At 42.3% G+C, this 144,179-nt stretch overlaps 1 protein-coding gene across 1 annotated transcript; it reads right to left on the bottom strand.

Annotated features, from left to right (window-relative positions):
- Positions 1 to 37,152: 37,152 nt before the first annotated feature.
- On the bottom strand, positions 37,153 to 115,900 carry SERPINE2 (serpin family E member 2). The gene is made up of 9 exons (XM_073625942.1): positions 115,726 to 115,900; positions 63,326 to 63,607; positions 60,134 to 60,361; positions 57,042 to 57,239; positions 50,803 to 50,998; positions 46,791 to 46,891; positions 41,376 to 41,462; positions 40,370 to 40,453; positions 37,153 to 37,866 (listed from the first exon to the last, which is right to left on the bottom strand). The coding sequence occupies exons 2-9, from the start codon at positions 63,579 to 63,581 to the stop codon at positions 37,829 to 37,831; spliced, it is 1,188 nt and encodes a 395-aa protein (XP_073482043.1). The 5' UTR covers positions 63,582 to 63,607; positions 115,726 to 115,900; the 3' UTR covers positions 37,153 to 37,828.
- Positions 115,901 to 144,179: the final 28,279 nt, after the last annotated feature.

Below are 144,179 nucleotides of genomic sequence, written 5' to 3'. Positions count from 1 at the left end.
GGGCGTGATGATATCTCCTCATCGCTCCATACTCTCATTACAATACAAAAGGGTTTGGGACCTGGTGACCTCCAGGCTGGATTATTCAGTATTTCATGATAATACCCCTCTTTGGTACAACAAACATCTTCCGGAGCTTCTTCAGGTACCTGACCCTCTACTCTCACATGTACTCTATAATGGAGAAATTAAAACTTTTGACCAGCTCAAAATGGAATTCAATCTCCCAAATCACATGTTGTTTCGCTTCTTTCAGGTACGCCATGGCCTCCACACCCAGTTCGTGACCACGTATCCTGCATTATCTTCCCTAGACATACTCACAGTGATTCTTCGCGAAGAACCACATCAGCTAATATCCCTCTTTTATAATATGCTTACCACGCCCTCTACAGCCAAACTAGCATACTCAGTTAAACAGAAATAGACAGATGGGACAGGTGAAATAGAAGATGAGGATTGGGGTGACATACTGGAGACTCTCAAACTGGTTTCTCCTAAACTGTCTGACAGGCTTATACAAACCTACATTACCCGTAGAGCCTACTTAACCCCACAACGTATGGCCAAATTCTGCCCATCTCGCAGCAACAGGTGCCCCAGATGTCTTATTGCTGTTGGTATCTTTGACCACATCATCTGGCAGTGCCCTCAGATTCAGGGATACTGGTCTCAAATAGTCCAATTCTTGCATGATCAAATGGGTTCATCAGTATCCCTGGACCCCAAACAATGTCTATTGGGTCTATTCCCTGAAGAGGAAATGGATAAATTCACACGTCACTTCTTACATGAAACGCTGTTTACAGCAAGGAAAATAATAGCTCGTAAATGGATCCAGGCGGCAGCTCCTACGCTATCGGCCTGGATCACAGAGATTAATAACACGCTGCCTTATAAGAAAAAAGTAGTTTACATGAACAGGGGGTGCCCGGCCAAATATAATAAAATTTGGCACAGATGGCTGAAGTCCCCTACAACTTGCATCTCGTAATTGTGCCTGATACATGTTATGCCTGTACAATTTACTGCTTGGATAATGCTCTGTCAATATGCATATATACAATATATATGGTCTCTTAGCGTACATGAAAAAATTACACCAAAAATACCGGTTGAACCCATTTTATTGGTTTGATAATTTATTTATTTTTTATTTTATTTTGAAGTTTATTGAGCAGCACGACTATATTTACTATGTATGTTACATTGTACAATTTTTCTTGCATAACTCTTTTGTACTAAAATGAAAAACTCAATAAACTTTTGTTTCTAATTAAAAAAAAAAAAGTAGGCAGGACTGACGAGCAGGATCATCAACAGCTGAGTAACTGTGGAGAGAGATGGGAGCTGGCAATTAGCCGACAGCTGAGTGGCTAGCTCAGAGAATGAAGGGCTGAGCCCAGCCCTGACATTGTTTCTGTCTGTCTGATCATCTCTTGGAGATGTAACTAATATTGTGACCACTTTACCTTGTTATGGGACCATTGTGGGATGTTATGTGTCCAGGGTTGTGGATTAGGTGCTGGACACTCTGCTCTCTTAGGCTGGTTTAAGTAGCTAGTTGTAAATTAGTTCATGTTAATTAGATCACTGTCAGCTATTAGTTGCTAGAGGTGGATTAGCATGCTGTTTATGTTGGCTGTTCCTTAGCTATGTTAATTATATTTCTGGATACAGTTTCCTTTGCAAATAATATTGTGATTAGGCTCACCTGACCTGGGGTGCTATGTATTCTGTGTGATTTTACAATAAAGTTAGTTCCAGCTCCCGTTTGCATCTAAGCTATTGTCAGCTAGTCTTGGATGTTCAGCAAATAATACCTGATTCCTGGGTCCAGACTGGAGGAAGCTATTTCTTGATGAAAGCACCCAAGCTGGGTGCTGGACAGTTCCGTCACAGTAGTGTCTAACAAAACATACTGTGCTTTTACAACCTCTCTATTATATGCATACCTTTGAGAATTTAATGTGGATTGTTAGTTCTACTAGTAAACAATGAAGACATAAAGTGCTGTTCCTATTGCTTTTTAAAGTGGCACAATATCCATATTCTCCAAAAATAAGCCGTACACATCGAATGCATTCTCTGTAAAAAACCTTTCAATAGCTGCTGCCTCCAGCCCTTCACTTTAAATACTGACCTGATTAATCTTTCAATCCCTTGCTGTGCCCATTTGCAGCAGCTCCTCTCCCCTCTCCGTCTTCTCACAGGAGATTCGGCAGCAGGGAGAGCAATTCGGCTACTGCTGCTGTCAGTCAAAGCCTGTAAGGAGGGATCGGGGAACTGAGCCAAGCCACGGTGTGTGTGTCTAGGGGCACACACAGCCCAGCTCGGAAGCAAGCCCACACATGCGCCCTCGTAGCAAGCAGCTTGTTATGGTGGTGCAAGCAGAAAAGGAGGAGCCTAGAGTGCCAGCAGTGGACCCCAGAAGAGGAGGTTTGGGATGGCTCTGTGCAAAGCCTTTGCACAGACCAGGTAAGTAAAACATGTATATAATTTTAAGAGAACAAAAAAGATAAGCTTCACAACTTCTTTAATGGTCATGTCATCTATTTTTCATTAAACTGTGTTTTTGCCTCTATGTACTGACCTTTGTGAGCTCTGGAGCCTCTCCTTTTCCTGCTCACAACCTTTGTTTGGAATGAGCAGTACATGTTATTTGCGGTCATGTGCATTGCTCTATGCACACTACATATCCCATAGTCCATCTCAGAAGTGAGCAAGGGAGGAAGGCTGCTTTCCTACATACAGTGAGACCGTGGACAATGAAAGTAGCCACCCTCTAACAGAAAGTCAGATCACAGCAGGAATTTAGAGATCTGGAGGGGCTGAGAGCAAAAGAGGGTAATTTTCTGAGTTAAGAATACATACATGAAAATACTTTTGGTTTGGTGTTGATTGACTGTAAACTGCTTATAAATGATTTAAACATTACTAATAGTATATGTATTATTGTCACCAATTGTACACTTAATATTATGCTTTATTATCCTTCAGCTTTTTTTTTTTGTCTTGTTGGAGCTTTATTTTGATTGATGTTTTTGTAGCAGAGATTATAAAGTTGTGCCACTATGTGCTCCAGCACAAAAGTAAATCTACTAAATTATTTTCTTTTTTCCCCATAGTGCCCTCACAGGGTATTCTGTGTGATGCTGAGGAACTAGTTGTATCTATTGACAGAGTGACTCCTGACAAAGGCTTTCTCTTGTACTTGTATAACATTCAGGTGTTACCAATAAGAGGATAAGATTTGCAATAGATCCAGACCTCCTTCAATTTATCAGCAGTATATACAGCACAGTTTTGCTTCAGTATAAAACGGCGTAGTTCCCCATAGGGCTAATTTATTTGAGATAAGGGTTTTAAAAAGAAATCCCTTTAAATTTGCAAGTTTTCACATCAATCAGTTGATACAAAACTCAACACTGTCCACTCTGGGCAATAACGTTATCGTCATGGTTAATTACCAATCTCACAAAAGCCTTTTGTTTCAAGCAACCAGTAAAACGTATATTGCTTTTTAATGACATATTACATTCTTAATGGAAAACTACATCAAAATACTATGACATGCTTAATTTAGTACAACAATGTATGACCATCAAATTCATTAATACATACAGCAATCATAACACTGCTAACAGCTGGTAGGAACAATTAAAATGGAATATGTAGAGGTCTTCTTAGTCAACAATTATAATTCATTTTTACTTATTTTTTATTTGCAGATGCCAGCTGCAAATGGTTATTGTAATGTATTAAAATGTAGATATCCTTTTTTTTTGCATAGGAAGATTTAAATCCCATTTTTTACATGTAATGCATGTCATACAGAAGAAAAAGTAAGTCCTTGTCCAGTGTGGCTAATAGACATCTCTGGAGTATAACCCAATCATTTTACTATTTTCAGCTTTGTGGAAGCCTCAGGCCCCTGAGTCACTTAACATGGTAGATAAGATTGTTTATGATGCTGCAAGGAAATCAGAATTCCTGTATATTCTTTCACGGACAACAGCTTCGTAATGGGTAATTTATTTAAATGCCCATCGGGAGACATGAACTAGACGATTACCAAAGAATTTCTGGAAATGCGAGGACCTTTCAGGTTGGAGAAGGATAGCCTGTGACTTGAGTTTCTATATCTAACCAGAAGGTCAATGTAACATATTTTTACATAATTCAAAAGCACAGTGTTTTTGATGACCAGATGCCCAAGCAAGGTCGGTGTAACCACACCACTCAGCATTAATTTGTGGAGATAAGTCTTCACAGCAATGGACAAGCATATTGATTTTAGAATATAGAGCTTTGTTATATGAATGATTTTGAAATATGCTTTACGGTGCAACTGACAATCGCTTCAGATCTCCACAACCTAACTAAAGGCTTTGAATCAAACCAAGGTGAATCTGATTTCATATAAATTCCAAGGACAAACATGGGCTGGAAGGAAATTTACAGTGCATGACCCATGTTTTGATTCATAATATCTGTTATTTGTTAGAAAGACTAAAACTCTCTTTCATTCATTGTCAGCCTTATTATAGGCATGAGGGTATTTGGTTTATAATGGAAAAGAGAGCAAGATTTATACTTCCTTCCCCTTTGGCAATTTGTCTTTTGCTTCCTTGCCCACATCAGCACCACCAAAATTAGGGGCAAAAAGGCTGAGATTGGGCCCACTCTGCCTCAATGCTCAAGAGTAGAGCACCTAAGTCTGCTAGCAAATTGGGTCTAGGTGTACAGTCCCAAACAGAAACATGATGTATGGCTAACTGTGTACTACCCTAGACCACAGCCTGTGATGGCTATCGGTCCATTGTAACACTAATGTACTTACAATGAAAGCATATCTAAACCCAAAAACAAAAAATTATTATATTACAGCATAACAGTCCTTAGATTTGGTGGCTGCATTCGTTTAAAAAGGAACTTAAGTCTGCAAATACTTACCTCAGCTCCAGCAATGCAATGTCCATGAGCTCTTTCACCAGGCAGGGTCTTCATCCATCCTGATTGGCCAGTAGGGGAATGATGTAACCCCCGTGCATTAGCTCAGGAGTACATTAATTCCAGCACCAAGGTGTGCATAGAATTTAAACTGAGCTGCACACTCGTCTTATTCTAAAGAAGGTTTCAAAGAGGCAGGTAAGGTTTTTTGGTTTTTGGGGTTTTTTTTGCTGAAAAGACATAGCATGTCTCTTCTGCAATAAAGAGCCAGCCTGCTTGTATTTTTTTTTTCACTTTCACTTTAGATATTTCAAACTAAGAACAGTTTCAGCAGGTAGAGAAAATACTTGTTGATCTTTCTAGAAACATTGTGTCCTTGTCACTTACTTTGAGCTGAACTGGAAAAAAAATGATTTTCCTTCTTTTGTAAATTACTCATCCCATAAATCCACCATGTAAGGGGCATTAACAAAGGCAGACATGATTCAAGTCAAGCCTCTGTGGCAACAATGGCTGACCCCATAGATACAGTGGAGGAATGAGTGTAGCTATAGAAGACTCTGTTAAATTGAAATAAAATAAATAGCCACGAAGGGACAGAACGTGTGTTATTTCCAGCTCCATGAGTAACAACAACAAAATAAAGGAGAAAAAGCCTGAAAAAGATATCCCACCAATCTCACCAATATTGTGAAAGACTTACAGCACCTTTGGGCACACTGAAAGGTGAAAAGGTGTGCCCCATATAGCTTTGCTGCTGAGCATGTGGTACCGAACAGTGGGTGTGGCTTAAAGCAGAACTCCAGAAAAAATGTTTTAAGGGGGGACACCACAAATCATATAACTTACTGTACCTCTAAATATGGCTATTCTATGCTCAGATGTCTACTGTTTACTATACTATTCCTATCTTTGATGCTATTCTTCTGGCACAATGTCTAATGCCCCGTACACACGGTCGGACTTTCCGGCGGAAAATGTGCGATCAGACCTTGTTGTCGGAAATTCCAACCGGAAATTTCATCGGATTTTCCGACACACAAAGTTTGAGAGCTTGCTATAAAATTTTCCGACAACAAAATCCGTTGTCGGAAATTCCGATCGTGTGTACACAAATCCGACACACAAAGTGCCATGCATGCTCCGAATAAATTAAGAGACGAAAGCTATTGGCTACTGCCCCGTTTATAGTCACGACGTATGTGTTTTCCGTAACCGCTTTTAGAACGATCGGATTTTCCAACAACTTTGTGTGACCGTGTGTATGCAAGACAAGTTTGAGCCAACATCCGTCGGAAAAAATCCATGGATTTTGTTGTCGGAATGTCCGATCAATGTCCGACTGTGTGTACGGGGCATTAGAGTTCCGTTCTCTCATACTGTAAAGGACCTTGACCTTTGCCCTCCCCTTCCTCTACCCTAGCCCATTCAAAAAAAAAAAAAGACTGTATTCTGCTCACAGAATACAAAGTGTTCTGTAAATGGATGAAGGGAAAGGTGGGGGGAAGAGGTAAGTAAACATCCAGATCTTCCCAAGTCCATTCACAGATAACCTTGAATTCTGTGAAAAGAATAAAGGCTTTTCATCAATGGAAGAGAAATGGGAGAGTAGACCCTTACCATAGTTGTTCTATTCACCACCTACAAAATGTGCCCTAACTAATGTGACACAAGTGACCTCAGGACAGATTTACAAATTAAACATTTTCATTTCATATGCTTTTGTGCACATAGCTCACAGAACATAAGGACAACATTTTAGGGGCCGCTTAGCAACCAGGCCAGGTTTATAGTTGCTGCCCCCCTAGGCCAAATGTCTTCTTTTGTCACTTCCTACCTCAATCAACTGATTAACCATTAGTATCAAACCAACAATATTAGACATCATAGCCACATAAGACACTTGGAGTGTGGCGATGTTGCAAGAAGCTCTTTGTCCACTATATGGTAATACATTTAAAAGTGACAAGTAGAATGGCAAGACAGCTGTCCATCTACTCTGCCAGCAGTTTGGTTCTAGGTATATAGACCCAGAGTGGATCAACTGGAGTCTGGAGGTGCCCCAACAGTGGCAGTTTAAAGCAGAGCTCCAGCTCCCCCACCACACTAAAAATTAAAAGTCAGCAGTTACAAATACTGTAGCTGCTGACTTTTACTATTAGGACACTTACCTGTCCATCGATCCTGTGGTGTCCTCACCCAAGCGGATTCCTGAATCGGCTCTCGGATGCTGGCACCACCATCTTGGGTAAGGGAAACCGGCAGTGAAGCCTTGCGGTTTCACAGCCGGTTTCCTATTGCGCATGCGCGAATCGTGCTGCACTTTCTCAATGGGCCGGTTGCGGCGAGGGCTTTCTGTCTTTTCGCTGCAGCATACTTAACAGGAAGTGGGAGCGGGTACCTGCCCCCCCCCCCCCCCACAAGGTGCCAAATGTGGCAGCGGAGGACCGGAGGCAGACTATTGAAGCTCCCCTTTTGGGTGGATCTCTACTTTAATGCACTACCTTATTTACAGGAATGTGTCAGACAGATAGCAGGATGATGTGTGGGAAGCTCCATGACATCTGTGCTAACCCTACCACCTTAGGCCCTTGCTGTGCAGAAATCCATCACTGCAGTTGTACAGGCAAATACTTTGGTCAGGGATATGTAAAGTACACCACAGCTTACAAAGTGTAGTATTTAGAACTATTTAATGTACATCACAACTTACAATGTGCAGCAGTCAGAACTATGTAATGTACATCAGAGCTTAAAAAATTCTGCAGTCAGAACTATATAATATACAGTACAGTACAATTTATGGAGTGCAGCACTTAGGATCATTTAATGTACTGCATAATCTACAGGGGACATTGGTCAGGAGTATGTAGAATACAGCACAGCTTAGACAGTATAGGGTTATGCATGTGTCTACACTGATGTTCATTGTGATGACTGAAGATGAAAGATCAGCTCACCTCTCTAAAAGGGCAAATCAACAATCCCACAGCAGATGGTGCAGGGTAGCATTTCTTCCATAGTGTACACCAGTCCAGGATATAAAATTGACAGCACACTTGTAAATCCATGTTTAGATCCTTAATAGCACAACAACAGGTAAAAAAGAAAAATACATTTTAGATCATGTTTCACAAATCCTGGCCTAAATCATTGCACAATAATTAAGTCAAGTATTGGCTAAAATGTGGATTTCTAATGACAGAAACGCATGCGGTCTTGAGGCCAAATCACAACATACCAAAATAGGCCTGGCTGCATTAGGAATGTTAGGAAATGACTTGCTTTCTTATATGGCATCACTTTAAACACAAACATGCTACAAAATCTCTCCAGGTTATCCTCACTGCACTTCCATAGCTACAGCATGGGAGAGTGAGAGCGAAATGTTTGCTGAATGCATAGCGGCCATGACCATTTCTCAGGTTATAGCTCATTTACTGACACGTTTACATTTTTTTGTTACCAATTATTTGAAACAGTTATGTGGCCATCTAGTGATTCCGACTGCGACGGCTTGTTTGAAAAGTGTTTTATCAAAAACATGAGTGTTCTGGGTGTACACATTTAAGATTTCTTTTGTTGTGTTTTAACAACCAACATGGGGAAACAATCAGGCTTTTCATTTTTGTATGATCTGCTTCTGCCATCTAGTGGACATGTTGGTGTAGCAGCAATTCAAAGTCATTTAAACTTGATGTACAGACATCAGAATTCCGGTGTGCTATTACTTTACACTTATCTAATCAGACATATTGTGTGGTAATCAAAGCAACACACTTTTTCACAGGGGATTAAAATATAAGCTCACAATTTTTATAAGGATGTATAGATTCTGTTCCAAAAGGCTGAATCACTAGTATGTGCTCATTTCAAATACTAACACTCTGAGGTAAAACATTACAGTTCTCCTACGTCTGACTGAGAAAATTGTAAAGTCATAAAAGTTCATTTGAAACCCTACCTATTTTGTTCTAGCCTAGACCATTAGATCACATTGCATACAGTAATCCTTCTTATGCCGCGTACACACGGTCGGAATTTCTGACAACAATGTTCGATGTGAGCTTGTTGTCGGAAATTCTGACCGTGTGTAGGCTCCATCGGACATTTGCTGTCGGAATTTCCGACAACAAAAATTTGAGAGCCGGATCTCAAATTTTCTGGCAACAAAATAATTTGTCTGAAATTCTGATTGGGTGTACACAATTCCAGCACACAAAATTCCATGCATGCTCTGAATCAAGCAGAAGAGCCACACTGGCTATTGAACTTTATTTTTTTCGGCTCGTCGTACATGTTGTACGTCACCGCGTTCTTGGCGTTCGGAATTTCCGACAAGATTTGTGTGACCGTGTGTATGCAAGACAAGTTTGAGCCAACATCCGTCGGAAATAAATCCAGGATTTTGATGTCGGAATGTCCGATCGTGTGTACGCGGCATTAGGCTTTCATAGGCAACAAATGGAAAGCAGTACCACTCGTATTCTCATGTTGAATACACCAGACGGTTTAAACACCACTGCTTGGTGCTGGGACATTTATAAGAGCACATCAGGCCTGATCATGTGCCCCCCCCAATATGTTTTACTTGTGTGGGGCTTAACCATCTCCAGGAGAGGAGATTGCCACTGAGGATTGTATAGATGCCTGTCCAGACCCATTGGGGTCTTCCTTAGAGGTGAGAGGCTGGGCACACTGTGTGTGTGGATTGAAAAGTAAAATAAAGTAGGGGGCTACAAGTGTGATCACATCACTTTGACTCTTTGAACTGGGCCACTTTATCTTACCCTTTTTTTGTACATTTTGCATCTAAAGAGACTATTTATTTAAAACACTTTTTTGCAGTGGACTGTTTTTTATGAAATATTAATTCATTATTGCACCTTTGATGTTTATTTTCACAGTTGCATAACGTTTCACTGAAGTTTTGCACACTTGTATATGTTTACTGTTATGATATTTTTTATTGCATCTTTATTGATTATTTATTGCTATATTTCACAGATTATTTAGAGTGTATTTATATAGCGCTGCTCCATTGTATACATTTTATGCACCAATATAGCATTCATGTACTTTTTTGGCAAAAATATCAAAGCTTTCCATTAAATCTACAGTCACTTACCTTTCTTGTCCTAATCCACGTTTCCAGACGTTTTCCATAAGTAATGTTTTCTTCCTGATCAAACTGTAGGTCATGACACAGGAAGGAGTTGACCACCTGACCTCATTAGCACACACCCTGCATCATCTACACGCCCATACCCAGGTGCACGTTTTTTAAATCAAATGCAATCAATCAGTGATCACCCTTCTCACTAAATACACAATCAGATTGCATAGTGTATGGCCCTCTTTATACAAGTACATAGGAGGGAGTAGACAGAAACACTCAGCTGTTAAGCCACGTTAAACAACTCTGCATAGCGGGAACTCGCATTCCCACATGTGTTTTTTTTTTGCGAGGTGGGGAGGTGTTTTGGAACATTTTCACTCATCACACATAGGGCAGCCCATCTACTTGAATGTGCCATCCTACACACAGCAACCGCCCCAAAAAAGCTTCAGAACTTTTTTTTAGGGTGGAGCTTGGTGCGTTTTTTATGGCGATTTTTGGTGCAGCCCATTTCTGAAAAGCAAGGAAACGCACAGATGTGAATGGAGCCTCATTGTTCTTGTGTTACCGCACCAATTTCACTTTCATGCCCCATTCACATCTAGCATAGTGGGAGCACACATTTTGTGTCTCGTTTTTCCTGTGACACGCATAGGGTAGCCCGTTAATTTCAATTGGCTGCACTACATATGGTTAATGGGACATTTTGGCATTTTGTGGGTTTGCGTGTCTTTTACTGTGCATTTTGCAGCATTTGCCCCTCGTTTTTTCACATGGCAAAATGTGTGTTTGCTTCTGTGTTTGGTGTGCCGCTAACAATTATTGGTACTGAAAGCGCAACTAGTAATTTTAGGTGTATAAACCTGGCCATACACTATACAATCTGATTGTATATTGTGTATTTAGTGAGAAGGGTGATCACTGATTGCATTTCATTTAAAAAACGTGAACCTGGGAATGGGAGGGTAGATGATGCAGGGTTTGTGCTAATGAGGTCAGCTGGTCAACTCCTTCCTGTGTCATGACCTAAAGTTTGATCAGGAAGAAGACATTACTAATGGAAGTGTCTGGAAATGTTGATTAGGACAAGAAAAGTGACTGTAGATTTAATGGAAAGCTTTGATAGTTTTGCAAAAAAAGTACATGAATGCGATATTGGTGCATAGGGGAGCTGGAATTTAGAAAAAAAAAAGTGTACAAAGGTGAACTTACCCTTTAATCTTAGAGGACTTTCCTGATGGGTGGAGAGCAAGCTAAAGCCAGCTTGTGATTATTTGCATTTGTGGTTCACTATATTGGGGTGCGGTCATGGGAAACACTTGTGCCTTCTTAGATTAACTTATTTAGGGCTCATACATATGGGCACTTTTACAGCATAAACATACTGCATATTCTGGTGCCAAGAATGTCCTGAAGCTGTGTACAAAGGATGAAGGCAGCTGTACACAGCTATGAGCTGTTATTTGTGTAAAGTGGCACATGTGCACAGATGTAATGTCCTAAATGCATACTACTTGCGTTTGGGGCGTGAATGCGCCACTTTAAACAAGTAGCAGCACATAGATGCGTACAGTCTCCTTCACCTATTTATGTCTATGGATGGCTGTATGCAGTATAGGGAACCAAAATGTGCAACCAGTTCACACTGTACCCATGTGCAAGAGCCCTAAACAAGTTTCAAAGTTACATAGTTCGTTTGGTTGAAAAAAGACACAAGTCCATCTAGTTCAACCAATAATAAAAGGAGAGAAAAAAAAATCATACAATCCCATGCCTACAGTTGATCCAGAGGAAGGCAAAAAACCCCAGCAAAGCATGATCCTATTTGCTCCAGCAGGAGAACAAGTTCCTTCCTGATCCCCCGAGAGGAAATTGGAGATTCCCTGGATCAACTTTACCTAAAATTGATAGTATTCAGTTATATTATGTACATCTAGGAATTAATCCAGGCCCTTTTTTAAAGCAATCTACTGAGCTGGCCAGAACCAGCTATTGAGGGAGTCTATTCCAATTTTTTCTGTATTTGGAGATTAAATCTCTTTTCCTCTAGACATAAAGAGTATCCTTGTTCTCTGTGATGACCTTAGACCCCATACACACTATTAAATTTTCTGCAGATTTTTGTCTTCAGATTTACCAAAATCATATAATATGAGGTCAAACCTTAAAAGTTTTAATTTGTATGCAATCAGGCAGGCTCTTGCACTACATGGTTTTGGTAAATCTTAAGACAAAAATCTGCAGAAAATCTAATAGTATTTATGGGGCTTTAAAGTGAATAACTCAACACCAAGTTCACCATGTGTGTAGCACCCACCTAGGTAGATGCTAGAAGAAAGTATAGTTTTTGGTCTTTCTGCTTAGCGGGAAGATGGTCAGGTAAAACTTAGAGTGCTCTCTGCCTACCAGGGAGCAGGATCTATTGGTTAGGTCTGCTCATTATACTCAGGTGCAGTTCAGCTTGTTCTGACTGTCCCCCTCTGGTCTAATAGGGAGGCATATTGGACAGTGGGAGGGGACCTGACAAGTGTGTGCACAGACTTTGTTACAACCCTGGCAATTGGCAGAGAGAAAGTGCTGCATTGCATGTTGGGATACTGTATAAAAAGCCAGAGTACTTGTGCACAGAGTTAGTTAAGCTGGGGAACTGAGTCCAGGAAGAAGGGGGCGGCTGCCCTCTACTCCGCGGAGGAGGTCATGCGACCCTAGGTGGTCGACCAGGGGCCTTGAGAGAGAGAAAAGCTGAACCCAGAGGTCCTGCAGAGCTGCCTGAAAGGGAGACACCAGGAAGGATCTGATTCTGCCTACTGTGAGTACAGATCTGTGTCTTTGGGGCCTGTCGAGTGAGGGCTATCCCCTTTAGCGAGAAGAGTCAGTGGACGGGTGTCAGTAAAGGGGATGCTAGAGAGTATCCTGAAGATAATTTAGTCTGCTGCTAGTGAGAGCAAGAAGACTTAACCCTTCCATACATTTGGCTGTATGGTCAAAGCAGTGTGACTGCTTCTACTACCAATCCGGTGAGGCCAAGTGAGAGTTGTCCTTATCCTTTATGAATAGTTCCAGTTGGAGTATTCCACTTATCCCTTCTCCCACCCAATTTCCAAAATAAAATACAAAAACAAATACCCTAGACTCGTTATTGAATAATGAGCAAACGGAAGTAAGGGTGGGACAAGCATAAACACCTAGCAACCAAGCTGGAACCCCTAGCAACCAAGCGGGAAACCATCAGCAACCATCAGCAACCAAGTGGGAACCCTCAGCACCAAAGTGGAAACCCTTAGCAACTAAGTGGGAACCCTCAGCAACTAAGTGGGAACTATTAGCAACCAGCTGCAGGTAACCAGAGATAGGCCTATGAAGTCAACACTCAGCAAGCCCTACAAGCACAGTGCTACATATGGATCATGTATGTATTTATACTTGTTGATCATATTCCCCCTTAATCTTCTCTTTTCCAGAGAGAATCAATTCAGTTCCTCTAATCTGTCCACATAGCTGAGCTCCTCCATACCTTTTATCAGTTTGCTTGCTCTTCTCTGCAATATCCTTTTTGTGAATTGGTGCCCAAAACTGAACTGCATATTATAGACGAGGTCTTACTAATCATTTTTGTTCAATCTAAGTTTATTGAAAAACATTTTTAACATAAAAAATAGTAATACAAAAGTAGTACACACATACCAGCAAAGACAACAAAAACAAACAAAAAATAAAACAATTAACAAAAATATGGAACGCACCAAAGTGTAAAGGTGCATGTGATATATAAACACCCCACAGGGGACATAGCACGTTTATAATAGAGACCAGTGCTCGTAAAAAGAATTGGCCAGTACAGGAACATAGCTAGCTATAAAAGAAGATAGTATACCAAATAGCACTAATTGTTAGGCTTGAGAGGGAAGTGGACATGCCACAGCTGCTCTCCACCCTGACACTGATCCCTGGTGCCCCGCAGTGCACAGCAGCCAGTGGGAGGGAGAGAAGTGGGGGCCAGCAGCACTGCCGGAGGGGAAACTGAGGGGTGGCCCGGACAGCAGAAGGAAGAAGAACGTGCCCAGGGGGGTTATCAGTGCAGAGGGAGCAGCATTTACTGTACCCCATCCTCTGTAGTTCCCCCCTGCAGCAGCTGAAAGCCAGTGGGAGGGGGAGGAGGAGAAGCTGGGTTTACACTGCTGCAAGAAGGAACTACAGGGGATCAGTTATAATAAATGTCACCCCCTGCAGCACCAATCTCGCCCTCCTGTGTGGGTTTCTGTTCCTTCTGCTAGTCAGCTGCTTGGGCCCCGTGTTGAACTGATGAAGGTCTGGCCAAGTATAGGAGGACCGGTGAGTTATCTCCCTTATTGGTGGCCCTGGCAGAGAGGCTTGGTTCTGGTAGGAGAGTGATGCCTAGGAGACATCCTGCATACAAAAAATGTGCCACTGCCCTCACCTATGACTGGCATTTGGAGCAAGGAGCATTGGAAGGCAACGCATATCAAACAAAAGCCAAGGAAAAATTCTTTGAAAAATTCCAAACTCTACTTACCAACCAGCGACCAACCAGATTAACCTGTCTAAATCCCTGTTTTTAAATGCATACTGTTAGTTGCACAAATTTGCAAATATATGCGTAAGCTACAGGCCCCGGCAAGGCACCCTGTGATCTGTAGACCCTACCTCTAACTAATAAGAGACTCCACAGTGGAAGCACATGCATTCATGCATTCTGATGAGATAGATGAAGGCAGATGGACAGGAGGGAGCTCACCCCTCCTTAAAGGTACAGGGGCACATTGAACACCCAGCATGTAGCACAGTGGCTGCAAGGGTGTCAATGCGTTGCCTGGCCTAAAATTAAGCATACAAAAAATGTGCCTCTGCCCTCATCTATAACTGGCCTTTGCAGCAAGGAGCATTGGAAGGCAACGCATATCAAACAAAAGCCAAGGAAAAATCCTTGAAAAATTTCCAAGCTCTACTTACCAACCAGCCTGCGTAGCTTCTGCGTGTATTTGCAAATTTGTGCAACTAACCCCTGTTTTTAAACGCATACTGTTAGACAGGTTAATCTGGTTGGTCACAGGCTGGTTGGTAAGTAGAGCTTGGAATTTTTCCAAGGATTTTTCCTTAGCTTTTGTTTTCTCCTGCCACTCTGTTACCTGAATAAGTTCTTCCTGTGTCAGAGCCTGCACACTCTTAACCTAGTCTTCACTCCAAGTCAGGATCTGCAGAGATCTCATACTCTCTCCTTACAGTCACAGTGTTTTTCAGAGGGCATCTGACAGGCAGTAAGGAAGTATTATATTGCCCCCTCACCGCCTGACTTAACCCTATAATGCTGCACTACTGTTCTGCAATCGTGTGCATTGCATGCAGTTATGCCATGGCCCCATTGAACTTAATGGGGGAGTTTGACAAGCTTGTCAAACTCTGCACCATTAGTTAATAATGCTGTAGCCACAAAGTTAAGAATCGCTGCTGCAGCATGTAAACAGCCCCGTCTGGCTTATTTTTTTACAGTTTGGGGTGCAGTACAACCTCAGATGCCTATTATTACCACCCACTGACCACCCTTCTGAAAGAGACCTATTTCATGAGCAGTTTTTATTCCTAGCGCTAGGTCTTTGTTTTCTATATGTTTTCTTACTTATGGACCTGGTCCAAAATTATTATTGAGCAGAATTAAAGTGATCGTAAAGTCTGGTTTTTTTTTTTTTTTTTTCTTAATAACAAACATGTTGTACTTACCTGCTCTGTGCAGTGGATTTGCACAGAGCAGCCCAGATCCTTTTCTAGGGTGCCTCTTCACTGCTCCTGGCCCCTCCCTCCTGTCAAGTGCCCCCACAGCAAGCAGCTTGCTGCAGCTCCCTGTGTCCATTCAGACACGGAGCTGTAGTTCGGCCCCACCCCTCCTGATTGGCTAACTGACTTTGACAGCAGCGGGAGCCAATGGCACCGCTGCTGTGTCTCAGGAAATCAGGAGGGAGAGTCCTGAATGGCTGAGGGACTCGTGGACATCGCTGGACAGAGAGAGGGGGCTCAGGTCAGTATTAGGGGGGCTGCTGCACACAGAAGGCTTTTTATCCTAATGCATAGAATGCATTAAGATAAAAAAACTTCTGCCTTTACAACCACTTTAAGTTGGGCCCTCCACAACAGTTCCAGTTTCTCATGGGAAAATTCATTGCCCATCCCTGCTGTAAGTCTTCGCTCACACCGGTGCTGAAAATAGACAGTTAACACATTTTTACAGCCTCACTGGACAGTAGTATACATTAAATTAATATTACTAACTTCTTTTGGAGAAGCTACAATTGTAGTCCTTCTTAAACACAATTAAAAACTTTTGTGCTTCTTATAGATCAAATTATTTTTTAAAATTATATCTAAAGCCAAAACGTTTTTTTTTTAAGTACTGAAGGGTTTGAACCCCTATAAGATTTTTTATTTCTGTCTGTGCCCCGAACTGGGTAGATTTACTCTCTCTATTTGTCTGACCATAATCGCCAAGACTAAATGTGAGGGAAATCTAAAATTTAGATTTGTCTTTGTAACAAAAACAGTTCCTGTGGGAACACCTATTTTAGTGCAAATTGTCTATGGTCTCATGCACATGGACAATTAGGGCCATACACAGATACACAGGTCAGCCATGTGTTACTAATCAGCCATCAGACATCAAACCTGTACAAACCAATGAAGGGCTCACACTGTCTGCGCCTGTCTGCAGATATTTGCATGTAATTGCACATGGAGCAATTGCCTGTGATTAGTTTGGCCCTGGACACAAACTGCCTGCTTCCATTTTAAAAAATACTCAATGGTATAATTTACTGTTAGCACAAAAAACAGTGTAAAATAAAGGTAGTGATGATGTAAATAAGAAAACACTTATATTCAGTCTGTAAACAGTTCATAAATGAATCATCAGTTCCTGGGAAGAAAACTGTGGTGTAGGAAAGGCGACTGCTGTCCTCATAAAGCCAACTCTGTATGCAAGGAGGTAAAAGGGGAGAACACAGGAAGTGCCACCTAAGTGCAGTATTACGATCAACGTTTAAATGACACGGTACATATGAACACTCACTCAGTCATTAAAACGTTGATCTTAATACTGCACTTAGGTGGCGCTTCCTGTGTTCTCCCCATTTTCAAAATTGCTGCCTACCTTTTTGCTTGCTTCTACTGGGATTACCCCTATCTGTATTATATAGATCAGAACTGAGAAGTTATGGGATTTTTTGCGGTGCCAAAACAATACCAACTTTTTATAAAAATGTAACACATATTATTCAATATTCATTTAAAATCACATTAAAAAGTATACTTTTAATTTTACAAACACAGCAGATATTTTGATGTCTATTTTTTTTCTTCATAAAGGCGACACTGTAGTTTTCCTCAACATATTTCGCCAAACAATGGCTTCATCAGGAGAGGTGTTGCCATAATAGTAACCATGCTTTATATAAACTAAGTATACAAAAATGTATTTTACAATCATTACAAATTTCAAACATACCAACCACATCACTAATCCATGTGTACCCTCTGCTAAGTCACTGTCCTAACAGTGAGTAAATATCTCAAGGCTTGGGTGGTACATTGTACACTATATTACCAGAAGTATTGGGACGCCTGCCTTTACACACATGAACTTTAATGGCATCCCAGTCTTAGTCCGTAGGGTTCAATATTGAGTTGGCTCACCCTTTGCAGCTAAACCAGCTTCAACTCTTCTGGGAAGGCTGTCCACAAGGTTTAGGAGTGTGTCTATGGGAATGTTTGACCATTCTTCCAGAAGTGCATTTGTGAGGTGGTCAGGCACTGATGTGGACAAGAAGGCCTGGCTAGCAGTCTCCACTCTAATTCATCTCAAAGGTGTTCTATTGGGTTGAGGTCAGGACTCTGTGCAGGCCAGTCAAGTTCCTCCACCCCAAACTCACTCATCCATGTCTTTATAGACCTTGCTTTGTGCACTGGTGCGCAGTCATTTTGGAACAGGAAAGGGCCATCCCCAAACTGTTCCCACAAAGTTGGGAGCATGAAATTGTCCAATATGTCTTGGTATGCTGACACCTTAAGAGTTCCCTTAACTGGAACTAGGGGGCCAAGTCCAACCCCTGAAAAACAATCCCACACCATAATCCCTCCTCCACTAAATGATTTGGACCAGTGCACAAAGCAAGGTCCATAAAAACATTACTGACAAGGGCCTATAATAACACACAAATAGAGGGGGGCGTGAATGCAGGAACATAGCAAGTACAATCATGCTCTACAATGATGCTTAAAGTGGCTTTAAAGGTTTGGCTTTTTTTAAAAATAAGAAACATGTAATAATTACCTGCTCTGTGCAGTGGTTTTGCACAAAAAGCAGGGTCTCTTACTCTTCACCGGAAGGAACCACATGAATAACGTGACGTCACCCGCATCTATCGTTGATCCTCGTGGATTTGTTTTTCTACATGCCTCATCACCAAGCACTGGGTTTCAGTGCTATATTTGTAAGTGCAATCTTTTTTATCAATAAATGAGCGTATATACGGAGAGCACTATATACTCCTGTTTCTATTACATGTTCCTGTGAATCAGAGTTCTTGTGCAGAGCACAGAGCGAGTGATCTACTCAGATCAGTGAATGCTTTCTCCCAGTGGCCATCACATCTATTGATCCAGCTTTCAATACCCTTGTGAGGGAAAAGCTTTTGTGACCTATCTGTTAAATCAGGGGTCCATTCATTGAGGTGAGCTGCTAGCATCTTCATTGGTGGAGGTTATCATGGAATCACCTTATGTTTTACGATTAGGAACACTTATTGGACACTTTTTGGTGCTCATGTGCTCTGTCACTCATCATCTATATCGACTCTATGAACTTTGTGCATCATATGAATTTTGATTTAGATTTTTAGCCATTTATTTATTATCATGTGTGTTTATTGCACTGCACTGCATTTTAATCTTCCTCCTCATTGGCTGAGACAGTAGCGGGAGCCATTGGCTACTGTCAATCACAGCCGGTGAGCCAATGAGGAAAGCCCAGGGGGGGCCGAGCCACGCTCTGTGTGTGAATAGACACGGGAGAGAGCCTGCTTGTTGCGTCTCCAGAGCAAGCTGCTTGTTATGGGGGCACTTGGCAAGAGGGAGGGGCCAGGAGCGCCAGCAGGGGACCCAAGAAAAGGAGGATTGGGGCTGCTCTGTGCAAATCCACTGCGCAGAGCAGGTAACTATGACATGTTTGTTGTTCTTTTTTTAATCTGCCTTTAAAGTGATTGTAAAGTCTTTTTTTTTCTCTAAAAATAACAAACATGTTATACTTACCTGCTCTGTGTAGCAGTTTTGCACAGAGCAGCCCAGATCCTTTCTTTTCCCGGTTTCCTCTTCAGTGCTCCTGGCTCCTCCCTCCTGTTGATTGCCCCCAGAGCAAGCAGCTTGCTATGGGGGCACCTGAGCCGAGTCACAGCTCCATGTGTCCATTCAGCACGGAGCTCTGGTTCGGCCCCGTCCCCTCTGTCTCCTGATTGGCAAACTGACTTTGACAGCAGCGGGAGACAATGGTGTCACTACTGTGTCTCAGCCAATCAGAAGGAGAGTCCTCGATGGCCAAGGAACCCGTGGACATGCATAGAATGCATTAAGATAGAAACCTTCTGACTTTACAACCCCTTTAATATCACTTTAATATGAGTACATTCCATTTCTGTTTAGATATTTTTGATGTCTGAGTGAAGTCAGCACTTCCAAAGTCTTTTATACTCGGAATAGCCAAATAACTGTGCTAGCCATTATATTTTTCTCAGCATGGGTTTACTTTAAAATGAAAAGAAAAGCTGAACTTCTTAGACATATTTGAGATCAGTTTGCTTGGCTATTTATACATGTTCCAGTTCCCACATCTGATAAGATCTTAATGTGTGGAGGAGGGATATATGATGTTTCCTTTATTCAGAATCTTTGCTGTTTTGATGAAGCACACATTCTAAATGCTGACAAGTTAAAAAGAAAAGGAAGCTTTTAATAAGGTAGACCAAACAGGAAATGATTAATAGAGGATAGGGCAGAACACGATAGGAAAGGAGATAATGTAAAAGCATGATTTATTACATAAAAGGCACTGCAGATTAACAGGACATTGACATATTTTGCAAACAAGGCCAATTGCAAGGAAACATCTACTGAAAATGTTCATTTCATTTCAAATACATAAACTGCATAATACAGTAGTTGTCAACAGTAAGGTGAAAAATGAATCATTAACCACTTCAGCCTAGGAAGGATTTACCCCCTTCCTGACCAGAGCACTTTTTACAATTTGGCACTGTGTCGATTTAACTGCTAATTGTGCGGTCATGCAATGTTGTACCCAAACAAAATTTGCGTCCTTTTCTTCCCAAAAATAGAGCTTTCTTTTGATGGTATTTGATCATCTCTGCCGTTTTTATTTTTTGCGCTATAAACGGAAAAAGACTGAAAATTTTGAAAAAAAAAAGATATTTTCTACTTTTTGTTATATAAAAAAATCCAATAAACTCAATATTAGTCATACATTTAGGCCAAAATGTATTCGGCCACATGTCTTTGGTAAAAAAAAATGTCAATAAGTGTATATTTATTGGTTTGCGCAAAAGTTATAGCACCTACAAACTAGGGTACATTTTCTGGAATTTACACAGCCTTTAATTTATGACTGCCTATGTCATTTCTTGAGGTGCTAAAATGGCAGGGCAGTACAACCCCCCCCCCTCCCCAAATGACCCCATTTTGGAAAGTAGACACCCCAAGGAAATTGCTGAGAGGCATGTTGAGCCCATTTCATATTAATTTTTTTTGTCCCAAGTGATTGAATAATGACAACAAAAAAAAAAAATTTACAAACAGTTGTCACTAAATGATATATTGCTCACACAGGCCATGGGCATATGTGGAATTGCACCCCAAAATATATTCTGCTGCTTCTCCTGAGTATGGGGATACCACATGTGTGGGCCCCGAAAACCAATCACCGCCTTCAGGATTTCTAAGGGAGTAAATTTTTGATTTCACTCCTCACTACCGATCACAGTTTTGAAGGCCATGAAATGCCCAGATGGCACAAACCCCCCCAAATGACCCCATTTTGGAAAGTAGACACCCCAAGCTATTTGCTGAGGGGCATGTTGAGTGCATGGAATATTTTATATTTTGACACAAGTTGCGGAAAAGTGATACATTTTTTATTTTTTTTCCACAAAGTTGTCACTAAATGATATATTGCTCACACAGGCCATTGGCATATGTGGAATTGCACCCCAAAATACATTTAACTGCTTCTCCTGAGTATGGGGATACCACATGTGTGGGACTTTTTGGGAGCCTAGACGCGTACGGGGCTCCAAAAACCAAGCACCGCCTTCAGGATTTCTAAGGGCTTAAATTTTTGATTTCACTCTTCACTGCCTATCACAGTTTCGGAGGCCATAGAATGCCCAGGTGGCACAAACCCCCCCCCCCCCAAATGACCCCATTTTGGAAAGTAGACACCCCAAGCTATTTCAAGCTATTTGCTGAGAGGCATGGTGAGTATTTTGCAGCTCTCATTTGTTTTTGAAAATGAAGAAAGACAAGAAAAAATTTTTTTTTCTTTTTTCAATTTTCAAAACTTTGTGACAAAAAGTGAGGTCTGCAAAATACTCACTATACCTCTCAGCAAATAGCTTGGGATGTCTACTTTCCAAAATAGGGTCATTTGGGGGGGGGGGGGGTTGTGCCACCTGGGCATTCCATGGCCTCCGAAACTGTGATAGGCAGTGAAGAGTGAAATCAAAAATTTACGCCCTTAGAAAGCCTGAAGGCGGTGCTTGGTTTTCGGGGTCCCGTACGTGGCTAGGCTCCCAAAAAGTCTCACACATGTGGTATCCCCGTACTCAGGAGAAGCAACAGAATGTATTTTGTGGTGTAATTTCACATATTCCCATGGCATGTTTGAGCAATATATCATTTAGTGATAACTTTGTGCAAAAAAAAAAAAAAATGTGTCTTTTTCCCGCAACTTGTGTCACAATATAAAATATTCAATGGACTCGACATGCCTCTCAGCAAATAGCTTGGGGTGTCTACTTTTCAAAATGGGGTCATTTGGGGGGGTTTGAACTGTCCTGGCATTTTATGCACAACATTTAGAAGCTTATGTCACACATCACCCGCTCTTCTAACCACTTGAAGACAAAGCCCTTTCTGACACTTTTTGTTTACATGAAAAAAATATTTTTTTTTGCAAGAAAATTACTTTGAACCCCCAAACATTATATATTTTTTTAAAGCAAAGGCTCTACAGATTAAAATGGTGGGTGTTTCATTTTTTTTTTCACACAGTATTTGCGCAGCGATTTTTCAAACGTATTTTTTTGCGAAAAAACACACTTTTTTAAAATTGAATGCACTAAATCACGCTATATTGCCCAAATGTTTGATGAAATAAAAAAGATGATCTTAGGCCGAGTACATGGATACCAAACATGACATGCATTAAAATTGCGCACAGACGTGAAGTGGCGACAAACTAAATACATTTTTAAAAGCCTTTAAAAGCCTTTACAGGTTACCACTTTAGATTTACAGAGGAGGTCTACTGCTAAAATTACTGCCCTCGATCTGACCTTCGCGGTGATACCTCACATGCATGGTGCAATTGCTGTTTACATTTGACGCCAGACCGACGCTTGCGTTCGCCTTTGCGCGAGAGCAGGGGGGGACAGGGGTGCTTTTTTTTTTTTTTTCATTATTATTTTTTTGCTTTTTTATCTTATTTTTAAACTGTTCCTTTCATTTTTTTTTTTTAATCATTTTTATTGTTATCTCTGGGAATGTAAATATCCCCTATGATAGCAATAGGTAGTGACAGGTACTCTTTTTTGAAAAAATTGGGGTCTATTAGACCCTAGATCTCTCCTCTGTCCTCAAAGCATCTGACCACACCAAGATCGGTGTGATAAAATGCCTTCCCAATTTCCCAATGGCGCTGTTTACATCCGGCGAAATCTAAGTCATGAAATGCTCATAGCTTCCGGTTTCTTAGGCCATAGAGATATTTGGAGCCACTCTGGTCTCTGATCAGCTCTATGGTCAGCTGGCTGAATCACCGGCTGCATTCTCAGGTTCCCTGTTGGGACAGGAGAGCCAGAGAAAAACATGGAAGACGGTGGGGGGGGGGCATTCCCTCCCACTGCTTGTAAAAGCAGTCTAGAGGCTAATTAGCCGCTAGGATTGCTTTTACATGAAAGCCGACCACTGGCTGAAAAGAATGATACCAAGATGATACCTAAACCTGCAGGCATCATACTGGTATAACCACTCAAAGTCCAGCAACATACCAGTACGTTGCTGGTCCTTGTTGGGCATATATTGTAATCTTTTTTTTTTTCATGCAGCCTGTGGGCTGAACGAAAAAAAGAGATTGATCGGTGGGTATGCCCACCATTAGAATACCTCCCTTCATCTACCCACTTCTAATGATGGGCATACATGCACCATTTATATATGCCGAAGCAGGCAGGGGGGCATCCTCCCGCAAAAGGTAGGAGCAAATCGCTCCTCCGCCCCTGCTGCCCACATGCTTCGGCATATATCCCCTGTAACTTTTATAACTGTAACCGGTTCCAGGTTCGGGTCTCTCAAAATGCGATGGCATCTTGGGAGACCCTGTGAAAGTGTGCCTAGTCTGTGCAATGCTGTACCCTACGCTAATACTCAACTAGTGTATGGTAGCATTCAAAACATTCACCAATGCAAAGACCAGGATTGTCAGGACAGGAGGGACAATAATAGCGGGTGTGACGCCTATATCCGCGCTTGCTGCAGACACGACATCTTTTTTTGGGGGGGTTCGTTGGGTAGGGGTACTCGGGAGGACATAAAGAAAATGCCTCTCATGCAGCTGCAGAAGTGGTGGGTTCCCAATTAGGATTGGCGAATGCAGCAGGAAGGGCATTATGGGCACGACAGGCCTGTGTTTGTCTTCTTGGTGGCAGCGGGACGCTACTTGTGCTTGCCACCTCACCAGCTTGAACTGCACTTATGGGACTCGCCACGTCACCAAGTGTTACTGCAGTGCTGGTTCGACTACGACCGGGGTGTACTAGGCCGCTGGTGCTTGCCAGTTCACCAAAATGCTACCAAAAAAACTGTTATCGATCGCAGGGATCAGGCCTGACTCTGCGAACGCTGCAGTTATACGTTTAGTGTTTTGTAACTGACAGTGATCGATCGATACTGCACTTGGGTGGGCTGGGCTGGGCGGAGGGGCAAAACGCAGGTGCTAGCAGGTATCTGGGCTGATCCCGCTAACACTGCATTTTTGGGAACCCTAAACTGCTGGGGACGCTAGTATAGATCTGATCGGATCAGATATTGATCCGTTCAGATACTATACCACTAAGAGAGGTGTATGCTGTGTGCGTGGGTGTTAGCGGTACTGGCACTAATCTGACGCTGCCTGGGGCGAGGCAGACCCTATCTGACCCTAAAATCTAACTTATTTCACCGCCGGGCGATCAGGGGGGGTAAACCTTTATTAGGTAATAAACGGCGGGTGCCCTGACACTATAAAGAATAAACTAACTAACCAGCGTCACCCGTAACAGTTATACGGTGATCACTAGTGAAAGGGTTAACTAGGGGGCAATCAAGGGGTTAAAACTTTTATTAGGTAGTATATGGAGGTCCCTGACACTATAAAACGCTGACGGTGAACCTAAATATTTACCTCCCTAACTAGCATCACCAGTGACACTAATACAGCGATCAGAAAAACGATTGCTTAGTGACACTGGCAACGGGGGATGATCAAGGGGTTAAAACTTTATTGGGGGGGTTAGGGGGGTATCCTAGACCTAAAGGGGGCTAATACTAACTGCCCTATCACACTAACTGTCACAAACTGACACCAATGCAGTAATCAGAGAAAAAAAAAAACTACTTGGTGTCAGTGTGACGGGGGGGGGGGGTGATCGGGGGGTGATGGGGGGTGTAATGTATGCCTGGTGTGTTCTACTGTGTGTGTTGTGTTGTGCACTAACATCAATGTCTTCTCTCCTTGGCGCCGGAACGGAAAATACCGAGCCGAGGAGAGATGACATCACTTCCTCTGCCTCTGTTTACTATACAGAGGCAGAGGAAGATTCTCATTGGCTGGGAGCGATCGCGAGGGGGGGCCACGAATAGATGGCCTTCCCCTCACGTCTGATCACTCCCAGACAGAAGCCGACCGCCTCGGGCACCGGGGGGGGTCCGATCGGACCCCCCGCCCGCGGGAGGCAGATTATGTACAGGTACATGATTTTTGCCTGACCGTGCCATTCCGCCGACGTATATCATCGTGAGGCGGTCGGCAACTGGTTAATGTAGGAAGAGTTGAAAAAATGTGTTAAATGATTAAAAGCCATTTGTTCTACAGCACAATCTAAAGGATTAGTATAAGGAACCTTACTGCAGAATACATCTTTATTTAAAGCGACATAAAACTCTGGTTTAAAAAAAAAATCTATTCAAGTATGCATTCATTCTTAACTAAGTACTTGTTATTGCTCTCAGCCTCCTCCAAGTGTCCAAACTCCTTTTTTGTCTTTTTTGCTGCTGTGATCTGACTTAATGTTAGAGGGTGGCTACATTTGTCCTTGTGGATTTAATTAACCTTTTTTTGGTTAATTCTCCTTTAAGGGGATGTGGCAGGGGGCGTGTCCTATGCCTACATACGTTTGTTAATGGGTGTCCCTCATTCCCATCTCAAAATGTTGGGAGGTATGGGAATGTAGTCACCCTCTCTTGCTTACTCCTGAGATGAACAAGGAACTATAGACTATAGGATACATAGTGTGCACAGAGAAACGCACCTGACTGCAACTATTGTAGCCAGATGTTAAGCTACAGCAAGATGGAGAAGGACACATTGCCTTTTATTCTTCTCTCCCTCTAAAGAGAGGTTGAAGTTATGCTGCACCATTCTCCTCCAGCCAGCAGGGGGAGAGCCAGCTCATAGACTCAATGCAGATCACTGAGAATCCTGGGAGTTGTAGTTTGAGATGGCAGCCATATAATGGGATGAACAGACTCCTTACAATACAAATCCCAACATGCACTGTGCAGTAGGAGGAGCTGAGTTATGATTTTTATTGAACTGTCCAGGAAAACTTTTCCTCTTGGCACTGAGGGAGTCAGAGAGGGATCATCTCTGTCTGGATATTGGTCTATTAGCTAGAGACCATACCAGCAGAGATCCAAGCCTTAGACTAGGAGTGAGGACACCTGGGGGCAGCACAGCACCACCCACATCACAGCATCTTCGTTGCTGCCACAGATTGCATAGTTTATGGTCAGCTTTATAAAAGTACATAGGAGGGAGTGGATGGAAACACTCAGTTGTCAAGTCCTGTTCACATCTCTGCATAGGGGGAACTCACATTCCAGCATGCATTTCTGGGGGCGCTTTGAGCGTTTTCGTTCGTCACGCAGAGGGCATCCTATTAACTTGCATGGGCTGCCCTACAAGCAACAATTGCACCAAAGAACTTTTTTAGCGCGTTGTGCGTTGCCATGCGTTTAGAAACACACAAATGTGAAAGGAGCCTCGTTGTTCTTGTGTACAGAAACCAATTTCACTTTCAGGCCACATTCACACTAAGCGAAGTGAGAACAGCATGTTTTTTAATGCGTTTTTTTCCAAGACACGCATTGGGCAGCCTGTTGATTTTAATGGGCTGCTCTACAAGTGACAAAGTACCTCATGGAACATTTTGTCTTGTTGCGGGTTGCACGTTTTTACTGTGCGCTTTTTGCTAATGTTTTCACGTGGCAAAATGTGTGTTTGCTTTTGTGTTCGGTGTGCCATTAACAATTAATGGCACCAAAAGCACAACTAGTTAATTTTAGGTGAATAAAGGTGACACACTATACAATCTGATTGTACAATCTCCTTTAGATTTACCAAAATTATATGATTGTCAGACACCATCTATCCAATCACTCTGTATCCAATCAGGCAGGCCCTTGCACTACATAAGTGATGGTAGATCTAAAGGAGATTGTTCAATCAGATTGTATAGTGTGTACAGTGAGATTTACAAAACTCAGGACATACTTTTCCTGCTTTCAATATTACAGCTCTATCCACACAGGTTGTTATCTGATCACTGTCAAATAAATTATCTATGGCTGTGTATTTAGTGAGAACGTATTTGTTAGAAATTCTGTATATAGTCCTACAGTGCACAGTCCACATGTACTTTGCTGCTTAACTGCAGACAGGAACAGGAAACTTTATTATCAGAGATAAGACATACAGTAGAATATTACCATAGATGCAGCTACAAACTTGTAAACACTGCCATCTACTGGCTGATGTAGTTGTGGCACAAAATACATGAACATATTTCAATAGGTATTCACTGATTGCATTGGGAAAACGTGCGCCTGATGAAGTGGGTGGTAGTGATCTGCGCTGATATATATACAGGTGTGTGTGTGTGGGGTGGCTGACATATATATACAGGTGTGTGGGGGGGGGGGGGGGGGCTAACATATGCACAGGTGTGTGTGAGGGGGGCTGCCATATATACAGGTGTGTGGGGAGGGCTGACATATATACAGGTCTGGGGGGAAATGTAGTTTAAGAAGGGGTACTATGCATGATGAGAGCAACACAGTGTGCCCTGAGAAATCTAGGCGGAGAACACCTGGGTGAATCAATGGTTGAAAGGGACCTGGGTGTTCTGGTAGATGATAAATATAATAATAGTATGCAATGCCAAGCTGCTAGCAAAACATGTTCTTGTAATAAAAGAGATATAGACTACAGAGAGAGATACATCATTTTGTCTCTGTAAAGAACATGAGTAGGGCCTCTTTGGAATATGCAGTTCAGTTTTGGGCACCAGCTCACAAAAAGGATATTGAGGAACTGGAAAGTGCAGAGAAGAGCAACCAAACTGATAAGAGGCATGGAGGAGCTCAGCTATGAGGAAACATTTGAGGAACTGAATTTATTCTCTCTTGAGAAGTGGAGATTGAGAAGCAATATGATCACTATACACAGGGCTTTTTTTCTCAAACAATAGGTGCTGGAACTCGATAGGTGCCACGACCCCCCAACCCCCCCCCCCCCCCCCCACACCCTCCAAATCACATCAAATAGTGGGTGTGGTCATATTTCACAAACAGTAGAAGGGTCTTAAAGGAGCATTAAATATCAGGATTGAATTACCTACAGAGTGCAGAGTTCATGGGGGTTACACACAGAGTGCAGAGCTGTCACTTGTAAACACAGAAACCAGACTTCTGTGTTTACAAGTGATTGTGGTGAGCAGGCACCAAAGGGTCTGAGCCAGATGTGGTGGAACTCAGTTCCACCTGAAAAAAAGCCCTGACTATACAGTATATATATATGGTCCATATAGTGAACTTGGTGTAGTTAGTCACTTTAAGGTCATCTGGAGAAAAAAAAAATATTTAACCCCTCATATGTGGAATAAACGTAGAATGGATTCCCTCAAGAACTAGTTCTGCACAGCTCAGTAGATTGTTTTAGAAAAGGAATGGGTGCATTCCTAAATGCACAAAATATACCTGGATACTAATATTTATAGGTAATAACACCCAGGGCCGAAACTAGGGGGGGGGCTGGCGCCTGTGCCGTGTGACGCATCTAGGGGAGCATCACCCCCACTGGGAACTGTTGTTTCAAGGGTGTCACTGCCACACGATTAAGTGTAATGAACAGGCAGCGCCCGCTGCATAGTTTGCCAAATACCAGAGAATCAAATATGAGGGAGACTGAACAGGTGCACTAGCGCTGAATCACTCTGCTCCTCCCACCCACTCTATAGAAAGGCATTCCAGAGTGACGCCTCAGCTACTATTGCTATGTTGCTAAACAACAGTCGCTGCAGCGTTGCTCTGGAATGCTTTTCTATAGGATGGCCGGGCAGGAGGAGCGGAGTGATTCAGCGCTAGTCTGCCTGTGTGGTCTCCCTCCTATTTGATTCCCCGGTATTTGGCAAACTATGCAGCAGGTGCTGCCTATCCATTGCACTTGAACCGGTGGCAGTGACCGCCTAGAGCAGAGGCACCCAGTGCACCAGGCGGAGTGCTGTGAGGTCTCCCTCCTAGTCCTGACCAGTGCCCAAACAACCTATGTTTTTTTCTGCATGAGGTATCCCAAAGAGGTGGAAGCTTCAAAGAAGGCCCTGGACTGGGGGGGGGGATGCAGTGAAGGCCCTGGGCTGAGGGGGTGTGTGCCGAGGTAGCCCTTGACGACTGGGGGGGGGGGGGGTGCAGAGGAGGCCCTGGACTTGAAAAGTGGGGTTGATGTGGGAAAGGACCTGGATTCGGAGAGCAGGGTGCAGAGGAGACTCTGGACTAGGGGGGTGGGTGCAGAGGAGGCCATTGACTAGGAAATGGTGGTTGGTGTTGGATAGTGGGGGAACAAGGGAGATACTGGACTAGGTGAGGGGGTGCCTGGGGGTCCCAGATTAGGAGAGGGGGTGTCTGGAGGCCCTGGACTATGAGAGGGGGGATTGTGGCATCCCTATGACTAGGAAAGAGGGTGCATGAAGGACCTTCCAGCTTCAGGGAGAAAGAGAGCCTGGATTTAAAGCCTGGGCTGAGGAAGAGTCTGCCTGGGCCCTGGAGGGCGAGTTCACAACATAAATGGGGGCATTTATCAATTGTCGCAAGTAATGCCAAACAGGAGCAGAGAGACAGGTCGTGTGGTAAATTTATTAAAGGAGACGTACAGCCAGAGCTGTTTGGTTGTACTTCTGTTGATCACAGCAGTGCAGATTGTTTTGCACTCCTGTGACCCATTTTCAGCTGACAGCGGGCTTAAGCCTGCTCTTGGCTGATGTCACAGAGTCGGTCCAGGCTGGAGAAGATCACAACCATATGGTTGGGATCTGCTCACGTGCCTGGACCGGCCCTCAGCTCAGCCTCTCAGCGAGCCGCTCACTCCCATCCCCTCCACAGGCAGAGCAGAGCCAGAGACTGACAGTTCTCAGTGCTCCCCGAGCAGAGAGCTGGTGGCTGAGTGATCGGCTGTTTGATTACTTGGATCTCAGCATTCGAGCAGGCAGGGGACAGATGCAGCATCTACCAAGGTAGGTATGATTCATAAATAAAATTCCCATACTTCTCCTTAAATTACCCGACTTCTCCTCTTTCCTGCTATCTGGCCCACATAACAATTAGGCCTTATTCACGTGGCGTCCGTTCCCAGTGTGATGGCCGTGCACCGCGTGGGGATGCATGGTGTTCTGTGCAGGCAGTCCAGTCAAAGTCAATTGGTACACAGAAGCTGCATGGATATAGTCGAATGTCATAATTTAACATGCAGACAGGAAGGAATGCATGTATCTAAACACATAGTGTCTGCATTCGGATCTGTGCACCCACATCTATAGGTGAAGCTCTCTGGTGGATGCAGATGCAGCAAAAAGTGGCACAGCATACAGGGCCCGTCTCAGTGCCCGTCTAAATGAGCCCTTAGGGGAATTTGTCAAAACTAGAGCAGACATAATTTGGAACAGCTGTACATGGCAACCAATAAGCTCATAGCTTTCATTTTTAAAGCTGAAGATTAAAGCCGATTGGTTGCCATGCACAGCTTTTCCAGATTCTGACTGCACCAGTTTTGATAAATTCCCCTCACTGAGTTTTACATTTCTTACTACTGCATTCTAAGTACAGCACATTCTTTGTTAAAGTGGCTATAAAGGCACAAGATATTTACTCTTCATGCATTCGCTGCATCAAGGTAAAAAAAAAAAACTTCTGTGTGCAGCAGCCCCCCCCCAGCCCCACCTAATACTTACCTGAGCCCCCTCTCGATAAAGCAATGTCCACGAGACAATGTCCGGGGACTGGCACCCCTGATTGGCTTTTGGCAAGACAAAGGTAGCGGAGTCAAGCCATGGCTCTGTGTGTGGATGGACACACATTCCGTTTTTGGGTGAGGAGCATAGTTTTAAGAGGAGCATAGTTACATAGTTAGTCTGGTTGGAAAAAGACAGTCCGTCTAGTTCAACTAATAAAAAGAGGGTGGGGGGGGGAATACAATCCCATATACACAATCCTTTACCCACAGTTGATCCAAGGAAGGCAAAAAAAAAAAAAAAAAAAAAAAACAGCTAAGCATGATCAGATTTCAGTTTTCTATCCATTTACAAATGGATCTTTCCAAGCCTGTAGACTTTACCTTGCACATTAGCCATGTGTGGGGAACTGTGTCAAAACGCTTTTGCAAAATCCAAGTATACCACGTCCACAGCCACCCCTCTGTCCAAGGTTTTACGTATCTCTTCATAAAAAAGAAATCAGGTTTGTTTGACAACTTCTGTTTTTCATGAATCCATGCTGTCTGTTACTTAAAAATATTTTTTCCAGCAAGAACTCATCTATGTGGTCTTTTATTGGCAGCCATCTTGGGTCAGTTAGAGCCTATTTAAGGCTTGGCAGACATTTCACATGTGGATAGTGTAGGGACAGGTCATCCATCTGAAAGGAACACTTATTAGCAGCAGGTAGAGGTTCCAGATGAAGGAAAGGATTGGCACACGCCATCCTTTCTGAATACCTCCCCATTTAGGCATGGACTGGCCAAACCATATTCTGCCCCTCTAGGCAGACGCTACCTGCACATCTGAGACCTGCTCTGCTACACATCGCTATTGCATTCTGTGAGTGTTCCCAGCCAGGTGCCTTCCACTTGGGCTAATTGCGAATTGCCAAACTTCAATACAAGTTTTTTTCCTGCAACTGGACTCAGTGTTTACTGCCACTGCACCACCTCACAAGTATGTAATGAGATGTCAGCAAGCAGTATGTAGTGGTAGGGTAGTCAGTGAGCAGTAATTGGTGGCAGGCCAGGGCTGTATGTAGGGGCCAGGCAGTCAGTGAGGTGGAGCAGCTAGCAGCATGTAATGACCCTGGTGCTCCTTTCCACTCTGTGGCAGTTGCACATTCTACAATCCACCACTAGAGGGAGCAAGAACAGCCACATTCAATGCTAGAGGGAAATCACTATACCCAGAGAAATACATAGTAGTCGCATACACTGCTAGAGGAATACACCGTTCAGCTTGGACGGATCATCCTCCCGATTTAAAATTTCAGCTGCTCATTCTGCAGGACCTGAAATGGTAAACGTGTCCCTAAATTCTGGTGTGTGAAAGCCAGCCAATTACATAGCAAGTGTACAGATGGCTGCTTAGCGAGTGGCGAGTTTAAAACAGGAGGTTATAACAGGGGTCATAGTACCTGTGTTGTGTGAGTACCTGAGTGTTGTCTGAGTAGTGTGTGGAACGTTAGTACTTGTGTATTGTGTAGTGTTTATTGTGAGTGCACGTAGGTCTGCGCATACCTGTGTATTGTCTTGTTGAGTATTAGTGTCAGGAAGCTAGTTGTTAGGTAATTTGGACAGGGTATAATCCCCAATCCTCAATAAATTTAATAGGTACGATGCCCGGCGAGTGTGGAGAGGCGACTCGTACATCTTGCAGCATGTATGCGTTCTTTGATCATCCGATCGAGGGTGAATACTGCTGTGCAAAATGTAAGCGCACTGAGAAGTCCCTCCATACTAAAGGAGAGCCAGGAACGTACACGGCAGGTGCTGGCTGGGGCCAGCACAGAGGCGGGTGGAGACAGATGGGCGACAGTCAGGAAGGGTAGAGGGGGAAGTGCCAGGGAGGCCAATCCAGGGCTGGAGCATCCCAATAAGTACGCTCCATTGAGCGACATTGGTGGAACCAGTCAGGGACCAGCACTGCTGCAGCTGAGGGACTCTCCTAGCTGCCGGGGGAAGAACTCCTCCAGTGAGAGTGGGTGGGAAGCGAAAGGAAAGACAGATTCTGGTGGTAGGGGACTCAATTCTTAGAAGGACAGAGAGGCCAATCTGTAACAAAGACCTGAAGCACCGAACAGTATGTTGTCTACCGGGCGCTCTGGTTCGACACATCACGGATTTGGTGGACAAATTACTGGAAGGGGCTAGGGAAGACCCAGCTGTCATGGTGCACGTTGGCAACAATGACAAAGTCAGAGGCAGATGGAGTGTCCTAAAGAACGATTTTAGGGACTTGGGAGCTAAATTGAGGAAGAGGACCTCCAAGGTAGTATTCTCAGGAATACTACCGGTACATCGAACCACACCAGAAAGGCAGAGGGAGATTAGGGATGTAAACAAGTGGCTGAAGAGCTGGTGTAGTAAGGAGGGGTTTGGGTTCCTGGAGGACATAGACTGGGCGGAGGGAACCGCACATTCATCGAAGGCTCGCCAGTTGCCAAATGTCTTGCAGGACAATTTTATGGGTCAGATTGTAGACGCACCAACTAGAAATTTGGTGTTACTGCATCTACTGATTACCAACAATACAGACCTGATCACGGATGTCGAAATATGGGGCAATTTAAGTAAAAGCGATCACAGGTCAATTGGCTTCAGTATAAATCACACAAATAGGAAACATAAAAGGGAACACAAAGACACTGAATTTCAAAAGAGCCAACTTCCCTAAACTACGAGCCTTGCTAGAAGGCATACATTGGGATAGAATCTTAGGAACAAAGATCACGGAGGAGAGATGGGTTTGCTTTAAGAGCATATTAAATAAGGGCATTAGACAATGCATCCCATTGGGTAACAAATTTAAAAGAGCGAACAAAAGTCCTGGATGCCTTAACTGCAATGTAAAAATGCATATAAAAGCAAAAGAGAAGGCCTTCAAAAAATAAAAGGTTGAGGGATCATAACCAGCTTTCACACTTTATAAAGAATGCAACAAGAAATGTAAGAATGCAATAAGGACCGCTAAGATAGAACATGAAAGACACATAGCATAGCGGAGGAGAGCAAAAAAAATCCTAAGACATTCTTTAAGTATGTAAACATTGAAAAAGGGAGGATAGACAATATTGGCCCCATAAAGAATGAGGAAAGAAATATGGTTACAAAGGAGGAGGAGATGGGAAAGGTATTGAATTTATTCTTCTCCTCAATCTTCACGAGGGAATCGCGGGCTTCAGTAACCGAAACTGCAGTGTTTATCCTCATGACACATCACAGGAAGCACCTCCATGGTTAATAGAGGACAGAATTAAAAATTAGACTTGGGAAACTTAACATTAATAAATCACCGGGCCCAGATGGCTTGCACCCGAGGGTACTTGGGGAACTCAGTCAAGTAATTGCCAGACCATTGTTCCTAATTTTTACTGATAGTCTACTGACTGGAATGGTACCAGCCGATTGGAGAAAAGCCAATGTAGCACCAATATTTAAAAAAGGGCCCAAAATACATCCCTGGGAATTACAGACCAGTTAGTCTAACATCAATAGTATGTAAACTCTTGGAGGGGATGATAAGGGACTATATACAAGATTTTAGTAATGAGAACGGTATCATTAGCAGTAATCAGCATGGATTCATGAAGAATCGTTCTTGCCAAATCAATCTATTAACATTCTATGAGGAGGTGAGTTGCCATCTAGATAAAGGAAGGCCCGTAGACGTGGTGTGTCTGGATTTTGCAAAAGCATTTGACACAGTTCCCCATAAACATTTACTGTACAAAATAAGGTCAGTTTTTATGGACCATAGGGTGAGTACATGGATTGAAAACTGGCTACAAGGGGGAGTTCAGAGGGTTGTGATAAATGGGGAGTACTCTGAATGGTCAGGGGTGGGTAGTGGGGTCCCCCAGGGTTCTGTGCTGGGACCAATCCTATTTAATTTGCTTATAAAATGACCTGGTGGATGGGGTAAACAGTTCAATCTCTGTATTTGCGGACGATACTAAGCAGGGCAATAACTTCTCCGCAGGATGTGGAAACCTTGCAAAAAGATCTGAACAAATTAATGGGGTGGGCAACTACATGGCAAATGATGTTCAATGTAGAAAAATGTAAAAAATAGTGCATGTGGGTGGCAAGAATATGAATGCAATCTATACACTGAGGGGGGGGGGACCTCTGGGGGAATCTAGGATGGAAAAGGACCTGGGGGTCCTAGTAGATGATAGGCTCAGCAATGGCATGCAATGCCAAGCTGCTGCTAACAAAGCAAACACAATATTGGCATGCATTAAAAAGGGGATCAACTCCAGGAGATAAAACGATAATTCTCCAGCTCTACAAGACTCTGGTCCGGCCACACCTAGAGTATGCTGTCCAGTTCTGGGCACCAGTCCTCAGGAAGGATGTACTGGAAATGGAGCGAGTACAAAGAAGGGCAACAAAGCTAATAAAGGGTCTGGAGGATATTAGTTATGAGGAAAGGTTGCAAGCACTGATCTTATTCTCTCTGGAGAAGAGACGCTTGAGAGGAGACATGATTTCAATATACAAATACTATACTGGTGACCCCACAATAGGGATAAAACATTTTCACAGAGGGAGTTTAACAAGACTCGTGGCCACTCATTAAAATTAGAAGAAGAGGTTTAACCCCTAAACTACGTAGAGGGTTCCTTACTGTAAGAGCGGCAAGGATGTGGAATTCCCTTCCACAGACGGTGGGGGTGGAAGAAACTATTAGATAAGCACCTGGACGCCCGTAACATACAGGGTTATACAATGTAATACTGACATATAATCACACACATGGGTTGGACTTGATGGACTTGTGTCTTTTTTCAACCTCACCTACTATGTAACTATGGTCCTGAGGGAAGCAAAGCGACACTTGGTGAGGTTTTATATATTGCATCATGCCTGATATGACCCAATAATATCTAAGAATATTAAAAGCTGGTGAAAGTCCATTCTATATGAGGTTTGCTGCACAGTGGGGAATTTGGTGGTGGGAAGAAATACATTTCACTTTGCTGTTGATACTTTGTGAATTAAAAAAAAATTTAAAAATGTGCACACGAGAACTATAGATGTGGAATACATTTTAACTTCACACATTTATCAACACTGGTTTATAAAGTTATAATTTAGAACATAATTAACATATGATATATTATTGTTATTGTAGAGCTGGTATGATTTATTAGATTTCACCTGCCCAAGGGGATATGGTTGCTCCAGCTGCTGGTTGTTATTCTAGAATGTTCACAAAGGGAATATTGGGCGTTTGTCGTGAGCTCTAGTTCTCAGATTTCATTCATCCCAGGAGTCTTCATGGGCATTTTTTTCTTTCATCTGGAGGGAGGCTTTCTCAGCTAAGCACAGCCTCCTGCTTGCATGCCTGAGCTAAGGGCAGATGGGATCCAGAAAGTAAATGCTACATGCCTTTACTCAAGATTGCCGTGGCTGGAAATGCTAGAGGGCACAGCGACATTGATGGATGGATGCGTTTGCTTTGAATATTAAAAATGATTTAGTGATTTCAGTTTGTGGTGCTCAGATACAGTTAAGTTCCAATTTAAATAGAAAACAGTCTCACATAATCAGAGACTGTTAGGAAGTTATATAGTATGGCTATACCAGGCTGTCTTATTGCCCTCCTATACTAGTTGTCTCCTTACAGTCTCACTTTTTCTTGCGGTCCTGTTCTGGGCATTACAGCCATTCAAAAGCTTTCTATTTATTATGGATTGATTTAACTGTAATCTAATGTAAATTCAGCAATGTGGAAACTCTTGCATCCATCACCTGACTCCTGATTTTCAATCCCAAATTCACTTCATTGTTTGGAGTGTTCCTTTGTCTTTAGGTTTTAAGTTATGCCATGATATCTATATTTTCATAGCATATGTAAATAAATTATTATATTAAAAGTATGCATCAGAAACAGTACCAAGAAATTCAGCTGGATTTATTGGTATGGTTTTTAAACAAACTTTTAATATAGATCAGAAGATTATACCATTTTAATATTATTACCATTTTTTATTTTTACTCTTTTGCCTAGGTCTAACATATAGTAACCTCTTGAATAACTACTTTTCTTTAACAAACCGCATAACCTACTGATTGATCTGTGACAGGGACTACAGCCGCTGGCATTTTAAGTGTTTTTTAAGCAGACTATGCAGTTAATATACTGCAACACAGTCAGGAACTGCATCTTTCCTGGAAAATCTTTATATCGGAAACAAGAAAATTGAACACAAAGCAATACAATTTAAAGCACCTCAAATAAGAGATGCAGTCTGGAATGTTTTATTTAAAATAACACATGCATCATTTGTCACAAGCAATATGAACCATACAGTCTAAACTCCAGTTCTTACAAAATGAATGGAATGTAGTCAAATCTCTTATGAACACATGAAAAATATTAATACAAAAGTTAACCTTCATATATCCGGACTGTGAAAGGCCACATATACTGCATGGCTGGCTGCCAAAGCCCTGGACACAGGCCACAAATGGTGTTTGGCTTAATGGCAATGCCCAGGAGCTCTAGTCACAAATACTGCTAGGATTGGTGGCCCAAATAGTGCATGGTCACATATACACAATGTATTCAATGCATAAAAGCACCACTGCAAGTAAAAGGGGCACAACTGGGGGTATTGGGATATTGCAAGTAGCTGAAAAGTAAAGTACACAAAAAAACGACATTCTAAATGCTTCACACAAAAGAAAAATATTTCAGTAGTACATATACCATCAACTTTGTTATCAAAATGCCATATAAAAACCATTAAAAAAAAAAAAGAAAGCAGAAGTTAAAAATAACACAATGTTATCCCATTTATTTGATAATTCACATACAAACTAGAGCACTGTACAAATATCTAAACAATCAATGTACAGGACATGGTGGCCTCATTCGTCTGTAAGCATCCTTACGGATTGTTTATTTGCCCTGTGAACAACACAGCGCCTGAAAAAGAGAAAAACAGATGGTATACAATAAAATTAAAGTTATTATAATATTTACATTGTTTACATGGTTGCAGTATATTACACGCCAAACTGTCCTCTACTAGGATGAAAGCTAGGAAAATTAACAATAAATTTGTCAAAATCACGGCTATTATTATCATCAATCATTACTAAACTAGGTGAAGATGATGATATCAAGGAGAAGGCACCAGGCCTGTACGTCAACCATAAGAGCACCAACCCAATTACATCTCTAAGGCAGGATCTGAAGGAGGAAGCAGATGCAGAAGAAGCCAAGGGCAGCCAGCACAGTACTATGTGACACCTGAAAGTGGTACTAAAAGGCAGAAAGTTTTTTACCTTTAACTTGCTTGAACTAGATGGACTTGTGCCTTTATTTAACCAGACTATGTAACTGGGGCTGAAACTAGTAATTTCCGTAATCAATTAGTTGGCCAATTATTGCTTTGATTATTAGGATAGAAACAAAAAAAAAAAAAAAAAAAAAAAAAAAAAAACAAAAAACAGTGTGGTGTATAATTTCATTAAATATGTAAAGTTTAAAAAAAACACAATGTATTCTTGAATATCTATATGCAGTGGTAAAATGTAAATAACCAGCTTCATGGTTGAGGAAGAAACTAATCCACTCTGAGAATAACATACAGACGAGATTAATATAGTATTAGGAGGTTGAATCTGGTACATCAGACTCCGAGATCAAAATTTTTATGTAAGGAAAAAAACAAGGAAGAAAAACACAGCCTAAAACACCATTTTGCAGACTTTCAGACAGGATTGTAATATATTATTGTGCATGACAGACTGCCTTGTCATAGGCAGGTAGCTTGATATAAACCACAGCTGTGCCTGCTGTCACTTATGCTGGCCATACACAAACAAATTTTTCCTTTGAAAATTTTCATTTTAAGAATGTTAATTTGATTTTCTAATCATTAGTGGGGTCAAATCAGCGTTCGTTTGAGCACAGTGACAGGGTAATTCGAAAGAGCAGAATAAAAAACTTCTCGACCAAATTAATTTTCAGTATGTGGTTTGCGTTCAGAAGTTACATTCATTTTAAAATTGAATGTTATTTTCTGATACATAAATAATGCATTCTGTATGCAGGCCAACTAATTGGCTGACAATTGTCGATCACAGCCGGTGAGGAGAGGGGGGGGCGGAGCTGAGCCAGCTTGGGAGCAAGCAAGCACGAGTGCCCCCATAGAAAGCAGCTGGCTATGGGGGCACTAGGTAGAAGGGAGGAGCCAGGAGCACCAGCAGGGGGCCCAGAATAAAAGGATTGGGGATGCTCTGTGCAAAATCATTTTACAAAGCAGGCAAGTATTGCATGTTTGTTACTTAAAAAAAAAAAAAAAAAAAAAAAATCTTGCCTTTACAATCACTCAAAGGCATGTTAAGGCGTTAATAGAGATGTCACTGCACCAAAAGGTTTTCTCTTCCTTTACATTTCTTTTATACCAGCCTATTCCCTCCCCAGTGACCCTCTAAATAATACATTTTCCTTATAGTACTCTTTATACATTTCATATTTCCTAATCAGGATAGTATAATCATGGAAAGAAGGAATGAATATACTGTATATGATTCTTCTTTCTACTTGGAAGTCACTTTCCTAAAATGTATACATGATCTACGTAAAATAATTGTGATGTATTTGAATTTTTGAACGCTTTATTTAAATAAAAAAATAAAATAGGAGTATATAAAAAATAGGAGATGCCAGTGTAAAAGTGCCCGTAGAGGCACATCAATATTAAACTTCAACCAAAAAATAAATAAAAATAAAAATGCCATAATATGCTAGTACATTGCAAATCAGCACAGTATGATAAATGTATCTGTCAAACAAAGCCCTCTAGCACCGTGCTGTCACCACTCCCGCTGGTCCCGGAAGCTTCAATCTGTGTCCAGTTTTCCTCCTCCGGGTTCCATCTCTTTGGCTGCTTAAGGCCCCTTTCACACTTGTGTGACCTAAAAGTCGCGCAACTTGAATCAACGCCTGTGTAATCTGGAGGTCTATGTACCTCAAGTCACTTCAAAGTCGGATTAAGGTATTGCAGGGATTACTTCGAAGTCACTGTGACTGGAAGTCGCACAGATATGAACGGTATTCATTGGAAATAATGGGGTACGACTTGTCATGCGACTTTGCAGCCCTAAGTCACAGGACAAGTCGCACAAGTGTGAAAGGGGACTAATGACCTGTCCGGGATGTGGTCACTCCCACGCATGTGCACAGGAGTCATATATCCACAGCACAGAGTGTATGCTGTAAATGTGGTCTGAGCTGCGTAATATATAGCTCAGATTACATTACCTCCGACAAACAGAGGGAAGCATTTATGGCAGAAGAGATCCCCAGGATCTAGAGAACCCTGCCTGTCAGCATTTTTTTTTTTTTTTGCAAATTTTGAGTTCAATACTGCCTTAGGATTCATGATGCCCAGTTTTGGAAACAGAATTAAAGCCCTTACCTGTTGGGTTATGTCTGATGAAAAACAAAAACGGTCTGTCCACTATAAACCAGGGGGGAGATGATCTTGCTATTAAAATTGCAGCTGAAAGAGAAAATATTGACTATTCTGAGTATTGTCACCAATAGTTTTCATTTCAGACACACAAGTAACACATTAACATTAATTTAAGCTCTCCCTGTATGCCATTAAATGGAAATCTTGTTGCTAAATATATAAAAGAAACACCAAATACACATGTGACCCGAATATATGTTAAATTATTATATGGAGTGGCTCCATATAGCTGCTACATAACAGCTGTCTAAATCAGAATTTTATGCAAGTGAATAGTTTAAAAATAAAATAGTTTAAAATAGTAAAAAAAAAATAATAATAAAAAAAAAAAAAAAAAAAAAAAAACAACAATGAATCTTGCCCTTCTCCAGTCCGATGGCATCTCTGTCCCCACTACAAAGATACCACTCATCATTATACTTCTGACTACCTGTCACCAGGACAGGAAATAGGGGAAGTTCTGTCCAGATGGGACAAACTGCTCTAACATAAAATGTCAGATTCCAATCATCTCCATATAAAAAATGTTTGTCTAGAGTGGGCAATAATTCAACATTGCTATAAGCCATGACAAATCAGTTACCAGTCATTGCTCAGACTCTTCTAAAAAAGATGATATCTAAACTCTGGTCGCTATGGATTACTACCCAATGTCTATATACTTTATGATGGAATTTAGAACCGTCAATAAAAGTTAAAACAAATCTGAACCACCCATTTAAGTCAGCTTCCTTTTAAATGTAAATCATATTTTAATTCTATAAAATGATTACCTTTCTGCAAAATAAATGTATTAAAAGGTCTCTAAACAAAAAGTGACATGATTAACATAACAGGCGTGTTGTCTTATTTGTATATGGTCACTGGTAACTGCAATGTTTTAATCCAAGTTAAGGGCATGCCTTTAACTACAGTATAAAGAGGGATTCAATGGCAAATTTTGTATTACCGGTGGTTGCAGAGGCCTTTGTACCATCTTCTTTCACCTCTATTTTAGCTTTCTGCAACATATGTGACACATAAATGTGTTCTGCCCCTAAAAGAAATACAAACATATACATTATCATTTTGGAAGACCAAACTGCTGAGCATAATATAGAGGCTTTTTTCTTTCTAGTTTACATGATTCAGTGAACAAAATGAATTCTAAGAAAGCATATTAAACCCTCAGTTTATAAGCACTTTCAGCAGCTGAATTATTCACTTACTGAGTATGCAGCTTCTTTATCTATGTATCCTTGCCTATATTCCAGTTTAAGCTGGTGCCATGGCCACTGCCTCAAGTTTCCTGTTTCAGGGTGGCTCCTTTCCCTTGCAGAATCTTAAGAAGCCACCCTTGCATACAGGGACTAGAGCTGTGTGTCTCCCTACACTGTGTGCATCAATACAAAAAACACACAACCCTGTAGCCTAGGATGGCAAGGCACTGTCCTCTGCTTCCCCTTCTCCAAGCTAACATACTGGCTCCAGATTGCACCGTCCACTGTCAACTCTTTTTCCGTGAAGACCAGAAGTTCATGGAAGCAGCACCGTGACATTCTGGGGTAGCAATTTTGACAAATTTACTGGTAGATTGTTTTATTTATTTTTTTTAATCGTGCCCAATGCTGAAAAGAAATGCTGAGGGTTTAACACTAATTTTAAAGAAAACACATAAATATGGTGAAGAATAACCGTGCTGCAATTTGGAATGTGTCATCCTGATTCTAGCTTCACCACCCAATTAGATCAAGTATTGAAGAACTGGAATTTAGACTTTTCAGACTTTACTGATTGGCTGTTTCAAATCATTGATTAGGGGGTTAAGCCTGGGCCAGGATCAGTGCCTTGGCGCCTGTAGTTTTAGAATGAAGTCAGGCAGTCAGTTTTTCTCCTTATAGGTTCACTTTAGATTTGCAAAGTAACTCCAAGAGCTGAAATGTTGCAGTTAAAATGGCAGTATCAATACTGAACACTAGATGGCACAAGATTATATGATATTAGAAATGACCAATATTAAACACTAGATGGCACAAAGTTACATATTACAAAGAACTATTCAGAGGTAAAATGAATATTCAATAAAAGCAGAGGAAAAATGTGCAAAGTGCAGTATCCATTATACTATGAATTGACTTAAACTAAAAACTTAAAATGAAAAATAAAAGCACATTTTAAGAACCTACATTAATGTTCAGGCAGAGCCATCCAAGTAAATCCCCAGCCTGAACAATGCTCGTACATTGCTGATCCCACATTCATAAAATCCACTTCTCCATTCACATAACTACACTGCACCAGACTGATGAGAACCTCTCAATGCTGCAACAAGTGATAGGTAGGTTTGATTATGCTCAAATTTCAGATTGTAACATTTCTGTTAGAATCCTGTTATTTTGCCACCCCCCCCCCCAAAAAAAAATATTATATTATTATAATTATATAATGTATTATATATCCATCAGCCACTGCTTGTGATCCTGAAACAATCTTGTAGGCTTTTCAGAAATTCTCCAGCAAAAGTAAAAAGCCTCTAAAATGAAATGCAGGTTTTCATCACTTCAGCTGCTCAGTCACGACCATTTTTAACCCACAAGTTGCTCCATTACTACTGTTTATGTGCTGCTTTGCATCAGGGCCAGTGAAAATGGACAGTATAGCAAGAAGCTTTCATCCATAGTTTTTCTGTACTTTACTTCCTTAGCTTATATTCCAAACGAAGGGTTTTAGTACTGAATTAATCTCTAACATTTAAGAAGAAATGGAATTTTAAACACAATGGATCCTTTAAAAATATCCATGGAAAATAAGCAATAAGCTAAACTTTTTACCCAATACCTTAGTCATACTTTGAGAACAGTGCTCGTATCATTCAGTACAGTATTCCTTCAGTTTCCAAAAACACAGTGCTTGCATAAAGAGTTCTATCAGAGAAAGCAATCCCATAGCTAGCTTAGGTTGGCAGTAGGGATGAGTCGAATGTACCTGTGTTTGGTTCGAGGTGGGTTCGCAGAACATGACTAAAAGTATGATGCCAAATTCAAACCTCACTGAAGTCAATAGAGCCAAATGTAAAGGAGGGGGGAAAAAAAATGATATTGCCATTTTCTAGGCTAGCAGGCAAGGAGTGGTCAAACAAATGGCATGCGGGGGCCCGTGTAGTGGTTCTCAACCAGTCCTTAAGTACCCCCAACGGGCCATGTTTTCAGGTTTTCCTTTACTTTGCACAGCTGCTTTAAATCAATATCAACGACGGGGTATTATTAAGAGCCATTTTGTCTAAGGGAAGTTCCCAAAACATGGCCTGTTGGGGGTAATTGAGGACTGAGGTTGAGAATCACTGCCCTAGAGGTTTAAGGTCAACATAATTGCATAATTCCTTTAAATAATATGCCTGGGGGATGCCCATAAACTGTGAAGTGGCACATTTGTGCAACATATACAACCTACTTACACTTTCAAAGAAAAAAAAAAAAAAAAAGGTTTAATATGCTGCCAAGTGATAGTTTTGGATACATCTGTAAACAAATGGCTAGGATTCCCTTAAGCTTTACCAGTGGTCTCCAAACTGTGGTCCTTTGCTGGCTTGTTTTCCGGCCCCTGGGGCACAATTTTATTCACTGACACCAACAAAGGGGCACAATTCCTCCTAATGAATGACACCTACAATGGAGCCCAATGACACCCACGATGGGGCACAATTCCAAACAATGACACCCACAATGGGGCACAAATTCCTCCTACTGACACCATCAATGGGGCCCAATGACACCAATGATGGGTTACAATTCCTACCAATGACACCAACAATTTGGCACATCGACACCAATGGTACCAATGCTGGGGCACAATTTCTCCCCGTGATACCAACAATGGGGCACAATTCCTCCCAGTGAAACCCACGTTAGGGCACAGTTCCTCCCACTGACATCAACGGGGCCCAATGACACCAATGATGGGGCACAGTTCCTCTCACTGACACCAAAGATGGGTCATTGTTTACTTCAACTGATGCTGGGACATGTCCTACTCCCAATGGCCACATTCTAGCCCCCCTATAGTTTGAAGGACAGTAAACTGGCTTTTTGTTTAGAGGTTTTGGAGACCCTTGATCTATACCATACTCTTATCCTAGATGAAGGTCTGATATTTATATTAAAAGGGCTCCCCCAAAAACACATACCAGAACCTTGTCCTTGATGACAGTCTGGTATGGATGTTAAGAAAGACACTTGGGGGAGCCACATAGGGTCCTCTGCAAATTCCATACCCCCACCACTTGCTTAGCAGTCATATATGGTAGCAGTGGCGGCCCGTCCAAAGGGGCGCCTGGGCGCCGCCGCCCCCCCCTCCTTCAGGCACGCTTTCTGAAGCGCCGAGTAGCTTCCGCCCGGCCCTAGTGTCTATTAATTGACATCTGAGTATGATGTCACTTCCTGTTTCTCTCCAAATGCGCCCAGGAGAGAGAAGCAGGAAGTATGAGAACAAAGAACAACGGAGCTCTCCAGGAGACAACGCTGGAGAGGACAACACACAGCATAAGTAACCGGGGGAGGGGGGTTTGATGGTGACACACTCTGCAATCTGGTGAAACGCTGCTGCAATTTGGTGGCGACACACGCTGCTGCAGTTTGGTGGTGACACACGCTGCATTTTAAGTGACACAGGCTGTATGTAAGGAGGGACTCCGCTGGGGACACCCAATGGTATCTGGTGGCAGGCGACGTGGCTAGTGACATGCTCAGGGCTCCCACTTATTCTGCATTATAGTGAGTTGAATGATTTCATTTTATATTACAATGTAATAATAGAAATAATGCACTTCAATCATCCTGACACCATGCCCCTGTTGAAGACCCCTAGGTCGAAACGCGTCGGGTACATACACCACTCTCTTTGTTGCCCATTTGTTTTTATCCACCGTGATCACGCTTTTATTTGTGTATGGTCGTTTTTGTCAATAAAAACACCCTTTTTTTATCTGCACCATGTGGAGGCACATTCTTTTTGTTTCCACATTTACCGCATGAGATCCAGTCCCTCCAACTGCTCCTTTCGGGGGACCATTTGTGAAACTTCTGATGCACGCTGGGACGGTTCGGTGTGAGGACGGTTCGTTGTGAGGACCCATCCGGTTGCCGGCCGAGATCCATACAGACCACAATCCAAGAGATTGGCGATTCCTGAGCTCCCATTCCACGTCATTTGTGACAAACTGCGCATGCGATTCCCTGTCGCTGACATGGGAATCCACAGGATCTGGTAAGAGGCTTTTTTGCACTCTCTCTGAATGACCCATTGGGACCCGGTTTCTCGGTTGGGAAGTCGCTGTATGATGCCAGGTGTTTTCTGACAACCATCAGACCATCACCACCCCTTGGAGTACTTATACCTCCTGTGCGGTTGGACATTTACATCCATCTATGGACGTTTGTGTTTCAAGGCACCTGTGGTCAATTAGTTATTTCTTGACTGTTTCACCATTTTAAAGACCTATATTCATTTGTACATGCGCTGCATTTTTCCATATGCCCATCCTGACACCATAACAACCATGGTGCCGGGATGATTGAAACGCTAACACCAGGTGTTTGGAGTATCTTTATCTGCTGATTGTTAAACTTTCTATTGTTGTGTAGGATCTGGGCCTGTTGTCCCTTCATTCCTCTCTCCCTCTCCCTCCATCCCTCGTTCATCTCAGACACTAACCACGCCACCTTAGAGCCACGACCACTATTTAGCTGAAACCACGCCCATTTTCACCAAGTGGGAGGGATCAAAAAGGAAGGGCGGGGCCTGGCACCCTCCCCATCCTAAAACTTCACTAGCCGCCACTGGCTGATAGAAAGCAGTCATATACGGTGGCATAGCGATAGAGCACACAAGCAGCCAATCTTCATTCTGAAGTTGTGTTCAGACTGAACTTTGAGCTCATCCCTACCTAGCAGAGACATGCAAGTAGTATGCCCAGCTTTCTTCATTTATATAGCACCAAAACACTGCAGCTTTTCCCCATATCAATCCTCAGCACATTTTTTTATACAAACTGTCAAGACACTACATAGAAGACATGTCTTGTGATGATTATTAACATCTGATTTTCAAGGTAAACATATTCCATTTTTCAAATCCCTAAAACTCATGCTGTGGATCTCCCTTTACAGTAAGTCTCCTTCATAATGAGCAGCTGCTATTGTAACATCATGGCAGTCTTTCAGAATCTAGAAGTCCTTGCTGTACCTTGAACCTCCATTACTTAGAATGCAAATGTGCACATAGAAAAAAAAAAGTAAAATTAGGTCATAACGCAGTACTAAAAAAAGGGAGATATTTGCAAAGATAATTTTAAAAGATTTGAGTTGAGCAAAGTCATTAAGAGACTTACTGGTAATTTTTGTGAAGTTAGCTTTGTACGAGTCAAACATATCAGTGATGCCAAGGTTTTTCAGAGGTTCTTTTAAATTAGCGTCAGCCTCCACTGTGAACCTATTGAAAGTATTCATTACAAGAAATGAAATTAAAAAGTTTAACATTTGTTGTATTAGCAGGTAAACATGTAAAAAATAAAAGTGGCCATAAGAATTAGATCATGGTATGTTTGTAGATGCACTTTCCAATCGCAAAAAAAAAAAAAAAAAAAAAAAAAAAAAAGGAAGAATTATGAATACACGAGCAAGCAATCATGTGAAAGTGAACCAGTGTGGCTAAACTATGGACAATAACCACTTGTTGCCCAAACAAACAAACAAAAAAAAAAAAAAAGCAGATTTTTACATTTAACTACAAAATTACTTAGAACACCCAATTATTATATCATTTCTGAAAGCAAAGGCCTTGGGGTGGTAGTTTCAATTTTTTGTCACACGATATTTGCAGAGCAAATTTTCAGAAAAAAAACACACTTTAATGAATTTTAGTGCACACAAGCAAAATACACAATTTTTTTGGAAATTATAAAACATGATGTCACACTGAGTAAATAGATGGCAAATAGGTCACACTTGAAAATTGTGCACACCCGTGGAATGGTGACAAACTACGGTATGCTTTACAAGCCTTTACAGACTACCAGTTCAGAGCTACTCTTTATAGAGAGATCTGGGGTCTATTAGACTCCAGATCTCTCCTCTGCCCTTCAAAGCAGCCAATCAAACCAAGATCAGTTTGATCGGCTGTTTTACTAGCAGGTAACAGCCAATAATTAAAGTACTAAAACCATAAGTAATTAAATCTTCATACACCGTAGAGATAAGGGAATAGATGTGCCTCCTCCCTCTCTATGTTAAGCTGGCCTGACCATTCACATCAGTCCTGGGCTCCCTGATGTAAAAGAAGAATGCGGAAAAGGCGGCGGGGGGGGGGGGGGGGTGTTTGTAATCCCCTTCTGCCTCCTGTAAAAGTGAATGGGTGAATATAAAGCCACTGGGATCACTAACATTAAAGAGCCAGCTGGAACAAAGGACACCAGGCATGGCTGCAGCTGCATCAGTTCATTACATGTCATGCTGGCTGATATCAGTGATAGGAGCATTAGAGTGGTATATTTTTTTGTTTGTCTACACCTAAACCCAAGGACGTACGGGTACGTCTTATTGTGTTACGGGTTAAAGCTAAAGTAAAAAAAAAGATCACTAATCAGCATTAGCTACAGTATTTACATGAATGGTGAGAGTCCTGTGTGCTGGTGGCTGCTCTGTTCCTTCAAATCTTTAGTCCTGTGACCTCCTGGATACCCCCACAGCTGTGATCTCCAGTGATGTGGGGTTTACCGGTCACAGGCACTCAAAAAAAAAAAAAAAAAAAAAAAAAAAAAGGTGTTGACTATGCCCACCCTTTCCACCCCACTGTTCCATTCATAGAACCTGTACTATCCGTTCCAGCAAAGAAAAGCACTCTATGAATGGAGGAGGAAGACTTTTTAATTATCCGCTTGTCCTTCATTCATAAAGTGCTTTTCATTGTCCAGGAAAAGGAGAGGTTCAGAAGCGTATAGAGGACATTAGCGGCACAGAAACATGGTAAGAAATTTAATGAAAACTCAATTAAAAGGCTATTAAGTAGTGAATGGATGTGTATGGATTATTCTTGGACAACAAGAATTTTAAGTCATCTAATCTTAAAAGTGGAATTTAACTTATAGAAGTAAAATGTTCAAAAAGTTGCTGACAAACAAGGTTTTTAACGATAGAAGCGACCCAATTCATCTTTTCTGTCAAAATTCCTTCCCTCTGCCACAAAGATGCAACTCACGCACACGTGCTGAAGTGATGTCATTGCAGCCTGGCCATTCAAGTGGCCAAAACAGAACCTGGACGGAGGACTGGGTGAAGGTGGAAGTGATCTGGACCCACGGAAGTGCTGACAGCGCAGCACTGGAAGGCACTGTTTGACAATCAAGACTGTAATAATGTACGAATATGCACTGCATACTAGTACATTATGGCATAAACCACCCATTTTTAAAAGGAGCTTAAAAAAAAAAAAAAAAAAAAGTTTTATACTGCTTTAAAATTGGTTATTAGCTTTCAGGGTGTGCAAACTCCAAAAGAATTACAATATCTATAGCAGACACAATAGAGAAGCCAAACAGATGTGCACGCACTTTCAGGAGTTCCAAACAGGTCCCACCCAACATAAATAATATGGCTAATTGGGAAAATATACCAATGATTATAACATTATATTACAAATAAACAGCTTCCACCACCCACATTTAGTTTACTCCATACCCTCATAAAGCAGTGATGAGCTGTATTACAGCAGCCAGTTAGAGGTAGCAAGTCTGAGCAGCTGAAATCAAAATAGTTTAGTGCACTGCCCTGTCATTTAGACTTCTTTATTATTTGCATCAATGGTTTTGCATGAGTATCAAACTGTGCTGAACTATTAGTCTGGTTTTCTAATCCCAAATTGGGATAAAGAATTTACATAAATTAATAAAATCTGATCATTGTAAACACCCCTGTCACTGTTAAAAACTGTTTCTCAACCCCATAACTGCCACTGTTGCTGGACAGCTTGGTCATTTTGTATCTTTTAGTAGTAGGCATTACCAACTAGCACTGGGTCTCTTCATGTCCCATCCTTGTCTTGGTAACTGCCACTTCACCTTGTACATGCTCCAACTCCCTATATGTGTCCATGCTGTAAATTACAGTCACTGTGCCATAATCTGCCAATGATCTGCTAATTGTTCCTCCACAAAGTCACGTGTGAACTATCCCAAACATGTTCGTAACCCAGTTTGGGTCCCGACCCTAGTTTAAGAAACACTGCTATACAGGGAAAGGTTAGCAAGGGTCACAACACCATTGAGTTGTGAATACTAACAGCACAAAAAAAAGAAAAGTCCCTAATGCATAAAACAGTATACAGTACAATCGTGGCAGATATTTGCAAATACCAAAGAGGTAGTCTGCTCATCTCATGCAAGAGAACCTCTTCATACACAAATATCATTATTGTAGAATTCCATACAAACCGGAATGGAAAAGCTAACAAGGTTTAATACAAAAAGTAGAAGTCGTTGTATAAACAACTTAGGGGTGGCCTATCAACAGCCTAGGAAGATAACTCACCGCAATGTCTCGGTTTCTATTTTGGGGGAGAGAGAACAGGTGAGTAGTGTAGTCTAGAAATGGGAAAATAAGACTCTCACATTATTATTGGCCAGTAATGGTATTGAACTACATTAGATTCTTCCTCCCTGTCTTAGTGGGATAATCTGCCTATGGGTTTTTGTTAAATCGGCAAGCCACCATATCCTCCACACAATATTGGACCTCAGGAGGCATGTTTATTGCATAAAGTGACATTTGAGACAAAACAGTGATGGGCTAGTAGGTATATGAAAGGAGAGCAGGGGAGGAAGAGCAGCTTATGAAGTGGAGAAATCTGGATTACAGCCCCCGAGACACTGCAGAAAAGTATCTAAAACAGTTGTGTAGGCATGTGCTTGAATGGTAGTTCTGTAGTCTGTTCGGTAATGAAAGGGTACAGACACTTTCAGTTTCCTTCCAGAATTCCCCAGAAACTCTCCTACTGAAATCTCAACAAGACCTAAGATGGTCAAACTCTGGCCTGCCCCCTCCCTGGGGTTGCCAACTTGTTTGTACTTTACTGGCCTGGCCAGTAAAAAGTTAACTTAATATCAAGGTTTTAAGAAAGCAGAGTTCTTTAATAGGTGCTCCTGAGCTTCACTGGACTTCCTCCTAATCTGCATCTGACATCTTTCTAAGTTGCACACCAAGCTGCTTCAAGCCACTTTTGCATTTCTATTGACTTGCATAGAGAGAAAGGCAAGTCTGCAATAAACCAAAGCCCATGTACACAGACCCCTAATTTTGTTACCATCCTATAAAAAAAAAAAAAAAATTAGGCTTCTATCAAGCACTTACTTGGGTAAAATCAGCTGGACCCTCTTCGGTGTCATGGTCATCCAACTCTGCAAGGTTTTCGTACTTATGTGAGGAATAATTGCAGAGAGAGGGGTGTTTTCATCAGTGGGTAGTGCCACCAGCATACTGACACTTCCACCGTGATAAGGCAGCTCTATCACATTGTACCACAGGCCACTAGGAGTACTGGCTGACCCTGTATTTTTTTTATTAAAACAAAAAAGAAAAAGGTTATGGCCTCAGATTGAGAAGTGCTAATATACATTCCTGACACTCCAACAACAATAAAATCTCCAACATAAATAAATCCCTCAGAATCATCTATAAATTCCCCAGAACTATCAATAAATCCCCCAGCAACAACAATGGACACCGTGCAGCAGCTACAATTAGACCCCTCTTCATTTAATATACATAATCTGTGAGCCAGTTCAGGTAGGGGTAGAAAATAAAAGGAATATTGTCTGCAGCAATCATCCAAAGTATTTGCTGTAGTGAAAAACACAGGCAGTCAGGACTTAGGAGTTGCTACTGGCGACACTCATTTGCTTCCTCATCTTCCGCCAATTTATTGAGAGGCAGAGGCACAGTCCGTCTTAAAGAGAGTGGGACGCAGTGGATCTATCGTTGCCCTACTATTTTACCGTTCGTTGAAAGTATTGTAACGTGTTTAAATATTACAAAAACATGTCAGCTGCTGTTTGGGGACTGGAGAATGATTAGGGGGGGCTTTATCAAACCCAAGCATCCTCACTTAGGGGCATAACTGTGGGTACATTGCACCCATGGCACACAATGAAATTGTGCCCTTGTCCACACATCTGAGATCCTAGTTCTGGCACATTCAACACATACGTACACACTACAGCTGCTGGGCCGGAAAGGCTGGTGCGCAGCAAGGAATATAAAACACAGAACAGAACGAGGTGGTGTGGAAGGAACAACAAAAGTATATAGATTGAGGGGGTAGAGATTAGGAAATGTACAGCATGGCATATTGAATGAGCTGTGGCAGAATAGGAAACATCCACATGGCATACAGAATAAGCTGGTGAGGACTAAGAAACAAAGCTTGGCATATGGAGTGAGTTGGGGTGGACAAGGGTGTGTACAACATGACATATGGAATGAGACAGTGTGGAATTGACAACATACAAAGCATGGCATATGGATTGTAAAAGCAAAGATATTTTTGTAACTTCTTAATATAATGCTCTCTGCCCCATTCAGACCGCCATCAGAGCGAATCCGTATCAATTGTAGCAACACCAACACTGATCAGTCCCAGATGTGGAGAGGCATTTGTCCCTTTAGTTAAAAGCTGCACGTATTTCAGGCATCCTGTCAGTGTGGACCACGAGTGGATGCAGCGACCGACAGCACAATTGCTGCTATCACATGTGAATAAAGAGCCAGGGCAGAGGAACATTTACAATCCTCCCTTCGCCATGTTCTGAATTAGATGATGTCATCAGTCAGAGCTGGGCAAAGAAAGTGAGTAGTGTAACTTCCTTTGTCCCGACACAGCTGTCCTGCCTGTCATTGCGCTGACAGGGAGTCTGAAAGGGGCACATACCTCCACTGTTATTTACTGACATATACTGTATACACCCAGGACATGTGTCTGCCGGATGTGCGGATACTGGGTAGTGGCACATACCGGATGAAAAAAAAAAAAAAAGAAGAAGAGGAGCCCTGTACACTTACATATGTACATGTAGCACCCTGATGTTTAGGCAGGGTTGCTATCAAATTTAGTAGCCAGGCAATAGTTGCCTTGGCCAATTGTTGTTAGGAGATCAATTGATTTCCCCCTAATTCTGCACTTCTCTCTTGTAGCTGCTGACATTAGACAAGACAAAGGCATAGCAAGGACAGATTATAAGTGGATGGGTTGTCTAAGCCAATTTTCAGGGGTTTCTTTAAGTCCCTTGGCCTGCTGGGAGAGCCTATTTGGGTGGAGTCAGGTGATCGGGGTTCTGTGCCACCTGGACGGCTGTCTGGGTGGACATGTGTTATGCAGCTCCGGGCTGCTAGGCCGGAAGCCTGAGGCCTATCCCGGGGACATCTGGCTGCTAGGCTGTCTGAGGGCCTATCCAGAAGCAGGAGAGCAGCTCAGGGTTGGGACTGCTGGCTTGTAGTCCAACCAGAAGAAGTGATTCCGCCGGACGGGGAACCAACTGTGGTCAGAGTTAGAAAGGGGAAGCCGTCGTCACTAAGGGACTATCCAGCTTGTTACCGGAGACCACTGTGAGTAAGCTGAGAACAGTACCAGAGCAGTCTTCTCACCAGCTGGGAACAGTGAAGAGGTGGGAAAACCCTTAGCAAGTGCCAAGTCAGGGACCCAGCAAGACAGCAGAGGCGACGCTTGAAGAGTATCTGTGAGTGCCAAGCCAGGGACCCAACAGGGAAGCAGGGGTGACGCTTGAGGAAGATACTGAGTGTTAGAAGTGGACGAGCTTAGGGGATCCAGTGGCTATTGGATCCGAAGTCTAGTGAAAGACTAAGTTCATTGAGTGAAGACTCACAGTGAGTGATTGTGGAGTAAGCTGAGAACTGTTCGTGTTGCAAATAGTTGAATACAATTGCCGTTAGTAATTACTACAAGATTGTTGCCATAGGGGACAGCGGTCCTACCGATACAGAAGTGGTTTCCAGCTGGAGGCTTTCACCTGTATAGCAGTCTACCTATAGAAGTCTCGGAGTCTGCTAATTATCATTGCATCTACTTAAGGATGTCCTGGTCCTAACCCTCTCTCCCCCATTTCTATTTGAGACAATAAATCTCTGCATTCAAAAAGTGTCTGGTGCCCACCATTTTATCTTGCATTACACCCACCACGCCTTGTAACCCACTCTACACTGTAGGAGGTCAGCTGTCCCTAACTCTGGAGGTCACCATTAGGCCTCAGGAGCCCCAGGACTTTGCTACATACACACAAAGAATTTCTATGACACTCTAGTTTACAGAGTACAGCAAAAAAAAATAATGGTTTCAACTTGAGCTACTGAGCTTTGCAAACAGGATTTTTGCAACAGGAAGTAGGGAGAGTGTAAAAAAGTACAAGCTTGGTGTATATGGTAAAACATTTGCATATTCCATATTTACCAGAAAAAAATTAAAAAAAAAAAAAAAAAAAAAAGTTTTTTGTCCTGGCCAGAGCCAAGATAAATTCCTGTAAAAAAAAAATTAATCCTCTGCAAAAGCTATGCCAGTATCCACAGAGCCCATACTAGACACCCTCTCACTCCCATCTACACCTCAAAGTCCCTGAGTCGAAAGATGAAGTGGGAAAAAAACATCCCCAGCAGATTACAACTGTTACTCTAAACAGAATTTTAAAACTGGCTTAAATACCAAAATGTAAAGTGTATATAAACCCAAACAATGAACTTCACTAATTTGCTTCCTTTTAGTTTTTTTCAGAAACCATTGAAAGCATTATATCTTTTCGACAAGTGCAAATGTCCAGTGAGCCAATAACACCATCTTTGCCAACTCATTAGTTAGCATGTTCCTAGCTCCCTCTGGACTACACAACACCTTCCAATATTACAGAGATGAGGCGAGTGTGAGGTTTTCTATAGTTCTAAAGCACTTCCTGTCCTAGGTAGACAATGTTGCACTTCCAAAGATACCAGTACATTGAGTGTCACCCTAGGACAGGAGACATGCAACTGGAAATTAGGGTAAAAAAAAAAAAAAAAAAAAAAAAAAAGGACTGGTTAGCTAAAAAATATTAAAATTGCTTTCTTTAATTTAGATATGCCTTAATGGATTTGAGAGCAGAGAGCCCAGGTGGTACAGGGATGAGGAGATTAAATTTACAGCAGCTAGGGTGCACAGTATTACCCATAACCTTTAGAAGTCATCATAGTACTATATATGCCTCCATCATCATTTCACTTAATTTCAAAACTTTTTTATTAACATGCATTTAAAAATCCTTTCCATTGCATCATGTTTTCAGCACAGCCTACAAACAGAAGAAAAAGGCCACAGATGTATTTTTTTTTTTAACTTCAGACTATGATAAAATGAAAATCAGGATAAAGTGTAACCGCATAGAGAAGGGAAAATATAAATCTCTGCATATATGCTTCATTTTTAGCAGCTCAACACAATTACACAATTGCTTGTTTTGAGAAATTCTCTTACCTTTTTACAAGGCTAAGAAGTTCTGTCATGTGACCATGCATCTTTTCTTTCTGATAGTGGGGAGCGGGGTTACAGGACACCAGGGACGTGCAGTCAGGTGAGGCACCTGCCATGAACATTAAAAAAAAAAAAAAGCAGGCCTGCAGCAGCAGGGCGACCTGGGGTCACAGAGATCCCAGATTTGTGGGGTAACTGAAGTCTTACCCCACCACTGGTTAAAAATTGCGACTCCTTTAACCTATGGTCCTGGAGATACGGGGCTCCTTGTGCTGCCTGTCAGGAACTAAATACAGAGTGGCCAGTTTAAATACAAGCCTCTCCTCACTTCCTGTCAGAGGCACTGAGCTCAATGGACGTCTTGGACCAATGGTAAAGTACCATTGGCCCAAGCTGTCCAATAAAAATGCTGCAGTGGAGGCACGCCTCTCACTGCAGTGTCATAGAAGGAGCATGCGTCTAAAAGAAAAATGCTCTTCCAGTCCAGCCCTCTTAACTACAAGGAAAAAACATGAGTTTATGGGTATAGGATTTACCCACCATCCCATGTTTTTCTCACACAGTTAAGAGGGAGAATGAGAATCTTCTGCTGATGAAAAGGTACTGTTTAGGCTGCATTCACACCTGAGCGTTTTCAGCTCATGAAATGCTCGTAAAACAGCCGAAAAAATGCCCAACATGCAAAATCCCATTCATTTGAATGGCACCTGTTCACATCTGAGCGTTTTGTCACCTGAAGCAAAACGCCTGAAAAACACCCTAAGCTCAAAAAAGAACATGAGCTTCTTTGGGGCAGATTACGGGCCTTTTTCTGCCTTTTACATTGGTGACCTGAACAAAATCGCAGTAAAAACACACGATTTTGAAAGGCTCAGGTGTAAATGCAGCAGCTAAATCATATTTGTATGCTATAACATAATAACTTTTGTATCTATTTACTGTGAAATTACTGGTTGGAAGTTATAACTTCAAAACTTCAGTAATTTGTCCTTTAAGCCACCTGCTTGAGTACAGTTTTTGAAAATATAGTAAAATTACCTTAAAAACAATATATAATAATTGGTATATTACTTATGGAAATTAACCCCCTTGCCACCCAGGGCAATTCTGAGTATATATATATCTATCCGGCCCCCCCGCACTGCAGAGTGCATGAGCATCATGGGGAATGTAGTTCCAAAACATCTGGGGTGCCAAGGTTCACCATCACTGCACTAGAGAATAAAATGGCGTGGCAACTTTTTATGTTACCTGGTATTTGTGCAGCAATTTTTTTTTTTTTTTTTTTTTTTTTTTTTTTTTTTAAACAAAACACCACACACCACACACACACACACACCCCACACTAAAATTAGCCTGATTTTTTTGTAGAATGTGAAAGATGATGTTACGCCGAGATACCCAACTTGTCACGCTTTAAAATTGCGCACACTTGTGGAATGGCGCCAAACTTCAGTACTTAAAAATCTCCATAGGCGACGCTGTAAAATTTTTTACAGGTTACATGTTTAGAGTTACAGAGGAGGTCTAGTGCTGAAATTATTGTTCTCGCTCTAACGTTCGCAGCATATGTTACCTGTGTGTATCTGGCTCCGATACTAGCCAGTGCCTCACCAGCCACTGACCTCACCGCACTTCCCTGCGGACACTGTCAGTATTTCATAGGCTGTTTAGCTTGAGGCAAGATTTGGGTTGTTCTTGAGCAGGAGGCAGGCTGTGATTAGGAGGGGATGTGAGCAAGAGGCATGCTCTGATTGATCAGGGGGCGTGGTGGCTGAAAAAACTACCTAATACAGGCATACTGTGTGTCTACACATTTCTGAATGGCCAGATAAAAGGATAAAAACTGACTACGCAAGCACATCTCAGGTTTCTGTGGTCAGTTTAGAACAAGGAAGAAAAAGGTGAATGACAGGATCAACCAGGTACTTCAGATGGAAGAAGTTGAACATAAAAATAATATAGACTACAAATTATATAATACACATATGTAAACATACTGTACATAAGGAAAAATAATATTTAGGGTAACAAACACTTTAACGTTTGAGAATTAAGTCTATACCAAATAAAAAATACCTACCACTCCTGAACAAGGAAAGCTGGGCCAGCATTGGTACTTGAGAAGCCTTGCCATCTGGTCCATGGAAAGTTCGTTTTTTTGTGTTTTCAGGCTGGAAACAAGATTTCCAAAGTCCCTTGAAATACAGTGCATTGACTACAACCAACCTTGTCAGGGAGCTGTCCAATAAATCAGAGGACAACAGGTTGTCGATCATGCCTACAAGACATAAAAAATTCACATGATCATTAAAAGGATTACCACAGAGAGCATATAAGATGGCACTATCTATACTAAATACTATGCATCTGGGGCAGCAGATAATAAAACGTTGTCACAAACCCTGCATATATACAGTCCCAACAGGAACAGATTTATTATTAGGTAGAAAACCCATTCCAAGGTGTGCTGGGAATTAGATGTTTTTTTTATTCTTCCTGTAGAGAATGTGTGCCAAATTTCCTTTAGTTAAAAAGTTATATTTCAGAATGCCACTGAATGAGAAAGAACAGTTACCCTTTTTGCCTCGGTGCACGATCGTCTTGACCACAGCCTGTAACATTCTTCGAATCCACCAGCCAAAATCTTCCCACTAGCCATGCCTGCATAGTAATTCCTGGCATGCTTCTTTGGGTCTTCTTGAAATACAGGAGACTTTTGGGAGATGCCCCCATAGAAGTTTAAAGGGATATACAGAAGCAACCAGCTGCAAGAAAATTTCAGTAGCAGACTGAAAATTGCTGCAGTCTTTGGCCCATTGATCTGACCCAGGTATGGATGCGAGATGGGTGGTGGTTTATGGACATGGGGAAAGATGTGCTAGGCATAGGTTGTAGCATAACATTACTAAGTACAGTTATCCTTTATCCCTTAATGATTGCAGTATTTCCAATATAATGCACATAGGCAAGGCCGTCTTTAACGCAGGGCAAACGGGGCACCTGTCCTGGGCCCAATCTTTGTTGGGGGGCCCACACTATCCACGAATTGGGGCCCTGATGACGCTTTGCCGAGTACACAGAGGACACAGGAGGCTGTATTCCCGAGCTAGCCAGCAGAGAGGGAGAAAGGGGGCGGGGACAGGAGCTCCACTGACACTCTGACCCCACCCTATGCAGCCTGTATGCTCGGAACAGAGCAGCGTGGCTGTAGACAGATCAGTGATCGGAGTGGGAGCGTCAGTGGAGCTTCAGGCCCTGTCCCTTCTATACTGGCTGCGGAATACAGAGGTCCGGGGTGGGGGTTACACTGATGCTCTAACCCTGCCCCATGCCTGTATGCTCAGGGTGGAGCAGTTGTAGTGAGAGCAGCGAGTAGAAGCCCTGCCTCTGGACCTCTGAATGTATGCAGTGAGCTTGGCTGGCCAGATATGACCTTACACCCATAAAATGCCTGACTGCTGAAACCCTGAGCTGCGTTATTCAACTGTAAAGCTGTGCATTGCTGAAAGTTCTCTGCCCATCTCCTGTATCTCTCCGATTGTCACCTGTAGCATGTCCGCAGTCTCCGATTGTCACCTGTAGAATTTCTGCAGTCCTTGATGCTCTCCTGCAGTATATTTGCAGTCCTTGATGCTCTCCTGCAGTATATTTGCAGTCTCTGATCATCTCCTGTAGTATTTGTATTAATGTGCCGCTTTACTTGCTCAATTATTTGGGATTGCTCCACTTCTCAGTGAGCGGTAATGTGAATTAACCTGTAGCAACCAGTGAACACTAGTGGTCTGTTGTAATCTCTAGCAACCAGTGAGTGGTAATGATGTGCTGTAACCCCTAGCAACCAATCAATGAGCGCTAATAATGTGCAGTAATCTCTAGCAACCAATCGGCAAGCAGAAATTATGTGTTGTAACCTCTAGCAACCAGCCAGTGAGCAGTAAGGATAGGCTGTAACCTCTGGCAACCAATTGCAATTTCTGCGTGATCTGCTGCAGTAAACTAATTCTGAGTCCACCCACTATTTTTTGTATGTCTCAGAAGGGGGGGGGGCCCCCAAGAAAATGTTTGCCCAGGGCCAAATCAATATTAAAGGACGGCCCTGCACATAGGTTATTCATACCATCAGGACTTCATCATTCCACACTGCTCAACTTTTACTAGTGTAACTGTAAAATCTGAGCTAAAATAGTAGAAATACCAGAAACATAGTGTTGGTTAAAGCCAACAAATAATCAAGTCTTGACAAGTAAAAAAAAAATAAAAATTATATTATATATATATACATACACACACACATACACACACATACACACAGTGGGGACAGAAAGTATTCAGACCCCCTTAAATGTTTCACTCTTTGTTATATTGCAGCCATTTGCTAAAATCATTTAACTTCATTTTTTTCATCATTAATATACACACACAGCACCCCATATTGACAGAAAAACACAGAATTGTTGACATTTTTGCAGATTTATTAAAAAAGAAAAACTGAAATATCACATGGTCCTAAGTATTCAGTCCCTTTGCTGTGACACTCATATTTAACTCAGGTGCTGTCCATTTCTTCTGGTCATCCTTGAGATGGTTCTACACTTTCATTTGAGTCCAGCTGTGTTTGATTATACTGATTAGACTTGATTAGGAAAGCCACACACAAGACCTTGCAGCTCACAGTGCATGTCAGAGCAAATGAGAATCATGAGGTCAAATGAACTGCCTGAAGAGCTCAGAGACAGAATTGTGGCAAGGCACAGATCTGGCCAAGGTTACAAAAATATTTCTGTTGCACTTAAGGTTCCTAAGAGTGGCCTCCATAATCCTTAAATGGAAGATGTTTGGGACGACCAGAACCCTTCCTAGAGCTGGCCATCCAGCCAAACTGAGCTATCGGGGGAGAAGAGCCTTGGTGAGAGAGGTAAAGAAGAACCCAAAGATCATTGTGGCTGAGCTCCAGAGATGCAGTCGGGAGATGGGAGAAAGTTGTAGAAAGTCAACCATCACTGCAGCCCTCCACCAGTCGGGGCTTTATGGTGGAGTGGTCCGAGGGAACCTCTCCTAACAGTAGATAGGAAATTCCAGGTTACTAATGAGCTTCTTCATTTTTCCATGCTTAGAATTTAATTCATCTGTCCCCTGTAATAGACACTAGCAGAACATCTGAGAGATACTCACCCTTTGTTTCATTCTTTACCCACTGGTTGATCATAGCAGCAGCTGTGTATCTGTCCTGGAAGTCAACATTTCTTACATGGCTCTGAAAAATCTCTCTATTCTTGATAACAAAGGCATCCTCCATCTTGAATCCATTGTTGACAAACACAGCATTGGCCGTGGTGACAATGTCCTTATTCTTCTTTGCTACTATCGCCTTGTTGATTCGCTTTAGTATTTTCCCAACCACTGCACACAAAAAAAAAAAAACACATGCATATTTATTAACATAAGAAGGCGTGATTGCAAAAAAAAAAATCCAACAGAATTCAATTTTCTGATTAGTGTGACATTTGTAGATTACCATTTATGAACATTTTTTTTAAAGGTAAAGGAAAACAGAGTAACTTTTTTTTTTTTTTTTTCTCAACAAACACACACACACACACACCTCTGGGAGATCTATGTACATTACAAGGATTTTAACAAACTAGGTTGCAGATTCCTACCTTTTGTTAGGCCCCTTTCACACAGGCTTTCCGATCAGGTCTGCCTGTCAGTTTTTCAGGCTAACCTGATTGGACACTCCATTCACTCCTATGGAGCGGCGGATGTTAGCGGTGACATGTCCTCTGACACCCGCTGCTATCCGATCTGATCCTGTCCGTGAAATCCAGACGGATGGTGACCCTATTTTCCATTTGTCCGGACAGATCGGATGAAAACAGACAGGCGGTCCGTTTTCATCCGATCTCTCCATAGAGGGGATCGGGGGCTCCGACAGGTCCATCTCTGCACAGCGAGCAGAGACTGACCTGTCATCCACCTGCTCAGTGGGGATCAGTGGATCAATCCCCTGCTGAGCAAAGCGGAATCCGCGGGGCGGACCGCCAATGTGAAAGGCACCTTATTCTGAAGAAATCCCTGTTTGTGTGTCTGTGAACATGTGGGAAAGTAAGTCTAATGGCAGTTTCATAAATATCAATCAGCTGCAGCACCTGCAGGGCACTAATGAGGAAAGCTGCTGGGCCTGCATCCCTTTAGATGTGATTTCCTATTGCGATTATCTCCCCAAATATGACATTTTTGTTGCAGGGTATGCTGGAAATCAGACTTGTATCTTAGTGCAGACTTCTGTAAAAATCTGTGAGACAATCATACAAGTAAATGTTTCTGGTGGGGGAGTTAGGAAAAGGTAATTTATCACAGTTGTATGTGCTATATATTATTTGCTCTTTGCCATTTTTTCCCACGAAAGTGGAGTTATCCTTTAAATATGCCGATATATATTGTAATCAAAAACTTCTGTTCTAACATTTTAAAATGATTTCTTATGGAATAATGAAAATCTTGTATCTCATAATATAAGATCTGCTTTTGGTAAACTTGGATTTTAGTGGTATAATATATTTGACTATATGGGTAAACTGAAGTAAATTTTTACCACATTAAAGAAATAAGTATTAAAGTGCAACTCAAGTCAAAATAATTTATTTCAGTTTGGATAGAGTAAGAAGGGTTTGAGAGCCTCTGACAGACAATGGCAGCCCACTATTAGCCCCGATGAAGACTGTACAGATCCCCAAAGGGAACCTTCTATAAATTTTTTTGGACAGAGGCACTGCCCCTTCCTGGTTAAGTGGGGTGCTTGCATTTCTTTGGTTTTCATGTCATATACAATATTTACACAAAAGGGCAGCCTTTGCCAACACACATAAGCACCTCATTTCTCAAATCGACAAAACCAAAAATGCCTTTTTAAAATAGCGAGGAAGGGGGGAAAAAAATGCAAAAATGTTTTTATCCTAGTATTTTATGTCTAGTTATGACCGTACCCCACATTACCTAAACAACTATGATGGGGGGGGGGGTTTAGGATAGGGTTGAGTTGAGCAATTAGGACCATTGTCAGGTAGTTACTGTCTGTGACTGCATGGGGAGGATATGTCCCCTCACTCCATGTTCCAGCCGAGTCAGGAAATTTGTTAAAATACCCTAGACAGGTACACATAGCAATTTAAACCTGACAAGGGTTCTAACCCATCCCCACAATATCCAAAACTAAAAACATTTTGGGCTGACTTCAACTTCAATATTTTTACTCTATAAAAGTGAAGGATGCTATGGGAAAAAAAATCAACTTCCATTTTGTGCTACAATTAAAAAAAAATTGGACTAAACGCCACACAGTATAAGAGGAATAATAGGTTTTTAAAATAAGACTATAGAGCAGAGGTCTCCAAACGTTATAAACAAAGGGACAGTTTCTGTCCTTTAGACTTTAGGAAGGCTGGACTGTGGCCAGTGGGAGTAGAACATGTCATGGTGTCAGTGGAAGTAACTAATGCCACATTTTTAGTGGAAGGAAGAATGCCCCATCATTGGTGTGAGAGGAATAGTGCTCCATCATTAGTGCTAGTGGGTGGAAGGGTGCCCATAAGTAGTATCACTGGGAGGACTAGTGCTCCATCATTGGAGTCAGTGGGTGGAAGGGTGCCCCATCATTGTTATCGGCGGGGTATTAGTGCCCCATCATCGGTGGCAGTGGGTGGGTGTCCATCATTGGTGTCAGTGGGAGGAATAGTGCTCCATTGTTGGCGTTAGTGGCAAGAATTATGCCCCCCATTGGTGGTGTCAGAAAGAGAAATATAGTGTCTCAAGGGCCGGATAAAAGGCAAGCAAAGGGCCGCATCCAGTCCTCGGCCACAGTTTGGAGACCACTGCTGTAGAGAAAAGTCATCATAGGTTTATATCAGGGCACAAGTATAAATTGCCATTTGTACCAGAAGGGTTTAGTAATGTTAGTGTCTATGTTTTTACTCATTTGCATGTCATTTCTGGGCAGGCAGGACACATCAGTTAGAGTGGAGCTAGATGAAGAATGCGTGAAGCGGTTTCTTAAAGCCCAGCTCCAGCCAAAATCTAACTTTTCTGTTGGGGATTGAACAGAAAAGGGATAAAGTCCAAAATATCAAGATGTGCTGTTCAGACCTCGGCTATTCTTATGATGCAGTGCAGCGACACAGATGTTTGAAAGGCCACACAACCACCTGTTTGTCAGAAGGTGTCTTATGTAGTGATCTTTTGATCTGCAAAATTTGACATTTCCATACGCAAGACCATGATTGCCATAAAGAACTGTAAATGCAAAATAGTTATAATCCAAATAAACGTTTAAAAAAAAAAGTGAGAAAAAAAATTAAAAAACCAGACCATTCACTTTATAGCGCATTGCTGTTGTCAACTGCTTTTTCGTCTTCCCATCAGCCCCCAGTTGAAGCATTCCCAATGCAGAAGCAATTGCATGAGGGGATATGACCACATTGTCATGAGGTTTAGTCTTCACCAGCTGATTGAACACCTGAATTCCAATGTCCGATCCAAGTTCCTCAAGGGATATAGGACTAATCTGTGACTGTGCTGAAGTCCAATATAGCACCGCAAATAAAGCCAAGAGGAGCCTCGTCATGATCTTTTAAATGCAAACTTAAACACCTGCAAGGACGAAAGGAATATTTAATTACAACATAATTCTTACATGCCTACAGCAAATAACTTTTTACAATTTATCCATAAAGGATGAAAAAAATAAAATGGTATCTTATATAATATAGCACTCTAAAAACAAAAGAAACCAACAGTGGCAGCAGCATTGTGGCCTAAAGGTCATCAGTGATGACTTCCTACCAGGACATTAACCTCAAGGGAATTTCTACTTATATATTTGGCCAGATTTTATTCCTCAAGCCAAAAACACTCTTCAGTTACCTGGTTTCAAGCCAAACTGGCCTTGGAGCATGTGTGGTTGTGCGATTGTTGTAAAAACATTGCAGGCATGTTTAAAGGAACATATGTCTAGTACAGTGTTTTTCAACCTTTTTTGAGTCAAGGCACCCTTTAACCACTTCAGCCCCGGAAGATTTGGCTGCTCAATGACCAGGCCATTTTTTGCGATACGGCACTGCATCTCTTTAACTGACGCCGTACCCAAACAAAATTGACATCCTTTTTTTCCCACAAATAGAGCTTTCTTTTGATGGCATTTGATCATCTGTGGTTTTTATTTTTTTTCGCTATAACAAAAAAAAAAAAAAAAAAATATTATATTTTGTACTTTTTGCTATAACAAATATGCCCAGTTTTTTTAAAAAAAGCAAGTTTTTCCTCAGTTTAGGCAGATATGTATTCTTCTACATATTTTTGGTAAAAAAAAAAAAAAAACGCAATAAGCGTATATTGATTGGTTTGCACAAAAGTTATAGCATCTACAAAATAGGGGAAAGATTTATGGCATTTTTTTTTTTTCACTAGTAATAGGGGCGATCTGCGATTTTTATCGGGACTGCGACATTTTGGCAGACAGATCAGACACCTGACACATTTTTGGGACCATTGGCATTTACCATATTTGACGGTGTATAAGGCAATTGGGCGTATAAGACGACCCCCTATTTTTTCAGTGAAAACATAGGTTTTGGCCTATACTCGCCATATAACAAGACTACCCTACCCCTAACCTCCCCCTTCCAAGGCAACAAACATTTAAAAAAACAAAAAAAAAAAAAAAAATCAGAAACATAAAAAAACAAAACAAAAACAAGGCAAGAATGCCAACTACTCAGCCACCATGCGGCGATATGTTATACAGTAAATCAAACAGATCTCTTGAATGCCACACCTCTGGAAAGCACAATTTTCACTAACCAAAACTATACCACTTTTGGGTTACATTCTATGGGAATTGTCCACAAAAATGCATTTAATAAATGTAATAAATTCACCACCTGTCATGTCCCAGATTCACCTGTCCCTTTTGGGTGCCTGGGACCTCAAAAGGCAAACAGCAGGATGTAGAGTAGTGGGAGATCAGTGAATGGATTCACCCTGTGAAGTATAATGAGCGATGTATTCTTTTAATGAATACAAAGCCTGCTCGGATTGGCAGAGGCTGCAACATCAGCTCACGCCTCTCTCTCAAAGCCAATCCGAGCAGGCTACTGTATGTAGCCTGCTCGGATTGGCAGAGGTTCCTACTCCAAATCGGAGCAGGCTCTGTATTCATCAATAGAATAGAATACATTGCCCGCCGGGATTGGCTCAGCTACATACAGTATTATATGTAGATTGGCTGAAGCTACATACAGTGGGGAGCATTTAAGATGACCCCCGATTTTTGGCTTTTTTTTTTTTTTAAGTGTTTAAGGTCGTCTTATACTCTGGAAAATACGGCGGTCAGTGCTATAAAAATGCACTGATTATTGTGTAAATGTCACTGGCAAGGAAGGGATTAACACTAGGGGGCGATAAAGGGGTTAACTGTGTTCCCTAGGGAGTGATTCTAACTGTGGGGGGGGAGGGGATTGACGGAGTAAGGAGACCAATCGTTGTGCATACTTACTATGAACAACAGATCACTCTCCTCACCCCTGACAGCACGTTGATCTGTCCGTTCACACAGAGGCAGAACAGAGATCTGTCAATGTAGAGTGATCATGTATGCCTGGTCGCCATCGCGACCGCTGGGCACGCGCATCGGCTCCGGCATCGTGATGCGCCCCCTAGTGGTCAAAAGGCGAAACAACCTGCCGCAGTACAACCCAGCGGCTGGTCGTGAAGGGGTTAAAAGTCAAAGCACCCCATTCTAAAAAAAAAAAAAAAAAAAAAAAAATGAAAACTAAAGTTTTACACAGCAACACTCACACACGTCGGACACCCAACATTAGAGGGGATTTATTTTTTCAAAACAAAAATACACCTTTGGGGGCTAATGGAGGGGGCAGAAAAGGGGTAAACAAGGAGAAGCATTGTAGGGTTGGGACTGCAGGATTGGAGTTCAACTGAGTTGTGAAGGTTCAGCCGGATGGGGAACCAGTTGTGGTCGAGGTAGAGGGGAAGCTGTCACCACTAAGGGGCATTCCACCTTGTTACCAGAGACTACAGTGCGTAACCTGGAGCCAGTAACCGAGCAGTCTTCTCACCAGCCGGGGACGATAAAGAAGGGGGAAGCTTCAGCAAGTGCCAAGCAAGGGACCCAGCAGGACAGCAGGGGTAACCCTTGAGTAATATACAACGTACTAGCTGTGGAGGAGCTCAGGAGATTCAGTGGCGATTGGATCTGGAAGTCTAGTGAGAGACTGGGAGCTCAATGAGTAAAAAAGTCTACCGTGAGAGATTTTAGTGTAAGAGAAGAACTATTCTGTGTTGCCAGTAGTTAAGTACACCTATAGTTAGTGACTGTTACAAGATTTGTTGCCATAGAAGACAGCGGTCCTACCTATACAGAAGTGGTATCCGGCTGGAGGCCTTCCCCCGTAAAGCTGTCTACCTATAGAAATCTGAGTCTGCCAATTAACATTGCATTTACTTAAGGATGTCCTGGCCCTAACCCTCTGTCCCAGAGTTCTGTTAAGGGACAATAAATCTCTTTTGCATTCAAAAAGTGTCTGGCGTCCATCACTCCATCTTGCACTACTCCCACCATGCTTTGTAACCCACTCTACAAAGATGGATGCCAGCTCTCCCTAACTCTGGAGGTCACCATTAGGCCTTTGGGGGTCCGGGACCTTGCTACACATGCTATATAAAACAGAGTGTGCATGCTCACAAAGCCACTAAAGCATTTGTTTTTTTGCACAGTGAGTCTGCCTTAAGCCATCCCTCATCTTCTGTGTCCCTACTGCAGCCTGAGATTGTGTAGACTAGCTTCTGCCATCTATTGATCATACTCCAGTTTTAGTTCCCCGCTAAGTTTTTCATATCTGTCTTTTTGTATTCTGTGCAGCCCATGTGACTATCGAGTCACACATGTGGGTATATACACACAGTGGTAAAAGGATATTCCCCTCCTTCCCTTCTCTATGTCCTCCTACTGATAAACTCTATTGAGGCAGTATATAGTATGCTGACTGATTACGTTCACTAAGAAACTCACAAAGAAAGCTTAGTTTTAACATAAATCAGTATTCAATACAAAATAAGAACACAATAAAAGCTAGAATCAATCTTTTACTCCGCCTACACCATATTAATGCACAAAAAAAAAAAAAAAAAAAATACACATTTGATGTTCAATAAAGATTCATATGGAGCTGTAAAACCATTTTTTGTAGCCAAGTGTTAGGCTACAGTAGTAGAAAGAAGGAGGCATTGCCTTTTATGCTCCTCTCCCTCTACAGAGATATTGATGTTACGCTGCCCCATTCTCCTCTGGCCAGCAGAGAGGAACTAAAGCCTAGCAAGTCCATAGACCTCTATGCAGAGTGCTGAGAGTTCTGGGCATGGACTCTTTGGACTACAAATCCCCACGGAAATTGTGCAGTAAAAGGAGTGGAGAGGAATTTTGTTAAAATTGCCCCAGGAAAAGGTCTTCTTCTTGGCGCCAAGGAGAGAGGGAGGGAGAGCAGAGCACCTCTATCCGAGTATTTACCTGCCAGCAGGGATGTGAGCCTGAGACAGAGTGTAAGGACACCTGGGGGCAGCGCAGCACTGCCCACATCACAGATCCTGTGCCCCTGCCGCAGAGAGGCTGGCGCGTTCACTCACCCTCTATTTCCTACTGCTGATTACCAAAGGCTTTCAGGAAGAGACTGAGGGCCCCCTCCCCCCCCCCCCCCCCCGTCAGGTTGTATGCTTAATTGTGTTATTACCATGTTAATAATTGTATGCCTGCCTAGTTACCAACCATATTGGCCGACAATATAGTAATGTTGCCTTTCCTACCTGGTTTGGTGCTGATTTTCTTTGATGAAGCACTACTATTGGGTACTAAGTATAACTTTCAGTGATTTCCTGTGATATTGTAAGTTTGCCCACTCAACCTGGTGCGTCAGAGGGGCTGAGGTTTTTGGAGACGATTGAGGCAAAGAACAGAGGGCCCATCCTATCCAGCGACTCATACAGGGGTAGCATCACATTTTTGATATTTAGAGTTTTAATTTGAACTGCTCTTCTGGAACTTTTTTTATAGTCATCTGACCGGCACAGCATCAATCAAGGCTGCACAGATACAGACTCATACTGCAGATGTACTCTGCTGATGTAAGGAGTAATAGAAGCCCCTCCCAAGGATCTTTCCCTGCAGATGCCAAAGAACAGGGAAACCACAAAACAGCGCTGCAGGAATATGGTACTTAAAGGATACTACCACTACTACTACTACCAATTAGCACTTATACGTTTAGTATCACTTTAACAGCGTAGGAAAAAAAAAAAAAAAAAAAAAAAGGGGGAAGCCATTTCAGCTCAGTAAATTCAACTAACCAAAAGTAGTATAAACCTTTTATTATTGCTATACTGTAGTGTGAACTTTTCCTTTTTTTTTTTGGAAAAGAAGAGTACTGGAGAGAAATCAAATGCTTGTTGTTTTCCCAAGGATAAATTGGAAGTTCCAAATGATGATGACGTTTGCCAAACACGGAGTATAGTAATTCAGATTCACTGCAGCAGGAATTATGCCAGTACAGGAAATAGAAGGGAGGGAAGAAGCCTAGAGGGTTTCTAATCAGCTGAGAGAGAAAGGGGAGCCAAAATCCAGGAAGTTAGTTGGATGTTGTAATCCTAATTGCTTGCAGCCAGTACACAAGGGAGGCATAGAGCCTACAGTGCATTTGGAACATAGTTGTTATTTTAAATACACTTTAGGTCCATATCAGATGGACGTTCGTGCACATAAAAAAACTTTCCTGTAAGTAAAAGTTCAGAATTTTTAATTTTATTTTTGCAACCACCACGGATACCATTGCAATGATTTTTACTAGCTTTAGTTTAAACTTTTTCTTGCTTCTGTTTTTCATGCATTACATTTCATACTCCTACCCAAAGATTGCAAACCTTTTTCCTATGGACTTACTCACCTTTACGGAAAAGCCTGAAGGAACAGGTCAGCATTCCCTCCTGTGGCATTAGGGGGGTGGCTACAAAGGCTGATCTGTCCCTACAATAACTACATTCTTGCAGAAATGCATTCTTAAACACACACACACACACACACACACCTTCTGCATGCAGCTTCCCCCTCCAGCCCCCCCCTAAATACTTACCTGAGCCTGATCTCGACCCAGCCATGTGCACGAGAGCAGAGGCTCTCTCTCTCTCCTCATTGGCTCAGACACAGCAAAGTGAGCCATTGGTTTCACCTGCTGCTGTCAATCACAGCCAGTGAGGAGGGAGCAGGGGCAAGCCCTGAAACGTAACTCTTAAAATGAAGGTGCGCGTTATACATCGGTAAATACAAATGAAGGATCATTTGAAAGTTACAATAAAACTTACTTTTTTAAAGGAAAATCAGGATAACGAGAATTCAAAGCCAACGTCAGGTTGCGAAAGAGAACAAGACAAACTTTCAAAAACGATTTAAATATATTAATACGAATAATAGGGCCCCGCTCTTGCCTATATAACAGCTGTCACAGCCAAGAGAGCAGTCAGTGGGACGCCTCCCATTGAGGTGGAGCTTTTTCCCCCCCCCCCTCTATGTTTTCGGGCCTTTTCTGGCCTGTCAGACTGCTTGCTCAGATAAGGGTCTGGTATGGACTGGGGAGGTAGGAAACCAATACAGTTTTTTTTTTTTCTCAATTCTGTCATAGGGATAGGGTTCCCCTTAACCACTTCAATACACTATTATATAACTAACCTGCCTCTAGCCAACGTTCTCTCAATCATAACACTATATACGGCCATCATGTAAGCAGCCTTATATATAGTGTGGGGTGTGCAGTTGGCCCCCCCGAGCCACGATTGGCTAAAGGCACCCTGCCTTTGGCCAATCATGGCTCTCACAGCAGAGCACACCGATTGGCCAAAGCATGCTGGTCAGGTGCATGCTTTGGCCAATCACCAGCCATCAATGTACTGCGATCTCGCAGTCCATTATGGGGTTCTCTGCGGTGGTCAAATTTGCCGCGCCCCATACGTTTGGTTCGTTTGCGAGCAAACGAACACCCGATGTCCGAGCCGAACGACCATCCCTACTTAATAGCAGACTTGTTTGGTAATAAGCTAGTCAAGGCCTTGGCTAGAGCCCTGAAAGAAACTAGACTAAAATCTTCTATCCCAAACATGAACACTGGTAAAAGGAAAGTATGCACTCAGCAAAACTGAAGACATCATTGCCTTTCAGAATCAGGTATTCCCAAACTTTATATAAAAAAACCCACAAGCAAGAGCGAGTGAGGAAGGAGGAAGTGGGACTTTGAATGAAGCCAATGGTTTGCAAGCCAACACATAGCGGTGGGTCAATAAGCTTTATCCCGATGGAGCTCCTCCCATTCTTGGCCCTGCGTGCGTGATGTTGGCGGGCTTCCCCGCGGCGGCGCCTATATATATAGGCGCTCTCGGTCACCTGGGGCGGTGCGGCGCTCGAGGTACACTACAGTTGGGTGGTGGTTCTCTCTCCACACTATCTATGTTATGCAGGTATGCCCTCCTCACCCCACTCACATCTTCCTTATTCTTTCCTATCATGTGTTTTTTACTTGTTGCATCTCCCAGCCTTACCCACTCCTCTCTCCCTCACTCTTTTCCTCTCTTCACTTCCCCTATCACAGATCTTCACATCACCCCCACCACCCTCCCTACACTCTCCTTTCCCCCCACTTTTACCCTCCTTACCACACCACACCTCCCCTCTCGCACTCATATCCCCTTTTGCATCATGACTCATCTGCCACTTTTACTCTAGGGTGCCTCGCGGCTCTATATCGCTTCGGGGGGGGTGCCCGTTTTGGTCGCCGCGGCGGGGATGCCCGCCTCAGCTCCCGGTTTGGCATCAGTTCCGGACGGCTTACCGCACCTGGCCATTCACCGTCAACCTATGCCTGTTGTGAGTACTTTTATTTTTGGGGGATTACCTGCCCTCATATACCCACTCCTAATTTTTGACCCATGATATTTTTAAATTCCAGAAACATGACATGTCTGCTCCTGATGAGTGGTCATGAACCACGAAACACGTCGAGCTACCAGTCCCCTTTCGTTGTTTCAACCCATGCTATACAGGCTATTACCTTTTAACAGGATTTTGAGGCCAGTTATCAGGCAGGCATTACCTTGTTTTAATTATCTACGCATTCTGACACCTGGTGATCCTGTGTTTTTATTTAGCAATATTGCTCATACCTATGTTATTACTCATGTTACTGGTTATATCCTTGATAACTATGCTAATGATCCTTACGTTGATCTTTGGTTATCAATGCTAACATTTTACCAAGTGTTAATTCGACGTTGTTTGATACCATTGTTTGTATGAATATACAATAAAGCTTATTGACCCACCGCTATGTGTCGGCTTGCAAACCATTGGCTTCATTCAAAGTCCCACTTCCTCCTTCCTCACTCGCTCGCTCTTGCTTGTGGGTTTTTTTTATATATTGTAGTCATAGGGATGGAAATATGCGACCTTACCCAGCGCAATTTCAATTAAAGTCCCAATCTCCCCTTCCCCCCTTGTTGTTCATATTCCCAAACTTTCCAAAGAGTTCATCCAGTCCCTAGAAGCTCCACTCTCAGAAGAATTACAGGCAGTATTAAAAGATATGAAGCCACATAAAGTACCAGGACTTCACAGGTTTTCAATTTCATTTTATAAAAAAGGTACTTCAAAACCAACTACAAGGCCTATTTCTTGCCTAATTCAACTGCCTGTTAAAGTTCTACTACATTCCAATTGACTCCTTGAGATTCAATATTACAGTCTTGTCCAAGTAAGGTAAAGACCTTTCACAGTGTGCTAGCTACCACCTCATTATGCAGTTAAGCATTACCCTGAAGATTCTGACAGACTGCTGTAATATATATATCCCAGAGAGACTTGGGGGTACAGCCCATACAACTCAGGGGCCCGTCTGGGCCAGAAGGCGGCAGGACGGGTGAAAGGGAGTCATGTCATTGAGCTCAGACATCAAGCTCTTTACTGCCACCTCTGGCTACATGTGCAGCCCTTGTGTGAGCTGCCTGTACTGTGCTCCTCAGTTTTGTGAAAATGTCAGCTTTGTGAAAACTAGCTAGGACTAGCTAGGAATATTTCCTTTACAAGTAGGGGCTGTGAAGGAAAGAGAGGGGGGCCGTTTGTGTGCAGGGAAGGACCAGAGGCTTGTGTGTTTACAGATTTGTGTATGTGTGAGGCCACACACACACACACACACACACATACACACGTACGTGAGGGGGGCTGGCATATATACAGGATCGAGAAGGGTGCCGAATGCAAACGGGTGAGGTGGTCGGTGTGTGGATTCGGTGGGATGGCCTGTGGGCAAGCCCTGGGGAATGTTGGTGGTCAGGCTTGGGGGGGTGGGGGGTGAATAAAATCAGTTTTATTCAAAAACGTATATGTTTGTGATAGGCTTAGCCCGATAAATTTAGTCAACCCTTGTTGATTTTGGGTTTTCAAACAGCCTTGCCTTCCCCACTCTGTTCCTGTCCACCTGAGAGTTTAAAGGACATTCTTGGACCCCCTTGCATGGTTTTAACACCTAGTGTTACATTAAAAATATCAAATAAATTAAACATCCAGCAGGGAGAGAAGGGTCCCCTCTTAATGGCCAAAGTAGTTACACAGACCCCGGAAATTCAGTATTGGTGATCTCCCACGGAGACGCAGAAAATGCTCTAGAGCTTTGACTCTCCAACATCTACCAACAAGTCAATATCAGTTATGAGCAGACTGAGCTTTTAATGAGCACAGCAGGCTGTAGTGTCCAGAGTATTGAGACAATTTTTCACTGCCCGTGTTACGAAGCAAAACGTATTGTGTTTGTTTTTACAAATTTAGCTTTCCACTGCCAGAAAACCAGACTGGTCATAATGACCAATCTGAGGCAGTAAAAAATACACATATTAAACAAAAGTTTAGATTGTATGCCTGCTGGAAGTAATATTGCAGCATGATTTATAATGGAACAAAACGATCACATCAAAATATACTGGCACAGCAGTCTGAAAACTTCTGCTTCATCATAAGTGGTCATCACTATGGCATGAGCAAGAAACTAATTTAAGATTCTTCTTAGACACCTTAGAATATACCCAGTAATTTCCTAACAACCTTGTTTAGACTAGTCTCACTGAAAGCACACAGTAAATTCCCAGTTTACTGACTATGCTGGCAAAAGAAAGCAAACGAGAAAAGTAAATATAAAAACACACTGAGCCTCAGCATTACACAACCATGGACCAAAATATTTTTTATAATATTTAGAACTCGACTTCCCTAAAATTACATACAAGCGTGGGCTTCATTTTTCTCTGTTTATTCACTTTATTTTTAAACTAATTTTTTTTTTTTAGATTGGAGTAGATGTCAGAAGACTGAATCCCCCCCTCCCACACCTCATTTTTTGGCGATGCCGATATTGCGTCCGACTATGTGTACATGTCACAACCCTTACTATAGCGCCTCATATTTACCACATCCAGGCATTATTTCCTTGCAAAAAGGTATGCATAATTTTCCAGTTCGAATCCTTGTGCTCAACCCAGGAGATTACGAAGGTCCTTATTAAATGTGCTTTAAAAAGTGGACTCCAAAAAATGAAGATTCGCCATATTATAGGGAACTTCTAGAGATGTTATTTATGCCTAAACATTACAAATAAAAAATTTGTATCAGCAGTGTAATTCCTGTACCTAGGTACCTTGGCCAGTTGTATATGCGAGATCATCTGAGGCACTGCTCCCTCTGGCTGCTAGAGAGAAATTTGGAGAAATTACTGTTGCTGCCAACGGTCTTCAGTGCTCAAGAGTAAGTGTTGCCCGAGGACCTGCAGTCCAAGATCTCCCTGCTTTACTTTATTCACTCTGTGTGTCTGTTTGCCTCCACCTGTCCTGCTGCTTCTTTAATATTATTCCACCAGTCATCAGGTGGCAGCAAATGTCTACAAAAGATAGCAGCCCTCACACAATGTGGAACAAAGCATAGAAATTCGGTACATTTTTTTTTAGCTGTAGTCAGGTTGTAGGCTATACTGGTGACAAAAAAAACGCTGTTGCTTGTTTTTTTCTGGGCACTGCAATCAGGTCCTTTATAACCAAATGTTGAGGTTTTACCTCTAGACTGCCAAGCAATCCGATGGCAGGTCTAACCTATTTTGCATTTAAGATAATAGAGGCTTTAATTCTATAGCCTGGTATAATTGAACAAAAAAAGATGTTTATCTATGCTCCAATCTTTTGTGCCCTGCAAATATTGTAGGATATGTAATCTGACATCTAAGTGTTCAAAACTTTGTTTTTTGTCCCAAACTTGAAAAAAAATGATAAAGAAAAGTGGGAGGGCAAACGTTTTGGCCTCTATGAACTGGGAGACAACTAGCCCCATACACACTATCAGATTTTCTGCTGATTTTTGTCTTCAGATTTACCAAAACCATGTAGTGCAAGGGCCTGGCTGATTGCATACAAATTGAAACTCCTAAGGTTTGGCCTCATATTATATGGTTTTGGTAAATCTGAAAGGGAAAAAAAAAAAAAAAAAAAAAAAAACAGAAAATCTAATAGTGTGCATGGGGTTTTAGGAAACTACTAGAACAGGATCCTCAATTTTAATCTAGTCCAACAGATATAATATCAAGGTTTTATATCTGCAGTTACCAAAATTGCTCAAAATGATCTTATCTTGGTTTATTTTGCTACCTCTGACTTCTTTATTGTAGCGCACTACTCTCTTGGGAGCTGCTGTTAGTTCATACCTTTCTGTAATCTTGCAGGGCAGAGTGTAGGTGGCCACACCCTCCTCTATTCTATCAAATCTCCCAACCAAATTAACCAACCAGTTTACACCAACAGGGTAAAACACTGGCAACTTTACCTGACACTAATCCTAATTAACTGATTGGTGGGCGCTACACTATTTTTTTTTTTTTTTTGCCTAAAACAAACAAACACACACACCACAACATGGAGGTACACTGAATGGCAGGCACAAGCAAAAAAAACCTTAGTTAGACTTACCGGTGACGGTATTTCTACGAGCCTTTCAGGACAGCACCTTGGAGAGAGCGTAGCTCCACCTCTTAGACAGGAAACACTGCGTGACAACGCCCCTTTAAAAAGCAGCTGCTTCCACCATGCCATCAGTTGTTACCGAGAAATCCTCCGACATGCTGGAAAATATAATCAGACAATTACCTGGTCCTATAATTATACTTTACATATGATAACCAAGGGAGGGAAGTAGGCTGCTGTCCTGAAAGGCTCGTAGAAATACCGTCACCGGTAAGTCTAACTAAGGTTTTCTCCCTTCGCCTTTCAGGACAGCACCTTGGAGAGGATAACCGAGAAACTTACTTCAGGGTGGGACTACTGCCTGCAAAACCTTCCTACCAAATGATTGGTCCGAGGCTGATAGTAGATCCAAGCGGTAGTGCCTTATGAAGGTCGAAAAACTGGACCATGTGGCAGCCTTGCAGATTTGCTCAGGAGATGCCCCAGCCCTTTCTGCCCATGATGCCGCCACTGCTCGAGTAGAATGAGGTAATACCCCTTCCGGAGGTTCCAGACCCAAAGATATGTATGCCTCTTTGATGGCCTGCTTTAACCATCTTCCAAGGGTGCTTTTGGAAGCTTTACCTCCTTTGTGAGTACCTTCCATTAAAACAAAGAGTGAGGATGACTTTCTGATTTCCTTTGTTCTTTCCAGATATTTAAGCAGGCACCTCCTGACATCAAGGGTATGGAAAGCTTCTTCTCCTGCTCCCGAAGGTAAAGGACAAAAAGTAGGGAGAATGATTTCCTGTGTACGGTGAAAAACTGAAGCCACCTTTGGTAGAAATGCTGGATCCGTCCTTAAGACTACCCTATCCTGTAGACATCTCATGAAGGGCTCTTTAATTGAAAGGGCTTGTAACTCACTAATTCTACGTGCGGAAGTTACTGCTACCAATAAAATAGTCTTTAACGTCAAGAAACGTAATGATGCTTCTTCTATGGGTTCAAACGGTGCCATAGTTAGACCCTGAAGAACTAAAGATAAATCCCATTTGGGAAAACTAACAACAGGTCTAGGCTTTACTTTTGCCATTGCCCTAAAAAATCTGATTATTAAAAGGTTCCCCTGACAGGGTTCTTTCCAAAAAAAACTGATAAAGCAGCTACCTGCGTCTTGAGCGTACTTGCTGCTAACCCCTTCTCCAATCCCTCTTGAAGAAATTCCAAAACTGAACATGTGGTACGAAAATCAAAGTTTTTACTGGAACACCAAGAATTATAGATCTTCCAGACTTTAAAGTAAATGTCTCTCGTCACTTTTTTTCTACTTGCAAGAAGGGTAGAAATAAGCCTCTCTGATAAACCCTTTCGTCTTAAGATTTGTTCTTCAGAAACCAAGCTGTTAGTTTGAGGTAAGCTGGATCTGGATGGAGAATTCGGCCCTGACTCAACAGGTCTGTCCTGATTGGTAATCTCCAAGCAGGTTTCACTGAGAGGTTCATCAAGGTTGAAAACCAGGGTCTTTTTGGCCAATAAGGAGCTATTAAGATTAGCTCCGTGGACTCCAATCTGAATTTGGCTAACACCTTTGGTATCAGTTGGAACGGGGGAAAAGCGTAGGACAGATGGAAGTCCCATTTGTGAGCTAACGCATCTACTCCGAGAGCTTGATCCTGTCTCTGAAGAGAGAAGAAGACTGGTATTTTTGCATTTTCCTCTTTTGCAAAGAGGTCCACTTGGGGATGACCCCAACTCTTGGAAATCTTTTCGAATAATTCCTGATTGAGAGACCACTCTGCTTCCCTTATTTCTTTCCTGCTGAGGAGATCTGCTAAGGTGTTTTCCGTCCCCTTTAGATGGACTGCTGATAGAGAAGCCACATTGTTCTCTGCCCATCTTAGGATCTGATGCGCTAGACCCATTAGGGTTTTGCTTTTTGTGCCCCCTTGCTTTGTTAAATATAATACTGTCGTCATATTGTCTGACAATATTTGGACATGTTGATTCACTAGAAATTCCTGGAGGGAGAGGAGGCTCAAGTGAACAGCCTTTAACTCTCTCCAATTTGAAGATCTTCTTGCTTCTGGTTTGGTCCAAACTCCCTGAACCGTTTTTTCTTCCAGGTGAGCTCCCCATCCCCAGGCGCTGGCATCTGTAGTCAGCCTTCTGGTTACCGGAAAGACCCAAGGAAGCCCTTTTGAAACGTTTCCTAGGTTCCTCCACCACCAGAGAGACCTTTTTGCTCTTGCCCCCAAGTTGAATTTCTTCTCCAGAGGTTCCTGGTATGACCAATTCATCAGGATATCCGATTGCAGAGGACGGGAATGCAATCTGGCCCACTGTACCGAAGGAATTGCTGCTGTCAACAGACCCAGAGCAGACATGGCTTGTCTTACAGAGATCTCTGCGTTGGATTGAAGTGTTATCAGGGTCAACTGCATCTTCTCTATTTTCTCCTGGGGTAGAAAAATTTTCTGTTCTATCGAGTCTATTTCGTACCCCAGAAACCTTACCCTTTGAGATGGAATTAAGTTTGACTTCTGAAGATTGAGAAGCCATCCCAAACCTCTTAAATGTGTTTGAACTGTCTGTAGGTTGACCTCTACTTGACCCCTTGAGTCTGCAAACAGTAGCAGATCGTCCAAATAGGGTACTATTGAAATCCCCTTCAGTCTCAGGGGCTCCAAAGATTCCGCCATCACTTTTGTGAATACCCTGGGAGAAGAGGAAAGACCGAAAGGCAGAGCCCGAAACTGCAGGTGCCAAATCTCCCCTCCCCCCAGATTGACTGCAAGACGCAGGAACCTTTGTGATGGGGGCGCTATTGGTATATGGAGATAGGCATCTCTCAAATCGATGGAAGCCATATGACATTTGGGGGTTAGCAAATTCCTTACTGAGAAAATCGTATCCATCCTGAATTTTTTGTATTTTATGGATCGATTTAGAACCTTTAAATTGAGAATCAGGCGGAACTTTCCTGATGGCTTTTTGACCATAAAAATGTGGGAGTAAAACCCCTTCCCCTCTTGATCTTTCGGAACCTGGGAAATGACCTTCTGTTGCATCAGTTCCTGTAACAGAGACTTCATGGCCAGAGCCTTTTCCCGATCCTTTGGCAGGTTTGTGATGTAAAACCGACTTGGGGGGCTTTGTGAGAATTCCAATTGATAACCCTTTTTGATTAACCCCAGAACAAAAGGACTCTTTGTTGTTTTTTCCCAGATTGGTAAGAAGTCCTGTAGTCTCCCCCCTACTAGATGGTTTTTTAGGGGTTTGTTCTGGGGTTCTAAAGAGTACCCCACCTCTACCTCTTCCTCTCTGAGAAGACCAGGGTCTCTTCTGTGTGTGGTCCCTTTCCTTATCGGTTTGTCGAAAAGGACGAAAATTTTTCCTCTGCTGTACCGTTTTCTTCTTCTGTGGGAAAGCTTTCTTCTTGTCTGCTGTCCTGTCAAGGACAGTCTCTAGTTCTGGCCCAAACATCAGGTCTCCTGAAAAGGGAATTCCGCACAGTTTTACTTTAGAAGCTGAATCCCCTGACCAGGTCTTTAGCCAGAGTGCTCTTCTTGCTGAGTTAACAAGCGCAGAGGACCTGGCTGACATCCTGATAGATTCTGCAGAGGCATCTGCCATATATTTTACTGCCTTAAGCAGGGTAGGGAAGGACTCCAATAAGTCCTTTCTGGAGGTACCTGCCACAACATGATTTTTAAGTTGCTCTAACCAGCACTCCAGATTCCTAGCCACAACCGTAGCCGCCATTGCTGGCTTAAGATTAGCTAGAGATGAGTCCCAGGCTTTCTTCAGTAGCCCATCTGCCCTCTTATCCATAGCATCTTTGAGAATACCCATGTCCTCAAAAGCTAAATCAGTCTTCCTAGATACTTGAGAAAAGGCAGCGTCTATTTTTGGTTTTTTATTCCACAATAGTTCCTCATTCTCCTCAAAAGGAAACCTCCTTTTGAGGGTTTTAGAAAAAAACTGTCCTCTCTCTGGGTTCTTCCATTCCTTTTTAATAGTGTCTGTTAACACTTTATGCACAGGGAACACCCTGTGTTTAATTTCCTCCAGCCCCAGGTACATCTTATCATGCACAGACAGCTGAGCCTTTTCTTCCTGGATCTCCAGGGTAGTATAAATTGCCTTGAGTAATTCATCCACCTCCTCAAGTGACAGCTTATATCTAGATGATCTTGACTCTTCTTCCACCTCCTCCTCCTCAGAATCAATGGTTGAGGGTGGAATGCTTTCCCTTTCCTCCTCCGACTCACTTTCCACCTGTCTGGAAGTGGACTGAGGGAAACTGGAGTGAGAACTCTGCTCTTGGCTGGAACTCTGGCCCTGCTTTACAAGGGAACGCACTGTCCCTAGGGCCTCTGCTAACTCCTTCCTCACAGAAGATAAGAGCTCTTTGCACTCTTGTGAGGATTCTTCTTTTACTAAATCCACAATGCAGGATTTGCACAGTGGTTTGGGCCAAGAGTCCCTTAAAGGATTTTTGCATGAGGGGCACTTTCTCCCTGTTCTCTCTGATTTGGCAGTAGCTTTCTGAAACAGAGAAACAAGAAAAAACCCAGGTCCTTTAGAACTAAGGCTTCAGAGAAAAGTAGTACCTCCAGCCAACACCCTAAGTGCCCAGAGTCTCACTCCTTTGCTGAACTGCTAATGGAAACTGTTACCCCATAGCAGACAGCAGCAGGTTTTGAATAACCACATCAAAGATAAAACACCCAGTGATATAAAAGGAAAGAGGTGCCACCGCACCTCTCCTACCTGGGCCTGGCCGGGAACCTGGGCGCCTGCATCCGCCATTGCTGCTGACGATTCCGCTGTCTCCATAGTGCAATCCGCAGCTGCTGCACTGTGTACTAGGCTCCATGTGCCAAACAAAAGGAAGTCCCGGCCAGAGGACCCGCCCCTTCCTCCTGCGTTCCAGCAGCAGGAACCAATCGCTGCTACGCCCCGCCGGAAGTATCCGCCCACCGGAACTGACATCACCTGCTGTCCGGGATTCGGCGCCGCCATGCAGAGGCCTGGCATGGACGCTCTTACTGAGCACAACCGCGGCCCCCCGAACACCCCGGGTGGAAAACTTCCGGCAGACCATTACTCCTGTGAGCCGGAGAAGGAAAGGACACCGGAGCACCCTCCTCACGTAAGGGAAGGAGCTGGGTTGGTCTGAGTACCCAAACGTGGAGGTCCTGCCAAAACCCTCTCCTTGGAGAGAGCGCAGCCCCTCTGGTTCCCCAAGCAGTGCTTCCACCATGGCGGAGGAAACACTAAAACTGATGGCATGGTGGAAGCAGCTGCTTTTTAAAGGGGCGTTGTCACGCAGTGTTTCCTGTCTAAGAGGTGGAGCTACGCTCTCTCCAAGGTGCTGTCCTGAAAGGCGAAGGGAGAAAATAAATAAAAAAAAAAAGCCCATTACTGGTATCCGTGTGTGTAAAAGAGCCCATTTTTGGTGTCAATGGGATAAAATATACCATCCTTTGTTGATGTCAGCAGGATAAACTAAGTCCCATTATTGGTGTCAGTGGGATAAAATAAGATCCATGTCAGTGGGAGCAAAATGAACCCCAAATCACAGGCATCTGTGGCATAAAACAGCAGAACATGGTCTTATTATTTACATGAAATAAGCCAAAATGTATGACAAGAGGATTAGAAATGTGAACATTGCAAAACTCTTCCTGAACATACATTATGTAGCAGACACTACTAATTAGCCAATCTAAAGGCTGATATTTTAGTTTCAAGTAGAACTAGAATTTCACATTCGTGAGATTCCCTAGAAACACATCTGAGATATCCATGACCATGACATTCCACCTAAGGAAGTCCATTTTTCAATTTACAATAAAGCAAATGCAGCAGTAGAGACACTCCCCTGCTTAGCTATGGCACCTAGAGTGTGAGATACCCAGGAGAAAGGAAAGGAACCTTATGGTGCAGAGAGACCTCTGTGCAGGCACTGGAGAGGAACCAGATGCCAGTACAAGTTTTTGTAGTAAAAATAAAAATTGTATGCTGCCCTCTGTGGGATATTTACAGAAAATTCTAGCTATGAAAAAAACAAAACAAAAAAAACAAAAAACAAAACACAAACACGTTAAAAATATAGTAACTACAGTGCTTAGAAACTGCATCTTGCATAAAGCCACAAGTCACAAAGTCCTCCTCTAATATAACATGAAAATAATGGGAAATGTTCTCATTTCAGATAACATGCTCTCTGATTATTTTCTGTCCTTATGCACTGTATACAGGTAAATTATAGCATATAAGAAGGCATTAAAGTAAATTTCACACTACTGTCAGGGCTGCAGCATACTCCCCAACATCATTTAAGGCCCATTCAAACATGTAAACCTGTTCCTGTGCATTGTGGTAATGCAAGCTGTGGCACTTATTAACACGCATTGCAATTATAGTGTATGTTACTCCAACATTTTATATTCGTGATGTGTATGTTGTACCATAAAGTTGTGGTAAAAAAGTACCCTGTTCTCTTTGCATTTCTTCCCTTGTGTGAAATACCTCTGCTTTCCTATTTCAAACTAACCACACTAGGCATGAGAGCACATCTGTCACTGCGTGGTCATTCTTCTGGCTGGGAGTGCCTGTCCTCCAATAGCCAATACTTGTGGTGACACACTCCCCTGCACAGCTCTTCACTGGGAGGATCAGTGTATTGCTCTCTCGACTTCCTGTTGACATTGCCACAAACTCTTCAAGTCTGTTTTGCAGCTGAGAACAAAGGTTATGTGATCATTTAAAAAAAAATTAAATAAAATCTATCTAATACAATTCCATATCAATTTAAACTCGAAGTATGTGTGACGGGGGTGACAAGCAATAAATGGCCCTGCAACAGTGGTGACACTAAAAAGGGTAGAAATGCCCCCAAGTCGGTGATGTAATTGGAAAGAAATATGCATCTGCGGTCAGTAGTGTCACTAAAAAGAAAATATCCCTGCGTCTGAGGTCCCCCTTCTGACACCAACACCCCCCCCCCCCTTTGACCTGCCGTGCAAGTGTGCTACCTGAATATATTATATATACACACACACACACTCCATTATAGTGTGTGTTTAAAGTATTAAAGCAGTATGTTTAATTTGTAGCCAAGAGAGGTACAGGACCACCACTGTGCACTTTGGTTCAATACAACTGCTCTATGATAAAACTTTTATGTGTTGGCACCCCCATGACTGCAGAAGGACAGTGCACAGAGGATGAAATGAGGATGCTTTCTGTCCCTGATAAATGCATCCAGATAGGATTGTAGTTTGGAAAGGTGGTTAGGGGAGACTGGGGATAATAGTTAGGAGATAATAGGAGAAATAGTTCTGAACATTTATATATATATATATATATATATATATATATATATATATATATATATATATATATATATATATATATATATATATATATATAATAAATAAAATGTGCAGCAAGAAATACATTTTCGTCAGAGCTATATTTCCTATATGTGCCAAGAATAAGATTATAAGAGGACACTACCAGTTGGATACCTAGATAGGTTAGAGTAGAAGCTGATGCCCACAAGAAATGTACCGACATCGAAATCGTGTGTTTAGTGGCATGATCAAGACAGATGCCGAGCATACAGAATTTAAGGGGGTGGGAATGGCTTTTTTTTTTTTTTTTTATACAGTCAGGCCTCATGTGAACAGACTTATGAAAATAAGCATAAGCACTTGAATGAAGGTATTGAGTACCTTCAGATCAGAATGGGGCAAATGTCTCCTTTTGCTTTGGAAACAGTAAACAGGTCTGGGTAAAAATCCTGAACCCTTTTTTAAACGGGAATATGGCTAGGACACCGAAAGAGGATTGCCCCAAATCAGTATGGAGGAGGTCTGCTAGTCTGTGGATAACTTGGCATATTTGACAATATAGTGGGGCAGAGGGAGAGCTTAAAATTCTAGCTTGTAATGCCTGGACACATTCTGTACCCATGCTTGTGTAATGCCTTTGGTCCATGTGGCTCCAAAGGTCAAGAAGAACATTTGGGTGTCCAAGGCCAAAGGTCTGAGATAAAACTGATGTTTGGACTTAGACTTGGAGCACTGGAGGAAACTAAAGAACTGTTCTAGCTTCAGGAGTGTATGTTTTGCTGCCTTCTGCAGGGACAAAAGAGATATTGCCTTCAGTGATGTCAAGAGGACAGATTCTGCCTTTCAGGGACCCGATGGTGGTTCAACTCCCACAAAGATTGGGAAAGGAGTACATGCATGCGACAAGCTGTGTGCTTTTGGTTCAGCAGTAATTGACCAGGACTGTGAAGGATAGTGAAAAGTGTTTACTCCCTTCTGAGGAAAGAAAAAGGTCTAACCAATGATCCTTAATGAACAATTTCTCCCCCCCCTCCCCTTTTTTTTTTTAAAACTTAAGCGGTCCAAACCTAATCATTTAACACCTTTTCCTTCAATACATTTATAAAACTTGATTCTGCCCATTCTCATCTACATTTGTTATCAGTTGTTCTTGGCAGCTGAACAGATGGGAGTTGGTCATGCAATATCTTTCAGTTGAGTGTAACTCATGTTTCACAAAGAAGAATATGGCTCAACAGAATCTGTTAAATGTTTCTTATGAGAAGATCATTAAACTTAGAAACACAGCAACACTATCTGCCATGTCGTACATACTGAGGTGTTTAAAAAGGAAAAAGCTATGAAACAAAACTGGCACAAAATGTAAAAAATACTTAAAGTGGTATTAAAGTCTAATTTTTTTTACCTTAATGCATTCTCTGCATTAAAGTGATACTAAACAAAAAGCTGTTTAATTTACATTGTCCCTTCTATTTCTGTATGGGGATGATGGCACAAAAAAAAAAAAAAAAAAAAAATTTTATATATAAAATACATCCAAGTACCCTTTTCCTAATCAATATACAGCTGTCATATGACCCAGCTCTTTCCCAGCCTGTCTGCAGGGAAACAAGCAAGAGCAGCTCTGCTGTTGGTCACATGTTCAAAATATTAAACAATAAACAGCCTTTGGAATACAGAGTAAAAATAAATATCAATAAACTGTTTACAAATATATATTTTTAATGATGATTTAATCAAATCTTTATTATTTTGTGGAAATAACATGATGTGGGTGGAAATCTGCTGGTCACAGGCTGTCTCACGCCCCTCCACCCTGTGTCTAGACTAAGAGGGAGGTGAAGCCACCATTAAATTTACATGCAATATCCTGCCCCCAATGTGTTTAGCTGGTTAATGGGCATGGAGGAGGGACGGAGCGGGCTGTCATTTACCACTGTGCGTACGCCCACATGTGTCACATGGGCTGCTCAGATGTAATAGGGAGGAAATGCTCAGCCTAGAAATTCACAGAAAACTGAGCATGTGCAGAGCTGCCTCCACAACTAAATTGGAGACATGGAAAATGGAGATAGAGAGCAGCAGAATCAACCAGGATTTTTTCAGGATACCAAAAAAAAAAAAAAAAGGGTCTAAATCGGATAATACATGGGCCACTAATGGGAAATTGCATACAGTACACAGGAACAATCAACTGGTATGTAGGCAGCAAACTGGCAAGATTTACAATGTGTGGACAGAAAAGAGTCAGCTGTGCCAGTATGTAAGCAACAAAAGCACAAAACACAACATGCCAGAAACAAACAGTAAACATGGTAATATGGTTACAAAAAAAAATAAATAATAATGAGCAAAGCCCCACCACCACCAAAAATCCCCCTTTTACCCATCATATTTCGAATCCCAACCACGAGACTACCTGCCTGGAGTTTGCATGTTCTCCCTGTGCCTGCGTGGGTTTCCTCCGGGTACTCCGGTTTCCTCCCACACTCCAAAGACATGCTGGTAGGTTAATTGGATCCTGTCTAAATTGTCCCTAATATGTATGAATGTGAGTTAGGGACCTTAGATTGTAAGCTCCTTGAGGGTAGGGACTGATGTGAATGTAAAATGTATATGTAAAGCGCTGCGTAAATTGACAGCGCTATATAAGTACCTGAAATAAAATAAATAAATATCAAGCACAAATCCAGGGAAAAAAAAACAAAAAAAAAAAAAAAAACGCACACACACTGCAAATGTTATACTCCAATTATAACATGTGTATCACGTGTTTTTTCTGGATTTTTGGTTGATATATTTACATAGTAGGACGGGTTGAAAAAAGACACAAGTACAACCTATGTGTGCGATTTTATTTTAATATGAGATATGCTGTCGCTATCATTTAAAATACAACTAGGATAGGTAATATAGACCCTTAATTTCTTTGTAAGTGGACAAATGTACAAAATCTGAATCTAAAAGGGATCAAAATTATTTCCCCACTGTATGTCCATAGTCCCTTTCTCAGCCTCAAATGTGAGACATCAGGCATCGGTTTAGACCCCTGGAGTTTAACCAAATCTGCTCTTCAACAGGGCAGTTAAAAAAAAAAAAAAAAAAAAAAACACACACACAAATGCTAAACATATAGAATTTTTCTTTTTTTTTTTTTTTTTTTTTTTTTTTTTAATATAGACACATTTACATGTGCTCTGCGCTCTATAATTCCTGCCATGGCTGCAAGGCATAGCTTTGCGACCATGGCATGTGTACACTCCTAGCCACTGCCTTTGTTGCTAAAGGGGGTAGTGGTTGGCATAAGTATAAGTGCAGCCCAATCGTGGGGTTTTTACCCCCCCCCCCCCCCACACACACACACACACACACACACACACACCTTCATATGAACCCTGGAGGACTCATTTTGTTGTGCATGTGTCTGCAAACAATTATTTCAGTGTACTTTTATCGAGAATCCAATTTGATATTTTCAGGTGGTGGGGGGGGTTCATTATTTCTAACAGCAGCCCTGAATGTATCTAAGAGCTACAGGGCACATTGCTGCTATGTAGATGGTCCTGCAGAGCCACAAGCAATGCAGACTTTCCTCCTGTCTGACCCACAAAAAGTACCACACTGGATAAAAATAAATAAATAATAACATATCCTACACAATATCATTCAATTACTACTCTAGCACAGACTTTCAACCAGGGTGCCTTGGCAAAATACCTAAAAATTGTATACAAACCAGCGTGTGGATGAAGCCTGCCTTTTAGTTACACAAAGCCACAGGTTCTCATTGTGCACCATTACAACCTCCTAGCTGTCTGCATCCTAGTGACCAATGGCTTCATCATTTGATAAGGATGTCAGGCACCTGCATCCTTGTTTGACCCTCCCCTGCCCCTCTCCATCAGTGTTAGGGGTCACATGGAGTGAGCGATAGAGAAAAACTGAGTGAGAAGAGATGCATTGGAATACTAGTCAGTACCAGTTTGCAAAAGTGTATTTACTTTGGAAGAATAAAGCACCTCTAAAGGTTGCGTGTCCTACGTGTGTGGACATTGCTGCATTATGTTAAAACTATTATGCCCTGTACACACACGATCGGATTTTCCAACAACAAATGTTGGATGTGAGCTTGTTGGTGGAAAGTCCGATCATGTGTATGCTCCATCAAACATTTGTTGTCGGACTTTCCGCCAACACATATTGGCTAGCAGGTTCTCAAATTTTCCGCCAACAAATGTTTGTCGTCGGACTTTCTGATCGTCTGTACACAAGTGCGTGGGACAAAAGTCCACGCATGCTCGGAATCAAGTACGAGCCAGAAGCGCTCGGTCTTGTAAGACTAGCGTTCGTAATGGAGATATCACGTACGTCACTATGTTCGTTGGCCAACATTTGTGTGACCGTGTGTATGCAAGACAAGTTGGAGCCAACATCCTTCGAACAAAAATCCACGGTTTTGTTGTCGGAAAGTCCGATCATGCGTACAGGGCATAAGGCTCCATGCGCACTGGGCTTTAAAAAAGAAAAAAAAAAAAAAACCCACACACACAAAACATGTCTGTTCTCTTGGGAGTAAAAAACACTCATATAGATATACATTTTTTGTACAAAGTCTAGACGAGTTTAGGAGAGTTATGTTTTTTTCTGTCAGTGAGCTCCAATCAGAAACGCGATACAGAAGGGTTTTTTTGCTGCCTCTAAACGCTGAGCTCAAGATATGCCTCTAATCGTCCTAATGTACATAGACACATAGGATAACATTGAGCTGCTTCTACAAGCAGAACACAAAACTCCTGCAGAAGCAACGTTTAAGCCAGTGTGCATGGAGCCTTAGAATGGGGGGTCACAAGACGGTCCATAATTTTTATAGGATGCCTCGAGATTGTGAATATTTTTTTTAAAAGGTTCTTTGACTGAAAAAAGGTTGAGAACCACTGCTCTAACACCGTCTGCAAACCGGTAAACTATCACCACAGTGCAAATTATTTGAGGCTACATATCCTCACTCATTAAATTGAATTGTCTCTCACAGCATTCCAGTCAGTTGCCTAGAGCCCGATGCACATTCTTCCTGAAGCCCCTAAAATGTTGACTCTGGTTGGCACTGGTGATTTTTAACATTACAGTCACTGTCAGCATCAGAGATGTGAGAAGCTGAAGCAGATGGAAGGAGCATGGGCTACGCACCCTCCTCCAACCAGAGTGTTTTTAAAAATGGGAGCTTAAAGCAGGCTAGTTCTGAGGAAGTTAGAGGTTAAAGGGCCACATAAAATATAAGTCCACTTTGTGGGCACCAAATGCCTCTGCAAACTGAGATATTACCTTGTAAAAGTAGTGATGACATCATCACTGTGCTGTACATAGCTGTGCAAAGAGTAGAACTGTAAGAGGTACCCAGCATATCCACAGGCTCTTGTATTTAGACAATAAAATAGTTTATCCTGGAGTTAAGCTTCAAGGGTTTGTTATAGGGGCGTAAATTGCTTATGTTGCTGCAAAATTCACCACAGATGCCACAAACATGATGATTTTTTTTTTTTTTTTTTTTTTAAACACGTATATAGGTTGCTGGAAAAACAAACCAAAGCTAATGAGTCTCATTGAAGTACCATGTACAGATGTTTCAAAGTACTTTTAGGGTAGAAAGGAGAGCAACAGAAGGCAGTAGGAGTAGAGCCTATAGATAGGGTGCTGCAAGCAGATAAGGTGGCTTGGGGAAGAAGGAACATAGCTGTTAACCTGCCTAAGGTCTTTTATAGTCCTAATCTGAGTAAAGCTGGCCATACACAAAGCACATTTTGTCCGGTTCTTGATAAACAGGCCAAACTTCGAGCCATGAGTGACTCTTTTTGCATTCTCCTGCCCGACATTTTTCGATCTGGAAATCAAAGGAATCAGGCAGAAAATGGTGGGCTGAACAGAACCTGCAATCAGATACAGCCACTGTCCAGGTTTTCTGACAGCCACGTGTGCAGGCTGTCAGAATACAATAGCCAGAAGGATGGATTTATCCACCCACAATGTTTAAAGCAGACCTTCTCCGTGCCATCAACTCTCTTCCATTCACCTTTTGCCCCCCTTCTCTCACAAAGCGATACTTTCCTCAGAAACCCCTCCTTGTGCCTCCTGGTTTCCCACTTAGGTGAGATTAACATCTACAGCACTCACAACCTCCTTGGATACCAACATCACAAATTTCAGAACACCGCATGGTACTCTAGTGAGCATGTGCTACATCATCTGGGGGGTTGGCTGTCTCTTAAATCTTAAAAGCACTTGTAAAAGGGAAAAAAAAAAAAAAAATAGGTTATACTTGCCTGCTCTGCGCAACGATATTGCATGGAGCAACTCCAGTCCCCCGCCGAAGCTTCTGGCTCCTCCTCTTCTCGGTGTGCCAACACAAGAAGCAGATTCCTACTATGGCGCGCGTGCGTGCTTGCCTCCAAGCCAAACTGCATGCATCTATAGAAACAGATAGCAAGGCTTGGCCCAGCCCCCTTGTCAGAGGATTTCACTGACAGCAGCAGGAGCCAATTGCTCCTGCTGCCTCAGCAAAGCCTGCGAGAGCGGAAAAAGAGAGCACTGCTACAGACATGCACAGCACTTGATCAGGATCATGCTCCAGTAAGGATAAGGGGATGAGGGGGCAATGCATACTGAAATAGCTTTTACCCGAATGCAGGAAATGCATTAAAAAAAAAAAAAAAAAAAGGGGGGGGGGGGGGGGGGGAGGAGGAGGAGGATCTCCACCCAAAAAAGGAAGCTCCGCTTGTTAGCACCCTACCCCCCCCCCCCCGCGGCCACATTTTACACTTTTCGGGGAGAAGGGGGAGTGGATACCTATCAAAACCAGGGTACTCATACTTCCGGGTAAGATCACCACACAACGATTATGGCAATCTACGAAATTTCCAAAATTTTTTATACAGTCTGGAACTTCACTTTAAGGGTAAAACATTTTTAGGCATTACAGCCACTTACACCGCTTAATGACCAGCCGCCATCATTATACTGCGGCAGGTTGGCTCTCCTGGGCAAATCGCCGTAGGTGTATGTCAGCCGCTTTAAGAGCGATAGGGGGCACACCCGCCACGCCGGAGCAAAGGCGCGTGGCCAGCAGCCACGATCTCCGACGGCCACTCGCGATTGCTCCACTGAGAGCCAGAACATGGATCTGTCAATGTAAACAGATCCCCATTCTGACAGGGGAGTAGAAACATATCTGCTGTTCCTAGTGATTAGGAACAGCGATCTCTCTCCTCCTCCAGTCAGTACCATAACCCCCCCCCCCCCCACAGTTAGAAACACATCCCAGGGAACACATTTAACCCCCTTGATTGCTCCCTGTTAACCCCTTCCCTGCCAGTGACATTTACACAGTTTAGTGCATGTTTTATGCCACTGATCGCTGTATAATATGTCAGTGGTCCCAAAAATGTGTCAAAAGTGTCCAATCTGTGAGCCGCAATAAAAGAAAAAAAAAAAAAAAAGTTTATAAAAATGCCATGAATCTATCCCCCATTTTGTAGACGCTATAACTTTTGCGCAAACCAATCAATATACGCTTATTACCAAAAATATGTAGAAGAATACATATTGGCCTAAAACTGATGAAGAAATTTGTTTTACATTTTTTGGGGGGGATATTAATTATAGCAAAAAATATAGTTTTTTTCAAAATTGTCACTATTTTTTGTTTATAGCGCAAAGAAATAAAAAAAAATGCAGAGGTGATCAAGTATGACCAAAAGAAAGCTCTATTTGTGGGGGGGGGGGGGAGGACATAAATTTCGTTTGTGTACAAGGTCACATGACCGCACAATTGTCAGTTAAAGCGACGTAATGCTGTATCACAAAAAAAAAAAAAAAAAAATGGCCCGGTCATTAAGGGGGCAAATCCTGCAGGTCCTTAAGTGGTTAAAGTGTATGTGCAGATTTAGGGGATCCTAAAAAAGGTGACCTGTTAGGGTGCTCAAAAACTGTATATGAGAAACAAAAGAGATAGAACAGCGGTTCTCACAGCCCATGAGAACGGGACCAGACTCCTTCCTCCAATAGCAGGAAAAAATCCTGACCAGTGCTCTTTGATGCCTGCAACATAATTGCAGGTTCATTATATGTACACAGAACAAAGCTTTATTTAGTAGCAACTGGAATTAACTTCACTTTCCCACTAACAGAGTACACACCCCTACACTGATTGGCTGAGAGGAATATGAAACATGATTCAAAGCCAATGTTTTTCTCATACTTGGTGCACAAGAATGCAGAATTTAAAAAAAAAAAAAAAAAATGCATTAAAATAAACAAAGGGATTTCCGTTCTGGAGCTATGCGACTTGTCTGGCACGGCAATTGAGGAAATATTAGGCTGGCAGACCCATATAAATTATTCAATCTCTAAATTACTTTGCAAAAGTGTTAACACACACAAACTTAAGCCAATTAAGCACCCAACAGCAATACAAAGTAAGAATCTGCAAGAAAGTTCAAATTTAATTTAATTTTACATAGGTCAACCATTTGCTGCTTACACCCATTTTATTGCTTCATTTTACAGAATAACTTTAAAAAGAGAAGTTCAGGATGGAAACAAAAAAAAAAAAAAAAATAAAAAAATAAAAACACACACACACACACACACACACACACACACACACACACACACACACACACACACACACACACACACACACACACACACACACACACACACACGCCTAGATGGCTGCAACACCGATCCCAGCTGCATCGGTCCACTTCTGCCTCTGAGACCAAGAACTGAGCGGACACCTGATTGCTTGGTTCTCAGTCAGTGAGTGAGTAGAATGGTGGTGCATGTCAGTCAGTGGTTCTCTGCTGTTCCCCTGGCAGCGCTCACTGGGGCGCCAGGCTGCGGAGGGAGTGGCTGGCTCAGTCTCCATGCTTTATCTATAGCAAAGAGAAAGCAGTTTGCTAAATCATTGGGTCTCACCAGCCAGAGAAATTTCAGTGATTAAATAAGTAGATCTGCCATGCACAGTTATCCACGAGTGATAATCCTAGTACACACAGACCAAGTGTCAGCTGGTTCAATAGAAACTGTCCAACATTCAGGCCGTGTGTATGGCAGCAAGTCCGGCTTCTGTCAAAGGCTCATGATCGGCGCTCTCAGCCAATGGAAAGTGGTCCCCCCCGTCAGAACACAACAGCTAAGCAGGGGAGATTGATGTACTAACATCGGATTTAGTACAGCGGCTCCAACCTGAGCTGACCCCCCACCCCCCAGTTTAACCCAGTGGTGAGTACTAGGCTTTAAAATTGGCCATAGCTGGATCAAAATGCAGCTGGCTCAGCAGGAGCTACCAGAATTTCAATCCATCTGTGGCCGGTCCCGTTTGAGAAAAGACAGTATAAAAAAAAAAAAAAAAAAAAATCTACCTTTTAGGTTTGGCTTGTTGGTCAAGACCACACTGTTGCATTGTGACAATGCAAAATGCACTGGTACGGTGCATTGTGGCATGTTGCGTTACAAAAAAACAAAAAAAAAGTGCACACATTGGTGCAAGCTGTCAAAGTCGGGTATTTTTTTTTTTTCAAAAATAGCCATAAATGTAAAATGCCCGTTAATGAAACCCGGCTAAACGCAAGTTACCGTGTTTGGCGTCAGAAACTTTGGCATCTGAACTCATTTTTTTGCCTTCAAAGAAAAGCCTATAAATGCAACTGCCCAAAAACAAACCTGTGTACATGTGCACATAAGATAACATTGGAGGAGTTCAGGGGCAGCTGAAAAAAAAGCATCCAACTGCCTCTGAACGTCCGTTTACCAGGAGCAGTGTACATGAGGCCTTAAAGGTTTTAAGTAAGGTTTTAAGTAAGAGCCCTGAGCGCGCACACAGGACATGGAAATCTGATTTTAATAACATTATATTATGAAATGGCTTGCGTCACAAACAAGCATTGTCAGTGTTTAGTAAAAGCAAAGTTTTTCTTTGACAAAAATAGAAAGGCTTAGGGAGGAGAGAATTGCAAAGCTCTGTTGAAGTAGTGAACCCTAAAAATACCTAGACTTAGTCTAAAACAGTTCACGGTGTCTGTAATCTTCCTGTGTATGTGGTAAAGCCAGCTGCTGGGACGGATCTGTGTCCTCCCATTTATGTGGTCAGCATACAACTACCTCTGTTGTTCTCTGCTGGATACATTTTGGCTCAGCTGTCAGTTAGGCTTCATTTAGACGTGTGGTTGGGTGACAGTAAAAATGCACTATTGTACCTTGCTTTGGTGCCTGCCAACCCCATCCCCTTTAAGCTTCAATAGGCAGCAGACAGGGGAGTTTACATGCCATGGTCAAGATGCTTCCTTTGGTGCCCATGGCAAAGTCTACCCAACATGTAGCCAAACACATTTATGCGAACAGGAAAGTGCCGCAAACTCCCCACAACCGTGTGCAATGCATGCAGTTGCAGAGCATTTGGTGGTGAAAAGGGGGTTAAAACAGCTGGTAAGGAGGCATTACATCGCTTTCTCATGCCTTTCAGTCGCCTCTGATGCACAATCCGAATGTGGATCATGCTTCAGAGGAAAGGTAGTCAGCTTTGCAAAAGGCCCTAAACCACATCTGGTCACAGAGCGTTGTTATTTAAAGTAGAGCTATAAGTAAAAATATGTTTTAAGCTTTGGAAAGAGTAATTTGCAACTTTAAGTGTTTACTGCTCTTAAGCTGGCAAAACACTAGTAGATTGGAGAACATTTGTACTGAATTTTGAGTATAAATCAATGACTGGACAAATGTCCTTTCTAAAGTACTAAACAATTGTGTGTGCTTTTTACATTTGTTTTTGGAATGAACATCATTTCCCAAACAAAAACCCAATTTACAGTTAGAAATGTATTTGTTCATTACCCAAGTACAGTACAGTCAGCACCCAATGTTCGGCACTAAAACTTACAGTTCCACCTGAAGTACGCAGATCAATGGCTCTGTAGCTCGTCCATTTAAAAAAGGTCTTTAATTCTGTTAACGCGGAAAGAAATCCTCCTGTCCTTTACATCCAAGGAAGCTGCCATTTGATCTGCTGTTGTCATGGTGCTGTACATGTGAGCAGTTATGACAACAGCCATTTGATGGTTTGACAGTTTGGTTGAGAGCACAAGCAAATGTGACAGTTATCATTCACAGCATGCCTTGAATGCAACGGGTTTGGGAGCAGTTAAATTAATGGGTTTTAGTTCTGCTTAAATCAGAGCTCCACCGGGGGGGAGGAGCAGATACCTGCCGAAAACTAGGTATCCGTATCCGCTCCCACTTCCGGGTAAGATCACTGCAATGTCTGACCCCTCCTCCTTCACTGCCTTCTGGGAGAAACACAGGTCTCAAAAGACAGCGGGACCATTCAGAAAGCGCAGCACGACTCACGCATGCATAGTAGGATGCCAGGCCTGCCCCCAAAGGCGATGGACAGATTGGCTAGGGGTGCCGACATCGCGGCTCCCTGGACAGGTACGTGTCCTTATATTAAAAGTCAGCAGCTACAGTATTTGTCTGCACCCCCACCCGTGGTGCGGGTGAAGTTGGGGCTTTAGTAAACATGTGTTTACCAAGATTCCCCTAGTAGAAGAGAAGGCACATGCAGCGATCACTACTGATTGCTGCTATGTGCCCACTGACAGCTGATAAATTCTCATTCAAGGGACTATCTTCAGTCCCTTTGTCTCAAAAAAAAAAAAAAAAAAAAAAAAAAAGAAGGAAGAAGAGGGAGCTATGGGGGGTTACTTAGACCTCTGACAAAAAACAAACAAACCAAACCACAAACATAGCAAGGTCCGCCCGCACTCACCCCCTCCACGGATACCTCAGCTTCTCCTCCTGGACAACCCGATCCATTTTCATTGGCCAGGAGGAGAAGCCAGAAGACTATAGCCAATATTAATTCGCTTTTGTCACAACTCACAAGTGGGTGGGTTCGGGTATAATGCTATGCTCCCGAGCCCAACCTTTTTCAAGCCAATTAGAACCTCAGGCTCTAATCATGTGGCTTGAAAAAAAACCCTCATACAAAACGTGCGAGTCCGGCGTGCTGCAGGGGAGCTGCGCCCCAAATGGACCAGCCGCTCCTGGCAAGACCCTTTTCACATGGAGCGGACTCTGAAAAAGCAGATCTGCCTGCTCAGCAGGGGATCTGTCTGCTGATCCCTGCTGAGCAGGCGGGTGACAGGTCCGTGTCCTCTCCGCTGATGCAGAGTGGACACGGACACAGCTCGCTATTCTCTATGGGACGGTCGGATGGAAACAGACCACCTGTCCATTTCCATCGAATGCCATCCGATCTGATCTGCTAGATGGATGGGGAATGGAATGCCCATGCCTCTGTTTTTAGCTGACTGGATCAGATGCAGGCATGTGTAAACAGACACATGTCCATTTACATCTGTTTCTCCATAGAGAACAATGGGTGGTTCGATTGGGTCCACCTGAAAAATGGACAGGCAGAGCCCCATCGGTGTGCTTGTGTGACAGGGGCATAAGGCCTTGTTCACACAGGGCATACACAGCGTACCTTTACAAGAATGCACAGGTGTTCCATGCATCTCTGTGCAGACAGTCCCATTGATGTCATTTGGGATGCAGCAACTGCACGAGCAAAGCCATTGCTCCCAATTTTACATCCATGTAGGTCCGTGTGCATGTCCCTGAGCTCACACTGTCTGTTTTCAGGGTCATGTACCCACACGGATGTTAGATTGGGAACAGCAGCTATGCCTGTGAAGCCGTTGCACCCCAATTGACATAATTGGGACTGCCTGTACGGGGATACATGGAACACCTGTGCACCCCTGCGTGGGTAAACATGGCCCTCCATGGGCGTACACTTTAGTATTATAAACAATATTCTGCGCAGATAAAATAAAAACAGTCACGGAATGCTAGACAGAACTTAAAGGGTAATTCTAAACACCTCAAATCAGACAATACATAAAATAAAGTGCAGCGCAATCATATTAAAGACCATAAAATCATCTGATGAAGGAACCAGTCTTGTAAATAGGAATAAGAAGAACCTCCTAGGTGCAATATTGAACAAACAGTAATAAAGAGGTAATTTCAGCCCATCCACCACATATACTCGACCTGTATAGGTCACACAGCATTTGTCCCACACCTGGGGTACCGATCATAAGCGATCTGGTCGATGGTCACATATAGATAAAATTAAAAAGAAGGTGGAGGAGATAATCTAGTGCTCTCCGTATAAAAAGATTTATTGCAATATTAGTAAAATAGCAGGTTTACTCACAAACACAGCACTCCAGCCAAGTGCTAGCAAACAAGCATATGAAACGTTTGGTTTCAAACCAGAAAGATGGCCACGAGAGGAGGAGCTACGTCTGGCGTCACCCGCTGCCATCTTTCTGGTGCAATATTAAATGATTTTAGTGTATTTTTTTTTGAGAAAATAGCGATATGAACATTTGCGCAATTATTGCGGGGCCCAAAAAAAAAAAAAAAAAATCAGTAGCACTTTTTATTATTCTAATGGTTATGTGCTTTTAGAAAATATCTTTTTTGTTTAAGTAATCTTTATTCAATTTTCCAAAATATATAAAATGTGTTTTTTTTTTTACAACAATTCTCAAATACAATATATATATATATATATATATATATATATATATATATATATATATATATATATATATATATATATATATATATATATATATATATATATATATATATATATATATATAAAAAACATTACTTTCCAATTTCCCCCTGCCCACCCCCCTCTATACCCCATCTTACCCTCCCCCCTATTTTACTCCTTATTCCTACCACACCTTCCTATTTACTTACTATCGTACATCCATTACCTTAACTCTTCCTACATATATTTTACATGGGATAACCCACTTCCTCTAACCAAGGCATCCAAATTTTTTTAAATTCATTTAAATTTCCTCTCCTTGCATATACTACCTTTTCCTTCCATATTGTTTCCGTTACTCTTTTAAACCAGTCGTCTTTGGAGGGGGGTTTCTCTGCCTGCCATCTCTGCGCTATAGTACTACTTTATTTTTAATGTTCTCCAACCTCTCCCCCACTCCCAAGATACACAGTTTTGGGTCCATTTTGAGTGACAACTTAAAGATCTTATTTATGGTATCTAATATTTCCGTCCAATACCGATAAAGTTTTGGACATTTCCAAATCATGTGGATCAAGTCCCCGGTATTTTGGCACCTAGGGCATTTAGCATCCCCCCTCCGCCCCCATTCAAACAGTTTTTTTAGGAGAATAGTATGTTCTATGTAAGAGCATTAGGTATGACATCTTCTGGGCGGGCGAAACTGAGACTTGGTTCCCCCCTGCCAGTATCTTTTTCCATTGGTCATCCGCAATTCTACCCAAATCTCTTTCCCACTTACTTCTGCACTTAAGGTTTTCTGAACTTATAATACTATTTCTGCATATCTGTGGGTAGAATTCCGCTATGGATCCATTAGGTTCTCCGGACTTACTTAATCTTTCATATATGGGGGAGGTGCTCCACACTGGACCTTGTTCCCCAAACTGAGCTTTTAGAGCGGGTTTGATTTGCAAATAGCTATAGTGTGAGCTATTTGGTATATCAAAATCCTCTTTTAGTGATGTAAACGTTTTTAGGGAACTACCATTATATAATTGATCCAGGCTGACTATACCCTTTATTTCCCATATCTTTATTTTCCCCATTGATCTTAATTCTTGTAGGTTCTTGTTATCCCAGAGCGGGGCACCTTTAATCATACCCCCCATTCCCCTCAGATCCTTTATAGATTTCCACACTCTAATTATTAGCTTAACCATAGGGGGTCTATAGGCAAAAGAATTTGCCTCCAAGACCTCCACTAGTGTCTTATGTGGTGCCTCTACAGTCATCAGTACCCCACTTTTATTCCCTTCGGGATCAGTGTCTGATACCAGATGTTGTAATTGGGCTGCTAAAAAATAACTACGCGGATGCGGTACTGCCAGACCCCCCTCCTGAGTTGGCAGTTGTAAGGTCTGAAGGCCTATTCTAGGCTGTCTTCCTTTCCATATAAGAGCTTTTAGTAGTGTATCTATTTTTTTAAACCATTTCCTTTGTATCCAAATTGGTGAATTATGCAGCAGATGCAATAACTGGGGCAGCCACAGCATTTTGATCAGATTGCATCTACCTACTACTGATAAAGGAAGTCCCTTCCATATATCACTCTTATTCTTAAATGTGGATAGTAGAGGGACTAAATTGTCATTTATATAATCATTTGGGTCGTTTGTTATATAAATGCCCAAGTATTTTATTTTCTCTACTATTTCTACTTGGATATTTTCCAAACAGGAGCTCTTTCTAATAAGGTCTATTGGTAACAATGCTGATTTTCCCCAATTTATGGTAAGACCTGAGAGTATTCCAAACCTCGAAAAGATGTCCATCACCTGTCTAAGCGATCTCTCTGTATCCCCCAGAAAAATGAGGACATCATCCGCGTATAACGCAATTCGTTCTTCTCTGTCCCTTCTCCGGAACCCTTCCATAATCCTGTCCTGCCTTACTGCAATGGCTACTGGTTCCATTGCCAGAGCAAAGATCAGAGGAGACAGGGGGCACCCCTGCCTAGAGCCCCTTTCAAGTCGGAATCCGTCCGAAAGATCATTATTCACTCTGATCTTTGCCCTGGGGTTGTTATAGAGAATTTTAACCCAGCTAATATAGGAAGGCCCGAATCCGAACTCCTTCATTACTTTCCATATATACTCCCATTCAAGGCTGTCAAACGCTTTTACCACATCTAGCATCATCACAGCCCTTGAGCCAGTATTTTCAGTTGGTATCTGCAGGTTCAGAAACAACCTTCTGATATTCCTACTGGTTGATCTTTGGGGTATAAAACCTGTCTGGTCAGAATGGACTAGTTTATGGATTATTTTCTTTAGTCTAGTAGCCAAAATCTTTGATAGGATTTTCACATCTGAACATAGTAGGGAGATAGGTCTGTAGGACCCGGGATATAAAGGATCTTTCCCTTCTTTGTGCAGCACTATTATCGTGGCTTCCGTCATTGATATGGGAAGCTCCCCCCTCTTTCTTTACCCACTCAAACACTTTAAGAAGCTCCGGGAGTAACACCGTCCCATAATTTTTATAAGTTTCAACAGGGAGTCCATCAGGGCCAGGGGACTTCTGATTTTTCATTTCTGTTACGGCTAATTTGATTTCCTCCAGAGTTATCGGAGCTTCTAGTACCTTACTATCAGACTCTGTAAGGGAGGGCATCTCAATGTCCCCTGAAAAATGTATCTAACTCCTCTCCCTCCACGGCCCCCCTGGATGTATACAATTCTTCATAAAAATTTTTAAATGTATCTAATCTCATCTACCTGAGACGAGATCTCACCACTCATTGTCCTAATAGCGGGTATCATGGAGGGCGAGGATCCAGATCTAACTAAATGGGCCAACATCTTCCCAACCCTTTCCCCCTCCCCGTATACTATTTGGTTTTAAAATAATCTTTTATGTTCTGACTTCCTAGTCATTACATCCTTGTATATTTGTTGTTTATTTTCCCATCTATTTTGTTTGTCTGGGGTTGGATCCTTCACATACTCTCTTTCTGCTGTCATTACCTCTTTCCTGACCTTGTCCTCCCAGTTCCGTGAAGATTTTTTAATTTTAGAAACTTGTTGTATAAATAAACCCCTCAAATAAGCCTTCAGTGCATCCCACATCATTTCTCTTGTTGTGGTGTCCGTATTAAACCTTATAAACTCATTTACCTTGGCTATTATCCCATTCTGATCCTCTATTATTCCAAACCACATTGGGTTCATTTTCCATAACCTATCAACCTTCTTATTTTTTATACTTATCGAAATCATCAGCAGCGAGTGATCTGATATACCCCTAGGTTGATAAGTTATATCTTTAATTGTTTGGGAACCTAGCTCATTACCCAATGCAAGATCTATTCTTGAAAGTGTAGAATAGGAACCCGAGTAACATGAAAATTGTAACGTCCCAGGGTTCCGTATTCTCCATAGATCCAATAAACTGGCTTCCTGAAGAAAATGGCTCATACGGTTTCCCTGTGGCGTCTGTCCCTGGTTACCTGGGGGGAACCTATCAATCTTTTTATTTATTACCACATTAAAATCCCCAACTGCTATAATTGGTATGTTATTCTTGTCTACTATAAACTCTAATAAATCATACAAGACATCTAGTTTAAAAGGTGGAGGGATATAAACATTTGCTAGCACATATTCCTGATTTTCTATCATACAGTGCAAAAAAATATACCGACCCTCCCCATCTATTTTGCACTGTCTGCAGGTGAAAGCCACCCCTCTCCCAATTAACACTGACACCCCCCTGGAGTAGGAGGTATGCACAGAATGGAATTGGCACTGGAATCTTTTGTTTCTCACCTGAGATTTAGGCTGGCCATACGCTATACAATTTTCTGATTCAATTTCCTTTAGATTTACCTTCAACTATGTAGTGCAAGGGCCTGTCTGATTGCATACAAATTGAAAGGGTTTAGGTTTGACCTCATATTATATGGTTTTGGTAAATCTAAAGGAAAGTTGAACAGGAAAATTGTATAGTGTATGGCCAGCTTTAGTGTCTTGAGTCAAGTGTGTTCCCTGCAGACAGGCAATTCCTATTTTGAAAATATCCAACATATCGAATACAACTGCTCTTTTGGCAGAGGTACCCAACCCACGAACATTCCATGATCCAATATTTAATACCACTGATTTTTTATAGGACATCTATCGAAAGAAACCAAAAAGGTAGCAGCAAAAGCTTGATCCTAATAATTCCAAGGAGGTATGCCCAGTTATCCATAGGGAATCTATTAGTGCTAATCCCAAAAAAAAAAAAAACAAACAACCTTTTATATTTATCATTATACCCCTCTGTGTCAAAAAAAATTATCTTCCCCATGATTACAAAGAACCACCATTTTCATTCTGTAAAACATTCATATTCTATCTATATTTATCAATGCCCAATGTATTATCCTATATTCCAATGTGCCATTTATATTTCGTTTTTCCAGTGCCCAATGTGTCATCCTTAATTCCACTGTACGATAAAACTCCTTGTGATTCCGTGTACCATAAATTCCCCTTCTAAATCTATTCCTTTTCCTATAACCCTTAGCCCCCCCCCCACCCCATCCCCCATCCTCCCAAAAAACACGCCCTCCCTATCCCCCCCCCACCCACCCCATACCATTCTAGGTTACCCCTAGAGGCTTTTTTAATAACCGTCTCACACTCTTCTGTAATCACACTCTCACTTCCCCCCCCTCCTTCTCCCCTGCCCACTCTCCACACCCTAGTTTTATTCCCCTTCCTTCCTAAACCTAAATCCATTTACCATTCCATGTCTCCACCCCACTCTGCCCCTAAACAACCCAAATTAAATAATTCATTTTTTTAGAAAATATCTAGTTTGGAGGGGTCTTTTCAAATTCTGTAAGTGAGAAATGAAAACCTCCAGATTTTTAGAGAAATTTTTGGGTACGTTCAATTTTCACCATTTTGCAAAAAGACACAATTTAAAATTTACAAATATGTTATTTATTAACTCAATACAGGTTAAGCTTTTATATTTAGTAGGGATTTAGCTGGAATTTTGTAAATTATTAGCTGTGCTTTTATCTGCCAATAATGGTTTTAGTGTATTTTTTGCCAATATATTGGTTTGATAAACATTTGCACAAATACCACTGAGGTCAAAAAAAAAAGAAAAAAACTCATCAGTAGCACCTTTTTATTCTAGAGGTCATATGCTTTCAGAAAATATATGGTTTTGGGGGTCTTTCACAAATTCTGAAAACTGTAAGGGAAAAATGAAAGCCTTCAGATTTTTGGAGAAATTTGTATATTTACACTTTTGCGTCTGTTCAATTTTCACCATTTCGCAAAAATGGCGCAATTTAAAAAGTTACAAATATTTGTTAACTTTTCACGCAATACAGGTTAAGCTTTTATAATTAGTAGGTATTTTGTCAAATTTGCTGTGTTTTTAGCTGCTAATAATGGATTTAGTGTATTTTTTGCAAATATATTGGTTTGATAAACATTTGCACAAATACCGCAGGGTCTTAAAAAAAAAAATTAAAAAAAAATAAAAAAAAAAAATAAATCAGTAGCACCTTCTTTTTATTCTACTTATGTACTTTCAGAAAATATATGGTTTGGGCTGAGGGGGGTCTTTCACAAATTCTGAAAGCTATAAGTGAAAAGGAAAAAAATTGCAAAAATGGTCTGGCCACCTGAGTGTACAAAATGCAGCACAGGGCCTGGCAGCGAAAGGGTTAAGCCATAATGCACAGCATAATAGGCACATTATGACAGACGTATCCTAAAACAAAACCCTCCAGCGGTGCACTATCACAACTGGCCGTGATTAAATCTTCACCCAGTCTTTCTTCCGGGTTCATGTTCTCCGACCGCTTGAATAGCCGAGTCATTTTCCCTATGGAAGAACTGTGGAGTGAGCAACCTCTTGTAATGTGTACATTGATTTTTACAGCGCAAATGGGCAAAAAAAAAAAAAAAAAAAAAAAAAAAAAAAAAACCACACAACATTTTTTTACCAGAATTAAGCTTTCATTTATGTAGAAAGCCTCTATATTGCTTGACCTGAGAAAGCATATTGAGATGAATAGTTCGATAAACATGAGCACTGTACTCTGTACTGCAAAAGAAGCATTTTGCATCTACATAGCTCACCAAACATGACAACACCTTAACCCACACTTCTAATTAAAATTAACCTGGAGACACATGGGCTTTAGATGTGCTTTCTTATGCTGGATAAGGGCTCCTCTGTTGCTTATAGAATTATTATTATTTCAACAAAGGCTCTAATACAAGCAGTCTATTTTTAAAGTGGATAACCATTTTAATAATGCATTAAAGTGTTTGAATAGAATATTTTAGATCCCTCAGTAACTGCGACACCCAGGCAGCCAATTATGGGTCACAAATTTTAATAAAAAGATACTGCCATCTAGGCACCCAAGGCAATTTACTTAGTTTACTGACTAACAATACAGTAATTGGAAGATTTGTATATTTACTTTGAGCTAAGGAGGTACAAACATTTTTTTTTTTTTTTTTTTTATTTAAACCAAACAAATAAAGTGAATGTTCCAGCAGTAAACAGCTAAGAAGTAAACAAACCTAAATGATAGTCTTGCTAGTTTTCCCTGACGTTGACCTGACGTGCCTAAAATCTAAAATATAAAATTAGCATTTAAAGTGTCTATTGCTGCTCACAGACTGATGTTTACATGACCCTGAACGGGAACAAAGACAATCCCTTTATCCTTTGAATAAGCCTTAAACAACAAATATTTGCATCACTCAAAGAATACTAGCCCATGGTAGAATACGATGTTCTTTTATATTAACGTCATGACTTATACCGCTTTGAAGTCAACCAAAAAAAAAAAAACTTATTTGGAGCAGTCACAGTTGCAGATGAGTTCAGGAATATAATCCTAGTTTTTGAGTGAGTTTTCTTAATTTATAAACTCCGGTTTTACTTTTTTTTTTTTTAAATCTATTTTTTGGTTTTAAATTAAAGTGGTTCTAAAGCCTTTTTTAAATAAACAGACTAAAATAACAAACATACTTACCTGCTCTGTGAAATGGTGTTGCCTCAAACCTCTTCTGGGGTCCACCGCTGGATCTTTCTGCACCTTCTCATCTCTGTCTGCTTGCTATGTGGGTAGACACGTGGGTTCATTCCTGAGCCTGGGCTGTGTTTGTCTATTGACACAGACTGCAGCTCAACCCCGCCTCCCCCTCATTGAATTTGGCTAACAGCAACAGGAGCCAATGGCTCCCACTGCTGCCCTTCAGTACCAGTACCCTCTTCAGCTTGAAGAGGGAGAGAAGACTGCAGCCGGGCACAGTGCTTGATCAATCCAGGCATCAGGTAAGTAGTGTTTAGAGGGGAATGGAGGGGGGGGGGGGCATAGCATAGAAGGTAAAAAACCTTCAGTATGCAGCTCCCCCACAGTCCACCCCAATCTTTACTCATCGCGAACCAGCAACGTGCACAAGAGCAGCTGCTCTCCCAGGTCTCTTCATTGGCTGTGAGACAGAAGACGGAGCCATTGGCTCCCACTTCTGTCAATCACAGCCAGTGAGGAGTGAGTGGGGGGTGGGGCCGAGGGAGATAGAATAGAAAATTGGCCAACTGCATTTGCCAAAATGACTGTTATATTTAGGCATGCCAGTGTTCCAGCTCTCATTGGTTTCCTTTAATGCTATACACAAGAATATCATGTATCTAGCTTTATCAATGAAAGAGCCCAACAAGGTTGAATCTCTGAGCTAGCGATTGGTTGGTACTGTCCAGATCTAAAAATATCCAGTGAATCTCAAAAAAAAAAAAAAAAAAAAAAAAAAAAAAAAAAAAAAAAAAAAAAACACACACCACACACACAAAACTCTATAGGGTTGGCATATGAATAGTGAGCTAATCAGAAATTTTGCTCATAACAAGCAGTCAGAATCTGTTTTATTTCTCAACTGCAGAAATGTAGAATTGAAAAAATTGTGGTTGCTATGGGAAACAAAAATGTTTCCAGAACAGAGCATAGATTTGTGCTTGCGTGTCTCATGGCAATGTTATCATGGGATAGATAGATTAGATTAGATTAGATTGATAGATAGATACCCCCCAGGTCAGTCTGTCCCCCAATAAAAGTTCACCCAGGTCAGTCTGACTTCTGACTGACCCAGGGGGGATATTGTACTGGTGGACAGACTGACCTGGGGAGAGAAGGGGGGGGGGGTTCGCTGTACTGGGGACAGACTGTCCTGGGGACAACCTGACCTCGGTGGGGGAGGTGATATTGTACGGATGGACAGACTAACCTCGTGGGGGGGGGGGGGGGGGGGATTTTGTACTAGGGGACAACGGGAGGGATACCTCCAGCCTCCTAAAGTTGTGTTATTGTTTTTCGTCAGCCCTTTGGCTGAACAGGAGAAATAAGAAAAAAAAAAAAATATACATGTCTATGGCCAGCTTAACAGACTCCTGCACTATACACTATATTGTGCATTTCTCTGCTTTTCCAATTCATGTACGGAAATCCCATCCCAGATCTTTGAGGAGCTGCAGGAGTTTTACTGGAAAACTTCATCCCTAACCCCCCTTGTTTGGACTGTAGTTTCCACACTATGGTCATTGTTTATCCGAGAAGTGCTGAGAAAGAGGTGGACACCATTTTTAATTTGGATTCATAGTAGGTTTTACCTTTGCAGAGGGCTTCAGGTGAAGCTTATCCTTTGGCCCAGCCAACATAAGTTGGAAGTTTCACATGATCCTAGACAACCCATTTAACTTCACTACTTCAATTTTCATAATCTGCCAAGATAAAAGTCCCTCATCGAGTACTTCCTTTTCTGTGATAAGTGTATCAGTTTTATCCCACTCCAATCTGTGGGAAAATCTGGAGCCAGAATAAGTTCTTGACATTGAAAAAGAGAATGAGAGAGCGAAAAAGAGAAAAAAAAAAAAAAAAGAAGGAGGAGAGAATATGAGTAAGTAGTATTACACATGCTGGACCCCCAACACAATGCAAAAACAAACAATACTTTTGGTCCTGGTCAACTTGTGCATATTAGATACAGGTAAATCTGTTAAAATGAACATAAAAACGTGTAATTGTGCTATAATAGCCCAGCGTGTATGTTTTTTTCAGTCCTTCAAACCTAAATGTGCCGCATCTCGATAAAATGCCTGTCAGAGATATGGCAGATACACACTGCACATGTTTTACATGCATTTCATTTTTTCTGCTCCCTGGAACACATTTCAAAATGTGCTTGAAAACACTTGGTTTGCAAAACTGATGTAAAGAAATACGTGCATGCTGAAACACTGCCCTTATCAGGTTTTAGGCCTAGTGAAAATAAAATAAGTTGAGATTGTTAATATCCATTCACTAATCTTTATGTACTATTGCACAGAATAAATGTGCTGCCTCCGTACACAAAGTACATAGAAAATGCAGTTGCGTTTGAGCATACAGCCTGTGTTTTCTGGTAGACTGATTTTTATTATTGTCATTTTATGACCACTCTTTGTATTGCATGGTATTTCTGTATTTCCCTTCCCCTTAATGTGAGGCAACTTCCTCTTCCTTGTGTGTTCCTTTGTAATCCTTCTTACCCTTACAAAAACACACACTGGGGCTAGGAAAAGCCTCAGCATTAATCTGCATACAATAAAGACATTCGCAGGTATCAAGTGTTTGGGGAGTTCAGCTACAGTTCATTGAGGGAACCATGAATGCCAACATGTACTGTGACATACTGAAGCAGAGCATGATCCCTTCCCTTCGGAGACTGGGCCGCAGGGCAGCATCCCAACATGATAATGACCCCAAAAACACCTCCAAGACGACCACTGCCTTGCTAAAGAAGCTGAGGGTAAAGGTGATGGACTGGCCAAGCATGTCTCCAGACCTAAACCCTATTGAGAATCTATGGGGCATCCTCAAACAGAAGGTGGAGTGGCAGAGGACTCCAGTGGCAATCTATGAAGCTCTGGTGAACTCCATGTTCAAGAGGGTTATTAAGGCAGTGCTGTAAAATAATGGTGGTTACACAAAATATTGACACTTTGGGCCCAATTTGGACATTTTCACTTAGGGGTGTACTCACTTGCTGCCAGTGGTTTAGACATTAATTGGTGTGTGTTGAGTTATTTTGAGGGGACAGCAAATTTACACTGTTATACAAGCTGTACACTCACTACTTTACATTGTAGCAAAGTGTAATTTCTTCAGTGTTGTCACATGAAAAAATATAATAAAATATTTACAAAAAATGTGAGGTATGTACTCACTTTTGCGAGATAATGTAATATATACAGTATCATTACATCAGGGTCCCCAGAGAGCATCCCTACTTACATCAGGGTCCCCAGAGAGAGGGCGGGCAGTGATAGATGGCAGCAAAGAGATAACCGCAGCTGCCCAGTGAGGGCGGAACAGCGGTGATGCAGGGCAGGCAGTGAGAGATGATGTAATCTCTGCTCTCACCCGTCTGCCAGGTCTCCCGTACTGTCCGTCTGCTCTCTGGCTCTCCCATTATGCCAGCCGGCTCTGTAATGCGGCCTGCCCGCTCTCCAGCTCGGTCATGTGGCCCGGCTGCAGAGAGGACACGGCCCGGTGGTTGAGGACCCCTGCAGTGACTTGGGGCTATGGGTCCCAGATTCTGAGCTATAGCCCCAGAAGCCACCCCCTAACGACACCACTGGTGGCCCAGGCAGTCAGTGAGCAGTATATAGTGGCAGGATAGGGCATTATATAGTGGTGATCAGCATGTGGTGGCAGAGTGGTCAGTAAGCAGTATGTAGAGGCAGGGTGGTCAGTGAGCAGACACATGGAATTCCTGGAGAGGCCTCTCCCCATCAACCACTTACCGCACCACTGGAGATGAAGGACTTGCAGGGCTGCTATCTTTGCTACTCTTCTATCTTCAGCTGCTGGATGAGTCATAGCAGCCACCTGTGCAAGAAGTGAAGAAGGTGACCACACCACTGGTCCCACCCACCACCTCCATCTGCTTGGGTAGAAGCTGCTAAGCACCCCCTTGGTTTCTGGGATACCTCCACTATCGTGGAGGCGAGTAAGGAGAACTAAGGATGCTGTGCTCCTTAGCATTTATGACATCATTCGATGGTATGATGCGTGTGGGAGGCCCAGCACAGGGTCAGGGCTTCAACCTGTGGCACGCCTTAAAATAATGTAGGCTTGGATCATGTTACATGATCCACTTGCTTTCGTTGGATCACTTTAGAATTTTGCCACAGCACCCCAGTTGAAAAAGGCTGCTTTAAAGCCAAATATGAACCCTTACCTTGTACAACAACCCATTCAGTTTCAAATATAAATGAAAGGCAACACACACGCTACTTTATTAGGTACACCTTGCCAATACCGGGTCGGACCCCCTTTTGCCTTCAGAATAGAATATTATCCATGTGCGTGGAACGGCAGGTGTTCCAATACTTTTGGAGATGGATATTTTTTTTAATTACTATTAATAATCACACACACGGCTCAAAAATTTCAAGTCCTGAGCTACCAGCCAGGCCTTAAGAGTTACCAGTTGCCCTACCCAATCCCGGCCCTGCCCCTAAAACACACTCTCATAAATTATCATATTTTATTCAGATCATACAGGGGTATTAATTGGACCCTGGGAAAACATTTTCTTGCCTCTACCCCCCCCCCCACAGAAACACTACAGGTGAGGGTCAGAGAGATTGCAGACATGGTGCAGGTACTGTGGATGGTGTGGTGATGGAATCACACACACACACACACACACACACACACACACACACACACACCTCTATAGAGGGGATGTGGCCAGGGCCAAAACTAGGGGGGGGGGCCCACCTGCACTGGGAACCGCTGCTCTCAGGGTGTAACTGCTGCGTGATCAAGTGTAATTGACAGGCAGGTCTCCCTCCTAGTCCTGCCCAGTGCCCAAACAGCCTATGTCTTTTCTGCATGAGGCATCAAAGAAGGCCCTGGACTGGACGGTGGGGGGGGGGGGCTGGGGTGGCTTGAAGTATCTGCTCACTCTTGGTTGGGCAACCAGAGAATCCCAACCTTAAAAGCGGAACTAAACCCATCCATTTAACGGTTTTCCAAAACCATTACATTCAAGGCATGACGCATGGGCGTAGCATAAGGGGTTGCGGGGGTCACAATCACAACCCCATCTCTAGCTCCAGGGGGCCCCTGCAGCCTCCCTGTCATATTAATCCAGCTCCGATCTGCCCTAGGACCCCACAGCCAGGCTCCAGTACTGGGCTTCTACTTTGCCTTCCACAGTCCACGCCCCTCTGTTCCCATTGGCTGGGGAGAAGCTGTGAGCCATTTCCTGAAGGGAGAAGAGCATGAGGTGAGAACAGTCCAGGATAGGGAAGGGTCTGTGCCTTGTGTGCTGGCAATATGGAATGGTAACCGAGCTCACCGAGGCAAGAGGAGAGTGCTGTCCTGTAGCCATGATGGGACCCATGTTACTGGTGAGGTATGACACTGCTCAGCATCTCCTAGTCACCAGCTGGGATTCTCTTTACCCCCCACTCGGGGATGTCTACTCACCCCACTTCCCTGACAAATGGGGAAAAGACACACCTCCGGGGAGGTGACCTTTCCCCAACACCTGCCAATACTGACAGAGAAACCTTCAGAAATTTCTAAAACAAATCCCTTAACACCTCGGGGGGCCCCTGAAGGGCTGCAGGCTCCAGATTGTGTCACATGGCTTTGCCCTCCCAGATCTAAGTCGCCCCCTCCAAAGCCCCCTGACCACCCCTTCCACCCTGCATGCTATGCCCAGCTGCTGAGCTCCTTTCCCATTACAGCACTCTATACTGTTCTTCCTCCGCAGGGCTGAAATAACATTCCTTTACAACACAGCCAGTTAGCCATGATCTGCACAGGGTGTATCTGCCTACTGCAACTACACTGCCATTCCGACCAGAGAATTTCACGGGTCAGAAGGGCAACATAAAAGCCAGATACACCCTGTGAAGACTGAGACTGTTTGTAAAGGAATGCGATTTTAGCCCTGTGTAATGTGTAGTGTGTAGGGAGCTGTATACAGTGCTGGGATGGGAAAGGAGCTCTGCCAAGTGACCTGCCAGGGGTCCCTGCCCTCTGCTTCTCCAGCGGTAATCCCTGCCCTCTGCTTCTCCAGCGGTAATCCCTGCCCTCTGCTTCTCCAGCGGTAATCCCTGCCCTCTGCTGTAAAGAGGAACTCTGGGAACTCAAAACCCTTAAGCCACTTTGAGTATCTTGCCGTGCGGTGGATGTAGTTGCATGCATGTTGAATTAGTGGGGGGGCCCAGGTCAACTTTTGCATCAGGGCCCACAAGCTTCAAGCTACGCCTCTGGCATGACGTGAATAGTAACGGTCACAGTTGCTTGTTAACTCAACTGAAATATGAGGCCATCAACGTGGCTGGTGTAATAACTGATCCCATGTACAGCACCATGGCAACTGCAGAACAAACTGAGACTAAGATGGCAGCTTCCATGGCTATAAAGGATTGGAGGATTTACCTGCCTATTTACAATCCTCAGCGAGATGTACACTGAGCTACGCATATCAGTTTACATGCCAGTATGACTGCACTTCCATGCGGGTGAGGGAGTGACATAATCCTGCACCTGTCAATCAAAACAGCCAGCACCCAGAAAATGCATTTGAGCATAGGTGAGCGTTTGTGCCTTTAGTGCCACATGAAGGATTGCCCCCTGAATTCCGCAGGGAAATGTCTATTTCAAGGAGTATTGATCTTTTGTGTCCCCTGCAACACTAGTTGGTTCCTGCTGTTTACCTCCACATCACTACTGGACACAGCTATTAAAGAAACAGTTTTAAAGTAAATCTGTACTGATAGATCAGCAATAGCATTTCTCCTTTTGAAAATGTTAGCAACTTGTGCTAGTGGCTTCTGCCGTAGTTGAAATCTTCTGTCCTCTGGCATCCCTCCAACTCCCTAGTGGTAATCTACCAGTGCTACAGGGGTTAATACAGCCACCGGACAGGTCATAAGCACTAGTCAATAGTGCCAACTACCCCATTCATAGAAATTGTACTATAGCTTTCATCAATGGAAAGCAGTGTATGAATGGAGGATGGCCAATGGTCCAGTGGCTATATTAACACCAGAAGATGAGGGCTATGGTAAGGGGGCAGAGGATGTACGATTTCAACTAACATAGCACCCACCAGCACATAGAGCACTTACCGCAAGTACCACATCTTGTGCTATATCCAAAAACAGAACAAATTAAGGGAAGCAGTATTTAAAATCTGAATATGGTATTAAACCCAAAATCATAATGTTAATATATTTTAGCTTACCAATCCTTAGATGTGGTGGTTGTATTAGTTTTCCTTTTTTAGGCTTCCCCCCCCCCCCAATCTGGTGATCCAGCCAGGCACATTTCCTGGTGGTTTCTCAAGTAATGGAGGAGCAATGGAGTCACCCTTGGACTCCATTGAAAAATGTTCAGTGTGCATGAGGCCTAACATGTTCATTGTTTTTATAGGAAAAAAAAAAAAAAAAAAAACACTTTTTAGTCATTTTACATAAAGTCCATTCAGCACTACCCTATCCACAGATAGTGCTGAATGGACTTTATGTAAATGACTAAAGTGTTTTTTTTTCTATAAAAACAATGAACACTTTAGTCATTTACATAAAGTCCATTCAGCACTATCTGTGGATAGGGTAGTGCTGAATGGACTTTATGTAAAATGACTAAAAAGTGTTTTTTTTTTCCTATAAAAACAATGAACATGTTAGGCCTCATGCACACTGAACATTTTTACAGCTGTTGTTTTTAGCTTCAGACATTTTTTTTCTACAGCCAGTAAACTCCCCAGCAGTTTATCCTATGTGCCCATTATCAGCGTTTTCTGGCAGGAGCGTTTTACGGCTGGAAAAAAACCCAGAACTAGTGGGTTGAGAGCAGTTTTTCAGCTGTAAAAACGCTCCAACGCTGATAAAAGCTTAAAAAACACTGAAAAAAAAAATAAATAAATAATAATGCAGCTAATCTGTTTATCAGCATTTTTGAGCCATAAGCATTTGTGGGAGTATTTTTTTTCAAAACCAGGAGAGAAAGGAGCTACTGCAAAAATGCTGAAAAGCTCAGTCTACAGTGAACGCTACTGGTATTTTAATAAAGTCCAGTGTGCATGAGGCCTTATACTTACCTGCCCTGCGCAGCGGTTTGGCACAGAGCAGCCCAGATCCTCCTTATCTGGTCCCTCTTCTGCTCTCCTGGCCCCTCCCTCCTGTTGAGCGCCCCCGCAGCAAGCAGCTTGCTATGGGGGCACCTGAGCCGAGCTGCAGCTCCATGTGCCCATTCAGACATAGAGCACCAGTTCAGCTCCGCCCCCCTCTCTCTCCTGATTGGCTAACTGACTTTCATTGACAGCAGCAGGCACTGCTGCTGTGTCTCAGCTAGCCAATCAGGAGGGAGAGACATGGTTGACAAAGGCACTCGTGGACATCGCTGGATAGAGATGGGGCCCGGGGATGCATTAAGATTTAAAAAAAAAAAAAAAAAAAAAAAAAAACCACACACACAACACCACAACACCCCTTCTGCCTTTACAACACCTTTAAAGCTTAATACCAGCTAACACTTATTAAGCAGATACAGCAACAGTTTTTCCCCCCCCTTTTGGAATAAAAGCTGACCATTGTAACACCACTGTCAGTGTTAAAATGGTTTGCCTTAACACTCCAACTTCCACCTTTGCTGCACAGCTTGGTCTGTGAAAGGTAGTTGACAAATAACAGCAGGGTCAACAGGTAAAAATAACCAAGTTGTGGGGAACTAAATTTGCCAAGAACAGAGCCAAGTTGTACACTGCATTTTACACATAAAAAAAAAAGTCACAAGAAGCAAAATTTTGTTTTTTTTTTCTTGTCAAAAAGCTTCACCTTCTTTTAATTTTTCATTAACTCTGAACTCCAGGAATGGTCTAATTTTTTAAACATACATTGGGCCAGTTTGGTTACATATTACGTATCACTCCAGGAGGGCCGCTGGCGATGCCAAAATACACTGTAGTAGCCTGTGCTACATACAGTCAGCGCTGCTGTCCTGTTCTGGGTACTGCTGGAGCTACATGCCATCTGTACGCTGAACAGAGGAATTTGGTCACTCGTTTACCTCCACTATTAAAAAAAAAAAAAAAAAAAAAAAAAAAAAAAATCTAGAATTTTTCTTCACCTTATACAAGGCTTTCTCTGATTGGACAATATGGTGATTGTGATATCATCTGCCCTTGCTCTTCACCTTGTCTATTTTAGAGAACACCTTGAATTCATTGAAAAAAATAAAATAGTAGATGTTTACAAAATGGCAGGAGGTATGGGAACGAGTGACTGTGTGCAGTATACAGCTGGCAAGTCGCTCCAGCAGCACCAGGAACAGGGCAGCACAGGCTATGAATGTCAACATCTCCAGCAGCCCTCCAGGCAAGATACATGGATAATTACATGTAACCAAAATGACCCAATGTAAGGTTAATAAAAAATAAATTCCTGGAGTTCAGCTGTAAAGTAAGTTTAGCTCTGCCTTAAGACTGAGTGTAAAAGATTAAGGCTGACCATAGATCTGATTTTCTTTCACTCAATTCCCACAGCTATCCAGCCAGGAGGAGAACACACAGTGATGATTACCAGTGGCTATAAATTGCATGAAAAATCTAGCAGGCTGGTTGTATCCAAGTTAATCAATCAATTATGGTACAATTAGCCTGCACATACATGGCTCGAATCTTGGCCAGTCCTGCTCAACCAGCTGAGATTCAACCTGTCTATGGTCTGCTTAACTCCATGTGCCGACCATGGCAACCACTCAGCTATTCCCTTCCCTGTTTATGGGGTATAGTAAAAAAATAAATACAAAAACACACACACACACACACACACACACACACACACACACACACACACATACATACATTACAGTGAAGGTTGGCATTAATCTGTAAAAGTGCAGCTCAACCATGGAGTTTTTACAGCCCCCCAACCTCACATGTAAATAAGACCTAAGGACTCTGGCTGTGTGAATTGTTCATGTGGCTAAAGCCAACGGTTACTCAAACTAGGCCCTGTAGCTGAGTTTGTACAGCTGCTGCATCCCCTTAGAATAACATAGGCTGCCTGCACACAGCTCCAGCCACATAAGCCACTAATTCACACTATACAGGCCACAGCTTCCAAGTTAATGAGCCCCAATACCACATTCACACAAAGAGCTTCAGCAGGAATGTTGTTGTGTATCATTTAATATTTTGGGGGCTTGTCAGGTAGGCTGTACGGGGCCCTGTGTTTTCTACCAGCAGCCCTGTGGGCAAGGGGGGCAAAAGTCCTTGACTCCTTAGGAATCATCTGCCTATCCATAGTCATCCTTACTTGTGCAGAATCAGTTTCCATTACACCTCTTTTACCAAGCCAACAACATGTAATGAGCATACTACAGACATCCCTATCCAGACTCCTTCTGATCTGCTCATTCTCATATAACTTCTTGACATGAGGGACATTGCAACAAAAATTACTAAACCAAAAGATCTGGGAGGCCCAGCAACAGCAAATTAGACAAAAATAAGGGAGGGAGGGAGGAAAATTACATTTAAAAAAAAAAAAAAACCACACACAAGAACATAGGTGTGCCTGGGCACACCCTAATTACTACGTGAAGTGGTGATTCCCCCCCTACTGCCCAGGCTAACCCTGCCCCGCAGTGCTGCTGGCGTCCCTCCTCTTCTCTCCCCACCAGCTGGTATGGGGGATTTTTCAGGACTGAGAACGGGGAAGGGTAATATGTAATTTACCAGCCTCTTCCTTTTCTAAATGAATACAGTGAACACACTTACTGTGATCATTCATAAGTGAATGAAAGTAAACTGTTTACTATGCTTCAGTATATGAATGAACAGGAATCCGCTCAGCACAGAGCACTATCCCATTCATTCACTGTCCAGTGCAACTGAGGCTGCAGAAAAAGGCATGCGTGTTTGAGCTTTGGGGTGCACACCCCAATGCAATAGGCTGTGCACACCTATGCACAAGAATAAACGATATACGCAAAAGGCACGGCTATAGCTGGCACATTTGCAGGGCAACCTACTGGCAGCACTACACCCATACGGGATTTCAATCAGACTTACTGGCAGGGCAGCTTATTTAGACATATACTGTATGTTTTTTTGTTTGTTTAATCTTATCTGCACAAGCCAGTGAATGAGGATTTACTAATAACAGTAAATGATACCATAACAACTTTGTAGGCAACAGCATCCAGAAGAACAGAAAGTCAATGAATGTGGGATTACTAACATAACAAGCAATAATACAAACAACATCAAAAAGAACTGAAAGCTAATGATGGTTTACCAATACAACAATAAACAATATAAAAGCAACAACAATACCATTACCAACTTTGTAGCTAACAACATCTAGAACAGTGGTTCTCAACTCCGGTCCTCAGAACCCACTAACAGGCCAGAATTTAAGTATTACCTTGGGGAGATGCCGACTAGAATACTGCAATCACTGAGCAGCAAATAATATCACCTGTGATGTATTTCAGTTATCCTGCAAACCTGGCCTGTTAGTGGGTCCCGAGGACAGGAGTTGAGACTACAGAGGGTCCCCTACTTACAAACATCCAACTTACAAACGGAGGGAGACAACAGGAAGGGAGAGGAAATCCACCCCTGTAAGAGTTAATATGGGGAAAAGGTGTCTTCACTGATGCTTTATCTCCAATCCTTGTTTCCCTAATAACCCAAAATTTTCAAAATCCAATTGTCATTGGGACAGAAAGTGAGGTGAAATCTTCTGAAGAGGAGCACAGACAGCAAAACAAATGTTACAGGGGTGATAACCCTTCCCTATGTTATCTAAAAAAACTTAAAAATAGATTTTTTGGCTGGAGCTACACTTAAAAAATTTACCTTTTCCGACTTACAAACAGATTCAACTTAAGAACAAACCTAAAGTCCCTATCTTGTTTGTAACCCGGGGACCCCCTGTACTGATCTAGAAGAACAAAAAGCCAATGAATGAGGATGAATATAACAATACCATAACTTTGTAGCCATCAGCATCCAGAAGCACAGAAAACTAATGAATGAGGACCTAATAAAAAACAATAACAATATATATATAATTTTTTTTTTTTTTTTTTCTCACTATTTGTAGCTATCAGCATTCATATACACAGAAAGCTAATGAATGAGGGTTTACTAATAGGACAATAGTATACTAACTTTGTAGCTATCAGCATCCGGAGGAACAGACAACTTGTACTGGAAGCAAATCTAAACAAAGCTTGGCATTCATTATACAACTTTTGACGGATGGCACATAGATCCATCCTACATTTTCTATGGTCTGATCTTATAGTATGCTCTTTTGATTACACTTTGTTTTTTTTTTTTGTAAAATAAATAAGAGTGAAAGCTCGCTGTCTAGATAAAGCTAAGACAGATCTAATGCATTTACCAGCACAGAGACTTTTACTAACCAAAAGGTCATAGGTGCCTTTTCCTATCAAAGACACAATTTACTCTTGCAGTGACTGAACTGGTTAAATATAAGTTGCTTTTCATGTCAGAACATCTGATCAGCCTGTTTTCCCCATGACTGCTATAATAAAGAGCCAGCATGATCTAATATAAGTGGAGCTGTTATACAAAGGGGGTCCTTACCTCCTGATCTCAGCCACAGCTTCTCTCCCCAGCTCTGCCTGCAGCCGATCAGTGAACTAATAATGTTCCTCTGGTGATTTCATGGAGCCATCCACTCTGCATCTCCTCCCCCTCTCCATTCTTTGCTGTTCACTCCCTCTGTCCCTCCTTCTGCTCCAGCTTCCACTCTTCTCCCACTTTTAACCAGTAGAGGAGTTTTATGGGAAGATAAAACATGAGGATCAGGCGATCTCCTCATTGAATAAAGAAATGCAGTGGTGTGATACTGAACAGGGATCAGACCACATTGTACTGAAAGTCAGATCTTCCCATTTGTGTATATTATAACCAGTGCAGCTTTAGTTAGTGTTCATGTTGGTTATGTATGGAAAAGCTTTAGATGAGGTTCTCTGGCTCAGAGTCCCTAGAAATAATTTGTATAAGCTGATATAACAATAAAATGACTCCTAACATGAAAGGGATAAAGGTTTGAAAAAATATTCCGGGCAAGAGATATACAAACTGATCATCACTGCTCTTTAACTTAAATTAACTATTGTGTTTGGCTACATTTTATCTTTTTTTTTTTTTTATCACAACAAAGTTTCATGCACGTGCGTTATAAATATGCTCCAAATGCTCCAAGCATGCAGCTGGTCAAAGACATGCATAGGTGAAGGTAGCTATATAAAGCTATTAGGCTGGGTTCACATATGTCCGGCTGTGCTTTGCAGTCCAGAGTCCGGTGCTTTTCTGTTCACCGGTTCAGGTGCACATTTTTGCCTGAATTCACACAGGACCCTTTTCAAAATCGCACTGTGGTCACCCCAGACATGTGTGAACCGGCTCCGCTGAGAGCTGGTCACATTAACATGTTATGCAAATTGGATGTGGTTAAAAACGCATCCAATTCACATATTTGTGAACCCAGCCTTAGTATAAAGTAGAGCATGACACAGACGCAGCTGCCTAGGGTGCACCGCTGCCTCGGGGCACCCGGCCGCTGGTTTCCCTCCACATCTGCATGCTCTGCAGGCTGCAGCATGTAACTAACTCAGTCCAACCGGTAGTGTAATTAGAGGTGCAGCGCAGCACTGGAGCGAGCGCTAGAGGTAGCAGAGCCAATGCTTCCTGTATAGCGGCGCCTTCTGTCACATGGCCAGAGCAAAGGGAGTGCAGTCAGGGGTGGAGCCAATGGGGTCAGCAAAATGAGGTTTCGCCTAGGGTGTCAAAAATCCTTGTACCAGCCCTGCACAGACATGGAAGATTGACTACAACTGGTGCATAGTAACCAGTCAGTTTCTAACTTCAGCTTGTTCACTGGATAAGTTCCCCTTTGGGAACATGTTACATGTTCCACCCGTTTTTATGATGAAAAATGTAACGTGTTCCCAATGCTGCAACCGTGGCCTGATCCCCCCTCCCTGTGACAGCAGTACGGAGAGAAGTTACCTGTACTAGATGTCACCTTTTGAATGGGGCCACACTCCAAAAAATAATAATAATAAATGCACCTTTACCTGCCAAAAATCAAGCATTTATTTATTTATTTTTTTATAAAAGTGAACTTATCTTTTAAGCTTTGACAATAAAACCTAGAAGCTGACTGGCTACTAAGCACAGTGGCACCAGATTCTGTGTGCACCAGTTTTAGCAAATTTCTCCCAATAGCATCCCAATCACAGGTAGTGTGCATTGTGGATTTTACAGCAATGCGAGTGTGCTACTTTGCACTAATAGTGGGACATGTGGGCTGCATACACATGCCTTCACCCATTCATGCCTATGGGTAGCTGTACTCAGCACATCAGAAATACGCAGCATATGCATGCCACACAGACAATTGCACCTATGTGCATGAAGCATTTATGTTGTGACAAAAAGAAATTGCAAAATGTATAACTGCTAGAAAACACTAGCGTGTATATGGGCAAGCAAACATTCTTCAGTTTCGGATAGAGTAAAACTGGAGATATATATATATATATATATTTACATATATATATATATATATATATATATATATATATATACACACACACACACACACTTTTTTTTTTTCTCATTTCTTCAGCCAGCCAGATCACACTATCCACGCAAGCAAGGTGGATAGAGGAATTCCCCCTGCTGGGACATTGTATTCTGACAGCAGGGACTCGCCATTGTCAGGATACTCTGATCAACTTCTGCAACCACTGATCAACAAAAGTTTTCCAGCTTGTCCATTCAACAGAAGTCAATCAGTGATCGAGTACTGTCAAACGGGGTCAGCCAGCTTGCACTGTGCTGCCCATCGGTGGTCCTCCAGATCTTGCTATGGTCAGTACAGCCCATTCGGTCACCCAGGACACTGCTCACTCCTGGAATCTCCTTTCAGCGGTTCTGCGCTGTTACTGGGTATGTCAGCCTTGACCATCCTATCTTATGTAATGTTTGTCTTTTGGAAGTTGGCTACCATATGTTTTGTATCATGTTTAGCTACCTAAAGACTAATGGTTATGCCGCGTACACACGGTCGGACTTTTCGTCTACAAAAGTCCGACAGCCTGTCCGACAGACTTCCGGCGGACTTCCGGCGGACTTTCGGCGGACTTGCAGCAGACTTTCTAACGAACGGACTTGCCTACACACGACCACACAAAAGTCCGACGGATTCGTACGTGATGACGTACACCGGACTAAAATAAGGAAGTTCATAGCCAGTAGCCAATAGCTGCCCTAGCATGGGTTTTTGTCCGTCGGACTAGCACACAGACGAGCGGATTTCGGGGTCCGTCGTAGTTACGACGTAAAGATTTGAAGCATGTTTCAAATCTAAAGTCCGTCGGATTTGAGGCTGAAAAAGTCTGCTGAAAGTCCGGAGAAGCCCACACACGATCGGATTACCAGCCAGCTTTAGTCCGTCAGCATCCGTTGGACTTTTGTAGATGAAAAGTCCGACCGTGTGTACGCGGCATTACACCCGATACTATTTTTTTTTCTTATGTTTTATGTGCTTAAACTTTAAATAAAGATTATATTTAAAAAAAAAAAAGGAAGAAGAGGGGGGGAGGAGGGGGTCGACCACGCACAGCTTGATATTTGTGTATAAATGTAAATCTTTGCGCTGGTCTGAATTGGTGGAACAGCTGCTACTCAAGACCAGGAAGGAATCAAATAAATACTAATATAAACGGTGCGCTATTCCCTGTGTTAAAGTATGTAACACAATGTATTGGATGAACAAAGTGACTGATGTGTACACAACAGTAATTTGAGGTAATTGCCTTAATAAATTGAGATGGATACTAAATAGATTGGTGCATAAGTGACACTCTGAGGTGTTCAAAACAGTACATATAAATAAACAATCTATGTATGGAAAATTGTGCCTTATGTGATAAACAATTATATTGCATGAAGTTCATATTCATAAGCAAAGATGCAGAATGTGAAATCTTTTCAGACAGATTCCTGCATTAATCTCCAATGCTGAAATTTTGCTAGATGTCTGCTGGATTCCACTTGTAAGTAATCTCCAATGATTTGAAATATGATGTTTCATAAAGTAAAGTTGGCCTCTTACCAGATATGGTGGATCCCTATTACAGAGGACAGACTTGCTGTGGGATATGACCGCCTGAGTGGATATCACTCTCCTAGGTTTTTTCACAACCAAACACCTCCAAAGATTGAACTCAGGTGATTCAAGGAACTCACTCACTTCCATAGGCATTCAGCTCATCCACATCACAGCAATTAGCCATTTTAAACTTCTCAGGTGCAATGATATGTAAACGTTTGCATCCTTTTAAATGAAGATGGAACGCCAAGAAAAAGGAAATCATATATAAGGAAAGAAAAAGCCTCATAGCGATGTGCTGATGTCACCGCGTTGCCACAGGTACCGGAGTGACAGGCTGCAGATTTGTGCCGGATGGCTTGCTTTTATGTTTGATTATATCTGCTTAATTGTAAGTGTACTACATGTTTTAATATTAAAATACCCAAAATATTTTAAGCTATGGAAGCTTTCATTTCTTTTCGGGGATCCTGTGACATTATGCCCTCTATGGGAGATGGAAGCTTATGAAGACGCTGTTGCTGTGTCCATTGAAAGGCCCTGGCTGGGTACAAAGCCGAAAGCGCTTGTGATCTTCTTTAATAAGAGATCATAGGGAGTCTGTAAGCAGCTGTGAAATCAGTGGTGTTATCTCTTTACACATTACGTTTCTTGGGTGTATTGTCATTTATTGCCTCGTTGATGTCACTTCACCGGGTGGACTTTATTAGTTGTTATCACAACTATTAAATAACTATGTTATTTACTATTTATTTATATTTTGTACTCACAATTTTGATAATTAGCACAACTTTTTTTTGAAAAGTGTTTATTTGCTCACAGGAAGTTGCTGCATTTTATGTACTTATTTCAGACAGCGCAGTAATATCCCTTTCTTTTGTACCATGTACACTACCGTTCAAAAGTTTGGGGTCACCCAAACAATTTTGTGTTTTCCATGAAAAGTCACACTTATTCACCACCATACGTTGTGAAATGAATAGAAAATAGAGTCAAGACATTGACAAGGTTAGAAATAATGATTTGTATTTGAAATAACATTGTTTTTACATCAAACTTTGCTTTCATCAAAGAATCCTCCTTTTGCAGCAATTACAGCATTGCACACCTTTGGCATTCTAGCTGTTAATTTATTGAGGTAAGCTGGAGAAATTGCACCCCACGCTTCTAGAAGCAGCTCCCACAAGTTGGATTGGTTGGATGGGCACTTCTGGCGTACCATACGGTCAAGCTGCTCCCACAACAGCTCAATGGGGTTCAGATCTGGTGACTGTGCTGGCCACTCCATTACCGATAGAATACCAGCTGCCTGCTTCTGCTGTAAATAGTTCTTGCACAATTTGGAGGTGTGTTTAGGGTCATTGTCCTGTTGTAGGATGAAATTGGCTCCAATCAAGCGCTGTCCACTGGGTATGGCATGGCGTTGCAAAATGGAGTGATAGCCTTCCTTATTCAGAATCCCTTTTACCCTGTACAAAGCTCCCACCTTACCAGCACCAAAGCAACCCCAGACCATCACATTACCTCCACCATGCTTAACAGATGGCGTCAGGCATTCTTCCAGCATCTTTTCATTTGTTCTGCGTCTCACAAACATTCTTCTTTGTGATCCAAACACCTCAAACTTGGATTCATCCGTCCACAACACTTTTTTCCAGTCTTCCTCTGTCCAATGTCTGTGTTCTTTTGCCCATCTTAATCTTTTTCTTTTATTGGCCAGTCTCAGATATGGCTTTTTCTTTGCCACTCTGCCCTGAAGCCCAAAATCCCGCAGCCGCCTCTTCACTGTAGATGTTGACACTGGTGTTTTGCGGGTACTATTTAATGAAGATGCCAGTTGGGGACCTGTGAGGCGTCTGTTTCTCAAACTAGAGACTCTAATGTGCTTATCTTCTTGCTTAGTTGTGCAACGCGGCCTCCCACTTCTTTTTCTACTCTGGTTAGAGCCTGTTTGTGCTGTCCTCTGAAGGGAGTAGTACACACCGTTGTAGGAAATCTTCAAATTCTTTGCAATTTCTCACATGGAATAGCCTTCATTTCTAAGAACAAGAATAGACTGTCGAGTTTCAGATGAAAGTTCTCTTTTTCTGGCCATTTTGAGCGTTTAATTGACCCCACAAATGTGATGCTCCAGAAACTCAATCTGCTCACAGGAAGGTCAGTTTTGTAGCTTCTGGAAGGAGCTAGACTGTTTTTAGATGTGTGAACATGATTGCACAAGGGTTTGCTAATCATCAATTAGCCTTCTGAGCCAATGAGCAAACACATTGTACCATTAGAACACTGGAGTGATAGTTGCTGGAAATGGGCCTCTATACACCTATGTAGATATTGCACCAAAAACTAGACATTTGCAGTTAGAATAGTCATTTACCACATTAGCAATGTATAGAGTATATTTGTTTAAAGTTAGGACTAGTTTAAAGTTAGCTTCATTTAAAAGTACAGTGCTTTTCCTTCAAAAATAAGGACATTTCAATGTGACCCCAAACTTTTGAACGGTAGTGTACTTGTATAAGAAAGTATGCTGTTCTCTTTGTATTGCTTTCTTTGTGTGAAATCCCTGGTGTACCTGCCAGTCCTTCTGCTTTCCTATTAAAAACTGACCACACTAAGCAGGAGAGCACACCGTGGTCAGTTCTCTAGCTAAGCTGGGAACTCCGTGTGCTCTCCTCCAATGATCTGACTTGTCCCGACATGTCCCTGCTGCACAGCCAATCACTGGGAAGCTCAGTGTTCTGTTGCTTCTCCTCCCCCCAGCTCTTATGCAGCTGAAAACACCGGGGATGTGATCACCTATTTAAAAAAAAAGGAAAAAAGGGTATTTATAATGTTTTTTTTATATTGATAGAAAAATGTTTTGCATTTCATTTCTATTTTAAACTGAATGGGTTGTTTTACAATCACTTTAAGCCTAGTACAAACAGGCCGAATGTCGGGCCACATCGGCCCGTGTGTACTGCGGCTGGTCCGACAGAAGCCGAAGGGCCATGAACAAAAAGGTCTGCCGGTCGGCTTCTAATCAGCACTCTCAGCCAATGGCTGAGAGTGCTCACCAGAGTGTTCTGGAGGGGGGCAACCGATGTCAAAACACAATAGCACAGCATGGGAGATCACTGCACTAACATTGCATAGTTCGTACAGCGGTTCCTCCTGAGCTGTCAGGTTTTTTTCATTCAGCCCCGCTGGGTTGAACAAAAAAAACTAGTAGTGTGTACTAGGCTTTACATGACAGTTAGGCAGATGTAAACCAATGTTACTTCAACGTTGTAAGTCCCTCTAGGTCTGAAAAAAAATGTCTGCGCCCTTTTCCATCTTTATGAACCTAAATGTGACAGATGGGAGATAAAAAGATGTAAATGGAACAACATTCACAGATGCCCTATTGATCAAAATGGAGGCCGGTCTTGTGAAAGCCAGAGTAAGGTTTTTATTGCTGTTTGTGTCCCTGTTGGGGAGCTTCACGTTCTTTGTCCTGATGACCACTGTCACTAAGGCAGAAAGTGACGGGAGATATAAACATTTTGAGAAAATCCTCCAATTGGGACATCTGTTCCTATGACAACACATTAAGCCTGGATACTCATTTTAGCATGGGAGTTTTACTTTTTGATCATTTGATTATGGAGCAGTTTTTTGTGCATTTATGTGTGTTTTTCAGCCATTTTTCAGGTTTGAGCATTTTTGTTTTAGCCAATAGAAAGCTGGTTACTAAGAGGAGCATATGGTTGTTGGGTGTGAAATTTCATTTAATGCAGGTTCTTCTGGTGGTACCATTGACATCTTCTGGGGCCAAAAACGTGCAATCGTGCCCCAAGGAAGCTCTGGTATTTTTTGTGAACTTTGAGCGACAAAAAAAGGGCACAATAGATTACCAAAGAAATCTGGTGTCATCTGTACTTTGCATGCTTGTCCACCACTGAGCATGTTCCAGCTTGGACTAACTTGTACCACATCATAAATCTGAGGAAGCAGCAGTTTGGCTGCGAAACACATCATTTGGTGTCATGTAAACACTTTACGCGTCCACCGAAATTCTACTAAGTCTTATCTTTTACCATACTTGGGATGCCTCTGCTGTCCGACAGGCCTTTTTTTTTATCCTCACCCTAAATACATTTTTAATATCCTAACTTTATTCTTCAAGACACCATAAAATATATGTTATTGGCTTTTACTGGAGTAAAATTAAACATTGCTCTCAGTGAAAAGCCCATGTCAAAGCAATCAGTAGAAATCACACGTCAAACAACCAGCAGATAAAGAGATTAGGCTTGGAAGCCATATGCAAAATTTGACTTTCATGTGAAATTCAAGCTTAGCCCAGTCTCCCACAGCTTGTTGATCTCCACTATCAGTTACTGAGCCTGCTAATCAAATTCAAAGACCAAAAAGAGGTTCAGGAGGTAGGGCAGTGTCAAATTGAGCTTTTATAAGAAACTCAAGATTTGAATATAACATATGCTGCCTGTGTCCCCTAATCTTTGTTGACATATGGTACTATGTATTTTTTTATTATATGCTCACTTTGGATCACTCTGGTTTTCAATAGGTTTTATTTAAAGCTGTCTCTTTGCTAAGTGGTTGTGTATATTACTAAGCCTAATACACCTTATTTACACCAAGTTTCATGGAAACCTCAGTGGATATCAGAAATGTGTTCTGTGATTAGTATACACTATCCTGGGTAGGTACATATGAAAGTCACCTACTGAAACCATCAGAATGTATGAATTCATAATTTAATTTCCTGACATTTTTGTTTACAGCAGCAAAGCAAACTCTTTCAAAAGTGTGGTGGTCTACCAGTCTCATTTTGAGCATGGTCTACTGCACCCATGCAGCTGGGGTCACACCTTGCCCAAAGGAGAGCTCTCCAAAGCCCGGGACCAGGCGGAGGCTGCGGTCATATGAAGAGTTAAACATTAAGGCAGTCCTCAACTCAGAGATGAGCCACTTCTGTGTAGCAATAATGTACAGAGTTCCTCTGTGAGATGTTTTTCCCATGACACTACACAGTTATAACTGATGTACGTTTTGCATTCGAAGGGATGTGCAGAGTCTTTGCCTACTCCACCAATCCAGCTTACCTCTGTTAACTCACTTCCAGTTACAGAACGGGGTCCCGTCGAGCATATAGCCGGCCCAATGCATGCTCTTTAACTCTTACCTTCCTGTACCTAGTGATCAGGCCTTAGATCTCCATAACACTAGTCTGCTCCCGGTGACCAGAGGAGACAGACAGTTAGGGAAGGAGTAAAGACACCGACTCCCTCATTACCAGAGGACCGGTCACCTGACCAGGTACCACTCCAATGACTGGTTGCCGTAGCTGTATCTTCTTCTGATTACCCATGGCAACTACCTCATCCTTGCCTTGTGAGTTAACCTTTTAATAGTGGTGTTATAAATACCCCATGGTGCTATTACCGACCCAGGTTCTTTAGAAATATGCCAAGATCCAACATGTACCCTTTGAATAACGTCAAACCAGGCTTAAAGCAGTTTAACAACTTTTACTTAAATTCAGCAGAACATGTATAACATGAAAAAAATCCTTTCCCTAACTATCTTTAGTTGTAGCTGCCCCAGCATACCTGTATAGGTAAAGTCCTTTAGGGTAAAGTCAATACTTGGGAAATCTTGAGTGGCAGTGTCCATAACAACGGTGTCTTCTTCTTCTGCAGCAGCTATGTGAAATAGCTGAAGATTATATTCTGTGTCTTGTCTGTCTTTTCCCATGCAGACTGCTCACTGTGCAGTGCCATTGCCCCTTTTTATTTACAGCACAGGGAGGGAGGCAGAGCCCAGAAAAAGCGCAAACTTGCAGAAACAGGTTTCTCAGCCTAGGCCAGCCATGACGACCTAACTTACAAAAGGCAACCTACCTACACCATGATTGTGCAAGTATAGCATATAATGATGTGGTTCTTAATCCATGAGAGAATAGCTGCAATTCTCAAGAACTTAGTATGAAAATGGGGATCTGGGCCACATGGTTTGAACACAACTTCCCTAGAATTTTGAACGGTCCTTGATGGCCCAGTGAGTAGATAAACCCTACAATTGACCCATTCTATGTTGACTGCTAGCATGGATTCATCCCCTGGTTCCCTCTCCAACCCCTACATTCCGTAATATTAACCTTCCCCACTTAAATCTTTCCCTTTCCTCTTTTCTTCTCCAATTTGTCTATCTTTTCAACTTCTTTATAACATCACTTATAACCACCCTCTTCATAGCCTTCACTCCATGGGTACATAGTCACAAACCCAACATTGGGACTGTGTGAAGTGTTAAACACAGCCTCTGTTTGTCAGGCTTATTGTATATGTAAATACAAAGCTATGTATCATTTGTTCTAATAATGTTTGCATAACTGAGTTGTAAAGATTATATAGAGATCCTTGACTGTATGTTTCAATTTCTGCCAATACACTTGTCAACTTATTGTGATTGCTAAAAATATATTGCTACAATATTGTAAACTTTCAATGAAAAAATATTGAAAAAGAAAAGTCTTCTCAATGTTCCTTTAATGGCATTTCGCTGTTCTGTTCGATTAAACTCACTTATATATCGGATGAGTATTTGCAAATGAAAAAGTCTAACCTCTTACTCAGCATTTAACCTTGTAGTATCAATTAGTCTAGTTTTAGTTTGGTCTTAAAAAGAGATTGGCAGATAGTTTATCTAACTACTTGGAAGAAGTGAGACAGCAGCAGTGTGTGATCTCAGTTGGGACATATGTTTCCACCCAGTGCTGTGGTCACTTCTCATTCATGCTTGCAGTTCCAGGAAACCATATTCATCTGTTGAATAAATAACTGCTAGAAGTCCAAATGATTCACAGAGTAAAGCATGAATCACTTTCTTGACACTGAGAAGAAGATTGAGTAAAGTCTGTAACTGATTACACAGTGCTTATCAGTAGAGGACATGACTGGTGAATTAGTATTAGGAAATAATTGGACCCACTAACCATTGTATATACAACAGGAGCTTCCAGGAGTGTACACAACAGGTAACCAATAGGGCCACTTTACAAACATAAGTATACTTCAGACTAAGACTATTTAAAGTGGAACTTTAAAGTAGATTTCCAGCCTAACACTAGCAGGTCATAAAACAGTTCCCTCCCTCCTCCTGCTACCTATACTGCCTAACCTGTGTTAAAAAGTTCTATATACTTACCTATTTGTAGGTCACTCTGGTCCGGTCATGTGATCTCTGTCAGTCAGCAGTGGCTGTAGTTGAGAATTCCAGGAGACATGACATCACTCATATGCTCCAATGCCCCAGCCATTGTTGACGCTCCTTACTCTCCCCTGCAGCCGTCGCTGACTGACACAGTGGATCACGTGACTGGACTGAAACAGGCTGAAAATAGGTAAGTATACACATTTTTTTTTACACAGGTTAGTCAGCATAGGTAGCCTGAGAGGGGGAGGGGACATTTTTAAGACTAGTGGAAATCTAGGCTAAATTATTTTTCTAAACTATAAACATATTATACTTACCTGCACTGTGCAATGTTATTGCACAGAGTGGCTCCAAACCTCCTCTTCTGGATCTTGGCTCCTCCTTAGCTGTGTGTGCCCCCATATTAAGTTGCTTGCCTGTGGGCTTTCTCCTGAGCAAGGCTATGTGTGTCCATAGGCACACGTAGTGTGGTTCTCCACATTGCTGCAGCATAGTGGGTCAGCGTTTTTGTGGTTAAAACAAGTGGTGAGGAGGTGACATATTGCTTCCTTAACGCCTGTCAAAAACTCCCTGAAAAGTGTTCCACCATGGATGCAATGATAGAATCGCATTTGAATGAGCCCTTAGAGCCTTTTCGGTCCACCTTCCTCCTTCAGAGCCCCCTTAGATCCATTTAGTTCCATGCACTCACCAGAGCCCACCTCCCAGCTTCCTTTCCCTACTTCATTCCACTGACATAGATGCCAGTCAGTCCTTCTCAGACTACCCCAGCGATGCAGTAGCATTTTTCCCCACTGACACTGATACAGCGCCATTTTTCCTCTTAGCAGCACCCTCAACGCAGGGCACTTTTCTCCTCTAGTGATACCACCAACACTGGGACATTTTTTCCTTTCAGTGACATATTTTACTTTCAGTGAAACCACCAACGCAGGGACACTTCTTTCTTCGAGTGATACCATCATCGCAAGGACATTTTTTTTCCTTCCAATGATACCACTGATGCAAGGACAATTTTTCCTTTCAGTGTCCATAGAGAGAATGTGGGGAGACAGGGAGAAATAAGAGGAGGATTAGAGGAATGATGAGGAGGCTCCCGACACTGCTGCCCCAACACCTGCTCTGGAGCCCAGAGAGACATTGTCAGGTCTGGCTGAATTCAGGTCCCATCACCACACTCATATAAAGTTGAAAAGGGAGAGTAATGTAGCTCCAACCAAAGAAGTGAAAGGGGAAAGGAGAGGTTCATGGAGGACTTTAAATGGAGGCTTTACTTTACATGAAGTAAGAATCAATTTCCTGAAAAAGAGATTACAGGGCCATTAAGCAGTGTACATGTATAGATTATTTTTGTAGAATAGTTTTTAATGTCACTTTAGGTTAGAGGGTTTTTAGTCCAAAATTACTGTTTGCAGCTAGGCTGTTACCAGTATGACTTTTGTTTATGTTATCTGGGTTCATTGAGTGTCTCCTAAGTCCAAAGACATTGTTTGCTTGTGCCTGCAGTGTTCTCCAGTGGATAGAGATAGAAGATGCATTGTATTGGATTATGATTATTTATTCAACCTAGTGATAGGGGCTGGAGAAGAGAATTAATTTTTGAGAACTTTCTATAGGTGACCCCCGAGTTTTGCCTGGTGAGGATATGAGTGCAGCAGAGTCCAATCCTTACCTCCAAGGCTTCTGCCTGGGAATGGTGTAGCTGCAGAGAGAGTTCAGCCTTTGCCTCCATGTCCTTGCCTGGAGGAGGAAGTCAGAGTCAAGAAGGAACACATTCTCTCCTTGAAATTCAAGCTAATAATAAAAAAAAGGATTGAAGGAACCTGAAGTCTGTTTGGTCGGTGATTGTCTGGGTGCAGCTACAGGGTAGGTCACCAGTAGGAAAAGCAAGATGGCCATTAAAATCCAGCAGCTCTTTTGAGGGTCTTTGCTACACACACACCCTAAGTGAAAATGTCCAAATTGGGCCAAAAGTGTAAATTATTTTGTGTAGCCACCATTATTTTCCAGCACTGCCATAACCCTTTTTGGCATTGAGTTCACCAGAGTTTCACAGGTTGCCACTGGAGTCCTCTTCTACTCCTTCATGATGACATCACAGAGTTGGTGAATGTTAGATACCTTGCGCTCCTCCACCTTCCGTTTGTAGATGCCCCACAGATGCTCAATAGGGTTTAGGTCTGGAGACATGCTTGGCAAGTCCATCACCTTTACCCTCAGCTTCTTTAGCAAGGCAGTGGTCGTGTCGGAGGTGTGTTTGGTGTCATTATCACGTTGGAATACTGCCCTGTGGCCCAGTCTCTGAAGAGAGGGGATCATGCTCTGCTTCAGTATGTCACAGTACACGTTGGGATTCAAGGTTCCATCAATGAACTGTAGCTCCCCAGTTCCGGCACCACTCATGAAGCCCCAGACCATGACACTCCCACCACCATGCTTGACTGTAGGCAAGACACACTTGTCTTTGTACTCACACACGCTTGACACCATCTGAATCAAATAAGTTTATCTTGGTCTCATCAGACCACAGGACATGGTTCCAGTAATCCATGTCCTTAGTCTGCTTGTCTTTAGCAAGCTGTTTGCAGGCTTTCTTGTACATCATATTTATAAGAGGCTTCTTTCTGGGACGACAGCCATGCATATCAATTTGATGCAGTGTGTGGCGTATGGTCTGAGCACTGACAGGCTGACCCCTCACCCCTTCAACCTCTGCAGCAATGCTAGCAGCACTCATAAATCTATTTCCCAAAGACAACCTCTGGATATGACGCTGAGCACGTGCACTCAACTGCTTTGGTCAACCATGACGAGGCCTGTTCTGAGTGGAACCTGTCCTGTTAAACCGCTGTATGGTCTTGGCCACCGTACTGCAGCTCAGTTTCAGGGTCTTGGCAATCTTCTTTTAGCCTAGGCCATCTTTTATGTAGAGCAACAATTCTTTTTTTCAGATCCTCAGAGAGTTCTTTGCCATGAGGTGTCATATTGAACTTCCAGTGACCAGTATGAGAGAGTGAGAGCGATAACACCAAATGTATTTAATTAATTGGGCCCAATTTGGGCATTTTCACTTAGGGGTGTACTCACTTTTGTTGCCAGCGGTTGAGACATTAATGGATGTGTGTTCAGTTATTTTGAGGGGACAGCAAATTTACACTGTTATACAAGCTGTACTTTTACTACTTTACATTGTAGCAAAGTGTCATTTCTTCAGTGTTATAAAGATATAATAAAATATTTACAAAAATGTGAGGGGTGTACTCACTTTTGTGAGATACTGTATCTAGATTATCTGTTGTTAGTTCTGCTTTAAAGGAGCCTGAGTGAAATATATAGACTGTGATTGCTCTTCTCCTTTTGAAAATGTTTCTACCTGGCTGTTAATTTTCCTGCATGAAACTGGAACATATTGTATAGTAGGCAATACAAGTCAGAAGGGTCACTAATGTTTATCAAATGCAATATTTGTGCTTTATAGGAAATGGCACATGCTTGAAATGTCAATGCGCTACAATTAAATACAGCATTTGTGAAAAATACCATAATTATTTGCAGTAAATATCACAATTTTTTTTAATGTACATTAAAATCAATTTGAAAAAAATAAAATACATTCAATAATTAGCTCGCTGTCTAGCCACTCAGTATTTAATGAATGTATAAGATTAGACCTGAAACAGCATGACAACCTGGCAATTGGCTTCTCTAGAAGGAGATATACCATTCTCAGACTTAAAATTTCTCCCAGCATGTATGCTTTAAGTAAATCACATCTCAGTAAATGACATTTCCAGCACAAACTCATGCTATCATTATGTATATTTTCATAAAGGATATGTCTGTTTTATACATTTCCCTATCAGCCAGGAGAATGATCTCACAGTACAGAGTGATAGTTTTGTTTAGTCTTCTGTGAAAGCTAGAAAAAATACTGAACAGTGCAATGTAATACAAAGACAGTTGTAGACCAAAGCACCCTACTGATTCAGAGTTAGGGGATAAATCACAGCTATATTCAGATGTTAAAATAAAGCTGTGTCAACAGTCTTGTTTGGAATGGATAGATGAAGATTAGTAAAATCTTTACTGCCAAAATGCTGCAACAGGCTCTTTTCACTACTGGTATATAACCATGGGTCTAGGACATTGTTTCTCAACCTTTTTTGTCTTGCGGCGCACCAAAAAGATCAAAAAGTTTTGTGGCACACCTGAAAAGATTTAACAATTTTTGTGGTGAAGAACTTATTTATTTCTCTTAAGGTAACACTGTAGTGTAGAGTCTGAGAATCACTGGTCTAGATAAAAGAGAAAAGGGGACAGGTGCCACTAAGTCTAAGACTCTGTAGTAGTATCTCACAACATTTTAATAACTAAAAGAATCAACTCACACGAGGGAGGAAGTATACAGGCACATCATACATAGAAGGTGCTTCGGTGGTGCTGGTGAAGTTGGTACAGAGGCTGATATACAGGTACAGCACTTGCGCTTTCGGAGAGTTTGAGAAAGGAGAAAGAAGCAGTGCGGCCTCTCTATGGACTATCACGCATGCTCTGAAAACGTGTTGCGTCATCTCTTCCCGGTGATCCACTTTCCGGCGGGCACTGCGTGTCATGATGCACTCCAACACTTGCAGACTGCCATCAAGTCCTTCTACCCTGGCCTGTGGGTCTGACGTTCTGACCGTTGTTACAGTCTTTGCTGAGGGCTCCCCGAAATATCCCACGGCACACCTGCAAATCTCTCGTGGCACACCGTTTGAGAATCACTGGTCTAGGACTTTTGGCTAATAATTTGTGTTAGTTATGTGAACAGGACAGGAGAGAGCCTGTAGCAGTTTTTCACCCAGGAAAGGACAGTATTTCATCCCTTCTGTTTCTGTTTATTTGTCCATCCCAGCAAGGCTGTTAACCATAGGTGTCCTTAAGGTGGGGCTATTGAGGCTTGAGCCCCGAATGTGGGGCCAATAGCCCCGAGTGTCTAAGCGCCGGGTCCTGCAGCAGGGTTGCCACCTGTCTGGTTTGCATCTAGTGCGGCAGATTCCGATTCCCGTGCACGCCGCCATCAGTGTTATATCACATACAGCCTGTACGAGCGCTGGGCTGGGCAGCGGGCAGACATAAGGGTCTGTGATTGGCCCGGTGGAGCTGCTGACAGGTCACATGTGGAGGCGGGGAGGGGCTGGACTGTGGGTGATCGCGGCCGCCCGGAGCCCCACCTCCCTGCCTGGCGCGCGCTGTGTCTCCTCCTGAGGTCTCTCTGTTATCTGCCCTTCCACTAGTCTGTCTGTCAGCGTGCCACTCTCTGTAAGCCCACCCCTGTGTCATCCCGCCCCTTTGTGTAAACCCACCCCTTTCTGTCACTGCCCCTCTCTCTGTCAGTGCACCCCTCCTCTGTCAGCCCACTCCCCTCTGTCAGCACCCCTCCTGTCAGCCCACTCCCCTCTGTCAGCAGTGCACCCCCTCTCTGTCAGTGCACCCCCTCTGTAAGCACCCCCCTCTCTGTCAGCCCACCCCCCTCTCTGTCAGCCCACCCCCCCTCTGTCAGCACTACCCCCCCTGTCAGCAGTGCACCCCCCTCTCTGTCAGCACTATCCCCCTGTCAGCAGTGCACCCCCCTCTCTGTCAGCAGTGCACCCCCCTCTCTGTCTGCCCACACCCTCTCTATCAGCGCCCCCCTCTCTCTCAGCGTCCCCCCTCTCTCTCAGCGTCCCCCCTCTGTCAGCACCCCCCGTCAGCTCACACCCTCTCTGTCAGCCCATCCCCCTCTGTCAGCACCCCCCCTCTGTCAGCACCACCCACTCTCTGTCAGCATCCCCCTCTCTGTCAGTCCACCCCCTCTGTCAGCACCCCCTCTCTGTCGGCAGTGCACCCCCCCTGTCAATACCTTCCCTCTGTCAGCCCACCCCCTCTGTCAGCACCCCCTCTCTGTCAGCAGTGCACCCCCCTCTGTCAACACCCCCCTCTGTCAGCACCCCCCTTTCTGTCAGCACCCCCCCGCCTCGGTGTCAGCCACCCCCTCTCTCTCCTGCCTCCTCCCCCCTTTCACTCACCCCCCTTACCTCCTCCTCTCTCACCTCTCCTTTCTCCCCTCCCTCCCCCCACCTCTTTCCCCCCCTCAGGGGGTGGCGGCCCCATGATTCCCAACAGCGGCCCTGTGAGTGAGTATACCAGTTCAAATGTGTCTTGCCGACAATGGATGGAAAATGGCACTACAGAAGAGCAGCTTCGTTCCGCCCCCAAACTCCGGCTTCCACACTTCCTGACTCTAAATGGCTCTCGGTAAGGCAGTCTAATGGGGGTCTTTAGGGGCAGGGGACACTGATGGGGGGAGGGGTCACTGATCTAATAGAGATCTCTAAGGGGGGTGCTGATGTAAGGGGACTCTGAGCTAATGTAGAGGGGGTGCTGACTGCTGGTGACCCATTAGATCAGCAGTCAGTGCATGTCAGGTAGATCAGTGTATGTCAGCCAGGTAGGTCAGTGTGGGTCAGGTAGGTCAGTGTGTGTCAGGTAGGTCAGTGCGTGTCAGGTAGGTCAGTGTGTGTCAGGTAGGTCAGTGCGTGTCAGGTAGGTAACACCCCCCCTCCATACAACCCCACCGCCCGCCGCCCCATCACCCCCCCCCCCCCCCAGTGCCGGGCTCTGACTTCGGGCTGAAGCCCCTGGTCTTTTTGCCACCTAGCAATGCCCTGCTGTTAACATTACTTTTGATTACATTTGATTATAGTTCTGCCTTAAAAATGATCAATTTAAAAAAATGGTTACTTTACAATAATATTTATCAAATGTTACCATCTGTGATCTCTCAGCCCTATAGTGACTCATTTCATCAAACTATTCCTCCACAAAACTAAATTAATGATTGCTGGGAAAAGGTCACAAAGATTAAAAAACTCAAATGGGAGATGTGGTGGGATCTCTTTTTCTTCTTTTTTTATAAGCAAGCTTTTCCCATTGGGAAAAGAACACAAGCGCCTACTAAGTGTAGCATGTACTGTATTTAATAGGGTTTAAAAAGAGAGTTACTCACAAAAGACACAAAACCATAGGCACATAGCTCTGTGGGTGAGGGTCCTAGATGGCCTGAAGAAGGAGTGCATGCTCCTCAAATGCGTCGCTTACATCCATACATCACATCCAGGAAGTGACGTCACGACTGTTCTGTGTGTTCCACCATTAAAGCCTACAGCAGGAACCCAGCTCTACACACCTGACAGACGCTCTCTGGGATTGTGTTGCCTAGAACCCTCACCCACAGTGCCATGTGCCTATGGTTTTATGTCTTTTGTGAGTAACACTCTTTTTAAACCTTAATAAATATAGTACATGCTACACTTAGTACACATGCTACACATGTGTACTGTACTGTAAACATTTTACACTCTGCCCACTGTAGTTTCCACATCACTACTACACATAATACACTCTCCCCGCTGCAGTGTCCACATCACTACTACACATGTTACACTCTCCCCACTACAGTGTCTACATCACTAATACACAAGTTACACTCTCCCCACTGCAGTGTCCACATCACTACTACACATGTTACACTATCCCCACTACAGTGTCCACATCACTACTACACATTTTACACTCTCCCCACTACAGTGTCCACATCATTACTACACATGATACATTCTCCCCACTACAGTGTCCACATCACTACTATACATTTTACACTCTCCCCACTACAGTGTCCACATCACTACTACACATTTTACACTCTCCCCACTACAGTGTCCACATCACTACTACACATGATACACTCTCCCCACTACAGTGTTCACATCACTACTACACATGATACACTCTCCACACTACAGTGTTAACATCACTACTACACATGATACACTCTCGCCAGTACAGTGTCCACATCACTACTATACATTTTACACTCTCCCCACTACAGTGTTAACATCACTACTACACATGATACACTCTCCCCACTACAGTGTCCACATCACTACTATATATTTTACACTCTCCCCACTGTAGTGTCCACATCACTACTACACATGATACACTCCCACCACTACAGTGTCCACATCACTACTATACATTTTACACTCTAAATCACTACAGTGTCCACATCACTACTACATATTTTACACTCTCCCCACTACAGTGTCTACATCACTAATACACAAGTTACACTCTCCCCACTGCAGTGTCCACATCACTACTACACATGTTACACTATCCCCACTACAGTGTCCACATCACTACTACACATTTTACACTCTCCCCACTACAGTGTCCACATCATTACTACACATGATACATTCTCCCCACTACTGTGTTCACATCACTACTATACATTTTACACTCTCCCCACTACAGTGTCCACATCACTACTACACATTTTACACTCTCCCCACTGCAGTGTCCACATCACTACTACACATGTTACACTATCCCCACTACAGTGTCCACATCACTACTACACATTTTACACTCTCCCCACTACAGTGTCCACATCATTACTACACATGATACATTCTCCCCACTACTGTGTTCACATCACTACTATACATTTTACACTCTCCCCACTACAGTGTCCACATCACTACTACACATTTTACACTCTCCCCACTACAGTGTCCACATCACTACTACACATGATACACTCTCCCCACTACAGTGTCCACATCACTACTATACATTTTACACTCTCCCCACTACAGTGTTAACATCACTACTACACATGATACACTCTCGCCACTACAGTGTCCACATCACTACTATACATTTTACACTCTCCCCACTACAGTGTCCACATCACTACTACACATGATACACTCCCACCACTACAGTGTCCACATCACTACTATACATTTTACACTCTAAATCACTACAGTGTCCACATCACTGCTACATATTTTACACTCTCCCCACTGCAGTGTCCACATCACTACTACACACTTTACTCTTTCCCCACTGCAGTGTCCACATCACTACTACACACTTTACTCTTTCCCCACTGCAGTGTCCACATCACTACTACACATTTTACACTATATCCACAGCAGTGTCCACATCACTACTACACACTTTATTTTCTCCCCACAGCAGTGTTCATATCACTACTACAAACTATACTCTCTCCCTACTGCAGTGTCCACATCAGTATTACACATGTTACACTCTTCCCACTGCAGTAGCCCATGGGGGATAGCTGAAGAAGAGGAGTCCTTAAAACGCTTCCTGCTCCCCTACTTTTACAGGAGAGCTGTTCTTGGGATTGAGTGAGCTAAGCAGGAGCAGCAGAGATTTCTGCCATCCAGCCCAGCTCTTCACCTGTCAGCTGGCCACACAGTGATCCAGACACTGTGGCTGCTTATTTATCCTTTCCTTGTGACTGTGTTGTGCATTGAGTGGGCTCTTTCTCATGGACTATATGCGCTCTTTCACATTTTATTTTGTGAGTATATAATATATATAATATGTTGGTTCTATTAAAGCCCTTTGATCCTTTTACTACACCAGGGGTCTGTGCTGTTTTCTTCCTTTCCTTGCTGTTGTCATCAATAGGCATGGTAGCTTACTCTTTGGGTGTGAAAGTGATGTGCTTTCTAACTATAGCCAGGAATACATTTACTGAACATAGATAAATTGCAGGTTTAGATGGAGATATGGCAGTGTTGTTGTTTTTTTATGCTACACATATTATAAGCCCATAAAAAGAGCAACACAAAAAGAATATGAAGAGGCAAGCAAACACAGCTAATGTATTAATCTGTAAGCATTTGTGGTCCAGAAGACTGCTTACATATGCAGACTTCTGGTGCTATGGTTATTACACTGATAAGTCAAAGCCTATACCTAGAGATTGGCCAAGTCTTGTTGTCATATTCTGGCTGTTTGACTAAATGGGAGTAATGAGTGAAGCTGGCCATACAATAGATCACGGGTTATGCATTTGAAATTGATATGACTATCTAACAGTCTCTTTTTCATCAGATATTACCATTCACAATTATTTTCCAATGAAAAAATAATGAGAACTTTACCAAAAGTTTCCAGAGTATAACCCATTTAATCTACATTTTAGCAAGCACAAGTTCTCCTAGGCTATCTGTTGTTTTATTAGTGATGTATACACTCAGAAATCATTACACAGACTTGTCAGAACTGTTTGTGTCACTCAAAGGTCCCTTTTTACATATGGTCAGCCTGAAGGGTTAAGCCTGGTACACATGATTAGTTTTCTTCCGTTCAACCCAGTGGGTTGAATGAAAAAAAAAAGCCTGTCAGCTCCGGCTGGAGCCACTGTACTAATTATGCAAAGTTAGTATCTCCCCGCTGAGCTGTTGTGTTCTGACAGGGCGACAGCCCCCCTGCCAGAACATTCCGATCAGCACTTTCCATTGGCTGAGAGTGCTGATCGGGAGTCGGACGGCTGCTGGTTTTCCAGCATGCACGTTCCACATACACACGAACAGAATATCCACTGTTTCTTTTTTTAACTGGCCGTTGTCATCCAACATTCGACCCGTGTGTGTCCAGCCTAAGTCACTTCGTAGTAACGTTTTGGATTTTGAGCTTTGTTTGCAAATTGAATCACTCACAAGATTAAAGTTGTCTTCAACTTAAAAAGTGAAGATCTTACAGGGTACATCTAGAAATGAGTATTTGTGCCTGGGCTGAAGCCTGAAAAAACTTGTCTCAAATTCCTTTTGAAAAATAATAGTGCATTTCCTAGTATGTGAGGATGCCTAGGCACTCCTGTGTCTTTAGCCTGAATATTTGCAGTGAGAGATCTCACCTCCGGAGTGAGCTATAGAGATATTGCTTGTGTGTTGCTCATTGTTCTTCTTACTAGAGAGAAAGTTCTACCTGAGGATCTGCAGTTTAAGGATTTCCCTGCTTCTGCTTAATCCATTCTGTGGATATGTGCTTACTGCACCTCTCTTGTTGCTTCTTGGTCATTTCCCCATCAGTTATTAGTTTGCTTGTCATCAGGGGATGCCTCTAACATGAGGAAGAAAACCCTGCCTCTACTAAGACATCTTAAGATAGCAAAAAAATAGTACAGCGCAACTCAACAAATAAATATTCAAATATCAGACAAAATCAATTTGAGCAATAATATATTGAAAGAAAAGTCTAATCATTAATTTAGCCACCACTGTGACATGTGAATGGGATATTAAAATGTGTTCCGTGCTCGTCCACCCATGCACATAAGCTGCTCACCTAACGGCTATGACCCCTGCATTAAAAGAAAGGTCAAAGCAAGCTAAATTCCCCCAAGGGATAATGGCTCCAATGATCGCTTGATAACTCTTCACTCACACCCAGACCACACCGATCCTTAGAAGCACCAGGTACATGTATGGGAGCAATGAAAAAACACACACAAACTAGTGCTCTCCGATTTTAAAATGTAATATGAAGGTAAAATAAAGGTATTTCATTTACAACAAAAGTACTGCAGCTAGTGCTAACTCACAACCATATGTACAAACAACAGCCGACGTCCAGCCAGATTCCAAGATGGCCACGGGATGATGTCACATCCTGGGCTCCACTCCCCTATATGTGTTACGTCCAAGGTGGAGACTTCTTCAGTAGGAGTAGAGCGTGCTGTTTACTCACTCAAGATATACACTCTGATGCTTGTGCCCTAGCAACAGCCATCAACAAATCGCTCCTATCAAGCTGGAAGCAGCCAGAGCAGCTGAAAATGGACAACAATGCCCAGCAGTGCCAAAACAGAAAGATAAACAATGAAAAATAAAATAGAAATAAGGGGGTGAATCATTACATGGCCACCTTTTAACAATGATTTAAAAACTAATTTTATTAATATCACTATTAAAATACACACTATAAATATAAACTCATACAAAGTCATAATAGCTGAACGATATAACTCTCCCAAATATAAGGAAGGTCCTCACAAATCAAATTAAAATTTCAACCAAAAAACATGTATAAAATTTATTATAGAGTACCTCACAAAAGTGAGTACACCCCTCACATTTTTGTAAATATTTTATTATGTCTTTTCATGTGACAACACTGAAGAAATGACACTTTGCTACAATGTAAAGTAGTGAGTGTACAGCTTGTATGACAGTGTAAATTTGCTGTCCCCTCAAAAAACCTCAACACACAGTCATTAATGTCTAAACCGCTGGCAACAAAAGTAATGCACCCCTAAGTGAAAATATCCAAATTGGGACCAAAGTGTCAATATTTTGTGTGACCACCACTATTTTCCAGCACTGCCTTAACCCTCTTGAGCATGGAGTTCACCAGAGCTTCACAGGTTGTCACTGCAGTCCTCTTCCAGGACGATATCATGGAGCTGGTGGATGTTAGAGATCTTGTGCTCCTCCACGTACCGTTTGAGGATGCCCCACAGATGCTCAATAGGGTTTAGGTCTGGAAACATGCTTGGCCAGTCCATCACCTTTACCCTTAGCTTCTTTAGCAAGTCAGTGGTCAACTTGGAGGTGTGTTTGGGGTCGTTATCATGTTGGAATACTGCCCTACGACCCAGTGTCCAAAGGGAGGGGATCATGCTCTGCTTCAGTATGTCACAGTACATGTTGGCATTCATGGTCCCTCAATGAACTGTAACTCCCCAGTGCCGGCAGCACTCATGCAGCCCCAGACCATGACACTCCCACCACCATGCTTGACATTAGGCAAGACACACTTGTCTTTGTACTCCTCACCTGGTTGCCGCCACACATGCTTGACACCATCTGAACCAAATAAATTTATCTTGGTCTCATCAGCCTACAGGACATGGTTCCAGTAATCCATGTCCCTAGTCTGCTTGTCTTCAGCAAACTGTTTGCAGGCTTTCTTGTGCATCATCTTTAGAAGAGGCTTCCTTCTGGAAGGACAGCCATGCAGACCAATTTGATGCAGAGTATGGTCTGAGCACTGACAGGCTGACTCCCCCACCCCTTAAACCTCTGCAGCAATGCTGGCAGCAATCATATGTCTATTTCCCAAAGACAACCTCTGGATATGATGCTGAGCACGTGCGCTCAACCCCTTTGGTTAACCATGACGAGGCCTATTCTGAGTGGAATGTGTCCTGTTAAACAGCTGTATGGTCTTGGCCACCATGCTGCAGCTCAGTTTTAGGGTCTTGGTAATCTTATAGCCTATGCCATCTTTATGTAGAGAAAAACATATTTTTTTTTTTTTTTTAGATCCACAGAGAGTTATTTGCCATGAGGTGCCATGTTGAACTTCAGTGACCAGTATGAGAGAGTGAGAGCGATAACACCAAATTTTACACACCTGCTTCCCATTCACACCTAAGACCTTGTAACACTAACTCACCCACTTTCAAAATCCCATTCCCAAGGGAGCTTTTTCTTCTTTCCATATAATCAGGATGTGGTAACTGCTAACAGCTATTTTCTGTGAATATTGGATTTCTTTTTTCTATATGACTAGGGTAGCAAATACTCAAAATCCCCCCCATTTTTCCCATATTCACAGAATATTTATTTGTTTATATTTATACTTACCTACTTTACATAGATAGACATTATTTTGTTGCGTTGTTTGTTTTTGTACATTGGGGCATTTGTCATGTTTAAATCTAAAGACTTTGAGGGCCATATGGCCAGATAAAGGGAGCAGGGTAAAAAGGAAGCACAGATATCAAAAATGACAGCTCTTTTTTCACAACTTTCGAAGCTAGTAGAGAAAAAGGCGCACTTATTTGGCATGTTTGAAGGGATCGAACAATACATTAGGGAGGATCTAAACCCATTGGGTTTTAGAATCCAAATTTTCCCTAGTTTCGATAATATAGATGACTCTTTTAAAAAGAGATGGGAGAGCAATCTTCAGCAATGCAGCTTAATAATGATGAAGCTGCTAATAGAAGAATATCTTAAACAAGTTACGTTGCTGAACATTGACATTGAAAAGATCTACGTATAATTGAAACCCTTTGAAACTCTTGACAGCTACAAAGTCCAGGAGGAAAATATTAAAGTACATCTGGACCTTATAGCTACAAATACTATCCCCACAAAACGACGCAAGTTCTGGAGGGATAAAATAGCCTTTCAGGAAGCCAAAGCTTATCATTGGCAAAAAAATATAAATCCTCGCTCACGCTCCAAGCCTAATAAAATGCGGGGAGCTACAGGAGAAAGAGGTTCAAACACATGAATAAATTCTTCCATATCTTCTTCTTCACAGCTGTCTATTTCGGATAAGAAAAGAAACACAAAAACATAAATGGAAGTCGCCGAACAAGGAATCACAACTTACCAAAAAGCGTATGGTGGAGGCTGTTTCTATCACTCATCACAAAAATCTCTTGGCTAACCAGGTAATTGACTCACGTGGTGGCTCATATGAGCAATCTGTTTCTGGCATATCCTATATACAAAACAGTGTGACCAATAATGGCGATTCTACGGGGAACTCTAACCTTAATTTAACCAACACTACATCATAGCCATACCCACATGCGATTTCTGATAATTGCCTAAATATTATTAATCTTTCTGATTATACCTTGTCTGTGGATGAAACATCCCTCTTGTCAAGAGGTCTAAGCTTCTGTCCTGAATCTGATCTAGATACATTTGAAGTTATAAAGGATCTGCAATTATTCGCCAGAAAACTACTGCTTAAAAGCATGTATAGTAAAATCCAATTCCAACTAAAGAGAAAACTCAATATGAAACTGACTTAAAAAATTTGATAGAATTATCAGAAGATCAAGATGGCATAGACCTCATTGACAAGATTGATCTAGAAGGTTTACTCGCAGAGAATGTTCTCACTAAATGGACAAAACACCCAAAATCCAATCATCTCTTAAGAAAAAATCAGATGAATTTCCTGCCATTAGCTCCGATATCAACCTAGGAGCTATGACAATTAGGGAAATAAATAAACTTAGTTTTCGTTCCAATAACTTGACCAATATGTCCAGAGAAGAAAAAAACGCTCTGGACAATTTGACTAAACAGACACAATTGACCATTAAACCAGCCGACAAGGGAGGTGATATCGTCATAATGAATAACTCACAGTATAAAAATATGTGTCTTAAAATCTTGAACAATCAAGCTTGGTACAAACAGATCCCAAGATCCCTGATTGATAAATTTAATAAAGACTTTTATTTACTGGTAGACAATGCATATGCAGATAAAATTATCAATATGCAAACTTGGGAAGTTATTAGGACACCCTACCCAAAAATACTGACTTTTTATAGTCTTCCCAAGGTGCAAAAAAATAAGAGGATACCCCCAGGACGCCCAATTGTATCAGGGTATGGATCTCTCACAGAAAATTTGAGTAAACTATTTGATGAACAAATTTGACCCTATGTCAACAATTTACCATCGTTCATCAAAGATACTATACATCTTCTTCAACAGTTGGAGGAGATGGTTGTGCCTCCTGATGCCCTGCTGGTGGCAGTTCATGTTGAGGCTCTATATAGCTTCATCCCTCACCAGCAGGGCATCAAGGATATAAGTCACGTCATCTCTCAATCACATAAAGACAATCGCCCATTTGATCATTTTCTTCTTTTGGCTTTAGAACACATACTCACATGTAATGTGTTCTCTTTTGACGGGTCCCACTACCTCCAGGTACAGGGCGTAGCGATGGAGACATGTTGTGCCCCATCCTACACCAATTTGTACCTCGGGGAGTGGGAATAATCTTTTATGTCCGATGAGGCATTTCTACCCCTGACAAAGTTGTTTCTAAGATGAAATCTTTACATAGACGATATCAGATTCTTCAGATTTATTAAATTCCTGTTTGGATGCCATGAATAACAACTCACACAATATGAAATTCATCATGACATATAGCACCTCTTCTATTAACTTCCTTGATATTACTATATCAAAGGAAAAAGACGGTAAACTTACTAGTGTATTGTATCGGAAGGATACTGCCTGTAATACTATCTTACATGCTGGTAGTGCTCACCCTGCGTCCCTCATTAAGTTGATTCCATTCAGCCAATATTTACGGCTGCGTTAGAATTGTACACACAACTTAACATTCCGAAAAGAAGCAAACGACCTGAGAGATCATTTGCTTTTGAGGGGCTATTCACGTACTTGCCTGAAGAAGGCCTTCAAGAGAGCCACTCTGAAACCAAGACAAGACCTATTATCTAAAAAAACAACTACAGTAAAGATGACTGAACCTAAATCTAACACTTTACGAATCATCACTAGATACACTAAACAAAATCATCAAATCAATAGGATTATCTCCAAATATTGGCATCTTTTAAATATAGATCCTTTACTAAATTCCTTTGTGCCATCTAAACCATCCATCACAGAATTAAATCCTTAAAGGATACCTTAGTACAAAGCGAATTTACGGGGGAGATCCACGCTGACCCTTGCAAACGCCCTGATACGTTTCGTTGTGGCGGTTGCAATCTGTGCCAATATATGTACATCGGTGAAAATGTGATCTTACCTAATGGTAAGGTTTTCAAACCAGTCCACTATGCAAATTGTAAAACCATAGGCGTTGTCTACATGTTGGTGTGCCAGTGTGGCGTATTTTATGTGGGCAAAACTAAACAACTATTCCACAAAAGAGCATCAAGACACATTACTAGTATGAAAAAATCCTGCCCGGAACTTCCTCTGGGCCGCCATGTAAGGGATGCGCATGACAGTAGGATCCCTAAAATTAAATTTCTTATATTGGACAGAATACAACCAAACACTCAGGGAGGTGACTGGAATAGGACCCTGTTTGCAGCAAGAAACTAGATGGATAGCAATTTTAAATGCTACGTCATTCCCGGGACTTAATGATGTAATAAGCTACCGCCCATTTTTAGAAGGCTTTGCCTCAGGAGGTTGGGAGGAATAAGAACATTAGACATCATTTTATGATGTTTGTGTTTGTGTTCTTCCCCATAATGCTTACCTTAGAGTGGAGGGGATTTATATTTATATTTAAGATTTTTTGGGAAATGTATATCATTACTTTTCATCATCTATTGCTTTTTGCTGTGATATTTTAATTTCTTTTTTCCTTCTTTTTTGTGCCCCTTTATCTCCTATGTACACCCATATTTGGTCTACAATGTGGGTTCTGCAGTATTTCATATGACATCGTTTTATTTTGTAATTCTCCTCATTTCCAGTTTTTAGTGTTTCCCACCTGGCACACCCAGGGATGTGACTGCTACTTGTTTGGCCGTGGCATCCCGGTTTATTCACGGCTACTGCTGTGATTCTGCATCGGTGCACGCTTAGTGCAGGGCGTCATTCCCCTTCCGGGGTGGTGCCGTGCGCTTCTCATGCAGGGGGCCCCTGCCTTCTCTTAGGACATTATTTTGCCGTCTCCTTGATGCTAATATTTGTGTAATGTTCCATATATCAGCGCTAACTAAGACATTTATAAGTATAATAAGCAGCCAGCATAGTTTGTTGATTCACCAAACATAAGTACAAAAGGTCATAAATGCAGCGCTAAATAAAATATGATAGTCCATATAAATCAATGAAGAGTAGAGATGAGATGAAACCTCCACCAAAACTTCCGTGTGCAGGAAAAAAGCACACCACACCCAAGTGCTTGTCGATCTGCTTACCAGAGGGATATAAAAAACAAGCGATGTATGCATGTAGTAGTATAAAGGCTCAGTCAGTACATCCAGTTGGCACACTCCATCATAGACAGGCAGATAAAGTTGTCATATATCACCATG

The sequence above is a fragment of the Aquarana catesbeiana genome, linkage group LG04 (genome assembly GCF_042186555.1).
Source record: "Aquarana catesbeiana isolate 2022-GZ linkage group LG04, ASM4218655v1, whole genome shotgun sequence".
In the NCBI taxonomy this organism is placed as follows: domain Eukaryota; kingdom Metazoa; phylum Chordata; class Amphibia; order Anura; family Ranidae; genus Aquarana; species Aquarana catesbeiana.
This window is presented reverse-complemented; position numbering and strand designations above follow the sequence as displayed.

What these genes read in the sequence shown, in the direction of transcription:
- SERPINE2 (XM_073625942.1), bottom strand. Translation starts at nt 63,581, where the DNA reads ATGACGAGGCTCCTCTTGGCTTTATTTGCGGTGCTATATTGGACTTCA. An exon ending in AATGCGCTATAAAGTGAATG is followed by an intron (nt 60,362 to 63,325) that starts GTCTGGTTTTTT and finishes TTTTGTGTGCAG; the next exon opens with TGGTTGGGAAAATACTAAAG. An exon ending in GTCCAGCTGATTTTACCCAA is followed by an intron (nt 46,892 to 50,802) that starts GTAAGTGCTTGA and finishes TACTTTCAATAG; the next exon opens with GTTCACAGTGGAGGCTGACG.